The following is a 111,929-nucleotide window of genomic DNA, read 5'->3' as shown; positions in this document are numbered from 1 at the left end:
TGAAGAGCGAGAAGATAAATAGCAGGATAATTAGCCTCATCTCCCAGGACATGACAGAAATATGCGGTTGAGATGGATGGAGTCCATGGAAAAATAGAGCCTGTAGTCCACCCCCTGCCCCCCATTCAACCCCCCCCCAATCCTCTTCCCATCCCAGTATTCAAACGGGAGTACAGAGAGAATCAGAGCAAGAGAGAAAGAGTAAGAGCATCCATATTGGGTTGCTAATCAAAAGCCCCTCCATCCTCAGAAATCCTCTCTGAGAAGTCAGCGAGGAGAGTCTGAAAGACAGAAACACAATTTTAAACCTAGCCGACAAAGAAAGCCACAAAACTCCAGTAAAGAAAAGTACCACTTTCAATCCTACAGTTTGTTTTCAAGTATTTGTTTATTAAATATATATGTATTAGAAAATTTAAGAAATATAATTACATCTAAAAGTTCAACAACATACGAATGAAATAAATTATGTCGATATATTGAAATCTGGGCCCTGTTAAGAACAGAAGTTGATCCTGGTTCTTTGAGCTTTTCATATAAGTTTGTCTTTCATATAGAGATAAGCATCATGGAAAGATAACATTGTTAGGCAGAGAAAATCCTTTAGCTGATTTTCTAAAAAAAAACACAATGCCTTTCTTTCGCAGACAGAAAGCCCTTTGCTAGTTGTGTGTAGTATCTACCTTGCTCATCGTCAGTCTGACTTTCTGTGAAGCAGACTAAAAACATACACTTACACATAACTTCCTTCGTCAGTACTTAAAAAACACTGACTGAGAGCAACACAATCAATGGTTCATGTAGTTGACATGTTGCATGCAAGTAGTGTTGCATCTGATAAATGCAAATAGAATCCATTATAATTAAATATCCATTACAGTTGCTGTCTGCACCTGATGCACTGCATTGCGCAGCACTGACAGATGCTCCATTCTATATCTGACATACTTGCACTACTTCTGACAGCTTGACAAATGACTGAAAGATTCCCCATTGAGGTGATCTTTTTGGAGGTTTTGCTTCGACGTGTTCAGAGTAAACATTATACCAATTCACATGCTCGGTGTAGACAAAAAAAAATTTCACTTAATCACTGGAACAATTACTTGTGTTGTATGTTGCCTCTTTGAGTGGTGTATTTCTCTCCTTAAATATGTGATTGTCATTAATGTATGTTTATTGGATGTTACAGAATGCCTGGCTGAAAATCTTGTTTTAACAAGCATTTTGCATGTTGCAAGATGTCATCTTTTTCCAAGACTACTAGCTCAGACCTTGCTATCAATAACATATTTCTGACCTACAACATGTCAAAAACTATGTCAAATCTAAATTATTAAGCGATGACTGTAACCCAATTTTATCAAGCAGATATGACAAAATGAATTTAGGTTTGTGAAGTCTAGATTTAATGCATTTAGGATTTTGTTTCTTTTTTTCTTTCTTCTTTCTTTCATGCTTTTCTCATTAAAATACACTGTACACTGGCGACGAAGACTTATGAAATCAGTATGACACATGCTGCTAATGTTCAACAGTATAGAGAGTGTCTGCCAAATCACTTATCCAGAATTATGTTAGATTAGATATGAGGTATTAGTTTAGACTAGGGCATCCGTTATGGATTTGGGGTTTTATTAGAAACAGAAACTCATATCTCTTTGACCTCTTTGGTCAAATTCTTGTTGCAGTAGTTCAGCCATTTTTTGTACTAGCCCTTTAATCAAATAAAAATGGGTTTCAGGATGTAACTGGAAAAGTGTGTGAGTTTTAATTTATTTTTTTGCTTTTTCTCACCAAGGACCTTTAATGACTACAGGTGTTTTAGTTGTTTTCAGTTATATAGTTGATACTTTGGCTAACTGTCATAATCTAGAGACTGATGATTGGATTTCACACGTTACCCTCTTTGAGGGGTTTTGATCTTAATATCTGTACTCTTGATGATCTCAGCAGGACTAGAATTTCTTAGTATGGTTCTCACTGATACAATCATTGGCCAGAGAGAGAATGTAAAGAGGCTTCGGGAAAAGATGACAGTTACAGGTGGGTTCTGTTGACTCTCTCTCTGAGCTTCTTCCTGTTCTCCTGTTGTCTGATGGGAAATTGTTAATTGGAAAAAAACTAACCCTTGCAAAACTCTGTGGGTCATGCATGATGAATAGCCAAAAATGCAGAATATGAACTTCTTTTAAAAAATTTTTGCTTGTGTTTGTCATCACACCATTTTAGAGGAAACCTAACTGCTAAACAAAATAACATTGAGCTTGAGAGTAATAGTGAAGCTCACACATTCTCAGTGGTATTATATGCCTGACTGTGCTTTCCATAATACATTTGCAAGCCAAATGAAGTCAAAATAACACATTCTGACCGTAAAATATTTGTAAGTTCCAGTATGCATCTGTGACTCTAGAGTGAATGTAGTACACAGGTTTTGGATAGGGATATATTTCCATGGTAGCTGCCAAAGCTAAGCAGTTATGTTGGAAAAACCACTGGAAAAGTTTAGAACAAACACTTAGAGTCTCATGAGCAAAACAGGAACTAAATAAGAGTAAGTCTCCAACAATATAATCATTGCAATCTCTCTCTGGAAGGCAAAAGATGAATACCGCAGGTATAAAACCAATAACTCATATCTTACTGGTCTTTTATGGAGTTATGAATCTAGAAACAACCAAACTATGGACTGAATACATAAAAAATGTAAACACTAAAATTGACAAGAAGATCCTGTGTGCATGCTGCACCTAGCTGTAGTAATTTCCTCTTGTAGAGGAAGCATGTAGGTGTTCCACATGCGTCTGTTGCATGTGATTGTCAGCTACATCAGATTGGGTGTTCAGAGGAAATCCTATTGACAGTGCCCTGGATGGGAAATTACACTTCACCCTTTACTGATACTCTTGTATCCTGTTCAACACCAAAACAAACAGAAGCACCAAATGCTACTGTAGAGCAAAGCTCCATTTCTCCAACTGTCTATACATAAGTATTAATTATTCATTAGTAACAAAAATTTATTAAAACATAGCATTTCTAAACTCCGTGTGTTTATGCATATGGACAGTTGGAAAATGAGAGGACAAAATATGGTCTAGACCTACCTGAAAACTTTTTGGTTTTGACAATTACATTCTTAGATTTACTTGAAATGTTTCGCATATTTTTTCTAAACTTAAAACACATTTTTGCCTCATTTGCATTGTTTTACTACGTATACAATTATGTAAAGTATAAAACATTTTTATTTGCAATACACAGTGTGGTTTTTTTTATCATAAAAAAATTAGATTCCACCCTAATGAAACACACCTGATCCAACTAATTCCTTCAGGCTTATTTAAACTACATGTGTGTTGGAGCAGGGTCGGAACGAAACTCTGCAGGGCTACGGCCCTCCAGGAAATGAGTTTGACACCACTATTTACACCTGTTCGAAAATTATGCATGAAAACATTTTCTGCCTAAACAAATACTATGAATGAGGCCCAATATTTCTTTCACTTGCTCATGTAAAGCCAATCGACTTGACCTATACATGTGACTTACTGTATGGCATAAATGTCAACCTAAATGTACATCTATTCAATTCGTAATACAATCCATTTCAAAGCAGCTTTACAGAAAATGCATGTTTCAAATCCAAAAAGCTAAGGTGACTGAGTCAAGAAAAAAAAATCAGTGATGAAGGATTGGAGAAAAACCTTGACAGTCTCTGAACTCATCAGTGGAAGCCCATCCTCTGCCAAAAGGTAATATCCAGTGGCAATAATATATGGCTCTAAGGTCATACATGTCATGGTTAGTTAATATAAGCATGCCTAGTGGACAAAAGTTACACCCCTCACTGTCTCAGTTTATTTCAAAATGTGGTAACTGACATAATTCAGTCATTTTAAATGTGTAACAAACAATTTGGTCTAAAGACTTGAAACAAATGCCTTTTGGGAAAACTGATTTTTCATTTGCTGGATTGTCAAAGACTGCAAAACTAGATCTGTGTCATTGCTGGAATGACCTCTAATTTCCACAGAGCTGCATTCCCTTAACCCCTTCACCCAGATAGCTGCATACCTCGGTTGGCCGTCCCAAAAACATTTCTCCTTGTGAAAGCAAATAAGACCGATCGATTCATCCTCCCAGCAGGTAGAGGAGCCCTGCAGCATGCCTGTGAGTAAAATCGTGAGCATCTACAAGAGTGAGGTATTGAATAGGCTGTGTGAGACGTGTAGGCTTACGACATGGGGAGGTGAAGGGTCTTGGGCTCTATTGGAGAACAGGGTGACCCCCACACAAAGGGCCAAACAGAGACATGGGGTTTGTTTTGCAGGCAGACACACACACATACACACGTAAGAGAGGAATTTGAGAATGCCCTGATGAGAATGCTGTCTTTAATCCTTTTTCCTGGTCACCCTACTTCTTTCGTTGTGGGCCACCAAGGCTGGACTCTTAGGAATCTCAAGAATTCCCAGAGCGCTTTTTACCCTATTCCTGCATGGAGACGTCGGGCACAATGACAGCACTGCCCTGTCTGTGTACAGGGTCAGATCCCCCTCAGGGTCTTTCTCTCTATCTGCCACCTCTTTCCGCTCTTTTACCCCTCATTTGTGATGTGCCAAAAACCTGTTGGCTATAGTGTTGGATATTGTAACACCATACAGAGAATAGCAAAATCACTGATATGGAGGGATAGTGATTACAGTATCGAGGGCAATTCAAATACACATGCAAGAATGTAACCAAATATTTCATAATGAGGGGGACAAAAGATAAAATTTTAGAGACATATCAGTCAACCATTTGAATACTAATGAAGATAAGTCACTTCATTTTCATCTCTCAGAAGTTCTAGTAAAATGCAAGCAATTTTGTTATTTTTCATTGAAACTAAAACTGTTATTATTAGTTTTTGGTAAAATAAATAAAGTTGAAATATAATAAAATATAGATATTAAATGATTAGATTAGAACTAGTGCCTTGGCAATTACCTTTACTAAAGTTGAAGTAGCCTACTAAAATTACTAAAACTGAAATAAAAATAAATAAAAGCTATTAAAATGAAACTAAATTAAAATGAAAGCTAATTCAAAATATTAATGAATGCAATAATAGTATATCAATAATACTAAATGAACATATAATTCAAGGGGTAGAGTGACTACAATTTTCAAATACAAATTGTAGACAACATTTTTGTACCTTTAATTAGGCTATATATTTATATATATATATATATATATATATATATATATATATATATATATATATATATATATATATATATATATATATATATATATATATATATATATGAAATTCAGAAGCTATACTATAATAATCTCTTCCATTTTGTCCTAAAGAGTCACATTTTTGCTGGTTGGTTTCTATTTCTGCTCGTTGCAGTGAATAGCTCCCACCCATTGGTCAATATGATTGGTCTAAAATCCGATAAACGTACATTAAACATGAACTATTTTCTTACTGGCCGAGATTGTATCAATCCGCAATTTTTACATTCACCCTGTACATACAATTGCTTGAATCACACCAGCACAGCTCAAAATATAATCACAGTCGGAGGTAAAAACCCCAGTAATGCAGCTTTGTCAGGCTATTTTCAGCACAGTCCAAAGCAGTGCACTAATAGAAACAACACAGAATTAATATCGACATAATTACAGAACAATATTACTGGCTAAATGTTAAAATGGTAATCTTTTCCGAGTTATATTTATATAACATATCTGCCCTTAGAAGATAACACTATTATCACCAGTGTCAGAGCCGCTGACAGAAACCCGCGCTGTTTCACATCAGAGAGAATTAAATATGAGGCCTCACCCAGACTAGGAGGTTTATTATAACCCATGCAACCTGACAACAAGAGTAATAACTCTGAGTTAATAGGACTTGGTATTGGGAACTTCATGTACTATCTTCTAATTAATGGTCCCCTCTGTGTAAGATTAACTAAGAGGCCTGGTTTATTAGCTGGATGACAATCCCTCATTCAGTGCCTCAATCAGGCAGCGGGGGCTCTGTGCTGAGGGCTGGCAGGGAGCTGGTTAACACTGACACGGCTGGCTGGTTTTAATAGGGAGGTAGTGGAGAGAGGGCGAGGTACAGCACACAGCACAGCCGACACCTGCAAACACTTGACTGGACTCGGACTCTGGAATACTAACGGGCTTGCTTCTCATGATATTGTGAAAGATGACAGTGCGACTGGAATTGGGAAAGTTTTTCTGAGCTCCGCGTTTATTCTCAAAGGGTAAGCAGTTGATGAACGCAAGATAGTAGTTTAACTGCGCCGACTGAAACTTTGGCAACTGATAAAGAACGAAGAAACAACCTACTGTACAAGCCTACAAACAAATGGACATTGACGCTTTGAGGTGTGTTTTGTGACTGTTTTGTTCGCGTCGGACAGCTGTGCCACGGAATGTAACATCTTCCATCTTAAGTTACCTGGACAAGAAGTAAGTGTCTCTTTAGAGAAAGTAACAAGTTTGATATATTAAGCAGTGTGTTTGTTTCACACGGTTTGCTAATTTGCTTTACAATTTCCATGTTATATACAATGTGTCTCAAACAGTGAGGTGCCTGAATAATGTATGGAAAGCATTTTTAGGCTTCATCATGCGTACATGACCCCCCCCAAAAATGCAGCTAAAACGGAAAATGTATATAATGTTCATATTAAAAGCAGTGAATCGTTCTAGAGAACCTATAGAAACCCATTTAAAAGGGTCAGATTACTGAGGAATTTACCAAATGAGTGGGACATATAAGTTTTGAAGTGCCTCAAGTATCTTTTTTTTTTACACACTCACACACACACACACACACACACACACACACACACACACACACACACACACACATATATATATAAGACCAAGTCTTGGTGGGTTTCTCACAGCCATTGTCTAAGGCTCAGTGGTCTTCTTAGATACCATGAGGTTCCCACACCAGCCTTCATTGTCCTCTTTACACCCACATGACAAAGTTGCTCAGGAATGATCAGTTTTCTGTTAAAAAAAAACAACAACTGAGCAGGCAATTTCAGAGAACCACAAGGTGACATTTCGAAATGCACATTATATGTTCGCTGGACTAATTTATTATTCATTCACAGCTCTACCTGAAAAAGTAATGCATTATGGATCTTAAGTTAAAAGCATAACAGATCAAAAATAATGTCAGATATGGCCCCTAAAATTGGTAGGTTTCTAATCTTAAATTTTTCAAATATGAAGAATAAAAGAGTGCATGAATTAAGTATATAATTTCCAGTAGTGCCTATTTTAATCTGAGCGTTTTATTGCAGTTGTGACACAGTTCAAGACCGGCCAGTAATCATACAAGAGACTAAAACTGTTGAATGTGTGGTTTATTTGGTCCTTTAATCAGTCCATTGATTGATTTGTAAAGTAAACTTTGTCTGAAACACTGCCCTGGCTCTATAACATTTGGTGGTTTCTGGTATCAAATAGCGATGCTTGGTGTGTGGGACACTCAAAATGTTGCACAAAACATGAAAAAGCTCTTAGTGGTTATGATTTTAAAGCTGTTTTGAAATTCACGTCCTTTGCTTGTATCAGTTGAAATATAAAAAATTTATTTCATTTACATCCTTGCTCAGTGAACTTGAGGACAAAACAGAGGAGATGAATAAGGAATTGATTAGTAATTCAGTTTAAGTGGCATCTTGGGTGTAAATCCAGGTTAGAATCCTTTAATGCACAACATGAAGGTATTTATGCAATTCTTTGTCTGTTATCTTGATCCTTACTAAGTGTTGTTACTCTGGGATATTTGTGTGCTGAAATTTATTTTTTTATTTTTTATATTGTATGTTGCTCTAAAAGCTTCTATCCTTGATATAAAGATGAACTGTTTTAGTGGTGTACAATTTTCACCAACCTATTGAAGTGTTTCAAAACCAACCTGCTGCTTGAAAGACTTGACAGTGGAATTCAGGGATCCATGTGGATCGTATCTCATCAATTATTGAACCGTTATTGAGGCAGACGAGGAAAGAAGGTCTGAAATCGATTGAGAGGCATCTCGCCCTGAGGGGTTCACTGGATCTTTCTTTATTTTGGTATTGTTGACAGGCCTTAGTGAAATATTAATCTTGCCAATCATAGAATACACTAAATAGCCTACTGACTAGAAGATGTGCCGTCCATACTAAAATCTCTTGCTTGATCCATTTTATTTATTTATTTTAAAAACTGATTTTTTTTATATTGTTGACAATTACACAAGTCAGTTAACTGCTTTGTTATTGATGGAATTGTCATTTTTGAAGTTCTGCATAAGTACATTAGTTAACTGTAGAAATACAGTGGTTTAACTGTAACTTCTTATTGCATTAGAAAACAATATTTCAAACCACAGATGCTATTTTCTTTTTCGTGATTTACATTTTCATGGATGTATGAAGTTCTCCTGAAGTTCTCTCAGGTGTCCTAGCAGTTTAACCACATATGCAGTTCATCACATTGTCTTCATTTCAGAACTACAGAGTGTCCAAATTTGAGGCTGCTAGTCTTCAAATGTTTTGCTTCCAAGTTTATCCTTTCTTAATATTTTTTTTGTTTCCCTTGTCATGAGGATAAAGAAGATGATGATAAAAGACTGAAGTAAATCTTCATAATTGGTCGCTTTGTTTTATTCGGAGCATTATTTGAAGACATTATGAGGTCAGGTTTGGGAAGAGAGTATGTGAGAACTCAGAGCTGATGTCTTTGTGATTAACACACTTTGAACATTATGAAGGGAATCTTTTTATATAAACAGCCCTTGAAAGACACAAAAATATTCACACTGATACTCTTCCAGCCATATTTCAAAGAATCCAGAGATGGATAATTAATACCTGTAAAAACCTTTTGACATAATGTTTCGAGCATAATAGGGAGCATTTGTCACGAGAACAAAAAGACTTTTCATCAGCTATAATTTGCAAAAAAATATTGGATGGCAATTATCAATGTTTGGACGTCTGTCTTTCTTACAATATTTTTTTTTTAATAGACCAGAAGTTCACACATCCACACTAGTTTAAATCCCCCCCCCCCACACACAGTCTTTCTAGAGAGAATTTTAATGGATATTTTAATTTCTTTGTTTAACTTTATGAATATTAAAGCTTTTATCCCTCTCCCCGTTTTGTTAATTCAGAGAAACCGTTTTAGCTCAGGTTATTGTTTTTTTTTTTGCGCATTTCGACATTCATGTAGCTTTTTTTGTTCAATGCGTAAATGACACACACAAATTCCCATTTGTCACAAGTGCTTCTCTCTCTCACACACATGCGCGCGCACACACACACAAACATCGAGAGAGATGCACTCATGTATACAATTCTCACTCTCTACACATACAACAAGCCTCTCGAGATGGTTGTCATGACAGCATCAGTGATGCTGGGGGGGTCAGAGTGGGGTCAGACCAGACTCTAGGGGTTGGTGGAAGGGGGAATCTGAGGCATAAGTGATAATTTAGTGATGTCATTGTGGATATGGGGAGGCGTCCACCTTACGAACGGTGGGTTTTTGCACATATCACATATTCTTTAATGCATCCATTCAGGCTTCAAGGCAGAAGCACCTGACATGACTTCAGTATGCTGACCACCCCCACAAACAGCCCCCCCATCACCCCATCCCAGTCCTGGTGCCATATTTACAGAGAAAGGCACAATGCAGGGGCGTCAATAACAGTAAGGAAGAGTGCCTAATCCCTGCAGCTGTCAGCCCTGGGAGTATTAAGCCTCCATTCTGAAGATTCTTGGGTCTTTGCCAGTCAAAGACCAACAGTAGTTGCAGCGAGAGTCTGTTGATGACCAAACAATCTATTCTCTGGCTGGGGAGGACAGTGGATACAAAGATAAATGAAGCCATCACATCAGAAGGGCAAGAAAAGAAAAAAAAAAGATGCAGGGTGTTCATCAGTCCAGTGATGCTACACTAATGTCACACTGTAGTGTCTGGTTGTTCTCAGACTATCTGGAAAATGTGACGGTATGACAAAACAATAAAATTAAATGTTTAGTCAAGTGTTGTGTGAGGGATGCCAAAGAATGGCAAACGGAAACTTGTTAACCTAGTGATTTTAACCCTTTCTTTTCTTTGACTACTTGCCATTTGTAAGATGTTCTTCACTGTTGATCAGTTGGTCGTATTTTAGGTCTGAATGGGGTTGTGGAACTGTTACCAAGTATATCGTTACGATATGTTTTTTTTTTTACTTTATCGGTTGATATCAGATATTTAATTGTGCATGTTTATCTTCATATTTTTTTCATTTAGATATGTATGTAATGGAATTACGTAATTTAATTACAAAATAAACGTAATGATTACAAAAATGGGTTATATCTGTATAATTTTACACATAGATCTGATTGTTATTTATTCATAAATTGAATTGATATGCTCTAAAATATGAGACACCAATGTTTCAGGAGTTTAGGACACAGAATAGGACACATGCTTATTCGATAACAGTTTTATTACCTATTGGGGTTGTATATGTGACCCTGGAGTAAGTAGCCTAGTATGCAGAGTTTCGGTTCATTTTTGTGCTGCAAGATTTTTCCTTTTTATGCTTGTATTTTAAAAGCAAAAAGATTTGTTTTTATTGTGAATGTACACAGATAAAGGCAAACCGTTTACAATTCTGATTATCTTTATGACTAAAAGGAGTAGTTGCTTCCACTGTTAGAAGGAAAAATTTCAAGTGATTGCACTGGCGCCACATGCGTGCACAAAGTTGAGCTTTGCTACCTTGACAATATAGTTGGTTCATTATCATAATAAAATACATGGAAATAATCATAATCCAAAAAAAAATGGTCATAGTCAAATATATGGAAAAAATACACACACTGCTCTGTTTAAATATGTAGGCTGGTAAAACCTGTGCTATCAAGTGTTATTACCATACTGCCGTGATGTTATGCAAAACATTTTGTTTTACGTGAATATTGGAATGCGAGTGAAGTAGTCTATATAATAATTTGGCATTCAAATATAGCGAATACGGAAACATTTGATTTTGTCATGAATGAGAGACCCAACGCTGGTTTCAGTTCGTAAATATAGTTAAATATAGTAACTTGTAATCTGTAATCTACTTTTCCAAAGTAACCTTCCCAGTACATCATCATCTAACATTCAATTGAAATACTAATTAATTTAATAATATGACTTAAATGTAATCTTAAACAAAAATGTAAAAATAAATATAAATTGTATACTGTACAGTGTAAAGTTGTAGCATTTAAATTATACAAATTTTATTTATAAACAAATATAATTTTATTCAATAGAATATTTTATTGGCTTTGTCTGTTTGTGTGCATGTATTTATAAGCCCATAAAATATGCTGAAAAAGGCAAATATGATATAATATTGATACTATACTTATACATACTTATAAAATTAAAATTAATAAATAAAATTAATAAAAATTGCCTAAATAAAACATTTCAAATACTTTTCTTGTACTGAACACAGTTTGTATTGTGCAGTTGTTGTTGTTGTTGTTGTTTTTTTTTGTTTTTTTTTTGCTTATGTGCAATATTTACATTTATCATTTTTGTTTACTTTTGTGTGATGTTTTGGATTATCATTTGATCTCCAGTGTAAAATCTCGGCCCTTAAGCAAAGTCAAATCTAAACAAACCAAAATGCCATTTGAAACCAAGAACTAATGGATTAAATCTCCTTTATTCTTTTGATGTAGTGCATAACAACATTGCATCCTATCATGAGGTCCCCTGATGCTGGAAAACAGCTGTCAGCTATGAATAGCAGAGGCCATGCTGATGGGGTAATTGTAGAGGAATTCAGTGTTTATCATGTAAATAAAAGAAGAAAGGCCATCGAAACAGGTGTTGGTATGCACCGGGAGGGCCATGTGCTGTTCACCCTGCTCTGCGTAAAGTCTCTCTAATGCTCCTGCTCTCAATTGCTAACATTACTACACACAAGAGGGGAGGGGAGCATTGTGGTAGGGATTAGAAAAAGAGATGGGCATGAGTTCATGTGTGCGTATTTATGTGTGCACGTGTGGCTTGAGAATGATGGAGTGCATTAATATTGCATGATGCAAAAGTGCCTTTTTTGTTATTTTTAAATTAGTGCCTCATTATTTCCCCATTCACGATAACCTATCATATGTACCGGGCTGCTCTTTCCTTTTTTATGAGGAAATGGTTGTTGCGTGTTGCTTGGTGACTGCACAACACCACTGATGTGTGAAGGTGAAAATGTCCCTGTGGTTTGTGGGTAGCGGTCACTTAAAAGACCCGCTGATAAGATGTTTGGAGCTTAGCGGCCTTTGAAGACAGGAGCTGAATCCTGTCCTTAAGGGTGGTGAAGCTTAGCCAATGACTCCAACGCTGTCTGCTCCGCCCAGCTTAAATGCACAGTCCTGGACCTTCGTGTAGGGGGCAGCCAACATTAGAGCTGGAGAAGGGCCACAATTCCCTCAACAGTGGCACGCACTTAGCTCCCTGACACTAGAGAGCATATGTGCGTTTGTGAAAACCTTCCCTCACTTGATAAGTGCACGACATTAACTTTAGACTTGGCCCTGAAAAAGCCATTCTGTTATGCCGCTTGCCAGTATACTCTGGGACTGGCTGTCAGCCATTTTTGCAAAAACAGGCATCAAAGGCTACAATGGGCAGGTTGGTGTGTGTGTGTGTGTGTGTGTGTGTGTGTGTGTGTGTGTGTGTGTATATGTATTTTTTTTTTCACGGTTTGTCTGAAGATCTGCTTTTGAAAAGTGTGATTGGTAATATAAAAACACAAGATATTTTAAATATAACCTGTGTTTGTCAGTTTTTGCTTCAATTTCAAAAACTTCTTGCACAAATTTATATATATATTTACATATGTATTCTTATAATTACAAACAAACAGCAAGAAAAGTATCGAATTAAGCATGACATTAAGTAGAAAAACAAATTGTATTCTCTTGTAAAGCGTGTTCCAATAACCTACACTATATAAATGTTTTTTTAATTTTTATTGTAAATAAATATTGTTTTACAAGGAAATACTGTTTCGGTTTTTCTACTTAAAATGTAATGCTTAACTCAATGTGTTACTTGCCATGTTATGTACACTCAGAAATTAATAGTAAATTTACTATTAATTTCTGAGTGTACATAACTTCTCTACTAGATTTTTTTTTCAGTGTGTTGGCCTGATTTGTTAGTTTGAGTGTGTTTTAGACTCTTGACTGACTGGAAGTCAAGCTAGCTGACCAGCTAAACTAGTGAAAACTAGCAGGAAAGGTGTAAAGTAAAACTTAACAGCAAAGTCTGAGTTTCTGGTAACTTATTATTGTATTTGCTCTGTGGTGGGTGTTGAAACATGACCCTCTTGACCCCTTTGTACACTTGTTAGTCCCTAGGTGCTGTTTTCCGAGTCAGTGGCAGCTGTATTGCTGAGCTAATGCGTCACGCTAATGAGTGCTAACATTGACAGCAGACCGCATTAGCCCCACCCAGCCTGCACTCTGAGAGGTGATAGGGTTGACTGCTTCACCTTTTCTTCTCCACCTCAGTGGTTTAATTGCTTGGGCTAAAGCTCTTGTTACTTTTCTCTCTTTCTTTCCCATTTTTCTGTTGTTTACTCAGATTTGCTAACTGAAAAGTGGTCACAAAATCTTCAGGGGCCTTGGGGCAATAAAAGGTTTGGGGGTGCAGAATATACTTTTGATTCTCACTTTCTTCACAGGAGAGTAAAAATGTAGCCTGAGGATTTGGAGGGGATTTGAAAGATTTTGAGTTTCTTTTTCAACTTGTCATGTAGCCATATATCTTGGGTGGTGTCATGCAGAGTGGTTTATCTACATGCATGCTTTACTTTAGATCTATTATGTTGCTTTACCTGAGGACAGTCACTGATTCTTTATTTATTTTTAGCCTAAAAATGAACTTGACTTGGGGAAATGAGCAAACTGATACTGATTGTCTCATGAAACTGCTAATTAATCCAACAAAGAATCACTGGAAAAATTACTTCAAAACTCCAAACACACATACAGTATACAACACTATTCTCTGTAGTTTACAGTTGAAATTTACACCAGTGAAATTTAAACAACTTTTATTGCTTAACTGTAAAAGGCAGTGGGAAATTATTGTTAATTTAAAAATGTATTTTGATGTGCTTCTTTGCACAGCAATTTTGATTTGTAAACTATGTTTGCATTCAGGGTCGTAGCCATTATTTCAGAATTGAGTGGGACAGAATATCAAGCGTAATGCCATTTTATTCTGACATTTATATAATTGATGCGTTTTATTTTTACGGTGTAAAAAAAATGTCAGTAATATGTAATATCGGGCATTTTTAAAGGCCAGTTTATCTCCTCTCACTTGTGAAGTTTCTTTTGTTTGCTGTGCATCATCATGTTTTCTGTTTAGCCCTTACAAAAAAATCTGAATTAAACCTCAACAATCACCATCTTCATTTTAATTTGTAATTTGTTACTTAATAGTTATGGCTCATCTGTTTCTTAGAAAACTGAACATGCTTTTAGGATCACTAAATGGAAATTTTACTTTGAAACATGAAGTAACGTAATATAATTTAGCGGATATGTCGCCACAGGCATGTTTTTACAAATGAGTCTGCGTTGAGATAATCACATAAAGAGGTCACTTTATGGTTGTATTGGGTTTTCATATGGACTGGTTTTTATACATTCTTTTCTTCTTTAGTCATTGGCTAATTTGTTTAATGACTAAAGTGAACAAAACCTCAGAGAATATATGCACAAACTCACAAAATGATTGTTCTTTGCAGATGCAACTCATTGTCAGACAGTAACCGCTCCAGGCTAAATGCAGGGCATCAACAAGTCTCTGATCGTGCTCCTCTGATTTCTCCCCATTTCCAATATGCCTCTGGAGATCAGGTGGCCCAAATAAACACATGCAATCTGTCACTGCCCACAACTGATAGACACCCTCATGCAGTTTTACATCTATTTTGTTGCATCATTTACCAGAAATTAACCATCTAATATCATGTAGAAAACAAGTTTTATGGATGAACAAAATGACTAATGGAAAATTAACCACATCCTTGAAAAAAAACAGAGCAAATCAAGTGAAATCAAACAAAAGTGCACAGCATCTCAGCCCTTGATTTTTGAGAAGCTCATGTTTCTGGTGTTCTTGGCATGCAGGGTTTAGCCTGATCATCCATCTTTATTGATGCTGTTTTTGTGTGTTTTTGGTTAAAGGTTGCTGGCCCCTCTGGTTTAAAAGCACAGTGTGAGTCTCAGTTGAAGCTCTCGGTTAATTGTGACTGTTCTTGTAGTGAGTTATAGGTTTTTTGGCCTCTTCATCACATGAGAAGCCAACAGTAATCCAACCCGCAGAAGCAGGGATGGTTTTCCTGGTTATGTGCACAAGTCATCCATTGGAACCCTTAAATCATTTTCGGGTATCAAATAGAGTAAACAAACATAAATAAAAAAAAATCAAAGGAAGATTACCAGGTTTTCAAAGCCTTTTAAAATGCTCCAATCGTATGTTTGGTGTACATAAGCGCTAAAACGATTACATCAAAGGACAATGATGTCAAAGAGGAGACTGGACAGACATGTAAGGACGAGTCTTCTGTCACTGCGGACTGATGAGGACCAACAGGTCTTTGAATTGAGAAATGGCCTGTCTTTTTTGGAGGAATGTATGGCACAGGGTTATCAGCACTAGACGATCCCTCAGAGCTCAGAAATAGCTCCGAAAAAGTTTCTCAGATCCGTTTTACTGGATAGATGAGCTGTTGGAAATGCACCCTTTAAATTCTTAGCCGTATAGTTTGATTTAAAAACAACCGATTCACAGAGATTTAACGTTCTTTTAAATAATGGGGGACACGCAGGGTGTTGGTCATGTGATCAATCATGTCTGGCTTTATTCCTTGGGGCTCCCTTGTTAAAAGTCTTTCTTTGTTGGAGGCCCATTGAAGAGCTCTGTGTATTTTTCTTAAATGAATTTAATGACTTGCAAACTATCTTTTAAAAGTTTTAAATCTAGATTCAAAATGACCTCTAAATATCGTCACATCCTCGAAAATATGAAGTTCTGTAAATCGCAGTTTGTTATTTGTCAATTAGAGCTGCTCTAAAGGGTTCTGTGAGTGAAAATGCAGACATTGGTTCAGCAGGAGGGAGCCACTGCAGTTGAATCATTGAGGGGAAAGTCTCCCAGAATCCTTTGTGTCAGGTCGCCCCATGACCTACTGTTTCCACATACCCAGGCTCCGTAATGGTAAATGTGCTGCGCTATTGGTTTTCTGTATTCATTCCTGCTGCATGGAAACTAATTTCCACTTGAAGAGGAGCTCAGCTGGAGAGAGAAAAATAGAGTGTTCAAGACCGGGACAGAAACTGGGACAGAGCGCAGAGAGAGAATCTTTCCCCGATTATATTTGTATTCATTTTATACTTTTTCATTAAAGGAATATTTCACCAGAAATGTCATTATTTAAACTTAAGATTTGAGTATTTGCATTTAAAATTTCCATCCATTTGGATAACACATTTTTAGCAAACAAACTAATAAACTTAATATGCAGCATATTTGTCAGTCATACATAAATGAAACATGAATGAGATTTTGTAACAGTATTAATGCACTTGCTTAATATGTTTTAAATACACAGTAATGGCTTTATATATTTATCATTAATAAATCCATTTTTTTTCATACATTTAACCAACTGAATCTTACATATTCAACAGGAAGCTATCAAGCCATGTTCATACTTTTTAACAGATTAAATGTTTTTGTTTTCACAAGTCATGATTCATTTCTGGGCTGTACTCATTATTACTCGCAATTTACTGTTGATTCATATCTGTATGTTTTGGCTCACAAAAACTGTTTTGAAAAATCTATTCACACTTTCCCCCATACCACACACATGACACACTATAGAAAAACCACTGACAAATAAAAATGTAATACATTCTAAATCTTCTGAAACCATGCTTCGTGTTCATTCATTCAAATGTAATTTAAGTTGAATTGAACTTGTTTATGGTGCGCTTTTATTTCTAGTGTTTTTGTTTCATTTTCCATTTGAAAGAAGTTAATTCAGTAATTTTATGAATAATAATGCAAAATACCTTTTAATCAACATTCAATCCATATTTATTTATTTTATTTATTTATTTATTTATTTATTTATTTATTTATTTATTTATTAAGGGACCATGCACAATCTTTAACATAAAATTTCCAAAATTTTCATGTATGTATGTGTATATATATATATATATATATATATATATATATATATATATATATATATATATATATATATATGCATGTTTTCAGACCTCGTGCCTTGTTTTTTATTTATCTGCCATTCATCCTCTCTGCTGTCTGTCTTTTATCCTCTGCTGCTCATTTTATTGCCTTAAACTTGTCCTTGACCTCTGTTTATTCACTCCGTTTTCTCTCGATTTTATAAGAACCTCATCATTCTGTTGCTCCGTGTGCAGGTGTGGCTCTCTTACACACACACACACACACACACAGTGATAATGACACCCCTGTAGCCACTTGAGGCATATAATTAGAGAGCAGACATGCGCTGACTTTTAACGATAGGTATTCTCCAGGCTTTGGGACTCACCCATGACTGCGCCCTCACATTTACAGTGCATCTCAAAATAAAAGATGCACTCCCTTAGGTTCAAAAATAAAAGGATGATGCAGATTGTTTGGAACTGTACTGCCAGCGGTGTATTATTACAGTTAATCAGTGCTGGTTTACTAAAAGAAGTGGCAGTTATAATTTAACTACAATTTCCAGTAGCATGACCAGTTGTTTTCAAAATGTAGCTGTTCATGTAACTAAACATTTTGTTCTAAAGCGAGCTGCACAAGCATTTTTAAAATGTATTTTGTCAAACACTTTTTTTATGTATATATATATATTTTTTTTGTTGTTGTTGTTGGTCTTTATTGGTGTAATTTCAATTGTTCAAATTATATTTGGTCATTCAAATTGAGATTCATATATATCTGATTCTTTTTATTAGTACATGTAGTTTGACAAGATTCAGTTTCAAAGTAGCTTTTTCAACACAGGAGTTAGGCCTAATGATTCTGTTATATTTCAGTATTCGTTAATGGTCTTCTTTTGTGATGTTTAGGTTATATTTACATGTAAACAAGACAAGTGAGCCAAAAGGAAGCAAATCAGACATAATGTGGGAGCGCTCTGCCTCTCCTGTCTGTTTGGATCTGTAAGATAAATTTGACACGATGACAATAATGTGTTTGTGCCAGGTTTTAATCTTCTGAAATCTTCACAGACTGGTCATTCCCTCTGGTGCCTTTCAAGAGTAGCAGACAGTGGAGAATTCAGCAGCGCTATTGTTTTCTGAGTCTCATATATTAGTTGTGCTAAATGCAGTCTGGAATATCTTTTAAAAAATTGGGCATATTGGTCTGCTTTGACTCCCAAAGCATTTCTGGTCTCCAGTTCAAATGAATGATACTGTAGCAAATTTATCATAGATAAAGAGCGCTGTCTTTTGGCTATTGTTCCTCTGTCATTTTTCATCGCTTGGGAGAGTGTCATTTATCCTGGATGAGGGCCAAAGTACAGCACTTCATAGCGTGTTACAAAACGTCCTCAGCGAAGAGACTGTTAGTGTTAGAACCATAGTAAACCTGTTAAATACCAGCAAAGGGTACTGTTGTGGTGACTAATTATTTTACACGATTTTAACTCACTTCTTTTTTTTGCCCCAAGACATAAACAATATGAGAGGAAAGTCTCCAGTCTTAAGTGTAACATGATATTTCAGAAATAATTCTACAAGTGAACGAATAGTGAGTGCTTATGAAATAGTAAGCTTTTTTTTTTGTAAACATTAAACATTTTTGCTTTTAAATTCTCCAAAAATTGGTCCCATTGTCTTCCATTGTGTTTCACAGTTAAAGGGATAGTTCACCCAGAAATACAAATTCTGTCATTAGTTACTCACCCTCATGTAATCCAAACCTGTAAGACCTTCGTTCGCAAAAGTTAGTTTCTTTTGCACATAAAAATAATTGTAGCTTCATAAAATTACAGTTGACATGTCCTTACCATCTTTCTTGGCCTTGAACTTGGTAGTTCCATTGCTGTCAATGCAGGTCAGAAAGCTCTTGGATTTCATCAAAAATATCTTAATTTGTGTTCCAAAGATGACCGGAGGTTTAACAGGTTTGGAACGGCATGAGGGCGAGTAATTAATGACAGAATGTTCATTTTTGGGTGAACTATACCTTTATCTTTTTTTTTATTCATGGTAATCTACATTGCTGTTGATTTGACTTGTATTGAACATGAAATATTCATTTAAAAACAAATCTACTGTGCCTCGCTGTCATCTCCACTTTAAATTGAGTTAAAATAACTGACGTATTGTGTATAATTCAGCATTATTCTGAGCTCAACATCTTTGAGCAGTCTCATTATAAAACATGCAACCAAGTGTTTGCGTTCCTGTTACGGTTATCCCTTATTAAGCATGTAAATCTGTGTACACAGCTTGCGTAGATACGTGCCTGCCATGTTTAGCACCTCAGAACAGGGTGATTTGCTGCAGATAGGAGGCTCACAGTAGGTTTGCCGGCAAGGACTAAGAGTTTAAGATTTAAAGCAAGACTGTGTGACATGGATTTGCCGTAGCTGGAAGGATTTGGCAGACGTACTTAAGAAACCATTGCTGTCTGACTGCATAGTTTTCTAATCTCTTTTGGGCGCACATCCCCACTGCAGAAAGACTTGCTGCCCTCTCCCACACAGTCTAACACTGGTTTTAAGGAAAAGGCCAGTTGGCTTCAGATATTTGTCTTTTTTTTTTGTCTCTAAATAAAAAGCTAAAAGCAAAACTAGTCTGTGTACCTATGGATAAATCGAGCTGTTGTGTTTAAATAGCTCAATGTTGTGATTTAACTAGCCTGCCCTTGGGAAGGTGTTTATAGTCCTCACGGTGGATGGCTGCAAATGCCTTGAGACAGAGAAACTTATAGCCCTTTGTTACTGTGTGGAAACATTTAAGTAGTCAAATATTAAAAAGAAAAAGCCACCTTTAGTACTTTGTTTTCTTTTCTCTTCAGCGCCTCTTCTCAGATTTTCAGTGATCTGTAAACAGACATAAATTCGAGGCCGGGCTTTTTAGGGTTGGTGCTTCTATGCTAACAAGACATGAGCATTGTTGTAATCTTGTTTTATGAGCCTCATTATGGAAACAAATTGGAACTGCTCATAAAATGTATACAGCTGCTGTCAGTTACCAGTGACTGAACTTGCTAGTGTTGTAATGCATGAACTGAATGTGTCTGTCCCTCTCACACTTGCAGATCTCGGTGGGTAAACTCCTGCTGTCATTATCACGATCATGATGCAAACCCTGCTCCTCATCCTGAACTTTTGTGTCTGGGGTTGTCATTGCAACGCCCGCACAACACCCCGAGTGCACCTGTCATATAAAGGTGAGAAATGTGCAATTTTTCTGGATTTATTAATGATAAATATATAAAGCCATTACTGTGTATTTAAAACATATTAAGCAAGTGCATTAATACTGTTACATGCGCACACACACATTTTTATTTGAGTTACCGATACATTATTGGTCTGATATGTAACGAAACCGTATTTACTATAAATTTTTCCATTGTTGGTAATAAAGTGAGTCACTGAGGTGATCATTATTATTAGACCTCATCTCATTATCACATTAAAATCCATAATAACACCTGAAAATAACTGGGTCTGACAAAGTACAACCATTCAGGCAGAAATGTGAAAATGCAACCGCTTTAGAGTTTTTTTTTTTTTCTTGTATACTCTATATGAAGGAATTTGAAGTGTCATTTCTAGACTTGCAAATGTCAAGGTAATGAAATCATGGAAATAAGAAGTCATGGAAATTTCTATAATGAATATATATATATATATATATATATATATATATATATATATATATATATATATATATATTTGTCAAGTACTAAAATATTTAATCAAGTAGAAATTGCTGAGGAGTTGGTATTTGTGATTTTTATAAAAATCCAGTAATCACAAACTACTCTATAATTCAGTTCTCGAAATCTCTTTAATTACAGAAATTATTTTTTTTTTATTATTTTTAGTTAATGCTACCATTCCTAGTTTCTGTAATTAAAAAACTTTGAAAACAGGCTGCTTTGTTATTATAGCAAAATGGCCTAAAATATGGTTAAAAAGTTGGAAAACTACTGACTAGATTTATTATTTTTTAAATGTTATAATAAAATGGGATGGGAGTTTCTAAAAAGAAAATTCTCATTTTCATGTTTTTCCAAATCTGTATGACTTTCATTTTTCTGTGGAACAGTAAATAAGCAGTTTTGAAGAACTGTTTTGTTGATATAATGAAAGTGAAACAGCATAAAGACAACATTGGACCCCACTGACTTTCATTGTCTGGACACACAAAAATATATTTTGTGAAGAAAGTCATGCAGGTTTGAAATATTTCATTTGAAGGGCTCATTTAAGTTTTTTAGAAAGTCTGTGGAACGTAATTATCATGTTTTTTGGAACTTCTAAACACTTTCTGTCATCAGTGGCATTTTAACACCTCTCTTTTCTTACTGTTCCTCATGTCAACTCTCTCTCTCTTTCTCACTTTCTCGCTTCCTCTCTTCCTGTGTATGTTTTGAATCTGGCACCAGTATGCCTCATCTCCCAATTAATGCCCCAGAGAGGGGACTACCCATCATCCCCTCTGCAGGGGGATGTGTCACGGCGGGGCACAAAGAGAAGCAGGCAGAGCGAGGCCAATGTTTGAAGTTTAAAAGTCAAATCTCTCCAACACAAAAGCATTAGCATTTTTTTCCCATTCAGCTCGCAAGCGGCGGTCAAATACCAGGCTTGAAAAGATACAGTGGGTTTGTTGAAGAGATATTATTTTATATAATGAAAAACACTAGGCACAGCTGCATGCAGACACATTTATAATACGATTTTGCCCATGCGTCTGACAGAAGCACAGCAGCAGAACAGGTCAGAGTCTGACATGAATTTGCTCTCAGTTCTCAGAAACTGTCATACACAAAACCCAGCAGGTGCCTCTGCAGTGGAGCCCCATTACTTTGTATAATCCATCAGAAAGTATTCACGCACACACACACATTTACAGTCTCCTCCTCAATGTATATTTAGTACACAACCTGGTTGTGCCAATTCAGCAAGCTGAGACATGGTTCTTCATGACTCCCTACTATCAGGATGCTGGGCTTTCCTAACACTGTGTCCTGATCAGACGCAACGCAGCAATATTCCAACCACACATTTCCAGGCCTCATAATTGAAAATGCTTAGCAATTATTTTGTGTTCACAAAATGTTCAAAAGTGTAAAATAAAGAACACATACATTCATGACCTGCTACTGCTCCACTCAAACATTCTTTTTATGGATATCATTGTAAAAATTTAGTAATTGTTTGTGAATTTACATAATCAGTCACTGCTTCCCTGGCCTCCTCTGAGAAAATAATAAATGAGTAAATAAATAAATGAATAAAGTTAATTATAAATGTTAATTATAGGCTAGATTATAAGTTTAGAATTGATTGTGCATATAAGACGTCATCTTTTCCCCCTACTTTTTTAATTCCGTGTTTTACTTAAATATCCAGCTATGAGGTTTATGTTCGTCTTTGAAATGTAGAATGTGTGAGTGTCTGAGTGTGTAAGTGTGAATGTCTGTGAGCCCAAATGTCTGTGAGGGTGATTATGACCCTGGGTTGACTGGGGTTATTGTGTGCGTAGGTGACAGTGGGATAGATCCCTGTTCTCAGAAACCGGATTGGCTTGTGGCGTTTGAGGTTTATTATTAGCTTGTGTGGTTGCTGTGTTTACTTCGGCCAAAGCACAGGGAAGCCCCCCCAAAGCATGACAGGGCTCACTGCCAGCAACCTGCTCCAGAATGCCACAGAGACAACAGGAATGTTTGGAGCTTCAGCCTGAAACCATCTCCACCCCTCAGCAGAGCCACTGGCTTAGGCAGGATCAGGTATGAAGTTTGAGTTATGGTCAGGGTTGGGCTTAAAGATTTTGAGAGGCCCATTCAGTGGATCTAAAATGGAAATAATTCAGTTTTACACTCTTGAAATCATTGTTTGTTCATTCATAGACTATGGCACGCCCATTCCTTCTCAAGACCAAGATGAGTGACTTGAGTGCATTAGGAAGGTACCACTCAAGTTCTGTTAGTTCTCCCTGGAACTAGGCTACTTTCCCAGAGTGCCACTTTAAAACGTACAGCAGTGTCTGCTTATAAGTGTTGGAAACTTTTGGAAAGGGTATGTCGATGAACGAAGAGCTAGATGATTTTTCTTCTCTAGCCTGTCTTATGGCTTGACCCCTGATGTCTATGGGAATGAGATCCATCTTCAAAATCACACAGAAATCTTTGCACAGCCCTGAATCTTCAATCATTCATAAAGTTCTCCACCATGAGTGTTCGTTTATTCAGTATTTATGATCATTGATTATGCATATGTAGGACTCTGGTACATGTAACACCAAATTAATCCATTCTAAAGATTTATTTAGCAAATTTGGCACCTAAACTGAGAGCAAAAATGTCACTTGTTGATAAACCAACAAATTAGCTCCTATATTGAATCGTGCAGCTCTTTTAGTCCAGCTTTGTGGTGTTGATAGCAATAGATATGAAGACATTATATTGTTTACATCAAAAATGGAGGATCTACAGAATGGGCGTCTTGTGCAATAATGTGGGTATTTTTTGAAGACGTCTGTCTGATACAACTGTGTTGTTCAAACTTATCTTTGTTGTTGGATCAAAGCCCTGCAAATGAACACAAATGGGTTTCTCTCTCATATATGACTATCCAAGTTTTTTGTGCAAAGTGTTTTTTGGCAGATGCATTTATAATGAGGTCATGTAGAGTTTTGCATTTCATCTACAATCAACATTTCCTTCCCTGGAGAAACTCGGAGGAATTCCTCACCAATGAGACCCTTTAGCTTATGTCCTTTCCTCAGAAAATGCTCCCCCATTTTTTTCTTTTCTTCTATGCTGGCCTTGAGCTTGTCTCCCATGTCCAAGTAATGATCTTGCCCTTTAAAAAAAAAGGGGGGACGTGGCAAAGAGAAACTGATTTTATAATATTATTAAAAGCCGGATCTGTGAGGATTCTCATGATACTCTTTACCCTTTTTTCCAGTAGTCTGGCATTCAGCCTGCAGAGTTTTTGGCTTGTAGCCACAAATTAAATAGAAAATAATGTTTGAAAACTTGGAGGTGGTCCACTTGTATAGAAATGAGTTGGATAAATTGTAAGCACAGTGTGGCAGTTTGGTTGAGTACAGTGATAACATTTGATAAAATCAAACTGTGAAAGTGGCATACCTGTAGTGGGCAAACGTATAGTTATTTGCAGTCTAGGGAGTAGTTTGTAAAAATAGCATGTCAGTCCTCAGCCAGGCCTACGTGCTTATGATACATGGACGCATGTGAACAATAATGTGATCTGATCCCTCTCCCTTGTTATATGTCAGATTAAAATAGAGCTATGCAGTGAAATATGTTTGGTGCAGCATAACAGATTTCAATAAAGGTCAGCGGTTCAGCTTGATCCAGAAACTACAGTCAGTTAAAGGGATAGTTCAACCAGAAATGAAACTTCTTGTCATCATTTACTCAGTTGTTCCAAACCTATATGAGTGTTTCTTCTGTTGAACCAATGTTATTCAGAATATCTTCTTTTGTGTTTAACGGAAGTAAGAAATTCATACTGGTTTGGAACAACATGAGGGTGGGTGATGACAAAATGTTCAGTTTTTGGTGTACTATTCCTGTAAATAATTCTGAATCCATTACTGCGCACTAGAGCATAGAACTTAAAGGAATAGTTCAGTACAAGTTAAATAGACAGTTCACTCAAAGAATGTCAATTCTGTCGTCATTTCCTCACACTCATCTCGTTCTAAACCTGAAGGCCTCTTACCTTTTTTTTTTCACAAAAGAAAATATTTTAGATGGCATGATGGCAACTGATTGACTTTCACTGTATGGACAAAAAAAGCACAGAGATATTTTTCAAAATAGTCATCCAGGTATGGAATGACAGGAGGTTGAGTACATGATGAAAGAATTAGCATTTTTGAGTTCACTTTCTAGTTAAATCGTATTGAAACTGGAACATTCTTTTAACCAGTTTTCTATGAGTGGTCCACAAGTCAATTTTGAGCTTCCTAAATAACCAGAAATGCAATAAAAAAACATATTTCCTTATGGAAACATTGTGCATTTAGGCAATGACCTAAAGATTTAGATTTTCTAAAAAAGTCTTTGGCAGAAGGTTATAAAGTCAGTGAGTTAGAGCACCAGCAGCTTTTGGAGAAGCTGTCAAGGCTGACTCGCAGCAGGAGTCTAGACGAGGCTCAAACTAGAGGAGTCTACAAGAAATATACAGACATGTGTAGTTCGCAGTACTTTTTATACAGTCTGAACTGCTGGGACAGCTCCTAATATGCCAGTCTCTTCTAGACTTTTTTTATTTTTTTTTAATGAGATGTCCTTTTTCACAGAGGCAGCAACTCAATTACTCTATTAGATGTGTCTCAGTCAAATCATGATGTGTCATTGTCTTTAGAGTTTTGTTATAATTTAGAGGTTTCAGATCATTAAAATATATATAATTTAAGTGAAGTTTTCAGATGAGTGACTTTTTAAGGGATAACATCCAGTTTTCCACTGCACATTAATTGAGGGGTCTGGCGCCTTATACCTCCCCACTTTTTCTCTCATTTTTTTCTTACAGGCAACAGAGGGGTTAATAAATGGGAAGTTATTCCCAACTCCAAATGTTGAGCATGTTTCACGGTAATTAGCTTGTCTTTGTGTATTAAGTAAGAGATTGGTACAAACACAGAGTCTCTCTGCAAAACTGTCTTGAGATCTCTGGACTCAAGTGTTCTTCTTCTCTATTCCTCCGGAACCCTGAGTTATAATGACTACTAAATTAAATCCAACCTCTCAAACATGTATTGAGATAATCAGATTTGTGGACTGTGTGTCATTCAGTTTTTCCAGACACTATAAGCTCACAGTACTGCCATCTGCGTAGTTTGTTGTACCTTTTGGTAGATTTTTTTTTTTCACCCCTATTGAATCAAGCTTCTGCATAAATTTTTCTCTGACTCTGCCGTTTCTCTTCAGCAGCAATGTTTTAATGGTTCTTACATATGTCCATGTGCAAAAGACTATAAATTCATATAATTAATTGGAAAAATATAAAAAATGCCATACTTTTAAATTTAAAAATGTTATAAAAATAGGCTGTAACAGTTTTATTTCTCCCTTTCTTGCTGTAAACCTCTTGCTTTAAACTATTGTGAGTGGAAAATCTGACTGCTTTTGTCCTCCTTCAGTGATGCCATTGTGATTTTTATGAAATTTAATTTTGACTCGTGGCAAACACTGGCATAAGTCACAACTGGTCCAGCCAGCTGGAAAACAATACTAGAAGCAGAGCTCATCAAAAACACGAAAAGATATGCGTCACCTAATAAATGATACACATCTAATGAATCATGGGGAGATTTTGATATTTATTTATTTATTTATTTATTACTGTTGTTTTTATAATGTAATATCTAATTTAATATCAAATGCAAATTCATAATTAAATGTAAGTTAAATTAATATTTTATTATAAAACGGACAATAAAAATGTGAGACTCAATAATACTAATAATAATAGTAGTAATAATAATAATATTAATGTTTTTAATACTTATTTATTAGAAAATATAAATACAGTATAAAATATACAAAATATAATAAACCATTTAATATTGATTTATCCTAAAACGATAAATATCAAATACTTAATTATTATATTAAAATATCAAAAACATCAATACATTTGTTTTATATTTATTTATTTTTGTTATTTATTATTGTTGTATATTAACGTTTGTCATAACATTTAATCAATTCTAAGCTTTTTTCTAAGCAAACTCAAACATTGACTTTGTGTCAGTTCCTTGAAAGCACTTGTTCGCGCTAACGACCTCTCAAATGACATCACTTCCCATCACTTCTTTCAGATTCAGAGTGCTTCAGATTGTTTGTACAGTGGTAAAGGTCAAGGTCTGACCTTACGTCCACAGGCTATCAGGTGCCTCCTTACTGAATAAAGCGAGCTGCCCTCGCTTGCCAAAAGATAGTGGATTTTGTGGATGAAGCCGGTTGGACGGGGATGAGAGAGCGCGCTGAGAATAGATCCGTGGCCCCAGTGCGCAGCAAGCGGTCTGGAATCCCAGCCTGCCCCTGAGGATCGGGCCAGGGAGATTCTGTACATGACTGGAGGATCACCCACACAGCTGCCAGAACCACACACACACACACACACACTAGTACACTTCGCCACCTACTTAGAGCCCTGAGGAGCACGCCTAACACACATGTGCAGACACACACATTGAGAACATATGTGGCATCTCACCCGTTCACATGTGATCTCATATACATCTGTCTGAATGACTAAATGTTATTTAGGTAGGATCTTCATTCAGACCATTGTTTCCTTTTAAACAAGAGGTTAATCATGTCTTAATTTAATACATTATCTAAAACCTTTTCCATGTACTTCCTTCTGACCTTCCTGTCACTGGCCCCGTTCTATTTCTGTTTATCCAATGTGTAACGCTGCACAGGCGTTTGGACGAGAGCACTGTAATACCTCCGAGATCAAAGTGGTTTGTGGTATGACGCTAACATGGAGTAATTTATAGAATCGGTCTGTGTCAGTTGCGCCGTTCCGCTCCGCTAAAATCATGCACTTACTCTCGTACTCTCAGAGGGCAACGATGTCAGCACGTCCTCGTAAGCTCAGATTTATGTTTAAAGCCAACTAGCTTCTCCTCATTCCCTGGCCCGACCTTGCACTATTGTTGTGTGATGTATGTGATTAGGTTTTTGTCTTTTAAAGCTATCTGATCATGGACAGAAACACTAAATATTTGGAGTAAACGCACAGCATTAATTGGTGATGTGTCTTTGGGGAAATTAGTGTCTGAATGTGATCGAAACGGGGAACAGACACTTAGTACACTGGAGCACGGCGTGCTCAGACAGCTGAAGCCGTCTCTCATCTCTGCACCTGCTCTGTTCTCCCTTGTGTCCTCCCTCAGAGAGAAAGAAAACGAGAGAGAGAGAGAGAGAGAGAGAAACCACCAGCACCTGCTGTGTGAAAAATATGACCGATTAAAGAAGCCTGGGTTGAAAAAAATAAAATGTAATTTAAAATATTATTATTATTATTATTATTTTTAATATATATATTTGCATTTTATAATTAATTTCTTAATGTAATAAATGACAACGAGGTCTGCATTGTGTTCAGTGGTCAACAGAATCTCAAATCCTGCAAAGTTTTTAATATTACAATTTTTTTAAACATTTGACTTTCTTCTCTCTTCGGACTGCCATTGTCAATCTCGGTCTATATTTTCTTCTTTTTAAAAAGTCGTGAAAACATTCTTGTTTCTAGTTCTTCTTTTGCTGTTTGAGCTAATGGTAATGCAAAAAATATATTTGATGTGGTCTCCTGTTCACCGCTATAAAGGTTTACCCAGCTATGACGACTTCCACTTCTGCGAAACCCAGAAATATGAAGCCTCCACTGAAAACCTTAAACAATCAAACTAATGCATGGATAATTTCACAAGAACTTATGCATCCATACATGAAATACCGCTGGTACTTTTAGAAAAGACCTGTTGATGCTAACTGCTTTGACCTGATATGTTCTTTCTTTCGTTCAGAGTTACTAGAGACAAAAACCATACGGCCGTTCAGTTTCTCCTTCAACACCAGCGACTACAGAATCCTGCATATGGACCAGGACCAAGGCCGGCTCTACCTGGGCAGCCGTGAATATGTAGTCTCTCTAGACATGCAAAATGTCAATAAAGAACCCCTCATTGTAAGATGCTATACAGTTATTTTAATTCTTTTTTTATAATTTAAGAAATTTGTAAAAACGGGATTTTGAGTTAATTTAAGTAGTAATTTACTGTAATTGCACCCAGACCATTCCAATCGTATTGTAGTTCAGTGGTAGTTCAGTTTTGCTACTTTTTTAGTAATTATGGGAGAGTATTTTAAGGTTTTTATGTTTTCAGATTCACTGGCCAGCAACAGCACAAAGAAAAGGGGAGTGTAAATTAACTGGCAAAGGTGGACAGGTACACTTTTACTGTCTTTTTTTTATTCTCTATTGAATCATCTTGACACAGAAACGTATTCACTGTTAAATGCATTGTTTTTCCTCATTTGTGTGTGTTCTCAGGGAGAGTGTGCTAACTTTGTGCGTCTGATTGAGCCGTGGAACAGGACTCACCTGTACACCTGTGGCACAGGAGCTTATAAACCCATCTGCACCTTCCTCAACAGAGGCTGGAGAGCTGAGGTACACGCATAGTGTTAACAGTGATGCAGTGTTAATCTTGTCAATGGAATTCATCACAATCATTCATTTCATCAGCATTCATTTTTATTTCATCAGCAATAACAAAGGTGGTCAATACAAAAACCCTTTTTAGATATTTTGAATAATTTGGTTTATGTTCCATGCTTTTATTTGTAAAAACTATGACAATTAGCTCTTCAGTACGGACACTTTTTTTTTACTTCTAAGCTGTGTGTGTGATTGTGTAGGAATACCTGTTCCGGCTGGTTCCTGGTTATGTGGACTCTGGAAAAGGAAAGTCTCCTTACGATCCCCGGCAGGAGAACGCAGCAGCTTTGATAAGTGAGACTCTCTCTTTCTCCTGCTCTCTTGTTTCACTCATAGTAAAAAGCACAAATGTGATTTTGAAGCCATTACTCCAGTCATTACTCCGGCCTTCAGTGTCATATGATCCTTCAGAAATCATTCTAAGATCGAATTTGCTGCCTAAGAAACCGTATTTTATTTGTATCAATGCTGAAAACATATGGGCTGCTTAATGTTTTTGTGGAATCTATGATATTTTTTCTGGATTCTTTGATTAATAGAAAGTTAAACAGGACAGAATTTGAAAAACACATTTTTGTAACAGTATGTCTTTACTGTCTGTTGTCAGTTTCATCCGTCCTTGCTGAAAAAAAATCAGTTTCTTTCAAAGAAAATCTTTGTAGAGTAAAACTTGTTGTTTAAATCTATAAACTTAAAGGTTTTAGTACATGATTTAGAAATGGAAATTTCCTTCAGAAAAAAATACTTAACCAGTGACCTTGATCAACTGGAGTCCTAGAAATTCCTTAGTCAAAAGTGTGGGAACTATTCTGTTAAGCACTTTGTTGTATAAGAGTCTTCAAGCAGTATAAATGGACCAGTAGTATAAATTTAGCCAGTCTTCATCCATCATTCTCTCTTTCTCTCCACATTACTCTCTCTACCCTCTTCAGATGGGAACCTGTATGCTGGAGTACATGTGGACTTTATGGGTACAGATCCAGCCATCTTCAGGACCTTGGGAGACCGTCCCGCTGTCAGAACCGAGCAGTATGATTCCCGATGGTTGAATGGTATGAGATAAGCAGAGGAGTGAAGTGATTCAAATGAAAAGAAACACCTGTGACAAATATATTCATTTTTATCTCTTTACAAATGGCTTTTATCTCTTCATTAGAGCCTGTGTTTATAAAAATCCAGAAGATTCCAGACAGTGCAGAGAAGAATGATGATAAGCTTTACTTCTTCTTTCGGGAGAAGAGTTTAGATGCTTCGGGGGGCAGCGCTCCGAGCGTCCTCGCCAGAGTAGGCAGAGTCTGTCTGGTGAGAAAATCGCACTAATCTTAATGACTTAATGATCAACTTTTAACCATGATCATTTTGTCATGTAAATCAGATGAACCCACGGTTTGTTTAAAGTATTATCTTTTCTTTTTCTGTTTGTGTGCTTTCCCTTTTAGAATGATGATGGAGGTCAGAGGTCATTGGTGAATAAGTGGACAACGTTCCTCAAAGCACGGCTGGTCTGTTCTGTGATTGGTGCAGATGGTGTTGAGACTTACTTTGATGAACTGAGTATGGCATATGTTTTTCTCTTCAACATGATCATAGCATGTTCTTAATCAGCTCTCTGTCTGTCTCTGATGCCTGATGTTTGTTTGTTTTGAAGGAGATGTTTTCATCCAGAGGACCCATGATGAACGGAACCCCATTGTGTATGCTGTGTTCTCCACAGCTGGGTGAGAAAACCTCTCATACACCGATCTAAAATCTAAAAATTGTGTAGTCAGAAATAAAAATATACTAAATTGAGCAAGGACACAGTAAATTGAACAATAGTGAAAAGTAAAGGGAATTTATAATGTTACGGAAAAGTCTGTTTTAAACAAATGCTGTTCTTTTGAACTTTCTATTCGCCCAAGAATCCTGGAAAAAATGAACATGGTTTCCACAAAATATAATTAATAATAATGATACTAATAATATTTCCTGAGCACCAGATAAGCATATTAAAATGACTTGTGAAGACTGGAGTAATGTCTGCTAAAAAGTATGAATGATTTACTGTATTTTCAACAAAATAAATATAGCCTTGGTAGGCATGAATTAAAAAAATCTTCCCAAACCCAAAATTATAATGATTCATTATATACTGGCCATCAACAATTTTGAATGACTTTCATAAAATAATATATTTAGCTGTTACCCCTCAAAAAGTAACTTTAAATTTTCCCATTTAACATATGGAAATTAATATAATATGGAATATTACCCTTGGATATCATATGGAAAACTTAGTTCAAAAGGCAAATAAAATTACAAATTAATAAAATTGTCTCTTCAGATCTTGAACTTTGACAGCGTTATTTCATTGTGAAGCAGTAAATATTACTAAAGCTAGCAAAATCAATAAAATGAGCTTGCTAGTTAAAAATAGGCAGTGAAAATAATCATTTCAATATATGTAACTGAATATTTAGCTTTGAAATCCATGTGTTGAGTGTAACATCTCTGTTCCTTTCAAATCACTGTTTATATTGATGGTCTTTTGTTAAATGAGTAATTATGCTATTGCTGTTTCTCTGTTTGTCTTTCTAGCTCTGTGTTTAAGGGCTCAGCCGTTTGTGTGTACTCAATGGCAGACATCAGAAATGTCTTCAATGGACCCTTCTCTCACAAACATGGCCACAACTACCAGTGGACACCTTATACTGGCAAAATTCCTTACCCTCGCCCGGGGACTGTGAGCAATGCTTTTGAAATCCAGTTTGGTACCTTATTAATTCTTTGTTGATATCTCATTCTATTTGAAATTTTCTGAATATTTTTACTGCTCAGTGTCCTGGAGGAACCTTCACCCCTGATCTCCACACCACCAAAGCCTTCTCTGACGAGGCTGTAAACTTTGTCCGCGCCCATCCGCTGATGTATCAACCTATATATCCAATACACAAGCGCCCACTGGTGGTCAGGACTGGAGTTGACTACCGTTTCACCACTATTGCTGTAGATCTGGTGGATGCTGTGGATGGAAGATATGAGGTGCTGTTTCTGGGCACAGGTTAGACATTTCTGATCATGTCAGATTCTTTCTGATTAGTTACATGCAGGATGATTTCTTCCTGAAGTTGCATGAGAAGGTGTAGCATTGCAACATAAACGGACTAATTTGTGCAGCTTCTAAAACACGGGCGATCTGATCTGGTATCTGATTTACTCATGATTCACCTTGAACTTTAGATCGTGGCACAGTCCAGAAGGTGATTGTCTTGCCAAAAGACATCAGCACAACAGAAGAGCTCATTTTGGAAGAGGTTGAGGTTTTTAAGGTACAATAGGACACATTTTTGCAGATTTTTTGCTATTGGGTATGATTTACCCTAAAATACCATAATGCAAGATTTTGAATGTTTTGAAATTTCTTCCTATATTTTTTTCAGACTCCAGCCGCTGTCAAAACTTTGAAGATTTCTTCTAAAAGGGTAAATATAGTTTAATAGAGTAAAATCATTATTTTAGTATCATATTATTATAGTTAATTTTGAATTAGATTGTATTATATTTTGTAAATTGTTGTCCTTTTTATTAGCATTTTATTAGGGCTTTTAATATATATATTAAAACACACACACACACATATACATATATATACATATATATATATATAATGTATATGTATGTATGTGTGTATATATATAAATTAATATACAAATCATTATTCAGATCAGTCAACTTTTTCTCTTTCTCTCTTGTGGTTTACAGCAACAGTTGTACGTGTCTTCAGAAAGGGGTCTTACCCAGGTGTCCCTGCACAGGTGTGCCGTTTATGGCAAGGCCTGTTCAGACTGCTGTCTGGCCCGTGACCCCTACTGTGCCTGGGATGGAGAACACTGCTCTGCTTTCACTCCGGCTACCAAGAGGTCAGACCACATTCAATTTCTCCAATGGGTGGTCCATGGTCCAAATTGTGTCCAAATTAATTTCTTGACTTCATTAACTGTCTATTTTAATGCTGGTAACATGGTTAGTACATGTACAAGGCATATTGGTCTTCATCAGATGTGCTGAAGAGAAACAGAATATAAAATAAACTGTCTCTTTAAATGCAATTTCACAGTTAAAAGTCATTAAGCTTTTAACCATTAAATATTTGATGACTGAATCCTTAGGAGAAGCAGAAGGCAAGATATCAAACATGGAGATCCCTTACGGCAGTGCAGAGGATTCAATGCTAAAGGTTTGTAAACCGCTTCTCATTTGATACAGAATAATGATGCAGGCGATCTTCAGAAACTTGAATGTAGCCCTTCTCTGACCCTCTCAGTAGAGAAGCGTCTGAGGGAGACGGTGCAGTTTGGGGTTGAGGGGAGCAGCACGTTCCTGGAGTGCCAGCCAAGATCTCCGCAGGCCTCCGTCAAATGGCTCCACCAGAAGGACGGCAAGCGAAAAGCAGTGAGACACTGATGTTACCATTTATAAGGCTTTAAATTAATACTTCACCCTAAAATGATATAAGAAACATTATTTGATTGGAAAAATATCAAATGTGTAGTTTCACACAGACAAATTTTATGCTTTTTCACTATCAATTATAAGATGACTTATTATGATCATCACTTTTAAGGGATAGTTCACCCAGAAATGAAAATTCTGTCATTAATTACTCACCCTCGTGGTGTTCCAAACCCGTAAGGCATTCGTTCATCTTCGGAATCCAAATTTATATATTTTTGATGAAACCTGAAAGCTTTCTGACCCTGCACAGACAGCAATGGAACTACCACGTTCAAGGCCCAGAAAGGTAGTAAGAGCATCTTTAAAATGGTCCATGTGACATCAGGGGTTCAACCTGAATTTTATGAAGCTACAAGAATACTTTTTGTGTGCAAAGAAAACAAAAATAATGACTTTATTGAACAATTTGTTCTCTTCCGTCTGCAACACCGCTCAAATGTATGGTAGTAATCTCGTGAACATGGGTTGAAGACAGACATGGAAGAGAAGACATTGTTGCTATTTTTGTTTTCTTTGCAAACAAAAAGTATGATTGTAGCTTTAAAAAATATATATATGGTTGAACCACTAATGTCACATGTACTATTTTAATAATTTGTGTTCTCACTTCCTTTCTGGGCCTTGAACATGGTTGCTATGCAGGGTAAGAAAGCTCTCAGAATTGATCAAACATTTCTTAATTTGTGTTAAAATTTTAAAAGAAACATCCCATTAGATTTGTTGTTGTATAGTGTATACTAGGAAACTTGCTGTTAAGCCATTAAGTGGATTAATATTACAATTTTTTGCCATTAAAATTAGAAATGTTTTACAGTGCACTCTCATGTACTTTTTTAACTTGTTTGACTTTCTTTCTTCAGTGGAAGTTTAAAAAAAAAACTCTCTGGGTTTTTTGTCATTACAATGAAAGTGTTGTTTCGAACTTCTATTGGCTTTCATTGTATGGACAAAAGCATTTGAAACATGCTCCGAAATCCATCTTTTGTGTTTTGTATCATTAATTTAGAAGGCATAAATGACTCCTTTTCCTTTTCAGCTCAGTCGAGACAAAGATGTCTTGAAGACTGGTCATGGCATTCTGCTGAAATCTCTCACCCAATTGGATGCCGGCCTTTACCACTGCCTGGCAACCGAGAACAACTTCAAACACACAGTGGCACGCATCTCCTTACGGATCCTGGACCGGGAGATCGTGGAGGCGCTGACCGAGTCAGACGTCCCAATCGAACCAGAGCACCACCGCCACCATTCCCATCACCACCCTCCACCGCCGCCCCCTCCCCCTCAGACCAACCCACCTGCTCTCAAGCTCCACCCACAGCCTGAAGTGCGTCTCATCAACCAGTACTGCCAGTCCTACAGGCAGCAGATACAAAGCCAGCCACACAAAGCCAAACGCAACAACCGCAGGCACACGGGAGAACAGGAAGGGGAGGAGCTACAGGAGCAGTGAATGGAACAGCACCTGGGACCCTGCTGACCATGTCCCGTCCATGTGCCCCATCATTATGTACTTCCTCGGCAAACTCGGTCCATTTAATAAAATGATTCATTAGCTTAGACTGATTCAATTGATTTATTAGATGTATCAGACTGTGTCTGAGTTAGATTGATTTTTGTTTTGAGGTACAGTTTGATGCACTTAGCTCTCCTAACTAATCTAAATCTGGCTGTGATGTGCTCACTTCCATAGTTAGCATTAAACCCCACAGTTTTCAAAATGAATTCCTTAAGACATCCAGCCACACCAGCAAAACTACTGCTGTTTTATGTTAAACATAAGCTATTCCATTCTACTATTCAGTACACCTATGACTGCAGTGTAAATACTATTAGAAACGTTTGAAAACATGTACGCCGTAGAGGCTTCAAAAGGTGTTTGGGGTGAAATTGAAAGATTGCTGATTCAGTCAGTCGTCTCTAAACCCCCAGACCATAAAATACAGTTATGGAAGGAATGTTTTGGAGCATTTGAAGATTAATTACAATTACAGCACAATATATCTTGCCATCATTTTGACCACTAAAGCTTTCACTTTTCTTTGAATTTTGCAAATTGTTTTTATAGAGTTTTCTCTAGTAAAGTGCTTGGAAGAACAGGTCGATTTGTATGGACAACTAGAAGTGACAATTAAAATGAATATGAATAAAATATGAAAATATTTGTTTAAAAGTAATATAATAATTTAACATTGAAATGGAAATAAATCGCTTTAGAAATTATAAATTGCTAACTAATTTCTAGAATGTATTACTTTTAAGTGTCACTTATAATCCTCCATACATTTGAGCTTTAATTTTATTCTTGATCCATAACAGAAATTAAAACCGTTTCTATCAAAAGTGACATTTCAGTATTATTCACGTTTATTGTTTCAGAAAAAAAAAAAAAACTACAGATAGATTGAGAATTTAAAATCATTGCAATAACAATATTGGATAGTTTAATTAAGAAAAAAGATTTAAATTTTTAAATGATTAAAAATGTTTCACATTACAAATATGTGGACCGTAAAAGGAAATATTTATTTAATACTAAAAATATTATATATTTTGTCTCTCTTTTTTTTTTTTTTGTAATGGAACAAGCAGTTCTTTGCAACAGGATTGGATCATTGCCCTGGAAATGTAAATGTTTTATTTGGACAAGACTGTGGACCAAAATGATAAGGAAACACTAGAAAATGAAAAGAATAAAAGTTGTTTATAGTTTTTATGCATTGGAATTTCTCCTTTGTGATCAATAATGTGAAAAGCCCTGATACACACTTCACATTTCAATTTTGATTGCAACCAAAACACAAGTCAGTTATCATTTTTTGTCGTCTTGTAAAACAAATGCTTGTCCCTAACTACTATGAGTGAAGGGATCATCCCTGATTTGAACTGCTGTAGATACAGTTTTTCAGTCTGGTCTCTTCTTTTCTTTGACTCTGGACTCTGATGATAGTCAGACCACTAAAAACATTCTCACTCTCAGTCCATTGATTGAAACATTTTGTATTCCACGGTTTGTCAATGGTGATATGTGGTCATGTTTTTTGCTCGTGTATGAACACAGTATCTGTGCTCTGTGTTGTGTGACAATGACACATGTACATAGAAATTTATGTATTCGACTAGTCACTGGTCAGGAGTAAAAAACTAACCTCCTCTCTTTCCTCATCTGTCATGTGACCCTCTGTCTTTCTCTTTTTCTCTCTCTCACCCACACCATACAACATATTTATTGTGAGCGTGTACATATTCATTGTGTTGTGCTCTTTGGTGGTGGGACAGGGCTGGTTTTGATGGGAAATGTCATTGTATGTATTGTTTAATAACAGGACCAGGACACATAGAGAGATGCTGAGGAGAAAGAGGTAGATGTTTTTGAGGAAACTATAATCGGCTAACCTGTAGACATATACATTTTAAGATTTGAAACATTTAAATTAACCTTGGGGTTCTCCAGAAAAAAATATGGGCAAAAATAATATCTTTTTATCAGTTGGCATGAAAGTTACTGTGCATTTTAAGCCAGAAATGTCTACCTCTTCAAGCACTTTCTATGGAATATCACTTGACACCAAACTAAAAGACAAAGGCAAGAGAAAGTGTTGTGTAATTTTCTTCTGAGAACATATACTTTGTCTAGCCCGCTAACGTCATTTTTTTGAACTTATAAGAGACGGTTTCTCTTCGTTGGATGTTGGAGGAATATTTATGACTGTGTATAAAAAGCACTCAAAGAAACGCTCTGTGGTTTTAACCCAAGACATGTTATCTGGTCTTGAAGGGTAGAGAACATATTCTAGAGTCCAAACCACACTTTCCTCTCCACAGAGATGTTATTATGCAGAAGGACATCCCACACAACTTCTCTGAAGAACTTTAATGCCACATAGACTTTCTTTGTCCTGTTGTGTCTTTCCTTTGGTGTTGGTTGTTGTGCTAAACAGAAACTTCCTAAATACTTCCTCTTTGTATTTACCAATGTCTGTGTAGGTTCATGTCAATGTGATTGTGATAAATATTATTTTATTATCCTGGGATTTGGGAGTCCTTATAGGTGTTTTTTAAATGCAATAACAATAAACTGCTGTTTATTTATTTATTGTTTTAATTCTCTGAACAACTGACATATCTATATCAAAAAGTATCATAAATGCTAATTATTACTGTTTGAAAACTTTTTTGTTAGTTCCATATTTGTCCTGTAGGGGGAGGTTTTGTGCAGCCAAAAGATGTACAGAACATTCTACATGGCTTCAGAAAAATAGATAAATTATCTCGATAAGAATAAGATCACTGGGTTTGTAGTTAAAAGAGACGGATTTGGAATAAGACAGTTGTTGAGTCAAAAGTATGTGCACACAGAAGGAAATATCCAACATAAAGCTGTGGTTTAACTTGGCAGTCCTATGTTTGGATGAAATCTAACACCACTCCTGGTTTGGCTCAGCTAAAGTTACTTCTTCGTAAATGAACTCAAACTGAACTACAGCTGAGCTACTGAAGTGAAAGCTGGAGATGAAAACAGACCAGTCTTTCAAACAGACCTGTCAAAGTTAGGGTTTTATTGCTTTATTGGGTTTACAGAAGATCTTCAGATCATTCGGTGCAACTTTCTTATCTGGAATAACCTGAAGATTCCATGTCTATTGCTAAAATTATTTCCAGTGAGCATCAGATTTATAAACTCATTGTTATGAATTGGTGGATATAGCACAAGCTTTTGTACCAAGAGCAGAGAGAAGCATTATTCATCCCATTCATCTTCTTCATCTTCATCACCCCCATCATCTTCATCATCTTCTGCAGAAAGACAAAGAAAAAAGTCTGTATTTGTTTGCATGTAATTATTAAATTAAATAATTCAATAATTCAATTTAATTTTAATGTAATCTAATTATAAAAAGATTATGCACATATCTACTAAAACGTGCACGTCAAAGAAATAAATTTAAAAGACAATCGCCTTTATATGCAAGCAGCAACTTGAAAATACATTTTAGTGCACTCTTTTCTGTTTACTGGTGTTTTGTGCCACGCCTTATCTTGAGAGTTTGTGCGTAGAACAACCAACCAATCAAAAAACTAAAGGGCGATTGTTTCATTAAATATTCATTAGCTATGGGCAATCCCAGAAACGTTGAAGCGCTGCGCGGCATTTTGTTTTAGTGTTTTAAGAGAAAGTAGCGTGTCAAAAAGTAACATAAGACCCGTTAATACAAATTAAATAATCGTATATTCTTACATGGATGGTCCAGGACAAACTGGAATAGACTGTCAGGAAAAATGTAAGTCAAACTGATGCCCAACAAGTAGACCAGCCGCTATTTAAACAGCTCGAGTGCATACTGTTTTCCTCCAGTCAATTAAACAAAGCAAATATGCAAATAAGAACATTAAGACGCGATTTACAAATGTGAAATATTGAAAAAGATAACCTAGGATCTTGTTAACTCATGTTTTGAATGACCCGTGGTTGTGAAGATAATATATTAATCGTATGATTTACCTGATGAATGAATAACTTTACTCCTTTTCTGCATCACCATCATCAGAGCTCCCACAATTCCCCCTGAGGATTCATCCTGACCTGGAGGATTAGAGTCTGGGGAATCAGGCACCTGACATAAAAACCACAAAAACAATGGTTATACCCAAACAAAGCACAGTAAATATATATATATATATATATATATATATATATATATATATATATATATATATATATATATATATATATATATATATTAGTGAAGTGACATGGCCAAGAATGGTGGCCCAAAAATGGAGACAAAAATTTTTAATTAGAATTAAAATTAGAATTTGTGCTCTGCATTTAAAGGCACAAAATGTAAGATTTTTTATTAATATATCTAAAAACCACTAGAACAGTGTTTAATATTTTGCTGACTTGTGTACTTACATTATCCTAAATGTTTCAAAGAATGTTTAAATCCAGAGAAATTTTATCTAGTGTGTCGCCTGCCAATGATGTCATAACCCCTCGATTTCTGGTTATGCTTTGTAGAAAACATGGAAACACAAAAGACGCTTCAATATGTTGTGCATTTTAATAGACCGGTCACGACCGCACAGAGTAGCATTATAACAGAACTTTCAAACGTATCTAGTATGATTAAACAGCTATGCTTTTTTTCCCTACATATGCACAACCCCACACGCCCAAGTCCATTCGCATTGCATCGGCTATGAGGATGAAGATGACAACTCAGTCACGCCATTATCAAACTACGCTATCTGGTCTTTGTTTATTTTGAATGTGCGCTCTCTAACGGTGAAAAAAATACATATTGTGCCATTAAAAAAATTTTTATTTTATGTTTATCTGCTTACCCCAGGGCATCCAAAATGTATGTGACTTTGTAACTTCACTATAACAAAATTTTTTTAGCTCCATTGTTGCAGTCTCTCAATTGTACAAGGCATAGCAAATGGTAACAGAACCTATGAGAGTAAAAAAAAACATGCCCAGACAAATCCAAATTAAACCCTGTGGCTCGTAATGATAATATTTATATAGTTTTTTTTATTTTTTACCTCTGATTCATAAAATGTCCGAACAAGCGCGTGAAGCATTCTTCAGTTCAGACATTGTGTGAATCAGAGGTAATATATATATATATATAAATACTGTTCAGTTTCTTGCACGGACGGATCATTTTGTGTCTTTACACATCAATGTATCATCACGAGCTGCAGGGTTTAATGTGGATTTGTCTGTGCATTTCTTTTTACTCTCATAGATTTTGTTTCCATTTGCCATGCAATGTAAAACTGACAGACTGCAACGACTTGAGCTAAAAATCATAATTTGTGTTCTACTGAAGAAACAATGTCACCTACATCTTGGATGGTCTAGGTGTAAGCAGATAAACAACTAAAGCCGCATTCAGACTGCATGATTTTAGCCCAGTTTTTGGCTCGCCGACAGGTTTTGAGAAATCACCAACAAATGCCCGAAATCACAGGCAAATCGGTGCTCGTTCACGCGAGTGACAATCACACAGAGTGAATGAGCAAAGATGCGATCTGAGAGAATCGCCGACAAGTCGCCGATGCCCGTGGGATATTTGGCATGCTAAATATCTGGACCTGTCGGTGATTCAAAATCATGCTGTGTGAAAAGTGTTCTGACTGAAAACTACATCTGCGATGACCGACCAATGAGAGAGCAAAAAACAGAGCAGCGGGGGGTTCGGGGAGGAGTTATAGACCACAATACCAGCAAGCATGATATAAGAACACACAATCCTTGTTCCTCGCATCTCCCAAACCATTTCCTCCTCCGTAATATTATTTTCTTTTTCTTGTTTTCGCTGCAAATCAGTGCACAGGCAATTCTTACTGCAAGCTTCTTGCGGGCTACCATTTTTAATGATAATCCCAGTCTCACTAGAGATCTGCAGTCTTGCATGTGTGATATGTGTGACAAGCCTGACTCTCTAACAATTAGGCCACAACTTCCCACTAGATATATGTAGATATGTAAAATGATAGATATATAAAACAATAAAGATAAATAACACAAAATAATAAAGGCTCAATAGCATAAAAAAAAGGCTAGTTCTGAAAGTGATTGCACTGGTATTGTTCCTCTGTATCGCTATCATTATATCTGTAATGCTGATTTGCCTATTCTAATTGAATTATAATGATTATTATCACGTTTTCATTAGTATGGGCAGCCCTTAATACTTATAGAAACGACTGAACAAAATTCATTGGATCTGCATCTCACGTACATTCTTTAGCACACGTCCACGGCGAATTTCCTCCAATAAGGTTCCTCGTCCTCCACCACCAGAGGAAGGAGGAGGTGGTGCTGAGCTGCCAGGACTACTGGGGATGTTACTGCCTGAAGAAGTTGGTGGCGGTGGAGGAGGTGGGGGCGGAGGTGGAGGCGGTGCACCGCCACCCATAGGTGGAGGAGGTGGCTTGTGACTTTGGCTGGGGGGCGGTGGTGGTGGGAGAGAACATTGCATAGGGGGTGGAGGCCCAGAACGCCCTCCAGGTGGTGCAGGTGGAGGTGGACCGCGATGCGGGGGTCCAGGGCTTCGTGAAGGTGGTGGAGGACGTGCAGGTGGACCTGGGACTGGGGGACACCTCCCTCGAGGTGGAGGAGGTGCAGGGGCAGAACGAGGACCTTCTGGGCGACAAGCATAATAAAAGTCAAATGAAATGAAAAAAAAAGAACCGGGACTTGGTTCTATTGATTGGTTGTTGATTGGATGGAGGCAGATCTGAATTTGAGTTTGTGGTTGATTGTGAGAAAGATTGTTTATGCAGAAAAAATGATTGGAGAAGTCTGGCATACTGTCCAGACTGTATTTCATCGAAAGATAAAAAAAAAAGAGCTCAAAATGAAAAATAATTGAAGTATGCATAGATTAATCACTTACAAGAAAATAATAAAGATGCATTTACAAAATAGATCTGAATTTCCATGTCATGTTGACATTAAGTATCTTTTCAAGGTGAAATGATCCAAATAAAATGTCCAAGTATTCCACACAGAATTTTGATTTTTGAATGAGCTTACCCTGTTTCCTCATTTCCTCTTTTACTGCATCCAGGCCTCCAGATTGCTCGATGAAGTCATAGATGATCTTAGATGTTTCTTTGTCTGCCAGCTGGTCATCACTGATACCAGCACTGTTGAACAATTTCTTCAGGTCAGGGTCAAGATTGTTGGTCTAGAGGGGGCCAAAGTCAGTGTTCATATATACAGGTTTGTTACTTTTTACCTTTATAATTGAGGTTAGAATAAGCATTGAGTTTCAGTTTATGTGACGAAACTTGATTTATGCCGTTTTTAAGGAAAAAGGACATGTCTTACATCAAAACCAGAGTTTGGATCCCATCCAACATGAGTGACATGTCTGAAAAGGAAAGAGGCAGCATCACGTCAAACAAATGAAACAAAACACAAAGGTGAGTGTCCAACTTATGGGAAAAATCTCTTACTTGAATCCACTAGGAGCGCCGATATCTGCCTTTGTGAGCTTTGGGCCTTTTTTCTTTCCCTTTTTGCCCTTTTTGCCTAAGGAGAGTGAGGCTGGTGCGGGGGTTGGCACTGAGGGGGAGCGATATCTTGATGCCACAATATCTGGGTTCTGGATGTCCACTGTGGGGATTATAGTTGGCTGTGAAACTGGACCTGTTTAATAGACATATAGGTTAAACACTTGCATTTATCAATGAGTTAGACCATGCGCTCACTGCAAGATATGTTAAAGTTAAAGGGACATTTGATCCCAAAATTAACTTTTTTCTTCTGCTGAACGCAAAATGCAGTTGTCTAAAACAACTTTAGATTGAATTTCATTACATAAGGAAAAAAAACACTGGGACATTTTTCAAAAAACCTTTTGCTTTCCACAGAAGAAAGAAAGTCTTACCAGTTTGGAGGTGAGGTTAGTAATGATGACCGAACTGACACTTCTGCATGAAGTGTTTAAAAGTGACTCACCATTTGTTGGAGGGGTTTGTGGTAGTGGCCGGTTTTCTGTTAATCAAAATAAAACCAGCCTTAAAATGCTAATCTAACAGTTAATACTAAGTGTATGTTTAACCTTGTGCACACATACCTTCAGAAGGTGCATGCTGTTTCTTCTCTAAATATGCATATATAAAAAAGGCACAGAGATACTGATTAAATATAAGGTTTTATGGGTACTGAGCCTTGCAAAAATTCATATAAAATATTAATGAGAATGACAGTAACTGACCCTGATGACTGGACCTCTGATTAATCTTTTCCACAGTCATGTTTCTGAAATATTCAGCTTCTGTTTCACAGGCAAAGTTCAAACCTACTTGACAGTCCTGAGACACAAGTGCATTCAAATATATTAGATCTCTCAGATTGTAAGGTTTTGATTTTCCAGTGAAAACGTGCGTTTTACACAGCGTTGAGTTTTGGCTCGTATTGAGATTTTTAAAGGGCCTGTACCCACATCAGCTGCAAAAGTGTGGAAGAATCTCATTGGACAGCAATATGTCATCTGATTATACAGCTCTTGCTCCCAAACCATTTTGCCTTCCTGAAAATAAATGAATAAATAAATAATATGAACGTGCACAAATATGATCAAAGTCGTATGACCTCATGAGCTGAGTTGAGTTGCTGTGACTCATAACTCTAAGCAGAAGTGTATCTTTATTTAATTTCAGCCTGCTTGGCCACAGTATCTATTTATCAACTTGGGCTATTCATCTTCTTGAATTTCTAACCTTAATGTCATAGAGCCGCATGTAGTATGAACGTTTAGGGTTGTCCTTAACGAAACACACAACTCCTGTATGTTGGAGACTCCATTGGGTAGGACTGTGAGGAAGAGCCATATACAACTGAACAACTGCTGTGGCCATGGTCTGCACACACACACACACACAAACACAGTAAACTGACATAAAAGTGCATTAAGAAAAGATTAATGAGTGAAGTATTAAAACAAAAGCAAAAGCAAAGACATCAGCATCCTCTACAACTACAGGAAGTGGCCTCAGAAACAGCATTTCCTGTCACTCACCAGTTAAACTTTGCCATTACATACATAATTTGTCACTGCAGAAAGGTTAACAATGTTGTGACATGTATATTCTAAAGAAAACATTATTTTTAATAATGTAAGTTTTCCTAGGTAGAGCTAATTGCTAAATTAATTTGCTTTAGATTAAATACTTTGGCTTTTACAGCGTGTTCTTTAACAGTTTGGTGTGTACGCAGTCTCTTCATCTTTTTCATTCCGCTCACAGACAATGAAAACCGCTTGAAAAGCTGAGTCTCACTTTGACCTTTAAGTGACATCAACAGTAACAGCTCCAATCTCATCTGTAACAGCTCCAACCTCATCTGTGACTTCTGCACCAGGAGTTTCTCTTTTATACCCGATATATTGATTTATATCCCCAAAACATCCTCTGTGGGACACAATGTCCATCCGTGATTGGTCTTCTAATCAAAGTGACTTCACTCACCACGCATCTTCTTCCCAGCAGCTCTAGTAGGCGTTCATTCTCCTGGCTGCTGAGGAGAGAACTGGGCATGTTCTCCTGCCCCTTGGCTTTTCCTCTGCTCATCTCTCCTTGATGTAACGGACCTCCACGCCTGGGGCCCTTGCTTAACCCACAGTACCTGCCTGAAGCCTTTTTAGAACAGGCAAATGGTTCGAAGGAACTGTTGCTTCCGTGTTCTGCAATCTGATGTAAATGCAGCACAGCAAAAGAGAACAGGAAGAGCAAAACCACTGCGCAGATCTGCTCTCAGAATGTCATGGACAGGCACGTGTTCCTTCGCTCACATAAAGAAGGAGGAGCGCCTTGTACATCCTCCTTCACTCATATAAGAAAAAAATAAAATAATATATAGTCTAAAAAATGCTGGGTTAAATACAACGCAGTGTTGGGTAAAATACGGAAAAACCCAGCTATTGGTTGTTTTATATATATGTAACTTTTTTTAAAATGTTAAAGAAAAAAATTTTATTAGTAAAAATAAAAATGAAAAATTAGTAAAGGAATGATCAATAAGAAGTCAGTACTGATATAGTGGTTTCATATGTCATAAGGGATTCAATAAAAAGACATTATAAATGGCACTGTCTTTACAGGTGTAAACAAAAAAATAAATACATGTTGCACTTTTTAATACTGACCACACAATCTTTATTGAAAACAGCAAGTATGACAAAGTCAAAGGCCAGTTCAGTAAACCAACAAACAAATGTAAAAGCAGTAGAAAAAAGGCACTTGTTCAACTGCCTACTCTCTTTGGTGCATTTGTGTTTCACATTGGAACTGTCGATCTTTAACCTCATACAATTTTGGCATCTGTTTTCTAATTAACAAACAAACACAGAGTTTTTATTTCCCCTAAAATAGAATAAATAGGCATTGCAGGACAGTGGGAACTTGAAGAGGAGGGGGGTTGCCATTCTTTAATGGTATTAGCTATGATCTGATACTGTGAGTGGGTGTGCATTGAGATCATATTCAAGCATTGCATTGTCTCACAGTCTACAGGGGACCAGGAGGAAAAGATGTCATTTAATGACATTCAAAGTCATTGTTGATTTTGTTGTGTAAGGGTTTTCTGCAATTGTTGGTGCTTTTTAGTGGGGTCTAAAAAAAATTCTGTTTCCTATTTAATAGTTTTTCATTTACAAACAGCCTATAAACTACTTTTACATCAATTCCTATATAACTTAATTAAAATAATAAGAGATGGATTGGGCAATTCATGACAGATACTGTTGCTAGATTGACAGATCATTGAGAATATGGCATGAATCACTGAATTCACAGGTTAGGCTTTGTTTGCATCATTATATGCATCACAGCAATGTAATTAAGCACCTTTATCATAGCTATTCACCTGTTCCTCACAATAAATGGCATTCCACTCCATTGCACCACAAAATACTGCAACTGTATGTACCTCACATTTGTTTGACATAATATATGATATCCAACAGAAAGAGAAAATTAAAATAAAAACTGAAACAGTATAAAGCTGATTGTCTGTTTTCAACTGAAAAAAAAATTTCTAGTCAATTTAAAAAAAGCATCAATTTCATTCTCGCGATCTAACAGACACTGACATAATCAGTTCAGGTCTGCAGCCATTTTGAGATGATATTGAATTTCTTTATCATGAGCAATGTTTTTTTAATTAACAATTTGAAGCAGGGAAATATATTTAAATATCCCTAGTATTGCACTCTGGGACTATGGCTTTCATTTGATGAGGACAACGAAACAGATGATATGTGACAAACTTGATTGTTTCCTAGTATCCATCAGACAAAACAAACCTCTCCAGTTGTTTATTTTGGTTTCTGCTGTATATTTTAGCATAATTTTAAAGCTATTTAGCGGACTTCCATCTCCAACACAAGTATCATTAATCGTTACGAGGCCCGTTTTCTAGAAACAGCCTCAAATTGGCGTGACATTTCTGTGTCCCCCAGAAATCCTCCACCATAAACATCATAGGATTTTTATCCATTTTTATTTTAAAGATGGCAGGACATCAGTCCTTTCCTTACTCAGTGGGAAAACAGATCTGAGGTGAGTTGGGTCCAGCCTAAGTGATGTTTTGGTTTCTCTCAAGTTCAGGAGAGGGGTAGTGATGTTCCTCTAAGAAGGCTTTTTGGACCCTTACAGTATTGTGTTTGAAGATCAGTGACCTCCTCCACTTCGATTCTCTCCATAGACCCAATCCAGCGTGATGAATGTCAAACTCATGCTCATAAAGATGAAGCCCAGAGCAGTGAAGCAAGCAGCCTGAAACACAAGAGCAGGAGCTTTTAATGACTACGAACATCTGACTAACAGGTAACCATAATAAAAATGCATTCTCTTTAAATGTATTTATAAATGTAGAGAAAATTTAAGACATGCCTGAATTTTTGGTCTTGAGTTCATTGGTTCGGTGGAAACGATACGGATGTAAAAAAGACCTGGGAGGATGAAGATCAAGCTTGGAGCAGAGGTTGCACCTATAAAAAATTAACAAAAAAAATGAATGTCACTTCTAAAAGCTGAAGGTGTGGTCACATTAGTTTTGCTAACTGTCAATAGAATCAGTAGTCAAAGAGATGTACTGTAGGTAGCACAGCTTACACAGAAGTCACTTTCAGTCATTATTTTTCCCAATACTTGTGTGTGATAAGTATTTTGATGCTTATTACATTTTCTTGCAACTAAACTAAAACTACAGTAATGTTCTTTAGCTGCATTGCAAGCACTAGTATTTTCTTTGGGTGCATGTATACAATTTTTATTATTTACTTACCAATGATGCCGAAAATGTCACGAATGTTGGGCACAGAAATGACAAGCACGTTGACTACAAAAAGGAGACACAATGCAATAGAGATGTGACGCACCCAATGGAAGGGCTTATCAGGGAATAGAAGCTGAAGGAGGGCTCTGCGAATCTGAAAACACAGTATGACAAAAAAAAAGTAATAATTGAAACATATTTCTGACATAGCGCTTTACCAAGCTCTCATGAACCAAGTATATGACAGTTGGCTGGAAGTGCTGGATTATAGTCCAAAAAGTCATTTTTGTGTGGAGTATCCCTTTTCATTTTGACAGTATGTAACAACATAGTTTTGTTTTTTCAGAAATATAAACTTAGAAAGCTAGTTGGTTGTCACCATGTAACTCTGTCAATAAAGAGTCTCATTACCGGGAAGAGCACAACAGGAACAGTCAGAGTCACAGCCACCAGCACGGCCAGACGCACACACAGGATGAGCGTATCCAGAGGATCCACCTTGCTGTAGGTGTGTAGAAGTTCTGCCTCTGTGTTTACTGACAGAGATTCATATATATTGAAATTAACTATTATTTCTAGACTGTGCTTAAATTACACACACAGGTAAACAGTTACAGGTCCTAAAATATTGTTTATTTTGAAATAACTATGGCAAATGTGAGTCTTGGTTATAACCAGACAGCATCGGTGATGCCTCGCTTGCAGCATTAGCCAAATATTGTAATTTATAGTCCAGAGTGCTTACAATAAAAGGTGAGGTAGCCAAAGATGGCAGTGAGCAGATACATGACAAACATCCCCAGGATGGACACGTTGGCAATGGCCTGCATGCGTCTTTTTGTGGGACTAGAGGTATCAAAACAACAATCATAAAATGACATTTATTTTTGACTCATGTCTCTCTTTTTGCAACAAAATAATAGAGAATCTTCCTTTTAAACACCCAATGTCTTGATACAATTTAAAAGTTTTGAATGATAAGTGTCTGTCAAAAGAAATACAAACTGTTTTGTTTTCAAACAGTGACCACCATTATTATTAATGGTCATGAATATTTTCATAGAGAGCAGTATGTGTTTTCTGAACGTACTTGCGCAGCTCGGTGTAGATCGGCAGCACCTCAGGGTGGCATACAAAAGCGAAGGCCAAGATAGGAACTGTGTAGGCTGTCTGCAAAACAACCAGAGTAACTGAAATTACACAAGGCCGTTCCTGATCTCTCACAGTAAGGCAGTCTCACACTTGTGTCATCATACTGAAATTAGTTGTTACTTGGTAACTTTATTTCCATCTATGTATTAAGCATTTCCTGTCTGACCTGGTGTGGAGGTCTCAAAGATTTAAAGGGTTAGTTCACCTGAGAACGAAAATCCGTCCATCTTCTACTCACCCTAGCATGTGTGACTTTCCTCTTTCAGAATAATCCAATCGGAGTTTTATTAAAAATTCTCCTTGTTCTTCCAAGCCTTTCAATGAGGGTAAGTGGGTTTTTGTTGTCAACCTTTCAGAAGATGTGAAATAAAGTGTGCAAATCTGTAATAAAATCTCCCTCACATGGCTCCGGGGGGTGAATAAAACCTCCTGTAGCAAATCCAAGCGTTTTTGTAAGATAAATATCCGGATTTCAAACCTAATAAACACTTTTTCTCTCACTTCTGCTGACTGCGAGGAAGAGGAAAGACACATAAACATAAGATGCTTCGAGGGTGAGTAGAAGATGGAAGAATTTTCATTCGCGGGTGAACTAACCCTTTAAACACGGTACTTAGAAATTGACTTCCTGAATAGATTCTTGCAGTGATAGGGACAGTTCCTGACCTGCTGGTTGATAGTGAAGTATTTGGCTTCACATTCACCATCCATAGATATGTTTTCAGCAGTGTGGTTGGTGAAACCATCAAAAGGACAAGGGATGTTGAACTTCTTATAGATGACCTAGGTAACACAAGAGTGAAGTTAAAATGACAAACAGGAGAGGACGAAAGCCAAAAATGAGACAAGAGGGGAGATAGAGAGCCAGAAATATTGAAGAGTGCTAAAGAGTTTATGAGAGAAGTAGCAATGTTTTGAGTGATCTCCGAGAGAGCTTTCACAAAAAGCCCAGACACAGACCACAACATTAAGTGAACTTACTGAGATCAGGAAGAAAACCATACACGTCAGAGAGAAGCCACTGGTGTAACCCAAGTACCCTGCAACAAAAAAACAGACAATATTTCACAATATGTTCATATTATACTATATTATCACTCAGCAAAGCAGACTCTGAGAGGACAATATTATGAACACTGTCAATGTGACAAGCAAATAGAAAGGATGAGAAAAGGATGGCTTCACAACAAACACAGAGCAGAATGGCTTACCAAGTCGTCTCATCAGGGCTAGGGGCAAGATGATTAAAATGGACACAACGATGATCAGATAGTTGCCATTCAGGAACCACTCACTTCAAAAAAAGAAAGAATAAGTTAAAGTGAAAAATCAGCCAACTCACATTCTGCAAGGAACTTCGAAAATGTTTGTGTATTTCAGTAAAAGTTGGAGGAATTGGATTGCTCTGAGACTGGAATTTTCCAGTTACCTTAGATGACCCAAAAATGTTATCTAATTCTTGGCTAGATGAAATTAGACTCATTAGGAGATCACGAGGATAAGCAGCAGATGATTGTTTTCTCACCCACTGCTGTGCTGAAGGCCAAGGAAAGCCTGAATAACCAGAGGTAATTCATACTTCACAATGAAGAGGTAGCTAGACATAGCTGAAAGACAGGGAGAGACGGATTCATCAAACACAGTTTGGTCATACTTATTCAGTGGAGAACAATAAATCATAATCAGAAAAACTGGACCTGGTACAGTGTTCAAAAGAAGAAGATACAGAGAAAGAAGGGAGTTTGGAAATAAGATCAGAACTGACCCAAAACTCTAACTTACCACCAATGTTATGCATTGTTATGACAAGAGCTGCCAGTATTTTTCCCGGGTGTCCAAATGCTCGTTTACCCAGTTGTTCATAAGCACGAATCCCTGTACAGACAGGTTAGTAATTTAATGATTTATCCTGATGAACTCACAAAAATCCTTATATATAGTGGGGTCCAGAAGTCTGACATCACACTGAAAATATGGCATTAAAAATGTAATTTAACCTGAAAATAATCAAAAAGATTTAAAGTTAAAAAAATTTACATTTATATTCAATTGTCTTTATCATTGTCATTATATCTAAAGGGTGACAACAAACAAGGCATTCTGAAATGTGTATATATTATTATATTAATTATTTATTATATATTCTCAAATCAGCTTTTCACTCAAATTGCTTTATGATTTTTTTAAATGATGCAAAATAGAAGCATTTAACTACTATATAGAGGCATTTAACCCCACTGTACAAAAAGAAGCAATATAAGACTCTTTTTATTTTTATAACACAAACGTTATAAATAATGACCAAATCTCTTGAATCGGCCGTACCTACAACCCCTGCGCTCCTCAGCAGAAGATGGACAGAGTATGATGACAAGACAGCAATGAAGGTCAACAAGATCCTGTTAAAACAGAAAAGAAAACATAAATTATGATTTGTATCATGTACAGTAGTTGAAAATATCTAAAAAATAAAAATATCAAAGATTTATATAATGTTTATTAGATCATTCAAATGGCACACTTACATTGCATCTAGTTGTGAAACTGGGGGTTTGAGGTGCATTCTGGGATACTCACAGAAAGAGAATGATACCAGTGTTGGACATGGCGTAAGACAGTCCCAGAATCCCACTGCCCATGATGGCATTGCTGAGGTTGAAGACAGACATTCCAAATGACGTCTTTCCTTCAAACTAGCAGAAACAACAGACAATAAAAGGGAAAGAGTGGGGGGAAATAACCACCGACTAGTTAGACTGGTAAAGATTGGCTGCTTTAGTAATATGAGCTTGATTTCTGCACTCACATCTGTAAACTGAGGGGGGGTTTCTCCATCACTCTTGTGTGGTAAAAACTCCTCTCGTTCAGGTGACTCTCTAAAACATATAGACAAAAGTCACACAGGTCATCAGTTATGATGCTACAAAGTTTAAAAGTCTGATGTGTAAGTGTTGATGTAGCCTGCTTGTTCACTACATAGGTAACTCTTTTGCCTTACAAGACCCATTAAAAAGTGTTTATATGTAATAAAATGTGTCAATGATGATATCACTTAATATGTTGATGTTGAATAGATAATGCTGATTTGTTCAACCTGCATGGAATGCATTAATGTGACTATAAATCCAAGGTTATTTCTTGTGTGCTAATAAGGTGAAGAGCTATGCTGTGGTATGGTGCTACATTTCTCACTCCCTGGAAAAAATATTTTAATGATGTTGCAATGCTCCCATTTTCCTTTTAGTTTAATTTTAGGTTCACCCAAATATTCACTTAAAATAAATGTAACTCTGTTTATGACTGCGGTGTTCTAGAAAAGCAGATGGTGAGGCAACCGAATAGTGTGTTTGCTTTTAGCATGAATCTGCAGGCCAATAGAAAATAGATATGTAGTGACAGATTTAGTGACACGGGAAGCGTATAAGCAGTTCTGTTTTGAAAGCAAAATTTAATAAATGACACATACCCTTCCTCAAGATGTTGAAAGTCTTGGTGGTGACCGTTTGTTAGCTTCTGAAGTTCCATGACGTATTCTTTCTTTCTTTTTTTCTTTGGAGCAGTGAAAGTTGTAAAGTGTTGAGTGAAGTGTTTTCTCTAAAGGGGATCTGCAAGAAAAAAGAAAACACAACCATGGGTTGACCAATGTGCTGCACAATAAAAAAAAATTCATAAGACAGTACAAAATAATTACTAAAAAAGAAACAGTACAGTAGAAAGTTCTCATTGATAAAACGCCAAATCAAAAAGGCAGGTTTAGTAAAAGAAAAAAAACTGACAAAATTACTACAAAATGAATGTCACTTATAGCAGCATATACAGTACTGTATTTACGACTAATACTTAGTCTATTCTAATGTTACAAAATCTTTGCAATGAAAATCGCTACTCTTGAGCAGCCTTAACTCAGATACTTGAGACTGTTAAATGCACTTTTTGAACACTTCAGTTCATATAGAACTCTTCACTTTACATTTAGAGTCTTTTTCATAATTTTCATTAAAGTTATCCAATGAGAAGACTGAGACGTGAGAGCTGTCAAGATATAACTCAAATTCTAGGAAACATGAGCTCCATGTGTCTCTTTCCCACCACCTCTATTGTGATCGGCTCTTAAAGTTATGTAATTCTGGGTTTATTTTGGATGCTTGCCTTTTCAGTTGTGTAAATGGACATTCATAAAGAAACAACTTCTGAGAAAGCACTTTTTTTTTAAGAACTAATTTGACAGGCATGTTGAACACCTCACTTCCAGGAAAATTATTGTTCTGTCAGAAAATGACGTTCACTAGGTGTGTGAATTCACTGATGGAACTTGTTCCAGTGTTTGACTCAAACATTAGGACTTCTTCTGTGCTCCATTTAGTCATTTCGTAACTCTAAAAGCATTGTGTACACTATAATGTTGACCGAAACTCTAGAAGATTTAGTAGTATGCTTCTTGTTTTTGTGTTGCTTCGATACATCAAATCTTTACTGACTGACAAGAGTGGCCAAAACAGTCTCTGGACAGACGCTACCTTTAATATTCTGTCTTTTAGCATTTATAAGGACTAGAGGTCAGAGTTATTTTAGTATCACTGAGAGAGTATTATTGCTTTTTGAAAATATTGTGTAGTGCAATGTGGCTACAGTCTGCACAATATTGAATGAAATGTTTACTCCATTATTATGACTGGCATCAGTCAAATCAACACTAGTATGTTATGTATTAACTCTAGTGGTTGCCAAACTACTGATGGTTCAGATTTCGAAATCAGTGGGATCTATTCCATATGGCGGGAATAATGGTCTCATGCTAACAAACATAACAGTATGTGACTCAAACAGCTCTACTGAGAATGTATCTTGCCACGTGAATGCGAATTATCGCACAGTTTCTCGAACATGTAAGAAAGTGTAAATGGAAAAAATAATTCAGTGCCAGGGCAAATCTATCAGAAAAATGTAAACAAATATGAGATCAGTATGTTTATAAGACCCTGAGAAATGCTGTGGGTAGAGGCAACAAGGTGAATTACTATTATGAGATTCACAGTGACATCCAGCCACAAGTCTGAATACGTGGCTCAGGCTTCGGAGGTTTGGAAACTTTCCAGCAGCGTCTGCCAGCTGTAGTTCCCAAACTGCTTTCCGAGCACAACCTTGTACAACCAAAACTTGATAAGATTGGTTGTAATAATAACATACTGCCAGCTCATGGTGATTAACACTTTGGCCTTTCCTCAAACACACAAAATCTAGTAATAGATATGGTTTATGAAATGAAAATGAATTACATTTAAAAATATAATATGCTTTGAGAATGTCCAGTGCATATTTAGAAAATCGAAATATGATTTTAAATGGATGTAAAAGCAACACAACTCTTTTAAAAGCTTGTGACTCTGATTAGCTTCAAATGATAAATAGATTGTCATTATATATAGTTTATAAAATGTAACATTGAGTTGCCAGCCTGAGATGTTGACCTTCTGTACTGTGGTCTGGCAAAATTCCACACCGTGTGGTAAAAGTCATTAAAGTGTCTAACCCATCAGGCTGAATGGTAATTCTGAAGTATCTACAGACTGGAGTGGAGAATTGCATAATTTGTGATGTTTATGTATGTCTGTGAGCAAAATTAAACAATCATGATGCATTGTGGAAGAATGTTTTGGAAAGTTATAGAACCTTTTCATGAACTTACAATTATTATTTCTTGCCTAAACTCATTACTGAAAGACATATAATTGTATAAACTGTAATTTACTTTCATATATGTAAATGAAGAGTAAATTGTACTAAAAACTGCTAACAGAAGTTTAAAACCCTGATCATTTAGTCTAGTAGAAACTATATAGCTAAAAAATATGAACGTACAATTATAGGACATCATAAACAATCTGTTTTATTGTTACCTAAAAGTAAAACTATCAATCAAATTAATACACCTATCTATCAAACTATCAATATCTATAGATGAATAAACTATAGTTGAAAAGGAAATATAAAAAATTTACAAAACTGTCAACAGAAAAAAATAAAATGAAAACGAAAATGAAAACACCACTTACAGGATATTAAGGTAATGTTATATATAAAGTAATATCGTATATTAGTAAGCCTATATTCAGAAACGAACATTAATGAATATTAATTAATGGTTTAAGTGTTATTTCATGTAAGCTGTTTCAGTAAATACTGTTTACAATATAGAACCATATTGTAAAGTGTTACCAACAGCACAAACAACAAGTTTAACCAAAGACCATTGAGTGAGCTTTAAAATCAATGTCATGGGTCTCAGAGTCATGTGTAAACTACAGCCGAAACAAAATGGACAACATTCCTGAAGGGAAGCTTTTGTTAACTTAATAGGTTTACTCTTAAAACCACATACAAAAGATCATTTCTCAAATATCAGTGACTTTAAAGGCATGGAATTGATTCCGACTTTGCTACTGAGCAAAGTCTTACTTAATGAACACCAAAAACCTTTTCTTGGAAAAATCCCCTATAGATTTGTCAGCTGCAAAATGTCACACTTGTGCATATGCCAAGAATTTCACCCTGAAGGGAGCTTGCCTACAACAGTCAGGAGGAGAAAGAGATTTTAACCTCTCTTTGACGCGACCACCTCGTATCAAGCACCACTCCCAATAACTGCCTGTTTAAGTGTGAAATACTAGTGTGACCAGACTGACTGATTTTCTCAGCACTCGTTGACTGTTGGTAATCTTCTGGATCTGATTTTTAAATGCTAAATGTTACTTGGCGCAGACAACATTTCACTCTCAGGGAGTCATTGAGTTATTTGTTCAGACTTCTTAGCACTCAGTTAAAACATGCAGGGTGGGTTGTAGAGACATATTGTTGAGGGGCTGGGAGAAAAAGAAAAACAGAGAAAGAGGTGGGGGAGGGTGGCAAAGAGAGGAGGGTGAGGTGTGCTGGGACATAGAATAACTTTTAACCCTTCACTCGCTGTTGCCGAATTGAATTTAAAGGGGTCAAATGATGCCTTTTAAAAAATCATTATTTTGTGTATTTGGTGTAACAGAATATTTTGACATGCTTTAATGTTCAAACTGTGTGACCCTGTCTCTCTCTCTCTCTCACACACACACACACAAACACACACACACGCAAACACACTTACAATACATACAGTAACTGATTCAGAAGCACCAGACTGTAGTAACAAAATCAGAATGACCTCCTTTCCTAGGTTCATGAAACGGTCATCCATAAAATGCGTTGTTGTTCTGTTGCAAGTAATCCTAAATGCAATCCTAAGATTCCTAAATGCATCTACTTTTGGAAGGCCAAATAAAGTGCAGTAAAGTAAAGTTGAAATGGCTGCTTCAGCGTTAACTGTGGTTACTGAAACCAAGCCTTCTTTCAATGCGTAAACATTTGGGCGCCATTAACCAAATATTTCCACATAGTGATGTAGAGATGTGGGGCGTGTTTGAATGAGCCATTTTAGGGGTGTGGCAAAGTCTTAACTTTGATAAAGAATATCTCTTTGCATTTGAGACTTAAGTCTTTGCAACTTTACAGATATTCTTCATGCACCAAGAGCTTGTAACAATCCAAAGAGAAAGGAAAAATTTTAATCGCATCATATGACCCCTTTAAGAGATTCTTGAGACTTAACATTCATATAGTAAAGCTTAACTTTCGGACTGCAGGGAAAACAATGCAAAATGCATTTTAACATATGACATTTCTTAAAGAGACAGTAAGATAGTCAGGTTTGATTGGTTGTTCCGCACACAACTTCACGGTAAACAATGCGTTAGCATCTTTTTGGGGTGAATTATGTCTTATTCCTCTCATCGCGAAGCAAACAGTAAAATAAAAAACTTGAACAGTCTCGCTGCTTTTTCTTCTTTGTGGGTGTATTCAAGCTGCGCGCTTCAGTTTGAATCTGAATAGCGCGTTCAGTGCAGGGGCGTGGTCACATTAGATATAATGAAGGGAGACGTGAAAGAGAAAGGCTGCAGACAGCACACATACTGATAAGACGCTCGGGAGAAAACAAACACATAACTTCATAATCATACTTCGCGTTGTGATTCGGAGATGCTCGTTGGTCTAAATAAAGTTGGTAATGAACCCTCTTTTATGACCAAACGCTTTGAAAATCCCGCCTTGTACTCACCGAGATTAGAAAAGCAGTCATCAGTGAAATGTTGTGAACACAACAAAAGGGATTTGTTGTACTACTCTGGTATTGTGGTAAAAATGAATTTTAGCCATTGGTTCTTCTGATCTTCATTTTTTGGCAGTGAAAATAAAACAAATTAAAAACACACTGTCTCCTCGACATGATGCTATCACACCAACAAGAGCGTCTGTGAGGGGATGGGGCAAATCAGAGTCCCGTTTCTCCCAAGACGGTAGGCAGAGATTATTATGCAAAGTGTTCCTAGTGACGTACATAGAGATGGGCAAAAGATTTGAAATCTATAACGACTCGTTTCAGCGATTCAGAGTTGACTCCTTACTTTAGAAGCCAATAACTTTATAAATTGTGTACTTTTTGGTTTAATTACTTTGCACATTGTTTACACTGATGGACAGCTACATCATACACTGTAATACAGGTAATTTTTGATTTCCCATCTGTGTGGCTCTTTAAGATAACCAACTGAGGCACAGGTAGACAGCTTTTGTGACATCAATCATCTTTGAAAACCATTGTAAAATAACTATATGAGGTAAAATAATATCTTTACCTGCAATAAAAATAAAATCATAAACTAAACATTTTAACAATTTTGGATATTATTAAGCAGATTTGGTTCATTATAAATATTAGAATGATTTCTAAAGGATTGTGTGATTCTGGGGGCTGCAGTATTGGCTGCTGAAACTTTAGCTTTGCCATCACAAGAATAAATGACATTTTAAAATATACTGGAATGTAAAACAGCTATTTTAAATATTAATAACATTACACAATAGTATTGATTTTACTGTATTTTGATGAAATTAATGAAAACTTTGAGAGTATAAAAGACCTTCAAAAACATTAAAAATTAATTGTGACCCCAAGCTGTTTAATGTTAGTGTATGTTACTTGAAAATAATGTAAATATTAAATTCTAATGTAAATATTAAATTCTAAATAGTAATGTAAATATAAGATTTTATATTTTTATAATAGTTAATATATTATTTACACATTTGCACACTAAAACCTACATTGCAGCAATATTTGTGGATAGTATGGTAGCAGATCCCACCCTCTATTCTATCTTCAACCACCATCTCTCCACCCATTTCACTGGCATTCCTCTTCTTGCCTCCATCCATTTCCTGTCGTTCCACTCTCATTCTCTATAGACTCTCTTTCCCTATAAGTCAACATCTCACAATATTGCTATCCATTTTAAGGCCTTGGCTAGAGTGCTCAAATGCTCTTTTTCTGGCAGACACAGTGTAGTGTACTTGCCCATACTTGAATTTCCAGAGCCTTTCCCAGGAGATGATATGATCCCCTCGCCTCAAAGGCCGCATACATCTGTGTGCCAAAATGCAGGCTCGCGTGAACTCGTAGTAATTTTTGTTAATAGAATAGTACTTACAGAATGCATTTTCCACATCACAATTACCTTTTAAAAACCCACAAGCCTCAAAGAGTGGAAGCCAAAGTAAGAAGCCAGGTCTGGTCATTGTTGTAGACCACACAATGCACTCACTGATCTTTCTGCAGGCTCATTTCCCTGTTATGGCCATGTATACTTAATATGTCCAGGACATCCGTTTAAAAGATCTACGGAAACCTCTTGAGGTTTATCAATTGTGTGGGTCACAACTTGGGTGTGCACATTGTGCCATAAACGCCCATTCAAAAAATCGAGCACGTTCCTTTACATTTTCCACCTGATAATGATTTCCTCTACCTTTCCTTTCAGATATCAGTGGTGTGTAAGCAGTGATGTTTTTTTTTCACACTATAGCCACAGAACTTTATGTGCTTCAAATATTACAGCACAAACAGGAAATGCTTCACCTGATGTCAACAGCTAAAATTAGTAAGCAAAAGGACATTATATGAAGTCATGATCTCAGGCACATAAAATTAAACACTGGGAGAAGGGGCTGTTGTTCTCATTGGACGAAATACTGGTGCTCCAGTTTTAGCACTAAGCAACATTTAAGTTAAAGTTAATGATGAAATACTTTCTTATATGCAGAGACTATAAATAAGCCATTTACTACTGAGGTGCTACCAATACATTCTGGTTAAGCATCCTGACTAACCTGACATAGCAACATTAGCACAACCAATGGCATGAGTTTAGGGTGGGGCTAAGTGTTTGGACAGCAAATTGCAGATAAGGAAAAGGCACAATGAAACCTGCTGTGTTCAGCACCATGTACTTTCAAAATACGTTCAAAATTCAATGAGGAATATACTTCTTGATCACTGATAAAGTATGTGCTTTTATGCATTTGTAAAACAATCCAGCATATTACATCTGCACTGTTGACATTGTCCTTTGAGCGCTATATGCAACATAAAATAACCCCCAAAATAATGCCCTCGGGAGTTAACAAGTACAATTTAACCATGATGAACCACTTATCAACTGCAGTTTGTCTTGAATTGCATTTGAAAAGATGACTTAAAGTTACAGTTCACATGGCCTCATTGGGATAACAAAGTGTCCACAGGTTGTGAAATTCAAAGTCACAGCGGGTAAACATCCGAGTATTATTCACCTACTGTTTCATGTGTATTTGAAAAACCTACCCATCTGACATACTGCTTTTCACATACAGTGACAAGCAAAAGTATTTTAAATCTTTGGAATAGTTTCTTTTTTTCTTTCATTGTTTTAAATTGGTCAAAACGATGTCCAATCCAAACGATGTACAATGATCCTCATCATTTGATAATGTGTTTTTTTTTTCCTTATTTTGTTTTCATTTAGTATTGCCCTTCAGAAGCTATGAGATATGGATGTTTCATTCATGTTCGTAAGAACAATCTACTCCTGATCATTTTCTAAAAGTTTTTAAAGCTTCCTGAGCATCAGTAAATGTTTTTTTTTTTTTTTTTAATAGTGGTGTAGTTGTTGAATCCATCGCTGGTCCCTAGTGAAAACATGGATCTCAAAATCATACAGTTACTGTATCAAACCAAAGAATGTACAGAACCTAGAGGAGTTTTCTAGTGAACAGTGGGCAATTCTTTAGAAAACTGTTCCGGAAAAACAAGGTATTCATGAAAAACTATCAAAAAAGCTATTATTGGTCATCAAAGTAGTAACAACTAACTTACTTTTTCCAAAGCACTGTGAATGTATAATGGAATGTGTTTCGTAATCAAATATTATATTTGTGTTGTTAGCTTGTGTGTACACTTGTTATCAAGATCAGATTACATTTTATGACCAACAAATGTATAAATATTAGTGCTGTCAAATGATTAATCACAACTAATCACATCCAAAATAAAAGTGATGGTTTACATAATAAATGAACGAATAACCAAACTGATGTTACCAAGTTAAATGAAATTTGATGTCTCTGGTCCCCGAATACATGACCTTGTTGCTCTTTAAAAGCTTTTACTGAATAAATCTTGGCCTACTCCTCACAATGCATTGGGTGTACTCTTACAAGTTGCATAACACATTTTTGAATCTTTTAGATATTTTGAGCTCTTTAAAGTCCCAATTTAGTCTAAAATGTATAAGTCCAAAACAGTATATAATGCTGTTTTATTGATCAAGAAAACTTTGTGGAGCATTTGAAGAACTGAGAGAATGTAAACACAGTTTATATTCAACCTATGCCTATCAGGTTGATTTTCTTACATGGTCTTGGGAGTTTAGCTAAAAGAAACATTCCAAGCTTAAATTCTATTCTAAACAACAACCTCACATAGAGAGAGTGACTTGTTCATTTTTGTTGATATTTTGGGTGTATACACACTGCTCCCAGTCAACAGAAAACATCTCAAGACATGGTAAAAGACATGAGAACATATATACTGCCGTCTATTTCCAATCGTTCATCCCTAGTCCATGCAAGTCCAAATCAGCTACTGGCCTTTTATATCTGGCTCGAGTTAATTCTAGTCCTGCGATTAGACATATGATACTCGCACAACGTCATGTACAGTGTGCATAGAAAGATTTTCCTTTGCAACTCACACATGCTATTATCCTAAGTCATATATAGCCATATTCTTCACAACACTGTAGGTCACTGAGAAGAATAACAAACTGTACCTCACTATTCTTATAAAAAACGACCTGAAAGTACAATTAATTGCAATCAAAGAACAAATTGTATGACAAAAAAAAAACTTGCAATAGAACTAAATGAAAGCTGTAAACTCTCCTAAGCCATTAAGCCTTTCCTGTCAACAGTAGTTTGATTTAATAGACCATGCGCTCAAGTAATACAACAGATATTCAGAAAAGAAAATACTCAAGACTCTCTCACCCTTTTTAAATGGCTGTTGTTGTTTTCTCAAAGGCAGTGCTGGTGAAGCATTCTCTGAGAGCTTTTCTTGGTTGAGGTGTTGCTTTTTATCCCAGATGTTAAAAGATTTAAGTAGAGCCCAAGAGAGAAAGAATGAAGGGACAGTTTGATTCTATTGAAGGGAGTAAGGCAAGGGTGGGAAGCACATGGAGGAAAAAAACTTGAAAGGGAGGGAGCTTCTCAGGGCAGTCTCGAATTACTTGTGATGTCACGTACAGCTCGAGCCACTCTGGTGATGCAGGCAACAGCTTTCCATACAGTGGCTCTTTCACTTAGCCCTGGACTAAAAACAATGCAGACTTAGTAATTGTTAACCAATTTTTTTTAACTGCAGCAACTATTCCAAATGCATTGTTTTTTTTATATCTCATGACTAATCACTATATATCATATTTAAGTATATGCAATGTACTATTTAAGTATATGTAGGCCAATGTATATGCAAACTGTGGCCTTGATTAAAGATTTAAAGTGAATAAAACACATTTTGGTCTCAGGAACACAAAACAATTGTCAGGCTTCAAAAAACTGCCTGAAAGGTTTTTTTTTTTGTTTTGTTTTGGGAGGATTAATGGCAAAATTTTATTGTCTTGTGATATTTAGGCTACTCATTTATTTATTGTTACGGATCAATGTGTAAACAGTATTTCTTGAACAAGTGAATCAAGTAGCAGCTATATGTAAATCCTGTACTTTTCCTAGTTTAAGGTTCTCTAAAGATTGATTTACTGTATGCTTCAAATCATTGTAGATTTAAATATATAATTTAAAATTAACTAAGCACTAATAATGTAGACACAATAAATAGCTTGGCCTCTCTGGCATCTGCTAAAAAGACGACTGTTCTAAATCCAATGATCTAAATCATTTGATTTTCTCTCAAACCTACAAACACATTACATTACATTAAATACAAACACATCTCAAATATTTCAATTCGCTCCTAGACAGTGCACGTGCTTACGCGTCGGACTCGTCACGAGACCTGCCGCGCTGTGGATGTCGGGAACTTGAGTTTTTTACAAGTAGTTCATTACGAGCGGCTATAATATCTAAAACTTCATGTCCCATGGTGCACTGCGTCGGACACTCCTAGGTAATGACTTCCTCTCCAGAAAAAGCAGGTTTTGAAGAGACTGTCTGAGACAAACTGTAATTTTGACACGCAGTTTTGTTAGAGCATGTGTTAAAAAAATTATTTATTGTTCATTTAAAGCTGGCTTTTGAAATGTAACCATGGCAACCGAACGGTCGTCCTGGTTAGCAGCCCTGCACAGGCTGTAGTGAAAGCGATGCTGAGGGTTAGCTGAAGCCTTATGATATAAATTTGCCTTGTTCACGGTGGGGGTTTAATTTTGTTACGGAAGGCAGTCGAGCAGCTATATCTGACCTCTTTCCGTGATGGAAGAAGTCGACAGGATTTTAATTCGCTCTCTAAGACAAGCTGGCACGTAAGTATTCAAAATCTTACAGGTCTCCTCAGTTGTGACAAGTCATTTCCTCCCTCTTCGGAGGGATTTGCATCTTGGGACATGCCAGACTTATTTATTGCCTATGTGTGGTTGTGATCCCCTCCTCATCTTCAAGGGACATTGATGAGGATGTTCAGAGTGTGAAGCAGTTCACCAGTGAGCTGATCGTGGAGGCGGTGGTGAAATGCCTGCGTGTGATCGACCCTGCGCTGGGCAATGGCTTGTCCCATTCACTCCCCCCTGGCATGTCTGCCCGCTTTAGACTGGGCATGAGCCTGGCACAGGCTTGTCAGGTGAGAGACATGGTGCCTGGACGTCCCACTGTGTGCTTAAGTCAATTTGACCCCTCACAACTGACAAAGTCAGCTGATAGCCATTCAAACCGCATTACTGCTGGTGAATAAGCACTTTTGTTTTCGTCTTAGGTTTGAATAAAGAAGTTACGGTGTGAACATTTATAAAAATAAAACTTTAAATTATGAAAATTTTTCTTAAAAGATAAATGGGTCCTTACTGCGACAGTAGATCTGGCAGAATCTTAGAGTAGATCATCCCCAATTTAATTAATCTGTTGTGATTTCACTCAGATGACCTATAAATGTTACACAGGAAAATATTTTTATTACAATAGTATTATCAATAATTAGCCTTTTTGGCAGTTTTGTTTCATAAGTACTTAGTGCCGGAAATACAACTAGGTTTCATTTGTAACATTGGCTAACACGCACTAACAATGAAAATACTTTTGTTAATCTTAGCTATTCTTATTTTCAATGTTACTAATACATTATTAAAATCAAATGTTGTATCTGTTAATATTAGTTAATTTACTGTGTGAACTAACATGAACATTTTTACAAAGGCTACAATATAACATGAACAAAGGAAAGTAACTGGTGTAAAAATATTATATATATACACATTGAAAATATATAGTTCATGTTAATTAATATTAAAGAGGTCACATGATACAATTTAAATTTTTACTATCTCTTTGGAGTGTTACAAGCTCTTGGTGCATGAAAAAGATCTGTAAAGTTGCAAATATTAAAGTCTCAAATCCAAAGAGATATTCTTTATCAAAGTTAACACTCTGCCACGCCCTCCTAAAACAGCTCATTCAAACATAACCCCACACGTCTACATCACTATGTGGTAATATTTGTGTAATGCCGCCTAAATGTTCCCTCAATGAAAGAAGCTGTTGTTTCAGTAACCGCAGTTAGTGTTGAAGCCATGTCCAGGAGATGCTGTCTTTTCCAGGCAAAAGCAAAAGCACTTTTTTTAGCCTTTCGAAAGTAGATGCATTTAAGAATCTTTAAAGGGTACATAACATACACCGTTTCACCTAATCTCATGTTAATCTTGATTAGGGGTGCTCCGATCACGATCAGCCAATTGTTAATGCGCATCTCGTCAGTAAAGCTGGTTTTCTAATCAGCGGTAAATTCCATCAGGTGCATGATTTCACATAGAGCAGGGGCATGTTCAAGTTCAAAACGGTGCACAACGTTTTGCTACGGTTTCCGTGCTGAACGCCATGTTTCCTGGAAACGGCGTGCACCGGTGTGCAACGGGGTTTGAGATGCGTTTTCTCTTGTTTGGTGGGTGTGTCAGAACTGCAGTCCAATCAGCAGCAACATGTATATAAAGCACGCGGTATTAAAGTGAACTCGCACAATGTCTTCAAGGAAAATAATGTACAAATGTGTTCGTTGCAGCTCGGTATACGCAACAACTACTTGCGTCATCAAAACAGTGTGTTCAATGCACCACCGTTTCTGTTTAAAAAACGTTGTGCAACGTTTTGTGGGGGCTGAACGCAGCCCAGCTGTTACTACACAGAACCGTTGTTAACTGAGAAGATTGCGCAAATAAACGCTGAAAATGAACGTGGATTTGCTTCTCAGTTAACAATGGCTCTGTGTAGTAACAGCTGCTCTATGTGAAATCATGCACCTGATGGAATTTACCACTGATTAGAGAACCGGCTTTACTGACTAGATGTGCATAACGATCGACTGATCGTGATCGGAGCACCCCTTATCTTGAGTACCTATAGAGTAGTACTGCATCCTTCATATATCCGAAAATTCTTTAGTTTTATCATATTTATAAAAGAAAAATACTGCTTTCCGATTCTTTCCGGACAAAGCCGAGCTCCTGGAGGCGTACCTTGAGCGGAGCTATAATACTGGTGTTTCGTGTTGTTTCCATCAACATATATTCTGATTTAACAGAAATCTTATGCAATTGTACTTACATGAATGGGGTCTTTTATCACCGGGACGGCTCCATGTTTTAATAGCAAATGATGTGCAAATCTAGCGTCGATCTGGGCCTTGTTTATAAAACATTCGTCACTCAAATGACCAGAAAACACAAATGCACTTGCTACACTCCGTTGCTGCCCCGGAAAAACAAACTGCATCCACTGTTCATGTAACGCTGGGTTCTTGTGGAAGTTGAACACCGTAAACTTTCCCTCACATCCAAAAATGCACTTATTTGGAGGCATTCTCGAACAAATCCTATGCAGCACTGCCAATGATTTTGAAGCGCGTTGATGTGTGCGGTCTCGCTCTCCTCTGGTCAACGTGTGTGCGCGAGTGCACTTTTCTGGGAGAAATGCTCATATAAGGACTTCCGTTCTCGTCTACGTCATTCGATCCCCGATCAAAAAAAAAAAAACAGCCAAAACTTTTACCAACACGGAAGTTAGATTTTCGGCACAGAAATTCTCAGTCATTCTTCTAAGTAATTTTTTCAACTTTTTAGCACTGTGAACAACTCTGAATACACGAAACACCATTGTTACCCCCCTTTAAGATTACTTACAACAGAACAGCAACACATTTTATGGATGACCGTTTCGTGAACCTAGGAGTGGAGGTCATTCTGATTTTATGACTATCTGGTGCTTCTGAATCAGCTACTGTATATATGTTTTGTTATTGGTTTAAGTATTTGCTATTGAATGTTCAAATGCAGAGTTGTGTGCCTTTCATGTGTATGAGAGAGAGAGAGATAGAGAGAGAGAGATTGTCAAACAGTGGAATCAGCTGTCTTAACTGTCCGTGGCTTGTGTACTGCAAACACGTACAAGCTTCATTACTGTGTCTGTCACACGACTCTGTTCCCTTTTCCGACTTGAACTCAGGGTAAAACTAAAGATGAAGTTCATGATTATGGAAAGGGGCGTTACATTTCCGACGAGTGCTTGTGGTGTTCGGCCAATCACATTGCACTGGATCATCTGGCCAATCAAAGCAGACTGCGCTTGTCAGATGGAGGGACTTTGTAGAATACTACACCTTTGAGAGAGGTGGAGCATAGGGGACCTGCAATAATGTACAGTGTTTTAAAAATTAAGTGTTTTTTGAACGTTAAAGCATGTAAACATATTCTGTTACACCAAATACACAAAATAATGATCTTTAAAAAAGCATCATATGATCGCTTTAACAAATGAGATCTCACTTTAAAGTGCTATTGTTAGTACCACTCTCTATACGTTCTAACTTAAAAATTTAGAGAAATGACTTGTAATCCACTCTGATGTGATTTTTGCATTCTTTTATGTTTAGGATGTGGGTTTTAAAGGGGAAATTGGCTACCAGACATTTCTCTACAGCAATGAGCCAGAGATTCGCTCTCTGTTCATGTTTTTGGTTGAGAAGCTGCCCAGAGAGAGTGCAGAGGCCTCGGACCAGCCTGCAGGTACTTTTGACAACTTTTTTGCATTTATGTATTTTGGCATATACTTGTTAATGATATTAAATATACAATGCATAAAATGGAAATTCACAGTGGGTATTTTATAAATGCATCCTTTTGGGATTGATTCATCCATCCAATTTTTAATTAAAATGTCATAATTAGATCTTCTACTTTAAAAACTTCTTCTCTCTAGTGATTTTTGCCAGACTTCTGCAATCATTTTGTCTACTTAAAGCCTGCCTATTTCTTAAAGGGATTTCTTAAACAGTCCATGTGACATCAATGGCTCAGCTTAAGTTTTGCAACGCTACGAGAATACTTTTTATTTTCTTTTTTTTTGCGCAAAGAAATCAAAATGAACATATATTTCTCAACCATTCTTCTCCCCAACTTTACATCTTCTGCCATTTTGGAGGGTACCCAAGAACATATTTGACGTAATCAGCATTGTTTACATTCAGGGGGAAAGCGCGCGCATTAACGTAATCTGGTTAATAAGTGTTGTTTATGCTTATGGAAAAATATGCGTATACATTGTAATACTCTCTAAAATGGTGAAAGACATAACTCAGAGTAGAAGAATGGTTGAGTAAATTGTTCGTTTTGTTTTCTTTGTGCAAAAAAAAAAGTATTCTCGTAGCATCGCAAAACTGAATCGGTGTATATACCAAATGTCTGTACCTGGGAACATTTCAGTTGCATTGCTGTCTTTCAGGTTTGGAACGACATGAGGATGTGTAATTAATGACAATTTTCATTTTTGGGGTGAACTAACCCTTTAAAATCTTCCTCAAGCTCAGATTTAGATCTACTAGAAAAAAAAGTCCCTTCCCTGCAATTTTTTCTTCATTAATTTGTTTCATTAGAAAATACATCACAATACAGAAGAAAGATGTCTACAACATGATCTATTATTTGCAATGCAGATAGTAAAACTGCAGTCTAGCAACTATGGAAGCCTGTTTCTCAGAGTTTATACTTGTAATTCTTTTATATCAGTTACATGTGATAATACTGGAGAATAATGACGTAATAGTGATTTGAAGTGATTCGCATCATATTAAATCTGGTGTGACTCAAAGTTTCCAACCGTTTCTTCAACAAATTTTCCAGAACCTGAGATGAATTTCTGGCTGTGTATTAATAAAGTGTTGCGGTTGGGCTGTTGCTGGGATCAAAGGGTAATGTGATTAACTAGGGTGTTAATGTAAGAGCTTAAAGTGCTGATTATTCCCAGCTTTCTTCAATAAACTAGAAATGATTATTCTTCCCCCTCAATTCTCCTACATTAATTAAGCACTCTCAATTGCCTAAAAATGCATTAAAATGTTTTATTATCTTGGAAAGGATCCAGAGTCAGTTTCAGTTAATAGCTTGTTAACGCAATTATAAACTCAGTGGGAAACAGTGCAGACTGGTTCAGACTCAATATTGCAAACATTACTATAATTTTTTCCCAAAGAATAGTTTGCTTGCCTTTGTAGTGTCACGTGTTGCTTTTGATTATTTGATCAAATTAATACGATTAATTAGGCAATTTTCTCAGAATTGTCTTGATTGTTGCATATATCTCTCCTCACTTAGGGAAGTCTGCGCTGATGCAGAGAGCAATTGCTGCTCAAATTAAAGCGCAGTTGTCAGTGCCTTGGCTCCCTCCGTCCTGTAGACTCCCCATTCATTGTAAAATGCAGGTACCTCAGCATGCATACATCTTGAAATCCAGGGCTAAGGCTTATATGCAGAACTCTAGAAACTTCTTGCCAGCTAACTAACTAACTGACAAATGTATGTCAATGTAATTTCAGAGTTCCGGCCCATGTTACAGTTTCCACGCCCAGCCGCTGAGCCTCCCATATTCAGTGAAAGTCTCTTCCAGGAAACAGCCAAAAGGCATGCTCATTTTCACTTACTCCATTCAATAAGCCCCCTTAGGTTTGGTGTGGTATTAGCCTTGTTGCCACTTGCCCCTGAAGTGTGATTACCCCTTTTAGGAATTTGACAAAAAACAAATTCAGCCTCATGATTCATTCTGCTAACATTAGTATGTCTTTGATGTTTCTTTGTGAATCCTCTCAGAGGTGCAAGAATACTGGAGGAATTATTTGCTGCCTGTGACCGCCCAGCCTTCCCAGCATACCTCAGTGCCAGCGTCCCTCCTGGAGAACCACATCTCTGAACTTAGTGCCACACAGGAGTGGGAGAGTGAATGGAACAGCCAAGGCCTTCTGTCAAGACTTACACCTGAGGTTATTCTCATCCCCCCTTAGTGTTCATCCAAAAATAAAACTGTGGTCATTAGTTGCTTCGTGATAGTTTTGACATCAATTCTAGGTCTCCATGGAGTTTATAACAGTGTTACTTCAGCTTTGTTTATATACTTTTATAGTATTAATATTTGAAAACTTGGCTTTTATTTTTTCCACTATATATTTTTTTAAGTGTCATTGTAATTTTATTGTATTCATTTAGTTGTGTCTTTGCCATTTTAGTGGTTTTTAAATAGTTAACAAGGTAGAGCAATTAATTCAATAGTTTTTTTTCTTTGTATCTTTAATTTTTAATTTAAAGGTTTAGTTCACCCAAAAATCAAAATAAAATTATCTTCATTTACTCACCCTGAAATTGCTTCAAAGCTGCATGAATTTCTTTATTCTGCTGGATGTGAAAGAAGATATTTTGAAGAGGGTAACCAAACAGTTGTTAGTCCCCATTGGCTTCCATAGACCAGAAACTGCTTGGTAACCCACAATCTTGTTTGGGTGAACTAACACTTTAAGCTCATAAATTCGTCATTGTGCACACTGTTTGAAACTGAAATGTTAATAGAATATTTATATTGCCAAGTACTTAATTTCATTTTGGCTCCATTTACTCATACAGATGGCCTGCTTTACAGCCTCAGCATGATTTCTCTCTAGCACGATCCCTAGGTTCCCTGTCTTGATAATAACAATAACAGTAGCATGTAAATATTTTTTGCTGCTTTCCTTGATGGCGTCTCTGTGGTAAAGGCATGTATCAACACAAGGATGGAACACAGAGATGTCTTTCACACAAGTGTGACATTCAGCATGTATGTGTCCTTTGACTGTACCGCTGCCCTCTCACATCTCAGTTCCACATTCTCACCTCACCTGCCCCCCAACTACCTTACACACTGGCCTGTTGTCTGACCCCTAGATGTTCTCCAAGGTCTCGGCACATATTTTATTTGTAAATCGCAAGGCTATATCTGTGTTTGTGATTTATTTCTGTTTACTGTTTTTTCTTGCAGTGCTTTGAGAGTAGTTGTGAATCTGAAGATAGCCAGAGTGCATTAAGAAGCATAATGAATCATAAATGAATAAAATGTGAAATTCAACTAAAGAAATATAATTGTTAAATATTTAATTTGGTGATTTAAATTCTTGCCACTCTTGTTATCTTGTCTCTCCAGGAGTACCGATCCAGAAAGAAGGCCCGACTGCAGAAGCGTATTGAGGAGCAGCTGAGGGCAGCGGCTCAGCCTCGTCCTGACACACACGGAGCCACACGCTCCACTTCTGACCTCGCTGAACTGCTGCAGTCATTCGGTGGTGCTTCCACTGGGGGAGATGTGCTGACCAAAGGCACACGCTTCACTCATACAGAGAAATTCACCTTTACACAGGTACCTGTCAGAATCTGTGTACTCAAACTGATGGGCAAGGGTTCCCACATGCTGGAAAATCTTAGGTTTTGTAATGTGGTTTTGTTTTCTTTGTCATAGAAAATAATAGTGACATGACTGTGTTACTAACAAGGTTATATTCAAAATGTAGACATTGTAGGTAGTACAGCTATGACAAAGCTTGTGAGACATGGAAATGTAGTGGAAATGTGTGGCAAATGCTCAATCGAAAGAAATATGTCTGAAAATCATACATCAAAATATGCTGCTGGCGTATTAAGTCCTTAAATCTGTGCTTTTTGGATGCAGGATTTCTAAATGAATGAATCACTCCAAGGCACTCTAAATTATTGTGAAAAAATTTAAAAGCCTTTATTCACATGGCTTTACATTAAGGTGCTTTTAATATAAATGAATAATTTCGAGCGCTTTAGTAATTCGGTTTTTGATGCATCTGATATAGTTTTTTGTTTTGAGTGAGAAGCAAAGCGCTAAGATGTGAAATGATCTATATAGTAATTTTGCGTGTATTGACTGTCTGTAGATGTGTTGAACACAGTAACACATGGTAAAAATAGTAGCGTGCCAGTTGGCTGTCGTGTAATCTAGGCTGAGGTAAACATAGATAAATTATTAATACCGATAATATGCTTTCTCAGCAGGACTCTGTGGTTGGGCATTAGTTTTTCAATTTTCTTGATAAATGATATGATACATAAACATTACAAAACACAAAATAATTTTTATTATAAACATAATTATGTAGTAGAAGTAATAAAATTTATAATTCACAAACAATGCATAAACATTCAAAACAAAAAAATTAATTATAAAACACATTTATATAGTAATTAAAAATATGGCTTATGTTTTTATCACTGCTGAACAAAACTTATTTAATATTCTAAAGTAAATGGCATTTAAAATGTGTGTGTGTGTGTGTGTGTGTGTGTGTATATAAATGAAATCTGACACATTTTTATTCATGAAAAACTTAAAGCCATTTCTTATTCTTATTTATTCCTAAAACCTAAAAGTTACTTTTAGATCCTTTATCCAATTAATTTGATCTGCTTGTAATCTAAATGAGTGGATATGAAGATGTTTTGGCTCTGAGCTAAAAAGGCAAAATGATTTTAGGAACCTGAGAAGGCAGCCCAGCAGATGGCAGCAGCAGCAAGTGCACTTCCCAGCTCTCACCAATCAGAGGAGGACCTAAAGGCCCAGCAGGAAGCAGAACTTGCTGCTCTGCAGCAACAGTTGCAGCAGCTGTCAGTCCACATGGAAGAAGTGGGAGGAGACATCAAGCAGCTCACTGTGTCCATCCAGCAGGCAATGACCAATCAGATAACATGACATTATAGTATAACATATCACATATAATATAGTGATTTAACAAATGTAATACGGGGGAATATTAGGTTAATTGGAGAATAAATGCAGCAGTTTATTTGTAATCATTGATATGTCGTATTCCTGTCTGCAGGTGTCAAATGAGCTACAACAGAAAGAGGTTGGTAATGACGAGAAGGAGAATTCGATCAAAATGAAGAGACAGACCATTGACCTGCTACCTGACGCTGAGAACAACCTGCTAAAATTACAGGTACACAAGTCACATACTGTACACACACGTGTCACCCCCATGTATCAGAACCAAAAACAAACAATGAAAACAGGAATAACAGTACAGTGCAGACAAAATTGAACCGTGTGACTAATGACATGTTTCTTTTTGTCCTGTGTGTTTGTGTTGGGTAGAGTCTGGTTGAGGCAAGCTCTACACGAGTGGTTCATTTAGCCTCTCAGTGGGAGAAACACAGAGTCCCGTTGATTGACGAGCACCGCAGACTAAAAGAGCTGTGTGGCAACAGAGAGGTACCTTGTGATTCAGCCCCATAGCAACTGCAGTCATCTAAAGCTATTATGCACTCCTATCTAAACAGCCAAATATGTAGATATCATTTCAATTCTTTGGACATCAAACCCCTGAATAATAACAGGCTGATTTATTGTGCTTTAGTTAAGGTCATTTTTGTGTTATTTGTTAAAATATCGAGAAAGTATGAAAAGGGCTGCACGATCTGGGAAAGAAGTATAATTATGACGTTTCTGCTAGATTTGCTGTGCTTCTTTGTATTGTCCACGAAGCTTGTTTGTGTTGTAGCTGTACATTTTTGCCCCAAAAATGTTTTGATTTGTATATCAATTTAAAAGTAATGATAATAATAACATTAATAATAATCGAAGAATATCTGTTATTATTATTGCTAAATAAAAATAAGAAAATAAAGAAGTATCTCCATTGTGATACGCTGCTGACGTGTTTTCTGGTGCGCCCAATAACAAATATAACATGTCAGCAGCACCACTTCAGTGTTGTGAACGCGCTCACAACAGACCTGGAAGAGAAGACAATGCTGAATAAAGTCGTAATTTTTGTTATTTTTGGACCAAAATGTATTTTCGATGCTTCAAAAAATTCTAACTGACCCTCTGATGTCACATGGACTACTTTGATGATGTTTTTCTTACCTTTCTGAACATGGACAGTAGACCGTACACACAATTTCAATGGAGGGCTCTCGAACTAAATCTAAAATTAAACTGTGTTCCAAAGATAAACGGAGGTCTTACGGGTTTGGAACGACATGAAGGTGTTATTAATGACATAATTTTAATATTTGGGTGAACTAACCCTTTAAAAGTGACCTGTTTACTGTGAATCAAGCTGTTCTGGGAAACTGAAAACACTACATCATGAGCGGCTTTTGTGTGAAATATCTTTGCTTTGTTAATAATCTCACTAAGCCATAGTGCAATATTTTTTGGGGGTGTGATTAATTGTGCAGCCCTTACTGTAAATTTGACTGTATTGTGTGCCTTAATGAAGTAATCAGTTATGTACATTTTCGAATAGTCGGAGTCCTCCAGGAAGCTGTCAGAGATCAAAGACCTGCATGACAAAATCAAACAGTCTGCTGAGGAGGCCAAAAAGAAGGAGAGTCTGTATAAGCAGCTGGTACGAAATGTTTTTGTCTCATCCCTTCCCTCTCCTTTCAGTCACCCAAGACATGCATTAAGCACGTACACCATTTCCTTACCAGTCATACCACTCAAAAACAAGTGTCCAGTGCCATCTGTTCCATGTAAAAGAGTTTTTGTCCTCATTTGCCATTACAAAACATATGATCTTTTGGTTTCAATGTCTGTTACATTTGGCTATGTCTCCCCACTACCTTTGGAATCTTAAATTCGCAGTCCATGATAATGCATATTAAACTAATAATCTGCATCTGTCTTATAATATTTATTGTTTGTTGGTTTAACATTCACTGTTTGTTTACTCTCCTTCTTAATGTTTTTCTACAGCTAACTGAGTATGAAACGCTATCTAAAGATGTGTCTCGCTCAGCCTACACCATGAGGATCTTGGAGATCGTAGGCAACATAAAGAAACAGAAGGAAGAAATCACTAAGGTCTTGGATTGAGTTTATCCTTTATCTAGCCCTCAATTAAATACTTCATCTGAGTTCATGACCTGTGTCCACGGACATCAGCTTTCTGTTTGAAGTTAGCAGTTCTTCAGAAGCCTTTTGACCTCTGACCCTATTAATCGACCCCTGCAGATTTTGTCTGATACAAAGGAGTTGCAGAAAGAGATTAACAGCCTGACAGGAAAACTGGACCGAACATTTGCTGTCACCGATGAACTGGTGTTTAAGGTCAGTCTTGTTTTCAAAGGTTTATAAGGTTATATACATATATATATATATATATATATATATATATATATATATAAGTCTCACCAATAATGCTTACCAAGGCTGCATTGATTTGATCAGACAGTAAAAACAGACATTTGACTTATACTTTAGTATACTGTAAAATGTAGTTCTTTCCTGAGATAGCAAAGCTGAAATCATTCAATTTTCTGATTTGGTGCTCAAACATTTGTGATTTTGAATAAAAAGTTCAAAGGAACAGCATTTTTGCTGAATAAAAGTATCAATTCCTTTTTAAAAATGATTCAGAATATTTGAACAGCAGTTTATTTAAAATAATTTAAAAATATATTCTTTGTCTCAGATCCTCTTATATAATCTTACGTTTTCATTGTTTTGTAATAGTAATTCTGTATTAAAAAAAACTTAAATCTTTTAATGCAGGATGCCAAGAAAGATGAGTCTGTCCGTAAATCCTACAAGTACTTGGCTGCCTTACATGAGGTATGAGTCTGCATATTATTAAGATCTATAAATAAATGTGATGGAATATATTTTGGTGTTGTCACTGGTTTGGATTGTTTAAAAAAAAAAAAAAAAGTTCCACATTGAAGTCCTAAAATGCAGGTACTGGGTTGGAAAAAAAATTTGTCTCCTGTGACAAGACGAGCAAAAGGCATGCTGCTAGTGATCCTGCAAAAAAAATTTCAGACAAAAATGACACATGATATGGTGGCTTTTGCTCAGTTTGTCCATCTGTTCAACCTTTGAACTGCACAACTGAACTTAGGAGCTAATGCTCTTGCTGACTTCAGCAAGACTCTGGCAGTTTTGTCCTGCAAGAAAATCATCAATTTAATCATTCTAACATATCTGTGCTCTCAGAACTGCACTCAGCTGATTCAGACCATTGAAGACACAGGGACCATCATGAGAGAAATCCGAGATCTTGAGGAGCAGGTGTGAAACCAAGCCATGTTTAGAACTAAGCAAACATAATTTCATTCTCACTTTTCAGCTGTCATCAGTCCAATATATTTATGTATTTATTTTTTGTAGATTGAGACTGAAAATGGTAAAAGAACAGTTAGCAATCTAGAGAAAATCCTTGAAGACTACAAGGCCATTCGTCAGGAGAACTCAGCCCTTGCTGCGAAGATCCGGGAAGGTTGAGCTGTCGCTCCGTCTGTGTTTGATGGTACTGCAGAGTGAAATCGCGGCTTGCTGCTTTGAGAGACGTCAGTTTGGCTCCCATCTGCGTCAGCCCTCAATCCGAAATAATCCTCATCACATTAGCAAATTTCAGCTTTTACTGAGGGTTTGAACACAAAAGTTTTTTGCATCAAAATGACACAAATTTGAAGAAATGTTGGTTAAAGCTAATTCTGTTCATTGTGATGAGATAGTTTTTTTTTACAAAAAGCTTGGACTGCAATAATATGAGAAGGACCAGTACCGATGCATTGGCTTGATGAAACAACATCATTGTTATACGCCGATAACCATATGTACGTGAAAGTGTCCGTTAACAGTGACCTCTGATTGTTGTTCATCATATGGGTTGATCTGCTCATGAACATTACAAAAGTTCAAGCGATTTGAATCAACTGGGAAAATAGTGGGCTGATAACAAGTGAATATTCATAAACAGCTTGCCTGTTTCATATTAAAGCATACATTTTATTACGTATCAGTTTGCTTGGCTCTGATGGATCCATAGAGCTGCTCAAACACTCGTCATTGAAAGTTATATTGTCATAGAACCTCTGTGATAGAAAAGTACTCTTTTCAGGCTGACTGTAGGAAAGCTGTGTAAACACATTTGACTAACACTGATGATTGTCCCAATCAAACTGGTTTTCAATAGTTAATGCCTGTTTTTGGAATGTTTGATTTTAGAGATAAATAATGTTTTGTAATTTACCACGACTTCTATACATCTCCTCAATCTCTGAATAAGATGTTCTGATATCTCATCATATTGCCACCAGTTGTTATTGTCCCAGTTTGTTTTTTCTTCTTTAAAAAAAAAAAAAAAAATAGTATTGAGGATTTTGTTTTGATTTAAATTGAGGTATTATCATCCATATGACATTATTTCTATTAAGGCAATTTTTCACCTTCGCGTAATAAGACATTTGGAGTAGGACTGCACAACTTTGGGTAAAAGTCTCATTGAGAATTTATTCTGAAATGAATGTTTTGTAATTTATCTGGAATTGTATTCATATGCTCAATCTCTGAACATGATGTTCTGATACTTCAACATTTTGCTACAAGTTACTCTCCTAAGGAAGTTAACAGAAAATTAAATAAAAATAAAAAACATACACGTTTCTGTCAAATTAATGACAATTGTCCTTAACTGTCCTAAAAAAAGCTTCATTATCTTTAAGTAAAGTGTATTTATTTTCATTTTGGAGCGAAATATGATACTAAAATTTAGTTTAAATGTACTACTTGATGAAAAGTTTCCTGAGGTTGAGTTTCTACATGATTTTAGAGGATTTTCCTGGGATATTGACAAAACACGTTCAGCCACACCCTGTTCCACACATTGAAATGAATGCTGTATGAATATCAATACGTGCAGCTGAAACCAGTTACTTCAGACATGAGTGGCTATAAACTGACATTTTAGTTATTCTGATCTTCCTATTATGTCTCTGAGCTGATAAGCCCAGTAAACACGTTTTGACAATTTGTGGATGTGTGCGAAACGTGATTTTACTCTTTACTGCAATCCCTAAAATCGACTAGCTGAAAAAAAAGTGTGCATTCCGGAAGGGGCTTATAAAATAATCTATTTTGTCTGTCGGTTAGGATAAGATAGTAACATAAGTTGAACTAATGATCAAAAGCGGTAACTAAACTAACTGCATCAGCCTTTTTGTAACTGCATTAAACCAGTCATGCGTTCCTTTTATTCCAGTGTTTTAGGCTGCAGCGCATTTGGCCGTCCACGCCCCTGTGGTCTCCGTAGAACAACACCATATAAATAATCATAAAAAAATCCTTTTTTTAAGTAGAACCAGTGGCTTCTATTGTCACATCTTGTACATACAAGCCTATGTCTCTCGGAACATGCTAAGCATATTCAGTCACGTAGCACATGTAGGCAGTTGCCAGGTCGTCTGACCAATGAAAAGGCATGAAATATTGCTAAATTTTGATCAGGCAAACGTATTGGTTGGACTGGCATGTAAACACGTTTTCCTCTTAAACCAAGCCCCTAGATAAGCGACGCAGCAGAACCCACCTCTTATTGGTTTAATAAACTGTCAATCATTATAAGTCTGGCATTTGATTGGTTAATAAGACAGCTTGCGCCCGACCACCGATGCCCTGAGCGAAGCAAGCAGTATCAGTTCCCACAGAAGCTATCTCGCACGCTGGGCAAGTACGAATGAAAGAAGTAAACAACTTTGTTAGTATAGTTTAGACATGGCTTGCAAAAAATTAGGCAGTTTAAGTAACGCAATGTGGCAAAGAAGCACCACATGCAGAGTTTCGCTGTGCGCAGGATTGAAAATTCCTGCTTTTGCTTGTGGAAGCTTCGCCTCGGCTGGTGCAACAATGAACGGACAGAACTGCTGCAAAGATGGACACAACTGTGGACCCACGAGAAATTTAGCAGCTAATCATAGCCCTGCTGCAGCCGCGGTCACATCACACAGACACCAGATCGTGGGCAAAAATAGAGGCGAAGAATCTCTTACCAAATCTGGCAGGGCTTTCTCATCCACGGCCCCGCAGATCAACAGTAAAACTTACTTGTGGGCGAGATACAATGAGATGAAACGGCTCGTGCACGGTATGTTGATTTTATTTGCGTTTTCAAATGTGATTTTGTGTAATCTCTGCACTCATGGCAAAACATTCGTGCCCACTTTTCCTGCTGGCCTCTGGACATTTTGTAAACAACTGCCAACTGCCATTCACATGTCCAATGCATGATCGACATTTTGTTAATAACTTTTTTCAGGTGTAAAGACATGATTTTTCATAATTACCTTGTTTGTGCACATAAGAAACCGTATTTGAAACATAACATGCTTATCAAAATGTAATAATAAACCTCAAGTCTCCCTTTGCCGCCCCACAGATTTGATTCCTCCTGGGGTGTGCAGTCTTTTGAACCCTTCCACCATCTATGCAAACAATGAGGTGAACCTGGAAGAGGTGGACATCTACGGCTTTGACTATGATTACACGCTCGCGCTCTATTCCAGCGCGCTGGACGAGATGATATACAACAAGGCGCGAGAGTTTCTCGTCCAGCACTACAAGGTCCGAGAAAGATATTCAATTTAATGCCTTAAAAAACTGTTGGTTTGCATATTTATTTGTTATTACACCAAATAATTTAATGACCAAACTTTATTATGAAGTAAAACACATAACCAGTAAATAAACCCTTCACACAGAACCCGTTTGTGCAAATAAAAACGCGAGAGGCGGGGCTGTGGAATGAGGTCATTTAAAGAAAATAAAAAATGTTAGGAAACTTTCAAAGTTTAAGTTTTAACAATATCACGACGATTTTAGATCGCTGAAAAAATGCAACAACAGACAGCGTTTTTGTTTTTAAAAAATGCAAGAAAAAAGTTACTTTTTTTTAAGTCAACTTCTTTTAACTTTAGCGTCACGTTTTTACAGCGCTGTGACGCAACGGTCAAACGGGTCAGTCTAGCCAGCGTGTTTACATAGAAAAATAATGGAAAGCAGTTGAATGCAAAACGCATTCTGTGTGAACGGTCCATTCGTCTAAGAGGACATTGTAAAGAATACGTTTTGCTTTTAAAATGAAAAAGCAAAATTGAAAAAAAAAAATGCGAAAGCCCTGGAATATTAAAAAAATTAAAACACAAGGTCTCAATCTTTTATCTTTTTAATTTAAAAAAAATCATTTTTAGAGGGCTTTTATGCTTGAGGCGCTGCAAAAGACGCGAGCGAAACAGTCAAAACATGTCCATCTAGCTCATATTAGTGTAGAAAAACAGTGTTGTGGAAGACAAAAACGTGTTTTGTGTGAACGGCCCCTAATGCATCAGATGTGTCATGGGCTTTTGGCTCAAGTCTTCAGATTATGTGTAGTTCTGTTATGCTTAATTCTTCTAATGATGGTCATGTGGAGTGGGGGGGTGAGGGGTTAAAGGTTGGCATGTTTGAGATAACTCAACTTTTGTTTCTTTCACTAGTATCCCGAGGGAATCAGTAAGTATGACTATATTCCCAACTTTGCAACTCGGGGACTTCACTACGACATCCAAAAGGTGCATTTAACATTCTTTGTTTGAGTTTTTGCAGTTTTTAATTGTAGTTGTGCAATAAAATTTAATATAACATTTTTTTTATTATTATTGTAATGACACAGGGACTACTGATGAAAATTGATGCCTTCCATTATATCCAGTTGGGCACTGTTTATAGGTACATTGATCCTCATTTGATCAATTTAATCAGTGAGTTTGTGTGGAGAATTGTGTTATGTAATTCTCAGGCTTTGTTTCTTGTATTCGCAGGGGTCTGAAGCCTGTCCCTGATGATGAGGTCATGAAACTCTATGGAGGTTCAAATCATGTTCCCCTCCACCAAGTCAGTGGATTTTACGGCAAGGTGATTGTTCCACATTGCATTTTCATTTCATCAAATTTGATTTCAATTTACACTCGAGAGAGAGCCCATGTTTACATGGTGTTATTGGCATGCTTACATTTTTGTGCCTCATTACTAAGAGGTCATTCAGGCTAAAGTGGTGCCACCCTGTTAGGAGCTCCGATCTGATTTTGTGTGTCCAGTCACCATGAGTAAGTGGCTGTGCGCTATATATCTAACAACAAAAACATTACAGTCCTTTTCTTTATCAGATGGCACGTTCTTCTCTGCAGGATTTCAATGGTCATGGGAAACACATATGTATCAAGGAATTAATTAATTAATTAAGGTTTTTTTGCATGCTCATATATATTAATGAATCTTGTTATGCTCTATTTCTAAATGTTTCATTAGCTAAATATTGCTTTTGGAAGCAGAAAACTTGCTTGGCCTGGTATTGACCCGACTTCGGAACAACATAATATTTTGTCAAACCTTTGAAGTGGTTTGCAAATCTGTATGAATGATTCATTAGAGTAGTGGTTCTGATAAGGTTACAGGAAGTAATGAAAAGGTAAATCATAAAATGCAAAACTTTGTTGTGAAAAAATGTATATCCACAACTATCCTGTTAAATTGATCAAGCTTTGATTTTTATGTCAAAGCAATGTAGTTTAACCTAGTTTAAAATATTTGTAAAAATTGAATAATTTTTTATATGTTTGATTTATGGACACACATGGTTACTTTTTTAACAATACATTTTAGCAGTCTGTTAGATTGTCATTTAATGTCCAATTTAAAGTCAGTCGAGAACTAATGAAATGAAGATTCGTTCAGAATTTATTTAATGACTGATTTGGTCATGCACATTCATGGCTCTGGAAATGTTTTTTGTTAAATACTGGTTAACGTTTTTTTGTTTGTGTGAGGTTTTGCACTAAAGTGGTCATTAAAATATATGACCTGCAGTTTCCTCGCAATAGACCAACAGTCTTTCAACTTCTCTTAGAGAAGGCCATGTCATTTACGTATAAAGAAGCTTCACTTATTCATTACTGTTGTAAAATACATATGACTCATGCTTTTTATTATTATCTGTTCCAGGGCCCCAAAATGAAGCAGTTTATGGATGTGTTCTCCATCCCTGAGATGACTCTCTTGGCTGCTGCGAACGATTACTTCATCTCAAATGACATAGAGTACGACCCAGTGCATCTTTACAAAGATGTCTCAGTACGTATGAAGGCAATATGCCCTTCATGAATCCTGATCAAAACCACTTGTGTTCCTGACGGTTAATAGCATTTGCACAATAAAGCCAGGCTGTTTTTATGGGACTGTGGGAATAGTTTACAAACTTCTTTTGTAATTTAAAACCGTGAGAGCTGTTTCTTGTCTGTCGATTTGTAATCTCTGAAGTCAAGCCGAGTGGATCTTTTCTTCTGCCTGTGGTTAAGTGCAGCTGACTGATTTGTTTTCATTCAGCCCAGATCACGGTGGTCCTGGAATTGGGTTATAGAGCCAATTCGTTTTTTCATGCTGTTTTGGCTCAGTTTACTTGGAGAATGTAGTCTTGTCTTTCACTTCTGCTTTTCAGCCCCACTCGAAACTCCTCCTAACTCAAGCTTTGGCTATTTAGTAAAAAATAAAAATCGTAACTGAGCAACAAATGGCCAAAATCAAAAATTTGTCAGAGCTCCAAAGTTTGTCAACAAGAATCAGATGAATTCTTTTGCCAGTATGTGGGTTTGCCGTATTAACCACTTTCTTGTGTGCTTGTCAGGAAGTAAAGCGTCAGCTGCGCTTGTTTATCTGTCAAGCGCAGCTTTTCGAACTGTCCGCGCTGGCTAGAAACAGATTGTACTGTACCCGCCGCAGTGTGACGTGTGGCTACGTAAGCTGTGACAGGGAACAGGAAACCTGGCAGCAGATGTCAATAAAGTTTGTGATTAGATCGGTTTTAAATCATTTTTGCAAACAAAGGGAAAAAGGAAGTAATAAAAAAAGAGAATAGAAAGTATTTACCCACTCCAGGGTAAGGCTAAAATTTTGTCTAATTTAGTTTATACTATTAACATGCACATCATAACCCCGTCTTCTAGCAAGCACAAATGGTACCCACTAAATAAAAAATAAAACAATGTAATTGCGACTTTTTATCTCATAATTTCTACTCTCTCTCGCGAATAGTGAGTTTATATCTAAATATAAAAAAAAAACAAGAACATTACATTATCCAAGAACATGATGACTGGCTTCATTCTAGCGTGAGTTTAAGCACCCTCAAAAACTCTTAAACACAAATCGACTCAATCTCCATTGACTTTCTATAGCTTTTCATTTCTGACTTAGAACAAAAAAAGAACAATGTTTAAAAACTGCTATGTGACTAGGTGTATAGTAAACAAGCTAAAAAACACGAAGAGAGAGCACAAGTGTAATTTTACTCTGAGAACTGAGCCCACTGGAGGGAAACGTTATCTGTGACAAGACCATTCATTATTTTTAACCCTGTCAGAGGATCATTTCTCCACCCTGTGTGAATCTGTGAGGAGGAGATATATTAAGAAACTAAATTTTATTGGTCTGTCAGTGCCCCTTTTCCTAATCTTCCCTTTGTTTGAGAAATTATCCAACGTGAAATACCCCGACATTTGTGTCCTAAACACTCATTTATTTTTTTGGACAGCTTATAAAAATTTAATTCTGTTTTTTTTGTTTGTTTACCGTACACTTTGTCACATAGCAGCTTTTAGGCATTGCTCTGTTTTTTGTTACAAGTCAGAAATGACAAGGAGGCAGCTTCCTGCAATTGAAAGTCAATGGAGAGTGTTTGATTGCCCCCCCCCCCCAGTGTGGGTGTGGCCTGGCTTTGGATGCCAATTTGCAGGGAGGGTGGGACATTCGCCCTTTAGTGATATATTTTCCAAAATCTCCTATTGCACCTTTAAGCACTGGATTGTTAAACTCTTATAGTTTGAGAAATATGAGCACTGAATTAATGGATGAATTCTGTCTTTTCAGGATGCAATTGGAATGGTGCATATCAAAGGTTACATGTACAAATGGATCATGCAAGATCTTGGTGAGTATGAACAAATAGTATTATGTGCATTAACCCAAACATGTGGCACAAAAATGGCTTAAAATCTTAAAGTAAGAAATGCACTGAGCCAAGTAAAAATCATTTTCTTGAAACCTGAAGCTAATGACAACCAGACTAGAAGTTGACTCTCCCCCACCCAGTCTGTGCAGTGCATGTATGTGTATATGGGTGGAAAGCAGTCTTTTTTTTTTTTTCAGAGCAAACTGTTGCATAATCTGACCTCTATGGAGAATTAGATTTTGAAGCGAGCAGTTCTGCTGGGCTAGCACAGCCTAATCTTTGGTTTTAATGTTTGTTGTATCCCTGTGGACAATCACAGATTTCCCATTGCAGTATAAACACTTTGTAGGCAAACAGTAAAATTGCTTTGATCCGATTCTGTATTCCATTCATCATAGTCTGCAAAAAATGACTTATTTGGTTTTAGTCAGAATAGAATAGACTTGGTTTTAAAAGGCACTCTCTTTTTTTTCTTCTTCCTTTTGTGGCCCCTTTTCCTTCCTTATTCGGCCCCCAGAGAAATACATTCTCCGAGGAGACGAAACGTACGCTGTGTTGCACCGGCTGGCCAGTCAGGGGAAGAAGCTTTTCCTTATTACCAACAGCCCCTTCAGCTTTGTGTGAGTTTCTTTTCTGTTTCTTTATTATATTCAGCAGATTAATTCATAAACGACCTCAAAGTAAAACTCAGAATTTCTTTAACATAGTCATACGTTTAAACATAAGCTTATTTATTTATATTTATTATTTTTGCACTAATTGTTATGTAATTGTTTGTTTTTTTCAGCGATAAAGGCATGAAGTACATGGTTGGAAAGGAGTGGAGGGACTTCTTTGACGTTGTCATTGTTCAAGCTGACAAACCTCATTTTTTTAATGACTGCGTAAAGTAAGTTGCTTTGTTTATGGAAAATATCTTGTTTACAGTCATTTCAGAGTTCTGCTTTAAAATGTTTAATTGTGCACTTTAAATGAGGTGATTCATATTAATCCTATTCAAACATTTAAAGCTGCATTTATTTGATTAAAAAAATTTACAACTGTAATAGTGTAAAATATTAAGTTTTTGTTATAATTCACATGAGTCTTCTTCACATGATCCTTCATAAATCATTCTGATATGCTGATTTTGTACTCAAAAACCATTTATTATTATTATCATTGTTGAAAACCATAGTGCTTCTTAATATTGTTGTGGAAATGGTTATAAAGTTGCAGTATGCTTTGATTAATGGAAAGCAAATTTGAGAAGTCTTTTATGAAATTATAAATATGTCGCTTATGATCAACTTACCATCCTTGCCAAATAAAAGTATTTGTTTGTTTCTTTTTTTAAAAACTGACTGACCCCAGACTTTAATGGATAATAAACAGTAATGTACTGGTTCCCAATAACGTTTTATTTTCTCCAGCATGAGTGTTTTTAGTTTTATACTTTGCAGTGATTTAAAGCATCTCTATTTCTTCATTTCCCAGACCATTTAGACGTTTGGACAGCAATGGAGACTTGCAGTGGGATAGAATCAAGAGTTTGGATAAGGGACAGATCTATAAACAGGTAACCGATTAGTTTTGCCCTGAATCACGTCTGTTTATTCTGGTAAGATGATTATGAGCAATATAGGCCGATGAGAAGCTTTTAGAGAAGCTTTTAGTTGGTACATCAAAAACATTTATTTTAAAGTCTACATGCTCATTTTCCTCTCCCTGTGAGAATAAACCCAAAATCTTTCCAGTCAGCAGTGAGTGTCTGTTAATTGTAGAATGATTTATCCACTTAATTTGGCTCTTTCATTTGGAATCAGTAGAAAAGAAAGTGGCTAGGTCAACTTCAGACTGAACGGAAAATCAGTTAAACACCGTTTAGTGTTGTCAGACACATACAAACGGATTCAGCTGACGAGAACAGAGTCTGAGCCTGACTACATGTCCACCCTCAGGCAAGATGAAGTTAAAGCAGCATATGTAAACCATCCCAAATTGGGAAAGACTTATGGGAAAGTTCCTTGGCAGGAAACCTAGAGCAAACTGTTCCTGCCATACTAAACAACCAATGAAAAGTCTGTTGACTCGTTGCTTCCAGAAATCCGAAATAAGTAAAGAGGGGAAAAAACTGCAGCGCGTTGTCATTTCTAGTTCAAAACCCAGAAACTACAAATCAATCGCAATATTAGCAGCTAGTTAATAAAACTGCCATTGTTTTGCTTTGTTTCAGGGAAACCTTGTGGATTTTCTGAAGCTAACAGGATGGCGAGGATCCAAGGTTTTTTATTTTGGAGATCATCTCTACAGTGACTTGGCAGTGAGTCATCATCAGGCTTCTGTTTTGTTCACATTTGTTGCGTTTGTACTCTTTCTGCTCAGTGATTCCAACGACAGTGGAAGTAAATCTCAGCCTGTAGTTTTCATAATCACTGGTTTCCAGAGTCAAACAGGAACCGTAAACGTTAAAAGGTTCTTGAAGTGGCTTATAGTCTAAACATCCTGTGTTCTGGCATTTTAGGATCTCATGCTGCGTCATGGGTGGAGGACGGGAGCGATCGTGCCTGAACTGGAGGTGGAGACTAAGGTGGTGAACACAGAGCAGTACGCTCAAAGTCTCACGTGGTTGCAGGCGCTCACCGGACTGCTGGAGCGCATGCAGGTACACAGTGTGGCTCTGAACTTCACCAACACTCTTCCTGTTTAGAATAGAAAAATATTCATCCTGATGAATGTCTACTTTTCTATTCAGTTTCATGTTGAACTAAAAAAATATATAATTAATTATTCAAACTTTCCTCATTTTCTTAACTTTAAAAATATCTCAGTATATCTAAATATTATAGTATCTCCGTAAGCGAGTTTCTGGAAGACAAATCAGAGCAAAATAAACAAGTTTGCATTACATGTGCTTCTACAGTATATTATTGCATAGGAAAGACCTGATGGGTTTGGCAGCGGTCCATTCGCTTTACATTGATCTAAATTGATTGTTCTAGAATGCATTCAACCCCATATTCTCTCAAGGTTTTTAAATATAGAAAGGTTATAAAAGGAATCAAATGTCAAATTGAAACATACATTGTTACTATAAAATCCATATCTGTATCACCTGAAGTGATCAGTTTTCATGCTCAGCAAGTTTGTCTTTTTTAGGTTATTTGATTTAAAAGAAAAAAAAAATACAGGAAAATGTGATACTGTGAAATATTATGATTTCCGATTTTTTTGTTTTGAATGTAATTTAGAATGTGATTTATTCCTCTGATTGTAAATCTGAAATATTATTCATTTTATGCGTATCCTTTTAATATGCAAATTTGATGCTTTAATAATTCTTATTATTAATGTTGAAAACAATTGTCCTACCTAATATTTTTGTGGAAATGTGATGTGTTTGTTTTCAGGATTTTTTTTTTTTTTTTTTTATAAATAGAAAGTTCAAAAGAATATTTATTTCAAAAAATAAATATTTTGTAACATTAAAAGTGTTTTTACTATCACTTGTTGAATTAAAAGTATTATATTAGTATTTATATATATATATATATATATAAATATATATATATATATATATATATATATATATATATAAATATATATATATATATATATAAATTATATATATAATATATATATATATATATATATATATATATATATATATATATATATATATATATATAAATTAAAAGTCTATGATGTATTTTGTTTAATCTTGAGGACATCTTCCAAAAGTTCTCCTTGTGGATCTGCAGAAAAAACTTTTTCTTTGGACAAGTGACTTATTTCTGTCTTGGTTTTCAGATGTATCGGGACCCTGAGTCCAAGAAGGTTCTGCAGGAGTGGCTGAAAGAGAGAGAGGAGTTACGGTGGGTGAAACAAGACAAAAAGACAAAATCTTGAACTCACTTGAGCCCCTTTCACACTGCACGTCGGACCCGCAATATTCCCGTAACATTGCCTGGTCGCCTTCTGTGTGAAAGCAACCACGTCCCGGAATTGATTACCGAATCGAACCCGGGTCGGGGACATAGTAACATTGCGGTAATCGATCCGGAACGAGCGCTGTGTGAACAAAAGCCAGATCTAATTCGGTATCGAAGTGATGACGCGCGTTATCGCGCGACTCTTTTACCGGCTGTTTTGAAGGAGGATCAACATTTGAGAAAAACATATGTGCAAACTGTAATGAAGCAGAGATCAGTTAGTTCCTCACTTTCCGCGCTGACGCAGAGATCGTTTGCTTGCTTCAGTGAAAGTATAACGTGCCAAGCGTTGTCGACTCGTACATTACACGTCACGCGCTGATGTCACGTGTCGTTACGGGATCTTCAGGGGTTGTGTGTGAAAGCACGCACATATACCGGGTCATCACTGGCAGTCTGAAAGTGCCAAATCTAGCGACCAGGAAACAATTACAGGAACACTTTACCCCTGTATTTGCCGGAATGGCAGTGTGAAAGGGGCTTTGATGAACAGATCAAGGACTATAGCGATTGTAACCATCTCCCAATTTCCTTTCACAGGGCAGTCACCAAGAACCTCTTCAACCCTCACTTTGGCAGCATATTCCGTACCTGTCACAACCCCACATACTTTTCCCGCCGCCTGTGCCGTTTCTCAGACCTCTACATGGCCTCTATCAGCTGCCTGCTGAACTACGACCTCTCATACACCTTTTACCCTCGCCGAACACCCCTGCAGCACGAAGCCCCGCTCTGGATGGACCAGCTCTGCACTGGCTGCATGAAGACTCCCTTCTTAGAAGAGATGGCCCATATTCGTTAAAACCGCCAAAGGTTTAATGTGCAAATATAAACTGGAAATTGAAAGGGGGGGGGGGGGGGGGTTGTGTCTCTGTAGCATTGGAGACGTGGCACTTTTTGCTTGAACGCCACATACAATGGGGCCACCTGCTGGATGTTATGTTACAATGCATCTCAGTGTTCTCAAGCCTTGGACAGCTTAAAACGGGCTTGTTAATGAACTTAACCTTGTGTTCTTATCTCTAACTTTTTATACATTGGATGCTATTGCATTACGTCTTACTAATCATAGTTAGATGATAAGTGGTTTACAGTTCTCTCTTTTTTTGGTTTTATAGATTAAACCTGTATGTCATGAGTTTTCTAGTTGCAATAGGGTGATGTTTGTATTAACATGCATCAAGATAGCAGGAGGAATGAAACTATACTTGGGGTACACAGACTTTTTTTTTATTCTGGTAGGCCAAAGTATTAAGCCGCTGGCCAAAAATGCACAATATGAGTTACAAATACAGTAGATCTAATTACAAGTAAGATTAGGTCAAATAGCTAAATAGATTTGGTGTTTTAATGTTACTTACCTTCCCCACACTACAGTAATAATGTAGCCAAGCCTCATAAAAAAGTTTAAAGTTTAAACATGCGCAAGTAATACCAGCCTCCACCACTTATTATTTAGTACAGAAATTATTATTATTATTATTATTATTTTTAATGACAGCTGTATTTACATACATGGAAGATCCTGGAGGGCCAAACCAAATGCTGTTGTTATTTTTGACTTTGCAAGCCCTCACTGTTTGTGGTTTTAGACTAAGCTCCTGTACAATCAGAGCATTGTTTGCTTACAGTTGAATCTGTGTATAGCTATGCTGCTAAATTCAGTTTTCCAGGAGCAAGAACAATGTCATCATTTGTATGTACTTGCTCTACAATTTATAAACTCAAATAAAAGGCTTTGTATTAATATTGGTCATGTGTGTTTGTTTTAACTTTAATGAATGAAACGCACAACCCACATCTTTTAAAAGTTGTGGGAAAAAAATTAAAAAGGCGAGTTATTACTAAAATAATGATTTTCAATGTAAATATTGTTTTATAATGTAATTTATTCATATGATAGAAAAAAAAGCCATTACTCCAGTTTTCAGTGTCGCATGATCTTTAAGGAATTATTTTAAAAGATGTAATATTGTCAATGTTACAAACAGCATATTAGTTTTTGAGGAAAAAACCTTGATGCACTTCCATTCAGGAGTTTGGGAATTTTTAGGAAATGTATACTTTTATTCAGCTAAGGTAGAAATGGATCAGAATTGAACAAAATCATCGACGAGTAGCTCTCTGAGATATAAAGATTTTTTTTCTTCTATATTTGACCCTCTAACTTAAGCACTCACTATTCTTATTATATTCTTTAAAAAAAAATCTAAATACCTTTCTAATCTTTTTGTATTCTATTTTATTTTTATTTATTATACAATTATAATCTAACAATTATATCTAACAATAGCTTGCTCTATTATTTTTCTATTCTATCTGTTTTATTTTATTATATTATTTAAAAGCCTTTGCTACGTGTACTGCGTTAACTGAGACTTGTTATAGCACTTATGTATTAATGCTCTTTTGTTGTTTTTGATTGCTTCCATTGTCTTCATTTGTAAATCGCTTTGGATAAAAGCTTCTGCATATAAATGACTAAATGTAAATAAAAGAAACTGCAATGTAAACAGAAGAACTATGTTGTGTTTAATTATAATGGCCTACAACTACGCAGAGTGCGCAGCTGCCAAGTAGCTCGCCGTGATCGTATAGTGGTTAGTACTCTGCGTTGTGGCCGCAGCAACCCCGGTTCGAATCCGGGTCACGGCAACATCATAAAGGCAGGCTCAGTTGTTTTGACAGTTTGTGCTATGGATGATAAAATGCCTAATGCTACTTCATGATGTAATCCAAGTCAAGTCAAGTGTAGATATATATATGCTTATGAAAAAACGTGAGAATATTTTTATTTATTACCATATAGCTTAATACTATTTGCCATCGGTAAATGTAAGACATAAAACAACCCAATTCAAATAATAGCTAAATGTCTGCATTTGTCTGCCCGTAAATCATCGTTGAATATTTTGTTTTCTTTTTGTTCCCCGAAGAATCCAATGATGTAATGCCAAAGTGGCGGACGTCATATCCTGTTGCTGTCAACTCACGTAGCAAACGCAATGCCTTTTTACTTAATGTCAACAATTATTGAGCCAAAGAGACGAAGCTCTGAAACTACCAGAACTGTCATAAAATACAGTCAAACATTAAAAATTTTAAGACACGAAAGCCTTTTGCTGACTTGGACCGGGGGCTTTTATTTTGAAACGTGTCAGCAGGATATTCAATGTTTTCATTGAACCTGCCTAGCAAGTGAGAGAGGGGGTAACGGGTAACCCGCATCCATTTGTTATTGTACTTTTAATTTAATTTTTTTATTGGATGACGACAACACATCTCTGAACGGGACCCCCAAAGCGGACTACCCACCATGTCGGCTGAGGAGGAGAGGGGGGTAGTTCGTGTCAAAGTCAAGGTGAGAAATTGTGGGGATCGAGCAGCGGCAGGTACAAACCTAACCACACACACACACACACATAGACAGACAGCGAGAGGAAAAACACATTAACACACACAGTCCCAGCCAGGCCAGGAGATACTGTCTGGTTGCGTGTCTGTGTCTGTCAAAGGGTTTTTCAAACAGTCCTAGTCTTTCATGTCCATCGCTTGACTTCGCTGGCATCTGTTTACAAAATCGTGATCGAATCTTCATCTTTCGTTTACTGGGGCAGACGTGCATTCTTTAAGGGTGTGTGTAATAATCGTATTGCTTTATCCTTGGGTGACACGCTTTTTGTAGAAATATGTTCATTTTTCGTTCTATTTTTCGTTGTTTTTAGTTATGTTTTGTTGTTCGTGTCATATAATTGTTTGACATATACACGTCAATCATAGACAGTTACGTCGTTATCATTCTGTTATTGTAAATAGTGTTTATGTTTGTATATTTATTAGTGAAGCCACGTCGTTACAGAAGAAAGATTACACCAATATATCCCGCTGATAGTGAGTCATGTTTGCTCTTCAAGTGTCACATGATCAAACCTGCCATGAATTCCCTCGCTTGTTTTTCAGTCGTTTCTCAGGTCTGCTGTAATGAATACGAAAAGCAGTGTATCCGCTTTTTGAAAGGTATGTAGGTATTGTTTCAGATACAGACCTAAAGAGAAACGCCATGAATGATTAAATGGCACTTAACATGTTGGCCCATTTTAAACAGCACCTCTATTTCTTTAAGAAGTCTGTTTAGACGAAAATGTAGGTCACTGGATTTTAGTATAATCACAGTGAACTTTTGATTAATTACTGCCACGACTAATTCTTGAGACATGGGATAAAAATGATCTGCTATTTTAATCGCAAGATTACACAATTGCTCAGTTATATATTTGTAGGCTACATGCATGTTTTTTTCTTGTCAACTGCCATGCAGCTTGTTACATAAGTAAAATATATATATATATAATACCTATGAAATATTAATATGTAGGAAATATGGTTTATGTCAGTGTTTTCAAGATTTTCTGTGCGCTGACCGTGATGACTGCATATCAGTTTGAAACCACCCTGTAACATCAATATATTAGTTCATGAAAGTGAATACTAGATTTAATATGATGATAGTCATGATTTATGCCAGATAACTTGTTTCTCACAGTGTCGATCCATAATGATACATAGTTATTGTCAACTAAAAACTATTCATTTTCAATAACTAAACAAAGCTAAACACAAAATATAAATTTAAATGAACATTTTTAGAAATTAACTAAGGTTGAGTAACTATTAAATTATAAGGTAACTATTATAATTTTAAGTACTAAAACTACTAAAACTCAAATAAACACAAAAACATACAAATTGACTAAACTTAAAATATAAAAGTAAAAGAATTCAAAATATTAATTGTGCTATAATACTGAAATAACAAGTAAAACACATTTTGGCATGGGAGGGAGAAAAAAAAGCTGGAGATACACTTACACACAAGTGATTATTTCTGAACAATAAGATTTTTTTTCCTTGAATAAGTTTCATATCTTGATTTGTCCCAAAACTCAAGAGTCAGTATCAAATGGCAACCGAAGTTACAAATTTAGGAATAATAAAATAATTTTGGTTCAGTGTGAACCTGGACAGATGTGCTGCAGTATGGTCTGCTTGGGACAGATGACCTTGTCATGCCGTGTTTTGCAGGTGTTTAAGCACGTGTTTGTAAAGATCAAACTCTGTACAGCCAGAGTCAGTTTCCCATTGCTGGTTGCAACACTGATAGAAACTCAACAGGCAGTAAATCCATCTGAATAAATAATGTGTCACCTGATTAGGTGATTTGCATTTCAGAGGATAAGTGATTAGCCTTTCGGTACCTTGAGATAATTAACAAAGCTGGGTTATGTAAAATAGGCGGTGTTACCCGTTTCCTTTGTTTTTCTAAACTTGTACTTTTAAAATCTGTCTGTTGCAGAAGTGTGAAGGGGTGTTACCAGTGGAGTTCCGCTCCTTTGCTGTTGATCCTCAAATAACTTCACTGGAGGTATTGCAGCATATCCTGATACGAGCATTTGAGCTCAATGGGTGAGTGTGAAATTGCAAAATGTATTTGTTTTGTGCTAATTGTCATTGTAATTGCTAGATCTATAAAAAAATACAGTGGTAACTTTTTATGATTGTTTAATAGCAATGATAATTCAGTGCGCTGCAGTTAACAGAGATGGCTTTTTTTTTTGGTTCCCTGTAGGAAACGCAACTTTGGGATCAGTTACCTGTCCCGTGACCGCGGAGGAGTGGAGGTTTACGTGTCTCTGCTGTCCGACTGGGATTTAGATGCAGCGTTTGTCAGTGCAGCAAAGCCTTTCCTCCAGCTCAAGATGGACATCAAACCCTCAGAGGACAGTGAGTGAACTCCACATCCTTCTATTTGGAGATTATTAAAGGTCTGTCAAACTCAGTAGATTCTGAAAAGCTTTGACTGCTCTGCCTCCCTAATGATTTCTTCAGTTTAGCTATTCCCTAACCACAAATCAATAATCGATCAATCAAATAAAAAACAGTGTAATTATAAGTTGTTTGGGGTAGTTACTGTTCATTTCAAATGATTGTGTATTTACCTGAGAATATGCTTATTTGTCCACTATGTTTGTTGTCTACATATTGTATTTATTGGTTACAAGAATTATTATTTTAAAATTCTGCATTTACCTGTAAATAAAACAATTCCAATCTCTAATGCTTTAATATATATATATATATATATATATATATATATATATATATATATATATCAGTATTCTTTAATGATTTCCCACCATTTTCTTCCTAAGGTCCTGTTTTGGAGGATTGGGACATAATCAGCCCTAAGGATGTGATTGGCTCAGACCAGTTGCTGGGAGAGAAGAGGTCGTTGGCTTCTGCCGCACTTCCTTTCACACAGTCCCTGCTGTCCCAGGTTACTCATGATGTTCTTCACCCTATCAGCCAGCTCTTTTACCAGCTAGTGTCTGCTACAGTCAGTCAGATTCACAGTCTACTGCCTTGATACTGTAATTAATGGCAATTACCCCCAAACAGGTGAAGTCATTAGATATTTCAGTCCTTGTGATCAAGACTTGTGCTCTTGTAAGAAGCAGCTTTGTGCTTACAAACTGATATATACATTTGAAGATAGAGGGAATATTTTCTGCATCTCACTGATAGCTAATAAATCATGGGCCAGATATCTTATGTGATAGGAGTGTTTGTTTCCACGTGTCTTCCACCTAATACCATAGATTTTTGCTAGAAGTCTATATAAATGGTGAACACTTTTATGTTTGTTTCTCAATTTGTAACTACCTTCACATTCAGGTGGGTCGCACTCTATCACGTGTGCAGGCAGGCGTTGAGTTGGTCCTATGGGGAGGAGGTGAAACCATTTAAGCCTCCTTTAAGTGATGCTGAATTCCACAGTTACCTGAACAGCCAAGGTCAACTGACCCGACCAGAGGAACTTAGACTTCGTATATATCATGGTGGAGTTGAGCCATCCTTACGCAAGGTAACCAGACTGACTTTTGCATTTTTTAAAGGGTCAAAGAACTGCCTTTTGTTTTTTATTTCTTACTTTTCTCTGAGGTGCACTTATTTAATGTTATCAATATTTTATTCTTACTTTAAAAGTATCATAATTTAAATGTAATCCTGTTTTAACCCCCCTCACCTGAACGCTCTGTTTGAATAGACGTGGCAGATTGTTGACTCTGAAGTAAAAGCCTGCTAGTACAATTCTACATGAGTTTTAGCTTTGAATACAAATGATTATAGTTATTTATTTATTTATTTTTATAATATTTATTTAATTAAAAGCTAATATAACACTGTTTTCAAGGCTGGAATAATATTTTAGATAATTTATTACCATACTTTAAATTATGGATTATTTTCTATCATGTGTGCAGAAAATAATAAAGTGTGCATTTAAAAAAAGCATTTTAAAGAGTCTGATGAATTCAAACTTGAATTTTTCTCTTCCATCACTATATTTTGGTGACAGGTTGTTTGGCGATACCTCCTTAATGTGTACCCAGATGGTCTGACGGGACAAGAGAGAATGGACTACATGAAGAGGAAGACAAGAGAGTACGACCAGCTGAAGAGCGAATGGACAGAACGGGTCAGCGCAGAGGACCTGGAGTTCATCAGGGGAAATGTTCTGAAAGATGTTCTTCGAACAGACCGGGCACATCCTTACTACGCAGGCTCAGAGGACAGCCCACATCTCACTGCCTTGACAGACCTCCTCACCACCTTTGCTATTACACACCCACAGGTAAACACGCAGTAATACCCTTCGATAACACTAGGATGTGCCTTTACCTCTGCGGGAAATAAACAATCCTCGTTTACATTCACAGGTGTCTTATTGCCAAGGCATGAGTGACATTGCCTCGCCAATCCTCGCCGTCATGGACAACGAAGCTCATGCCTTTATCTGCTTCTGTGGCATTATGAAACGTCTTGAGGGCAACTTCCGCCCTGACGGACAACTTATGTCCATTAAGTTCCAGCATCTCAAGTTGCTTCTGCAGTACTCAGACCCTGAGTTTTATGCCTACCTAGTCTCCAAAGGCGCAGACGATCTGTTTTTCTGTTACCGCTGGCTGCTCTTGGAGCTGAAGCGTGAATTCGCGTTTGATGATGCCCTGAGAATGCTGGAGGTCACCTGGAGCTCCTTGCCACCTGATCCACCGGAGACAGAGGTGGAGCTTCTGGGGCCAGCGCTTGAGGCAGATCAGTCCAATGGCTCGCAGAATCTCCATCAGAATGTGGACATGGAGGAGATAGAAGAGAAGCAGACAGGAAGGCAGAGGAGACATCACATGCTAAGACCGTCCCGAGAGGAGGCAGATGGGGGACGTAACTTCATCGTAGAGGAGGAGAAGGGGCCTCGGAAGGAAGGTAAAGGAGAATATGGTGTAGATGACATGGTCAAGAATGATGTCACAGCTCCCACTCCCTCATTTGAGAAGCAGGCAAGTTTTGGGGAATTCAAGTACTATAGTGGCCGAAGCGAGGACAGCTTTGAGATGAATGAGAACGATTGCTCCGATCATATTTTATCTTCAGTACAGTTTCAGTCTGCACACTCCACATTGCCATTCTCGGTCCGTCAGTCCACAGAGGAAAGTGAGGATGACCCTGGAGAGCAGGAACCTCTTATCTGTAATCATACACCGTCTTCTCCAGGGCAAAGAGACTCTCCCAATGGGCAAGCAGCTTCCCCAGCATCATCTCTGCCTTCTAGTCTACCAAATTGGAAGAGTAGCTCAAATCATTCACCGGAAGCATCTAATTCTCCATCCAGCTGGAGAACAGCGTCTCCTGATGCCCTTTCAAAATGCACATCCTCTTCCTCTAGTGAAGACAAAGCCGTGTCTCCTGATAAACCTCCTGGGGAGTTCATGTCATCACAAGCTGTAATAAATGAAACTGGGGTTCAATCCCCATCGGTGGTCCCAGGGAAATCTCGACTGGTGTCTCCGTCGCAGGGTTCCAATCGTTCGCTTCTCTCTTCTCCTGTTTTACCCTTTGGCAAATCGCCGTCTTTGCCCAAAGCGTTCTCTAGCAGTCTTCCCTCGCCATGCAGACCCACTGGGTCTGGCGTAACCTTTCCAAACACAAACAAACCAGAAGGAGGCACAATTAAACCCTGCTCGCTTCCTCCTCCTCAAGAGTTTGGGAAAGGGAATCCCTTCATGCTTTTCCTTTGCCTGTCTATCCTGCTGGAACATCGTGACCACATTGTTAAAAACAGCCTGGATTACAATGAGCTGGCCATGCACTTTGATCGCTTGGTCCGTCGCCACAACCTTGGGCGCATTCTGCAGCGAGCTAAAGCCCTCTTTGCAGACTACCTGCAGAGTGAGGTATGGGACTCGGAGGAAGGGGATGAAGTCAGCTTAGACTCCCCGACCACAGCGGCAACATCCCCCCAGACACCCACAAGTAGACCTCCTTTCCTCAATGTACAGCCCTCTCAGGGTACCTTTCCGAATTCAACCTATAATCTGGCCAATACCATTCCCTCTCCAGTAACTCCTGTTGCACTCTCTCCATCTGATTCCTGAGTCTGTACAGTAGTAGATTATCTTCAGAAACAAGCTCCGCACCACAAATGGACCCAGAAGCAAGTTTTACTGTACCTTTCCGAGTCACAGCATACCTTTGTGCTTTACACATGCTTAATAAGACTTGTATTGTTTTATGTTACCAACCAAAGCTTAGTGACTTTCTCATATCTCCTTTTTCCTGTCCAACAAGGCAAGCCCTTTTCATTGTACTGTATCTTTTTTTTAATTGCACTTTATTGATTGTCCTTTGGAAGGGCAGGCCAGTTTGTGTCTCGTTTCACTTTGTAAATACTTTCAAAAGGCACATTATGGACACATTAACCCATTATAGTAACCTAACTTGCCTAAAACAAAGCAACAAGAATATACTGTTATTTATTTCTCTGTGTATAATCTTTATTTTGGCAAAAATGGTGTTATCAGCATCCTCTTGAGGTTATCGTGGCTCTGTTGTTGTAGGGAGGAGAATGTTTACTCAAGTAAAGCTTCTGAGATGCTCTCTGAAATGTATTCATTAATTTGTTTGACATTGCCAGCAGCAAAGGTGTATTTGTTATACTGATACGTGTCATTTGTGCTTTGTGAGAACCTTAAGCCTTGACTTTTGTTTGTACGAAACATTTGACCAGAGATGAAGGTGCTGATGCATTATCCAGTATCCCATCAATGTGAAACCACCTGTTGTAGAACAGGTAACATTCAGCCCAATCTTGAATTGATCTCTGAACTACCAGTGGAAAACTTCTCTAGTGTCCAACAGCTATTTGACCTGTCAGCTGTAGCTCTACATGCAGTGGATGTTTTGGTAAAGCAGCACTCAAAATGGAGAATGGCTGGTAATTTGGTTTCACTTATCCTCGCCTTGGTTGGAGAAGTGCCTCGTTTCACTGAATTAGGCAATTTTGTCTCTCTTTCTTCTGTGTTTAAATATAATTTAATTGCTTTTATCCTTCTTCCACCAAAGGTTTGTCTCTTCATTCGTTGCCATAACAACTTTATCATTAAGAGGCAACAATCAAGGATCGCTGCTGTCAAAAAAAAAAGTATTGAGTATTACAAAAGTGTTTAATACCTTCAGCAAAATGCATTATCTTAGACTCATTCTTCTTGTCTTAATATCAAGTGTTCTTTTTTTCTTCTTTTTTCTAAGTGCTAAAATGATAAACCTGCACATGGGACTAAAAAATGATTTTCCTGGAAAGTGGAACAGTGATAAGTACTTGTACTTGTATGTTTGGATTGGTCCTGTATGGTATTTTATTCAAACTCATGGAGAGACTTGCTAGATTGAATGCTTGCAATATTCCTATTTGTACAATAAATTCACTGAATATTAATTGATCAGTGACCTTTCTTTAGAAATCTCTGCTGGAATTGCATCTTAATCTGTGAGTGTTGAGTTTTTTTTTGGGGTGGGGGGTGGGGGGCATGGTAGCTGGTTTCTAGCTGGTCTAAGGTCGTAGATAATTTTAGACCAGCAACAAACCTGCAACTGACTTGTCGAGCTTTTTTGTTTTATATATATAGTTTGATAGCTGGTCACTCGGCTAACAGCCAGCTACCATGGTCCAAAACACTGCAGTCCATTATGGAAGTGATTACCAAGAGAAAGCTTTCTTATTTAAAATTTTTTTTTTGGTTGAGTGAGTGAAATGTGTAGATTTCCAAAATATTTAGTTTGAAATGGTTAGGAAAATAGTAAGTTTTGGAAACATGGTTGGTTTGACAAAATAACTTATTTCATGTATCTTTGGTTATTGGATAACTGTAAAAGCAATATTCTTGGCACATGGCTTCTATGTCATTTTATTGTTTTGTTTTGCAAGTTTAAAGGGTTAGTTCACCGAAAAATGAAAATTATGTCATTAATAATTCACCCTCATGTCGTTCCAAACCCGTAAGACCTCCGTTCATCTTCGTAACACAGTTTAAGATATTTTAGATTTAGTCCAAGAGCTTTCTGTCCCTCCATTGAAAACGTATGTACGGTATAATGTTCGTGTCCAGAAAGGTAATAATTAAGCCATTACGTCGAGCACAAAAGAACCGGTGAACTGTTTTCTTCAACCGGTTTATTGAATCGAAATGTCTGGAAGAATCAGTTTGCGGAAAAGAACCGAACTTCACATCACTACCTGGTGATCCGAAAACCGATGTAACCGGTTCTTGACTCGTGAATGGGATATTGGTTTATTTGAACTCAGAGGGAGTGTCAAACACATAAAAAAAAAAAAAGTTAACATCTTTAGTCATTTGTGGATTAATGCTTATTGGAAACGAGAACCGTTTCAAATTATTCAGTTCAATTTGGTGAACTGGTTCAAGAAGATCTGGTTACATCGAGTGATTGGTTCGCAAACCGGATATCACTTAACTGCTGTGTTTTGAACTCGCTCACAACAGTCCGGAAGAGAAGACAATGCTGAATAAAGTAGTAGTTTTTGCTAGTTTGCTATATTGGCGGTTAAAACAAGAAACCTTTATTATGATCATTCATGTTTATTTCATGCTGTAACAAGTAAAGAGGAAGAGATGACCTATTGCTTTATCTGAGAAGCTTCAGCGATGTTTCGCTACACATTAAAGAGCCATGATCTATTATTATTAATGTATATCATAATGAGCCGCATGTATTGTTTGAAATTCTTAAAAGAAATGACAACATTTGAGAGTGGAGGCTTTGTTTCATACCAAGTGTTTTGTTTGTCTCCACACTGTCAGTTTCCTCTTTGCTCCGCGATGTCAGTCTATGTTTTTGACCGAATGAAAACATGATGTAGGCTTTGGCGAGAGAGCCATGACTTTGTCGGACATAGCAACAGAAAGGGGCGGACCTTTGCGACGGGTTTACGTTATGTGAAGAAAAAAAATAAATCAACAACCATCAACTTAAACTCAAAGAAAACAATTTAATTTGGGATGTTTATTGCACAAAATAATGTACACATTCATTCTGTTCTCTCGTTTCATGTTACAAGGCACAGGTTTATTTATTGAGACGATTGGAGGTTCTATGGCGTATTCCACTAAAAATAATTGTTTTGGGTCAAAATGCCGAAACCCGGGATCGAACCAGGGACCTTTAGATCTTCAGTCTAACGCTCTCCCAACTGAGCTATTTCGGCTGGTGATATATCTTTCGGATAGACTTCCAGAAAATAAAAGAGTGTATTTTGAACGTATATAACGTTAGTCAATTTGATTTCAATTTAAAAGTACTTTGGTGGCGCTCCTGTGTACTGAAAATATTGTCAAAGCATTACCCCTCTTTCACACCGCAAGCGTGAGCGTCAAGCAGGAGCGTCGGGTGAACAGCAGTGCAGCGGGGGTTTCGGCGTCCGTTCTATTTTTGCTGTGCTGCTCACGCTCAATTAAAGTGAAAGCACACTTTTGATGGACAAAACAAATGTGATTTAACACAAAACGTACTCAAAATGCACAGAATAAGCATGTCAAGAGTTTTAACAACAATGACAATGTCTAGTGTTTTAACAATTATGCCAGAAAATACAATTAAGTATAACAAATATGTATTTACCCATTTAAACTTTTTATTTAATCGTTTTGGGTGAAAGTATGGCGTATTGTTATAAAAACAAATGTTAAGAATTATACCCATTGTTTGAAATGGTTATATTGTCGGCCGAACACGCTTTGCAGCCGCTGCTGTGATGCTGTACTGTGAATACTCGCGAGAGATTGCTGCTGCAGTGACGCACCGCTCACGTTTGCGGTGTGAAAGAGGGGTTGCGCTGCCTCATTTCTAAGAGCGCTGCGCCCTCCTGTGGTCGCAGACTTAATCGAGAATGTGTCACTTCAGAAAAGTAACCGTTATAAAATTGGTTGTTATTTGTCTTGGGACATAAATAATAGTAATTTATTTTGGAATGTAATTGTTACTTTTGTGAAATGAGGCAGTCTTTATAGTTGCGACCATTTAATGCGACCACAGGAGGGCGCAGCAGCCTTCGAAATGAAAGCTAGTAGCTAGTAGTCATACAAATAGTCACGTGGTCATTTAGTATACTTATCGGGCCAGTGGCGCAATGGATAACGCGTCTGACTACGGATCAGAAGATTCTAGGTTCGACTCCTGGCTGGCTCGTAGCTTTTCTTTCTTAGAATAACCAGTAATTTATTGTTATGTTTATTTTGGCAGCTATTTTTTTTATTGTGACAGCAAAGCAGTCCATGTCACCTGTAGGTTGTGGTTATTCTTTGTTATGACAGCCAATCACGTTCCCGGCTGCAACCATGAAACTTATATTTTAGCCAATCAGCGCTCGTATCGCAACCGCGAATTTGCCAATCAGCGCTCGTATCGCAACCGCGAATTTGCCAATCAGCGCTCGTATCGCAATCGCGAATTTGCCAATCAGCGCCCGTTCCTCATCCGCGATTCTTCGTAGTAAGTAGATCAATTGATAACATTAAAAACTACCGGAGATTTAAGGATCACGGGTGAAGAAGAAGAAGATAACGGTCATCGATTAACTTCTAAACAACATTTGCAATGTAAGTGAGTCTTTTATCAATAAAATTACAATACTGGTGCACAAATATGCATTAATTCATGCTTCAAGAATGCACAGATAATCACGAGTTAATGTAAACTCATGAAGGACTAACTTAAACCATTTATTAATGATTACTACATCAGCAACTAATAAACATTCTATATGATTAATAGATTAAGTAATAAATAAATTGTTACCAGTCAAATGTACTTTAATGTATAAGTTGAGTAATAACATTATATTAACTAATGATTTAAATGTATATGTTAATTACTACAGTGGCCAAAGCTATGCACTTCAACTTCCAGTTGTCAGCTTTAATTAATCTTTAGCTAATGATTTGCAAAGGAAACTGAGGAACTGAGTTATAATATAATATTGTGGTATATTATCTAATTGTCAATGTTTTACTATTTTAAAGGTGAGCTTATTGGAGTGGAATATCTTTACCAGCAAACTGGTAAAGTTCTGCAGGACTACAAGTTGGCCATTGAAGAGTCAGAGACTACTGAGGTTGGTATAGAGGTGGATGAAGGTTATGCTGAACTTGAGGAGTTTCAGGACATCACTGTCCCCACCTTTGACACTGAACGGACACCTGCTGCCTCTTCACAAGCATCAGTGTCTGCAGCATCTGCAGCATCATTTCCAACTCCTCCAGCAACCAGCCCCACGTCATCACTGTTTGTGGTCCCTCCATCATCAGTGTCATCTCCTGTCAGCAGCTCACTGCACGCTGAATCAAATCTAGAACTCTTTCCTGGAGCACATAGCTGTGAGTTTTACTAAAGTATTCATAAAGGTTTCGTATTTGTTATCACACTAACTATAAATTTGTATTTATCACATTGAAAGGCATAAATACAAATTTAAAATAAATATTTACCTTTTTAATGTTGCCCCAGTGGACCGATTATCTGCAGAAACGGATCGTCCAACATTGGAAGAGAACACTTCACATGATGTAAGGGTCCAGTTTATTTTTTATGTACATTTACATGTGTGTAAGCATAATCTGGGTTACATTGGATGTGCTTTCATGTGAATATTTGTATTCACTGATGCTATCAAAAGTTCCTAAATTATCTTTCATTTTAGGATTCGGTTGGACCTGATAATATTGAGGGGTATGGAGCCGTGCAGGACTTGGCAGAGTTTTTGGTTAGCCTCAGAGACCACCGTCTGGCTTTGTCGGGAGAAGAGTGCATCAAGATCATCTCCCTATGGCAGGCATTGGGGGAGTATGACAAGAAAAAGACCATTTACCCACCACGTAACCAAACCAACCTAAAACAGGGACGATTCAGGGCCACTAAGAAGATTGTGGCCCCAGGTGTGGAGAGCAGCAAAAGGTATGTTACGTTTAGTAAACACAGGGTCTACACATTTTTTTATATAAAATATATATATATATCTGAAACTGGCTGAAATATCACCTACAACTTTTTTTGTTTAGTAAGGATTTCTAGTTAAATTAGTAAAACCTGACACCTTCATGACTAGCTTATCTTCCTGTAGCCTGTTAAGTTCAAACTTAGCCTGATTACAACATAAATTATTAGTTGTGATTTACGTTTTATTCTGACTATATATATTAGGTTGCTAAGTATGTTACATTGCTATGAACACAGTTCCAACTGTACACTGGAATATTTAATTTAGAACAAACAAGGCAATCATTTCTTAAATCATTAAAATCATTTTGTATCATGTTGAGTCAAATAATTTGTCTTTTACTGTACTTTAGTAAGTAGCCATGTAATAAGTGGGATAATATGCAGTCATTATTGTGAAAAAAAACCTGACTTGCTGACTAACAACACCCTGTAATTATTCCACAACACAGTAGAGAACTGATTTATTGATATGACATTTCAACATCAATCTAAAAACAAAACAAAGAGAGACAACATAACTATGCGCACATATTATAAATGAACATTTAGACAACACAAAGCAAAACAGACAGCATAGGAAAGGTAAAATAAAAATAAGATCACACAATGAAAACAATCTTACATTAATAATATGTATTCTGTTGTAATTTGCAGGTGTTTCGTTGGGGCTCACAGTCCTGCACAGTGGCCTGACTGCAACCGAGTGGTGGAGGCCATTTTCATAAGGCTCTGTGCTCTCTACCCAAACGCGGTGCGCTGTGATGGAGTGAGGGTGTCCCGCTTCACTGTGGTAGCATGTGCTTACAAGCACATCCAAGATAGATATATAATATAAACGGTATGTTTATGTTTTTTATTATTATTTTGGCTAATATATGAAAAGTCCACTACAGTGGTAAAAACAATTTTTATTTACTATTTTTTTTAAGCAAATATGTCATAATTGTACTGCTGTGGTAAATGTTTGTCTTTGTTTACTATTAATTCTTATTATTTTCTAAGTCTGATGTCAAAATTGCACTGCAAATGTTTGTTTTGGTTTGATATTTATTATATTTTTACACTGATATGTACAAATTTTATTATTGTGGTAAACATTTTTGGTGTATACTGTACAAAATTGCATTACTGTTCTAAATGTTTTATTGGCTTTAAAATATATATGCAGATTAAAAGGGTTGTTAATATTTGCAATATTCTCACAATATTTGTACATGTATATATATATTTGCACTGTTGTTATAATTTTATATATTGACTTTATATTTGCAAATAAAAAGGGTTGTTAATCTTTGCACTCACAATGTTTTTGTGCCTATTTCTCACTGTAATTGTAGTTGCAAAAAAAACAAACATTTTTTTAAGTATTCCAGTATTACATAACAGTAAAACACACACACAAAGAAACAGGGACTTCCAGAATAAGTCAGAAAATATAATAATATAATATAATGTTATACTGTAAAAATAATATATTATACTGAAAAAAATGTGTCAGTAAGCGCTGCGTTATTCATGTATTTTGTTATGAAAATGCACAAAAACACAAATCATGTATTTTTGCGGTTTTATCTGTCAATTCATTTCAGCTTTTTTTATCCAGTGACCGCTGGATGCCTTTGTCCATATAAGGTATTTCCTGTAGCGTGCGTCACATAGTGGTCACAAGTTGGTGCTTCTACGAGTCCGTTTTGGACTTAATGCGAGAGAGCGCCCTCCGGCGTCCGGTATGAATGAAACGTACATAACGTGATTGTTTACCCTGGAAAGTTCCCAAATTAAAGTGCGGGGGACGAATTTACGTTCGATTAAATTACGGGGGATAATGATGATTACGCACGCGTGCATTAGCAGCGTCAAAACGGACACATTCCAGGAATTCCATCACTGGTCGGAGCGGGCCGCGAACTCGCGTACCTGTGCGTCTTTTAGGATCTTTACCTCGACTAATGGGCGCCGGCCTAAGCAGAATGGATAACGCGTCTGACTACGGATCAGAAGATTCTAGGTTCGACTCCTGGCTGGCTCGTAGCTTTTCTTTCTTAGAATAACCAGTAATTTATTGTTATGTTTATTTTGGCAGCTATTTTTTTTATTGTGACAGCAAAGCAGTTTACAAAGATGTGCATCAATCAGCACTCAATCCAATCCACACCACAAAGGCTAATAAAGCAAGTTATTCTATGTTAGTAGCACAATTCCTAATAGAACAGCTTGGCATGTTGAGGTCCTTCCAGCTGCGGCTGAGGTTACTGTGTAAGGCAGCTGGTCCTCTGGTCTTCAACAGCTACTCTGGAGACTGCTCATTCATCCAGGAAAACAGTAAGAATATGTTGTTAAAATGTATTCATTTTAATAAATAAAAAAATTATATAATATAAGTTCTGAACATAAAATTACATCCTCATCCTCGCACTCAGGAACATTTGTACATCGTCTTCTCTCTGTTTGTGTTTCCAAACCCTCACAGTTAACATCTGGATCCCCTGCAAAAATACTACGGTCTTGGGAACTTTAGGAAAAAGGAAGAAAACTGATTGTTAAACAACACACAACCATACTAACCAGTATGTAAAGAAATTGCACACCTACGATGTATTATAGACAATATCTTATGTTAAGAGCATTCTTTTTTTTTTCCTCCTACCGGTATTTAGAGATGTCAGCAACACACTTTCTTTCTCGTGTTTGTTTAGAGTCTTGCCCACAGTCAGGTTTGCAGTTACTCCACTCACTCCACTCAGACAAGACGCCCTTCACTGGACACAGTCAGGGAGATAATTTGTTACTTTATAGCTACGATACTTTACACCTGCGGTGGTTTGGAAAATGCTAATTTTGTCTCAAACTAGGAACAACCAGCCTCTAATATCATTATCAACAATATGTAGAGAATATAAAATTAGTTTGAAGTGCTATAAGAAATAATCTTAAACACTCACTTTACAAAATGTAACACAATTTAATGCTAAACAATAAACATGAAAATGCCTACTTCAATACTATTTATAGTATGTGGAAAAACAGTACAGCAAAGAAGAAAGTCCAAATCCATAGCATGCAATAAACGGTGGGCAAAAAGTATCTCTCTTGAGATTCTGAAGAAGGCATCCAATGAACACTTTACTGTCCCATGAAACCGCAATAAAGGATTTGTGAATGGCAGTGAAGGCTGGTAGGTCAAGTGCAGAGATAGTATGTCCTAATTTTATTCATACTACCCCGTATTTATTCTATACAGTGCATACTTTTTTGATGTCGTAAAAGTAAGCTTTAAACTAGATCTATTTCCTACTAGACGGAATGCAATTTCGGACACAGCTATGATTTTTCTTTGCACTTACTGTCACAGTTGCTAATGTCATAGCAGTTGCCATTTTGAATAATTTCTCCTTCACAGGCACTTCCATTGTATTTTCTACCAACACAGTCCCTCTCTCTCCTTCGGATTCCCAACCTGGTATTGCATGTAATTTTTCTAGTGGAAGGAGCTCTACATGGACTCCACTCACTCCATTCAGTCCACATCCCATTTACTGATGCAAAAAAAACAAACAAAAAAAAATACAAAGAGAAAAATGTTAAACTTTAAACAATCGATTCTTTTTTATTTGTTTAGATAAACCATGCATGTCACTCTACTTACTTGGACAGGGTACAGCAATGATGCAGATACCAGGTTTTTGCTCTTCACCTTGGCACTGTCTTCCACCATATGCTGGTTTAGGAGAATCACACCTCCGTCTTTGAGTCTGCTTGCCCACTCCACATGTCACAGAGCAGGGAGTTGAACTCGTCCAAGCGCCCCAGTTTCCATCAACTGTAGAGCAGAGACATAAATCTGTGGTTTCTAAAAACCACTTGTATGTTTGGCTGTTTTATATAAAACAACAATGTATATTACCTAGGCAGAATGGTAGTCCGCTGCAAGGACGGCCATCTGTGTCAGAGCCTTTGCAGTCATTGCCAGGTGGAATCAAAGATGGAGGAGGGTTGGTGCATGTCCTTGTACGGAGCTCTTTTTCAGGTTCACGTCCTTCATAAAGACAAGTAACTGGACAGGGACCCCAACTTCCCCAACTGGACCACCCGCCATGAGCTAGATATCAAATGAGAACGTTTTTCATTTTCAGTATCTTTAGTAAGTAAAGAAAAGAGTGAAAACTATACTTACTCGGACAGATTACTTTAGTGAAGCAACTGGTGGTTTCTTCCTCTGCACCGCTACAGGAGCCTCCACATTGTGGAACGGGTTCAGAGCATGTTCTTCGTCTCTTTCGTATTCCATTACCACATGTGACTGAACATTGCTGCCAATTCCCCCACTTTGACCAGCCACCTTCAACTGGACAATATATATATATATATATACAGAAACATGAGAAAAGACATGGAAAACTTTATGTTGAAATGTAACAATTGCTCTACAATTTTCCTTTCTACCTGGACAGCAAACTTTTTTCACACATGGCTTAGTTTGAACTGATCCTAGTCTTTCAGGGTCTGCGCAATCACCAATTCCATAACAAGACCTTCGCCTTTGGCTGACTCCCTCTGAACAACTCACCGAGCACTCGCTCCAGCGAGTCCATTCAGACCACTTCGGCCGCCTGGAGATCAACAATAAACATGCAAGACATTTTTAAGGGATATGCTCTGCACATCATTTTATCTCATACATTTCAGTTCAGCTAATTCAGCAGCCTGAAGAGTTACATTATCTGAAAGGTCAAATGGTGACTGGCGAAAGTCTCCAATGTATTTTCTTTTCATAAAAAATGCAATACTTTTTATGAAGGTGTAATGGAAGTAGCATCAGATCGTCTCTGCAATATAAAACAAAAATGTAAGTTGGGGACTTTGTTCTATGCATCAGTTGATGATTGGATTTTAAGATGTGGGCGTTGCACTCAAATATTAATACAAACTTGATTTCAGTGGACTAAATGATTAAAGAAGTCAGCAGAAAGAAAGCTGTCATTTTCATTTTCACTGAAAGGTTATGACATTTCTTAAATAAAAAATATTTTTTCAAGACCTATAACATGCATTTATCAATAACAGATGAATTTTATATACAGTCTTGTTCAAAATAATAGCAGTACAATGTGACTAACCAGAATAATCAAGGTTTTTCGTATATTTTTTTATTGCTACGTGGCAAACAAGTTACCAGTAGGTTCAGTAGATTCTCAGAAAACAAATGAGACCCAGCATTCATGATATGCACGCTCTTAAGGCTGTGCAATTGGGCAATTAGTTGAATTAGTTGAAAGGGGTGTGTTCAAAAAAATAGCAGTGTGGCATTCAATCACTGAGGTCATCAATTTTGTGAAGAAACAGGTGTGAATCAGGTGGCCCCTATTTAAGGATGAAGCCAACACTTGTTGAACATGCATTTGAAAGCTGAGGAAAATGGGTCGTTCAAGACATTGTTCAGAAGAACAGCGTACTTTGATTAAAAAGTTGATTTGAGAGGGGAAAACCTATAAAGAGGTGCAAAAAATGATAGGCTGTTCAGCTAAAATGATCTCCAATGCCTTAAAATGGAGAGCAAAACCAGAGAGACGTGGAAGAAAACGGAAGACAACCATCAAAATGGATAGAAGAATAACCAGAATGGCAAAGGCTCAGCCAATGATCACCTCCAGGATGATCAAAGACAGTCTGGAGTTACCTGTAAGTACTGTGACAGTTAGAAGACGTCTGTGTGAAGCTAATCTATTTTCAAGAATCCCCCGCAAAGTCCCTCTGTTAAAAAAAGGCATGTGCAGAAGAGGTTACAATTTGCCAAAGAACACATCAACTGGCCTAAAGAGAAATGGAGGAACATTTTGTGGACTGATGAGAGTAAAATTGTTCTTTTTGGGTCCAAGGGCCACAGGCAGTTTGTGAGACGACCCCCAAACTCTGAATTCAAGCCACAGTACACAGTGAAGACAGTGAAGCATGGAGGTGCAAGCATCATGATATGGGCATGTTTCTCCTACTATGGTGTTGGGCCTATTTATCGCATACCAGGGATCATGGATCAGTTTGCATATGTTAAAATACTTGAAGAGGTCATGTTGCCCTATGCTGAAGAGGACATGCCCTTGAAATGGTTGTTTCAACAAGACAATGACCCAAAACACACTAGTAAACGGGCAAAGTCTTGGTTCCAAACCAACAAAATTAATGTTATGGAGTGGCCAGCCCAATCTCCAGACCTTAATCCAATTGAGAACTTGTGGGGTGATATCAAAAATGCTGTTTCTGAAGCAAAACCAAGAAATGTGAATGAATTGTGGAATGTTGTTAAAGAATCATGGAGTGGAATAACAGCTGAGAGGTGCCACAAGTTGGTTGACTCCATGCCACACAGATGTCAAGCAGTTTTAAAAAACTGTGGTCATACAACTAAATATTAGTTTAGTGATTCACAGGATTGCTAAATCCCAGAAAAAAAAATGTTTGTACAAAATAGTTTTGAGTTTGTACAGTCAAAGGTAGACACTGCTATTTTTTTGAACACACCCCTTTCAACTAATTGCCCAATTGCACAGCCTTAAGAGCGTGCATATCATGAATGCTGGGTCTTGTTTGTTTTCTGACAATCTACTGAACCTACTGGTAACTTGTTTGCCACGTAGCAATAAAAAATATACTAAAAACCTTGATTATTCTGGTTAGTCACATTGTACTGCTATTATTTTGAACAAGACTGTACGTGCTGATTTATTTAAAGTGAAAATGTCTGCATGTTATCAGCTTTAAGGAAAACTTAAACTATAAATAATAAAAAGTAAGTAGCTCTCCCATTAAAAAATTAACAACTGTTTTTTTTTTCTCTAATAAATAATAGTTCTAATAAATAAAAGCTCGATGTGACATTTATCTGTTTTTGGACTTGACCATTATAAGCATCACATCATTGAAACTCACCCACAGGACCTACAAACTCCATCTGCTTCTTTGTATCCATAGCTGGGGTTCAAGCAACACTCATCTTTTTTAACTTGACCCAAAAGATCACTACATTTCCCAGTGGACAGGGTAAATGATGCAAAGCAGTCCGCTAGCTGTGAAACTTCAGAAACACCACATTTATTAAAAGATTAAATACTTCTTACACATTTTGTCTGTTATTACTACCATGACACAGATGATCAGGATGCATTAATATAAAACATATATATATTTGCATGATTCAGTTGTTTAAGGGATTTACTAAATGATTATAATTTACTAAAACAGATCATTTAAACATACATACAAAAAAAAAAAAGTCGGTACAAAAAGTATTTGAGAAAAAAGTCAGTCAGCTATTAATATTTTTGCTTACAGTAATATTCATGTAGATATGACTTAATATTTATATGTAATCATAAAACATTTCAAACCTGATTGCTGGACATAAATCCCAAGGAGCACAATCCCCCAAAAGATCAGATTCATGGCTGAATCAGTGTGACAGAAAAGCTTTCTGAAATAGAAGGACTTGTAAATAAATAAGTTAAATAAGTAAACACTTTAAAATTATGAATAGTCAAACAGTACATAATGTAGGTGTGGGTTATTGAGTAATAAAAAAATAATTGATAAATTGGTCATACAAATTAAAGGTTCAAATTCTAATGTAGTAAGTTCATACATTATGAATTAAATATTTTAACCAATATAAGATTTGACCACTTACCTTACACACTTCCCTTTATTGAGACAGTTTAAGAGACAAGAGGTTTTGTTACACCCTGCCTAGGTTCCTCAAAAGTGACTTTACAAAATCCTTAGAGAGATGTTTATGAAAACGAATTATTAATTGTGTAACAGGTTAACCAGCTTCCCTTATTTGAAAATGATTTAGCAGATTCATCAGCATTACATGCTGGTTTGTAAAAGAATAAAATAGTTTCAGTTCCACACCTTCAGCAGGTCAGGGGTGCATTTCTCAATTGGTAACGACAGAACTTGCAACCATTTGCTTTTTGGAAAAGAACCCCAGAGCAGTTGTTGAGCACAGTCATGTACAGTCAAAGAGTTTCTCTTTGCTAAATTCTTTAAAGTGTCCTAACCTACCAACAAGCATATAACATTATTTCAAATAAAAGCACTGAGGTTCTTGAGTGACTACAGTGCCCATAGACAGAAAGACATGGACAGAGCATTATATGCCCATATGTGGAAGTAACAGGTACAATAAAGGTAATCAGTGTTAAGAGTTATAGTGTTGATAAGTAATCCTGAGGTAATATTATGATTACTGGGGTAGAACGGTGTCTAAAATGTCATTGTAGGGTGACGTAGAGCTACATGGAGGAGATTAAAGTGGCAGTGCAGATGCAATAAATAAACTTAAGAGCAGCACACATTCAGATGTATTCCTGAGTAGAGCAATGTCCAAAAGGTCATTATAGAGTGCCACAGAGTAACATGAAGGAATATAAAAAAGTGGCAGTGCAAGTATAATGAAAGTAAACATAAGAGCAGCATGTATTCCATTTTTTTTTTTTAGATGGAGGACAGCTGATTGTTAAATAGTCTTATGGCTTGAAGATAGAAGCTGTTCTTCAGTCTGGTTGTCCGTGTAGTGTGGTGTTGACAGGTGATGAGGAGGGTGAGTGCGGTCCATGATGAAGCTGTGAACCTTTCTCAAGCAGGGAGTCTGATAGATGTCCTGTAAGGCTGGGAGTTTATGTCCATTGATGAGCTCTGCTGTTCTCACCACTCGCTGAAGAGCTTTGCGGTCCAAAGAAGAGCAGTTGCCGTACCATACAGTGATGCAGCTGGTCAGAATGCTCTCAATAGTGCAGCGGTAGAAGTTTGACATGATGATAGAGGAGATGCCAAACCTCTTCAGTCTCCGCAGGAAGTAGAGACGCTGACGGGCTGTTCTCATGGTCTCTGAGTGAAGGCTCCAGGAAAGATCCTCAGAGATGTGAATGCCAAGGAACTTTGTAGTTCTTAACTGTCTCTACTAACTGTTTCTACTATCTCTCCATTGATGTGAATGGGAACGTGACCCTCTCTCTGTGACTTCCTGTAGTCCACAATAATCTCCTAGGTCTTGCTGACCACCATCATCCCTGTTCCCAAAAAAACAATGGTCTCCTGCCTGAACGACTACCACCCTGTAGCACTGACATCAGTCATCATGAAGTGCTTCGAACTGCTAGTCAAATATTTTAAGATATCTGTAAAATAATGAAGACAAACTGAGATCGTCTTGATATGAGAAAGGGGAAATTATTTAATGAGATAAAAAAAAAATCTTTATCATTATAAGGTGGCTGTGTAAAACACACTGCCAACACACATTTCAGTTGAAACAACTTGTAAAAGTGCATGTAGCATCCGATGACCCCTTTAAGTGACTTAGATTTTAGACACAGCCTGTTGTCTGTTTTGCTCTATATCTCCAGTGAAAATAGTTCAAAAGCAAGTAACGTTAAGAAGAAGCATTGCGTATCTCCAAGCAACACAGATGTTCACTTCACATCCCACTTAAGATGTTTATTTGAAATATCTTAAACGGAGGTTTGCATTGTCATGCTTGCAGGGCCATGGGTCGGCACTGACAACTCAGCACTGCCAAAAAAGGAAAAAGACTGCTACATGAAATGAGAGCGTTGGGGTTTTTCGAGCTGCATATTGCACATATTTTTATGTATGGCCCAATCACATTAAGGTTCTTACTTCTTAGCGGTTATGCACTAAATATCTATATATGTATGGTTATAGGAAATCTGA

At 37.0% G+C, this 111,929-nt stretch overlaps 7 protein-coding genes, 3 non-coding genes and 1 pseudogene across 13 annotated transcripts; 7 read left to right on the top strand and 4 right to left on the bottom strand.

The window, feature by feature from the left end:
• The first annotated feature begins 5,931 nt into the window (after positions 1-5,931).
• LOC113107644 (semaphorin-3F-like) lies at positions 5,932-38,197 on the top strand. Of its 2 annotated transcripts, none has more exons than XM_026270292.1 (18): positions 5,932-6,489; positions 20,425-20,556; positions 28,917-29,077; positions 29,277-29,339; positions 29,444-29,563; positions 29,812-29,905; positions 30,544-30,663; positions 30,768-30,913; positions 31,051-31,165; positions 31,260-31,329; positions 32,189-32,333; positions 32,429-32,651; positions 32,831-32,919; positions 33,031-33,072; positions 33,353-33,510; positions 33,760-33,827; positions 33,918-34,042; positions 35,142-38,197. In XM_026270292.1, the coding sequence occupies exons 2-18, from the start codon at positions 20,463-20,465 to the stop codon at positions 35,556-35,558; spliced, it is 2,250 nt and encodes a 749-aa protein (XP_026126077.1). In that variant the 5' UTR covers positions 5,932-6,489; positions 20,425-20,462; the 3' UTR covers positions 35,559-38,197. The 2 variants fall into 2 exon arrangements, with proteins under 2 accessions (XP_026126077.1, XP_026126076.1); XM_026270291.1 differs by having other exon boundaries at positions 5,934-6,489; positions 33,915-34,042.
• Positions 38,198-38,648: 451 nt separating this feature from the next.
• On the bottom strand, positions 38,649-45,384 carry LOC113107641 (wiskott-Aldrich syndrome protein-like). Of its 2 annotated transcripts, none has more exons than XM_026270288.1 (12): positions 45,101-45,384; positions 44,354-44,494; positions 44,077-44,163; positions 43,849-43,945; positions 43,708-43,734; positions 43,590-43,625; positions 43,085-43,277; positions 42,957-42,999; positions 42,660-42,813; positions 41,863-42,263; positions 39,609-39,720; positions 38,649-38,902 (listed from the first exon to the last, which is right to left on the bottom strand). In XM_026270288.1, the coding sequence occupies exons 1-12, from the start codon at positions 45,200-45,202 to the stop codon at positions 38,847-38,849; spliced, it is 1,449 nt and encodes a 482-aa protein (XP_026126073.1). In that variant the 5' UTR covers positions 45,203-45,384; the 3' UTR covers positions 38,649-38,846. The 2 variants fall into 2 exon arrangements, with proteins under 2 accessions (XP_026126073.1, XP_026126072.1); XM_026270287.1 differs by having other exon boundaries at positions 41,863-42,266; positions 45,101-45,383.
• A 379-nt stretch (positions 45,385-45,763) lies between these two features.
• LOC113107643 (sodium-coupled neutral amino acid transporter 3-like) lies at positions 45,764-61,710 on the bottom strand. The gene is made up of 16 exons (XM_026270290.1): positions 61,509-61,710; positions 52,528-52,666; positions 51,868-51,937; positions 51,639-51,754; positions 51,387-51,460; positions 50,844-50,936; positions 50,587-50,668; positions 50,273-50,355; positions 50,043-50,101; positions 49,728-49,844; positions 49,000-49,079; positions 48,655-48,755; positions 48,321-48,445; positions 47,919-48,063; positions 47,525-47,622; positions 45,764-47,407 (listed from the first exon to the last, which is right to left on the bottom strand). Exons 2-16 carry the CDS (start codon positions 52,584-52,586, stop codon positions 47,303-47,305), a joined length of 1,407 nt encoding a protein of 468 aa, XP_026126075.1. The 5' UTR covers positions 52,587-52,666; positions 61,509-61,710; the 3' UTR covers positions 45,764-47,302.
• Positions 61,711-62,630: 920 nt separating this feature from the next.
• Positions 62,631-76,442, top strand: LOC113107640 (coiled-coil domain-containing protein 22). Its single transcript, XM_026270286.1, has 16 exons — positions 62,631-62,998; positions 63,135-63,312; positions 66,607-66,739; positions 68,324-68,430; positions 68,545-68,629; positions 68,816-68,985; positions 70,176-70,388; positions 71,529-71,720; positions 71,875-71,994; positions 72,150-72,266; positions 73,309-73,410; positions 73,761-73,868; positions 74,019-74,114; positions 74,559-74,618; positions 75,000-75,074; positions 75,174-76,442. The coding sequence occupies exons 1-16, from the start codon at positions 62,949-62,951 to the stop codon at positions 75,285-75,287; spliced, it is 1,920 nt and encodes a 639-aa protein (XP_026126071.1). The 5' UTR covers positions 62,631-62,948; the 3' UTR covers positions 75,288-76,442.
• A 1,016-nt stretch (positions 76,443-77,458) lies between these two features.
• LOC113107639 (5'-nucleotidase domain-containing protein 2-like) lies at positions 77,459-88,541 on the top strand. Its single transcript, XM_026270285.1, has 14 exons — positions 77,459-77,928; positions 78,220-78,404; positions 79,316-79,390; positions 79,492-79,547; positions 79,640-79,733; positions 80,820-80,948; positions 82,740-82,800; positions 83,339-83,441; positions 83,609-83,710; positions 84,298-84,379; positions 85,037-85,123; positions 85,325-85,465; positions 86,611-86,675; positions 87,333-88,541. Exons 1-14 carry the CDS (start codon positions 77,559-77,561, stop codon positions 87,592-87,594), a joined length of 1,812 nt encoding a protein of 603 aa, XP_026126070.1. The 5' UTR covers positions 77,459-77,558; the 3' UTR covers positions 87,595-88,541.
• Positions 88,542-89,375: 834 nt separating this feature from the next.
• trnah-gug (transfer RNA histidin (anticodon GUG)) lies at positions 89,376-89,447 on the top strand. The gene has a single exon. It is a non-coding gene; the product is annotated as a tRNA-His (tRNA).
• Positions 89,448-90,014: 567 nt separating this feature from the next.
• LOC113107637 (TBC1 domain family member 25-like) lies at positions 90,015-97,623 on the top strand (annotated as a pseudogene).
• A 1,715-nt stretch (positions 97,624-99,338) lies between these two features.
• On the bottom strand, positions 99,339-99,411 carry trnaf-gaa (transfer RNA phenylalanine (anticodon GAA)). The gene has a single exon. It is a non-coding gene; the product is annotated as a tRNA-Phe (tRNA).
• Positions 99,412-100,318: 907 nt separating this feature from the next.
• trnar-acg (transfer RNA arginine (anticodon ACG)) lies at positions 100,319-100,391 on the top strand. Its single transcript has one exon. It is a non-coding gene; the product is annotated as a tRNA-Arg (tRNA).
• A 772-nt stretch (positions 100,392-101,163) lies between these two features.
• LOC113106780 (uncharacterized) lies at positions 101,164-103,071 on the top strand. Its single transcript, XM_026268806.1, has 4 exons — positions 101,164-101,578; positions 101,709-101,767; positions 101,902-102,155; positions 102,855-103,071. Exons 1-4 carry the CDS (start codon positions 101,206-101,208, stop codon positions 103,033-103,035), a joined length of 867 nt encoding a protein of 288 aa, XP_026124591.1. The 5' UTR covers positions 101,164-101,205; the 3' UTR covers positions 103,036-103,071.
• Positions 103,072-104,335: 1,264 nt separating this feature from the next.
• LOC113106779 (properdin-like) lies at positions 104,336-109,962 on the bottom strand. Of its 2 annotated transcripts, none has more exons than XM_026268805.1 (11): positions 109,879-109,946; positions 109,583-109,679; positions 109,125-109,269; positions 106,644-106,810; positions 106,375-106,545; positions 106,105-106,299; positions 105,847-106,020; positions 105,545-105,736; positions 104,848-104,959; positions 104,601-104,712; positions 104,336-104,499 (listed from the first exon to the last, which is right to left on the bottom strand). In XM_026268805.1, exons 2-11 carry the CDS (start codon positions 109,635-109,637, stop codon positions 104,488-104,490), a joined length of 1,335 nt encoding a protein of 444 aa, XP_026124590.1. In that variant the 5' UTR covers positions 109,638-109,679; positions 109,879-109,946; the 3' UTR covers positions 104,336-104,487. The 2 variants fall into 2 exon arrangements, with proteins under 2 accessions (XP_026124590.1, XP_026124589.1); XM_026268804.1 differs by having other exon boundaries at positions 104,340-104,499; positions 109,583-109,665; positions 109,879-109,962.
• Between the last annotated feature and the right edge of the window lie 1,967 nt (positions 109,963-111,929).

Source organism: Carassius auratus, chromosome 8 (assembly GCF_003368295.1).
Source record: "Carassius auratus strain Wakin chromosome 8, ASM336829v1, whole genome shotgun sequence".
NCBI lineage: Eukaryota > Metazoa > Chordata > Actinopteri > Cypriniformes > Cyprinidae > Carassius > Carassius auratus.
Note: the sequence above shows the minus strand (reverse complement) of the source record. Positions and strands in the feature narration are given on the sequence as shown.

Excerpts from the sequence above, each read along its gene's own strand:
- LOC113107641 (XM_026270287.1), bottom strand. The coding sequence starts at position 45,202 with ATGAGCAGAGGAAAAGCCAAGGGGCAGGAGAACATGCCCAGTTCTCTC. Across the intron at positions 44,164-44,353 it reads TGCGGCTCTATGACATTAAG|GAAGGCAAAATGGTTTGGGA; the intron begins GTTAGAAATTCA and ends ATTTATTTTCAG. Across the intron at positions 42,814-42,956 it reads ATCCAAACTCTGGTTTTGAT|ACCAACAATCTTGACCCTGA; the intron begins GTAAGACATGTC and ends GGCCCCCTCTAG.
- LOC113107640 (XM_026270286.1), top strand. The coding sequence starts at position 62,949 with ATGGAAGAAGTCGACAGGATTTTAATTCGCTCTCTAAGACAAGCTGGC. Across the intron at positions 68,630-68,815 it reads TTCCAGGAAACAGCCAAAAG|AGGTGCAAGAATACTGGAGG; the intron begins GCATGCTCATTT and ends GAATCCTCTCAG. Across the intron at positions 71,721-71,874 it reads TCACTGTGTCCATCCAGCAG|GTGTCAAATGAGCTACAACA; the intron begins GCAATGACCAAT and ends TCCTGTCTGCAG.
- LOC113106780 (XM_026268806.1), top strand. The coding sequence starts at position 101,206 with ATGTTTTACTATTTTAAAGGTGAGCTTATTGGAGTGGAATATCTTTAC. Across the intron at positions 101,579-101,708 it reads CTTTCCTGGAGCACATAGCT|TGGACCGATTATCTGCAGAA; the intron begins GTGAGTTTTACT and ends ATGTTGCCCCAG. Across the intron at positions 101,768-101,901 it reads AAGAGAACACTTCACATGAT|GATTCGGTTGGACCTGATAA; the intron begins GTAAGGGTCCAG and ends CTTTCATTTTAG.
- LOC113107644 (XM_026270291.1), top strand. The coding sequence starts at position 20,463 with ATGATGCAAACCCTGCTCCTCATCCTGAACTTTTGTGTCTGGGGTTGT. Across the intron at positions 20,557-28,916 it reads AGTGCACCTGTCATATAAAG|AGTTACTAGAGACAAAAACC; the intron begins GTGAGAAATGTG and ends TCTTTCGTTCAG. Across the intron at positions 29,340-29,443 it reads TAACTGGCAAAGGTGGACAG|GGAGAGTGTGCTAACTTTGT; the intron begins GTACACTTTTAC and ends GTGTGTTCTCAG.
- LOC113106779 (XM_026268804.1), bottom strand. The coding sequence starts at position 109,637 with ATGAATCTGATCTTTTGGGGGATTGTGCTCCTTGGGATTTATGTCCAG. Across the intron at positions 106,811-109,124 it reads GGAGTTTGTAGGTCCTGTGG|GCGGCCGAAGTGGTCTGAAT; the intron begins GTGAGTTTCAAT and ends GTTGATCTCCAG. Across the intron at positions 105,737-105,846 it reads CATTGCTGTACCCTGTCCAA|TAAATGGGATGTGGACTGAA; the intron begins GTAAGTAGAGTG and ends TTTTTGCATCAG.
- LOC113107643 (XM_026270290.1), bottom strand. The coding sequence starts at position 52,586 with ATGGAACTTCAGAAGCTAACAAACGGTCACCACCAAGACTTTCAACAT. Across the intron at positions 51,938-52,527 it reads TTTCAACATCTTGAGGAAGG|AGAGTCACCTGAACGAGAGG; the intron begins GTATGTGTCATT and ends TATATGTTTTAG. Across the intron at positions 51,461-51,638 it reads ACTGGTATCATTCTCTTTCT|GATCTTGTTGACCTTCATTG; the intron begins GTGAGTATCCCA and ends CTGTTTTAACAG.
- LOC113107639 (XM_026270285.1), top strand. The coding sequence starts at position 77,559 with ATGGCTTGCAAAAAATTAGGCAGTTTAAGTAACGCAATGTGGCAAAGA. Across the intron at positions 77,929-78,219 it reads GATGAAACGGCTCGTGCACG|ATTTGATTCCTCCTGGGGTG; the intron begins GTATGTTGATTT and ends GCCGCCCCACAG. Across the intron at positions 83,711-84,297 it reads TTTTTTAATGACTGCGTAAA|ACCATTTAGACGTTTGGACA; the intron begins GTAAGTTGCTTT and ends TTCATTTCCCAG.